The sequence below is a fragment of the Phacochoerus africanus genome, chromosome 11, assembly GCF_016906955.1.
Source record: "Phacochoerus africanus isolate WHEZ1 chromosome 11, ROS_Pafr_v1, whole genome shotgun sequence".
Taxonomy (NCBI): domain Eukaryota; kingdom Metazoa; phylum Chordata; class Mammalia; order Artiodactyla; family Suidae; genus Phacochoerus; species Phacochoerus africanus.
Window position 1 is genome coordinate 108750824 of NC_062554.1, and position 144179 is coordinate 108895002.

A 144179-nucleotide genomic window follows, 5' to 3' on the forward strand; every position below is an offset into this window, starting at 1 on the left:
ACAGTTGGACAAGGTGATTTCTGAGAACCTAGCTCTAAATTCCATTAGTCTGGATCCCATCCTTCAGAAATTGGTGAGTGTAACCAGTTTTTCTTTTGTGCCCATGGAATACAGAAGTTCAAAGGCCAGAGATCGAACCTGTGCTGTAGCAGTGACAATGGTGGATCTGTAACCTGCTAAGCCAACAGGGAACTCCTAAAGAGACTAGGTTTTTTGTTGGTTGTTTATGGCTGCACCTGTGGCATATAGAAGTTCTCAGGCCAGGAACTTGAATCTGAACCGAAGCTGCAGCAACACTGATCCTTTAACCCGTAGTGCTGGCCCAAGGAACCTGTGCCTCCATAGCTGCCAGAGCCACTGCAGCCAGATTGTTAGCTTACTGTGCCACAGCAGGAAACCCCTGGTCAAACTAGTTTTCTATCTTGAAGGAGGATTAAGAGAACCCTCAAAAGACTGAGGAAACAGTGCTACTTGGGTTGACCATATAGCCCAGGTGTCCAGGGACGGGCAGCACCCTGCCCTCAGCCTCATGGCTGCAGGGCACTGTGGTGTAACATCGTTCTGCTTGTCAAACTCTCCCAATTTTTTTTGTAATTTATTAAATTTGTCCATATTGTCTGAAACATTCAACCTCCAGCCTTCACCGTATCCAAGAGGCCTGATTTCCACCTCTGCCCATGGTGTCCACCTGCCCCCACCCTCACAAAAAGTCAGCTAACATCAATTCTTTTGGGGGGGGGTGCTTTTTAGGGCTGCACCTGAGGCATATGGAGCTTCCCAGGCTAGGGGTTGAATTAGAGCTGTAGCTGCTGGCCTACACCACAGCCACAGCAATGCCATCTGAGCCGTGTCTGCAACCTATATCACATCTCATGTCAACTCTGGATCCTTAACCCACTGACTGAGGCCAGGGATTGAACCTGCATCCTCATGGACACTAGTCAGATTTATTTCTCCTGTACCACAAAGGGAACTCCAAAAGAACGTAAGAATCTAAGTATCCTTTTGGAAGTTGTATGAACTCTGGGCTCCTCCTGGAGTAAGCATAAATACTTATTTCTCCAGCCCTTTTATAAACAACTCGAGTGAGGGGTACATCTAGTACCTGGTATTAGAAATGGTCCAATACATTAAACACAGCTTTCTGTATGTGAACCTTGCCTCCGTGAAGTGGTTTAAAAATAGTAAATAGAGGAGTTCCCATCATGGCACAGTGGTTAACGAATCCGACTAGGACCATGAGGTTGCGGGTTCGGTCCCTGGCCTCGCTCGGGTTAAGGATCCGGCGTGGCCGTGAGCTGTGGTGTAGGTTGCAGACGCAGCTCAAAGCACGCGTTGCTGTGGCTCTGGCATAGGCTGGCGGCTATGGCTCCGATTCAACCCCTAGCCTGGGAACCTCCATATGCTGCAGGAGCAGCCCAAGAAACAGCAAAAAAGACTAAATAAATGAATAAATAAATTTAAAATTTAAAAAAAATAGTAAATAGAAAAAAATATGCCATGCTTACCCGTTACGACCAAGTTGTTCTGCCACTGGAGCTGTAAAATCAAATCATTTTTGCTTCCTTAAAGTCTTCATTAGAAGGATATTCAGTTCAAACAGGACAGCATGTTTGGTTTTTCATCTGGGTGTAGTAAAATCTTTCAGAGGAAAGTTGGAGGAACCTATGGGTGGGGCATCTTAAAATGCTCAGTCAACATGTTTCAGGTTCAGGTTCTTCTGGGTCCTGAATCTACTGTTCTCCCCTTACCTGTTATGTAGGTCTGCATTTTGTGTTTCTGACTGCTGCTCTCAAAGATGCTGACCAGTGACCCGTGGCAGTTTGCTGGCTCACACTGGTGTGAGGTGTGAGCAGAGCCCAGCCCCAGGAGCCCGTGATCCTCCTGGCAGTGAGAGGTTCTGCCTTGTCTGCTCTCTGGGTGAAAAGAACCAGTTCCCTCGGGCCACAGTGGTAAGTGCCTGACGGCCAACTAACTCCATGGGGTTATTCCATCCTTCCCCCAAGGCGTGGGCTTTCCTAGGGACTGGGCGCTAGGCGCCTTTCAGACCTGAGCACTCACCTCCAAACAGCTTTGGAGATCACCATTTAAGTTACCCTGGCAAATGCAGTTAACTGGGATGCAAGGGAACTCAATTCTTGTGGCTTGTGTTTGGAGGCCTGGTTAGGCTAGGCTAAGGTTTGGTGAATAAAAGCACAAAGTTAACTTCTACTCCACACCCATGAAATAGGACATTTACCTAGTGTGAGGGGCGCAGGTCCAAGGGACCGAATCCCAGGGTGTGAGCTGATCACCCGCCTCTGGTCCACATTTGCTCCCGAATGTCCTAGATCCTACCAAGGGCACTCTTCATTCTGGAGGAATAAATAAATATCAGTTAAGTACCATTAAAAATTTCCCACTCTTGATGGCACTCAGACATGAGTTCAAGGGGCTCCATGGTGATAGTTTACAGTGCCTTTGTCCCAGAGGCGGATGAAATGTGAGGAAGAGCTGTGGTCCTAACTCCCAAACAGGCAGCTTCTGAGTTGTCTTTAGAGGCCAAGGGCACCTCAGAGTCTGGGGGGAGGGTGGATGAGGCCCTCAGGTGATGGCATTGCTTTTTGCTTCGTTCACACATTTTATAAGATTGTTTGAAAAAGAATACTAGGAAGTTTCAGCTGTGGCACAGCAGTAACTAACCTGGCTAGTATCCATGAGGACACTGGTTTGATCCCTGGCCTCGATCAGTGGGTTAAGGATCCAGCATTGCTGTGAGGAGTGGTGTAGGTCACAGAGACAGCTTGGGTCCCACGTTGCTGTGGCTGTGGTGTTGGCCCAAACCACAGCTCCAGTTAGACCCCTAGCCTGAGAACGTTCATATGCCACGAGTGAGGCCCTAAAAAGCAAAAAAACCTTTTAAAAAAAAAGTGTGGAAACGATTACATAAATGCAACCTTTTCAAAAATCAACTTAAGTGCCAGGTTGGTTCAAGAAGCTGTAAGATGTATACTTTCTCCTTGGCCTATGCCTTGCCTTGTTTTTGTGACCTCACCTCAGTGCAGGTGTGGACTGTGAGATAAGCATGGTCTTCACATCAGAGGCCACCTGCAGTTTGTGGGGCCAGCAAGGCCTCAGAGGGCCGAGCCCACCCAGGGACCAACAGTGCCCAAACAGCAAAACTCTGGGTGCTCATCCTATAGTTGTGGGCAATTCTAGCACCTTCCTCTCACATGGGGAGTTTAATCAGTAAAAGCTGTCACCTTTGCTGTCAACTGATGCTCCTTTTAACAACCGGCTGGAAGCTGCAGGAAGAAGCCTGGCCTAGAACAGGGCAGCAAAGGGTGGGGCATGGGGCCCAGAGCCACATTCGTGATGGGCGTCTCACTCTGGTCCCTGCCTGTGAGAAGCAGATGAGGGGTCAGATGGCCCTGCTCAGCCTGACAGGTGTCAAGAGAAGCCAAGACTTGCATTCAGGTCGCAGGAGAATGTTACAGTAATGAGCACAAATGCTTGAGAAACAGAAGTTACAAGGGGCTTAGAATTTTAAGAGCTTAAAATGCCAACCTCAAGGCTGCAGCCCTCTTGACCACAGGAAGACACTGGGGATGCCCGTCTGCACAATCATTATATATTTTATTTACATATAGAAATTAGTAAACTTAAAACAAAACCAAATGCGACTTGTACAGAAATCCTTTAATTTTCTTTATTTTCACACATTAAAAAATGAAACACACTATACAAATGGTTTTTCATAGCAGATTACACGCGGGGCCGTTTAGACTTGCTCTCCAAGTGCTGCCGACGTCCTGGGGTCGCCGGAGCCTGCGGCCGTGACCCCGTGGCTGATGTACTGATTTAGATGCATAGCATGCAGCCCTCAGCGCCGAAGGGCCCGTCCCCTCGGTTCTTAAATTAGGTTAAATGGCGTTGGTGTCCCTATGTACAGACTCGAAGTGGATCGATCCTGAGCAGTTCTGATGCCCCGAGCCCGCCCGTGGGCTGAGGAGGGAGGTCCGAATGCGCGGGCGGGCAGCTGGGAACGCGGCTCCATCCTTCCCTCGGAGCGATGCTGCCACGCGCAGACCCTTCTGGAAGGGTTAAGCCAGGTAACTATAGGTGTCCTTTTCACCATCAACTCGCTCCAAATATTCTTTCTCGATCAGAATGTCAATGCATTTCTGCGCGTTAGTTTTAAAAAAGGAAGAGGTGGTGAAAGGGGAAGAAAAACACATTTATTGTCAGAACTGGGACAGCCTCCCCCCCGCCCCCATGGGTTTTCCTCCCCACTGAGGGCTAGTAGGGGACAGGGCCTCTCCTGCGCGGTGTCCCCGAGCTGTCCTCTGAGGGTCACTGGCAGGACAGGCCACAGCCAGGTGGCCTGTGACTGCTTCCCTCTGGAACCAGAAGGGAAAGAGCTGTGGAGTTTGTTTAAACAACCCCCACAGGAATGAGTGAGGGTCAGCGGTCTAGGGTTAAGGCCCCGCCAGGGAAAACCAGACGGCCAGGACCTGTGTGCCTTGGGGACGGTCTCCTCTACCTGGCGCCCATTCTCAGCAGACACAGGAGAGCGGGGCTCTCCAGGTGGCTCACATAGGGCACAAGGAGGGTGAATTGCCTTATGGTGTCAGGCGTGGGACAGAGGTGACACAGGGGGCATGGCCACTGGCTGGGAGGGAGCAGGAGGCTCCAGGGCCACAGAGCAGGTCTAACTTTCCACCTGCGGCAGCCGGACGATGGTTTACTTTGAGAAGATCAGCAAGCTGAATGCTTAGGATTCTGCACTTCTCTATGTATGTTTCAATAAAAAGTTTAAGATTTCAGCCTATTTTATTTTGTAGAAACCTATTATAGTGAATAAGCCAAGTAAGTGCCTTCTTCATGAAAAAGCAATCAACCAACTTTTGGTTACCTCTTCCATCTTCTAAAATAATAAACTGAATACTTTCGTTATATAATTCCTGTACCTTAATTACTGGGACCCGAGGCTTGAATCTCGAGGACAGCTGGGTTAGGACTTCTCCGAGTAACTGCTGGTGTTTTAGAACCTTCCTCATTTTCATAATTCTCACAATAGCCGCCTATATAACCAAGTAAGGAAAAACAAATGTTTAATAAGAGTTACAAGAACACATCCGTAAACACTAAGGACAACTAGTAACAAGGCAGCCAGGATTCCATCTCTACGCACAGCCTTATGACTTCCTAATAGGTGACAATGCATCAAAGGTCAGAGGGGCAGGGCGCCAATTCCATCTACCTATGTTTCAATGCTAATACCACAGACATCAAAATGTTTGGGTCTTACAAGCAATTTAAGTGATTTAACCCAGCTAGAAAACTTTTTTTTTAAGGGCTGCACCAGTGACATATGAAAATTCCCAGGCTAGGGAGCCAATAGGAGCTGTAGCTGCTGGCCTACCCCACAACTCAAAGTAATGCTGGATCCTTAACCCAATGAGCGAGGCCAGGAATTGAACTCACGTCCTCATGGGTACTAGCTGGGTTTGTAACCCACTGAGTCACAATGGGAACTCCCTCAAAAACATTTTTTAAATGAGAGAAAACCCCGTCTTCAAAGCCACAGAAGCTCCCTAACCCCTCCCTTAAACCACTCTCCATCTCTCCCATTTGAACTCACCACATCTATTCGCTTCCATTTATTTCATCAATTATTTCATCTACTCCACTCAGAACCATCCACCATGCTGGCTACAGCTCCCAAGTAATAGTGCACAGGAAGTACCACCCAGTTGTGGGCAGCCACCTCCCTCGGGGGGACAGGCGCCCAATGTCACCTGGATCAGTAGTTTCCGATCTTCCTCAATGTTTTTGTGTGTGGTTTCTTGTTCCTGCTTCTGTTCTGTTTTCATTGGCACATTGATGTTAACCCTTAATTTCTTACTGTCAAGAAAATTGAGGAAACCAATCACTATTGTTTTAAAAGACAGGTTGCCTCCCGCCTCCCCACCGCAGTTTCCAGGTCATCTCTGTGAATCGTCCCTAGTTTGGGCAGGATGCCTGTAATCATAGGAACTTCAGTTCCTTAACCTACTTATGCAGATTTTTGTCAAGTGAAATAAAATCAAAACGCAGAGGTCCAAACTTCCTAGGCGAGCCATTTAAGGAGACTTATTTACCAACTGAAGAAAAATCCAAAAATGGAATCAGAGTCAGCTGGGAAACCAGCTTGGATGGTCAAACAGAATCGAAGGCCCATCCACCTGAGGCCTGCCGAGTGGCCATCGGGGCTGTGCTCACCCCCACCCCTCCACCCCGTGATACGCTAAGGGCACTAGGGTGTCGGGGGAGAAGTCTAAGGCCCAGCACCATCCTCTTATTAGATTGTCCTTACTTTTTATAACCAAGATATAATTTTATTAAGGTATCTGGCTTCAATTCCACCTCATCAACATTTGCATTTTCATCTTCCAAGACCTATGAGGAAACAACTGTTACTACATGATTTTAGGAAAAGGCTTTTTCTAGCGTAAACTAAAAAGTGCATCAACATACCAATAACTTTGACTTCAATAAAATCTGTAGGACTTGTGCCAAAATGTCCTGCAATTAAAAAGAGAAAACGCATTTTTCTTTGCAATTAAAAACCACAGCCCATCCCATGGTCTATTTTTCCATGGAAAAATAATAATCACCCGAGTAGAAGAATAGATCCAGAGGAAAAAGGGGGGTGGTGTCTTCGAAGTTCCCCAAAACCTACTCCTAAAAAAGTAAAATCAAGCCCTTTTTGCTCTTGATCACCCAATATTAAAACTGACAATTCTATTGTAAATATTAGAAATCATGCATAACTGATTCCTTTTATTAAATTTACAGGAAATTTACTACTGCTACTAGCTTCTCAGACGCCTGAGACACTGATCATGGCAGAAGTTATTAGCAGGGAGCTCCACCTTCTGTTCCCAAACGTGACAGGGACAGTACCAGCGACCCTGCTGCTGATTCTTCTCAGGTGAACTCTAAGCACATCGTGTAGCCTCGGCCTCTAGGCCACTTCCTTGCCCAGAGTGGCCAGCCAGTCATTTCTCTTTCTCCTTTAGCTCCATGGCTTCCTGATCCCATGAAATCAGGGGGATCAAGGGGACCTTCAGCACCAAAGTGGCTCCCAGGTCGCTCACACCCCAGCCCCTCCCACAGGGATGGACAGAGACCTGCCCTGGCCTGATGGAGCCCATCCTGGTCCAGGTGAACCAGAGAGGCCTGTGGTGTGGTAACTGCCCAGGGCCTAGGGCATGGATGCAGAGGCTGCTTATGAGCCAAATCTTATGGAGCCACGAACAGCCCTCAAGGAGGAGAGAGGAGAGGAGAGCTGCTAAGCACAGCATGGGGTGAGGAACCATTCAGCTGGGAAAAGCAGGTCCCAAGGAGCAGCTCCCTTCCACAGTGTGGGGGCAGCCTAAGCCTCTACCCAAACTTAAGTCTCCCCTTTCTGGTTAATAATGAGAAATGAGAAAAGACTCTAAGGTGCAGAGGAGCAAGTTCATTTTGTTGTTAGAACTTGAAAATGTATCTTGGACAAACTTAAAGCATGATTAAAAGACAAATTACTTTCCTAATTCACATTCTATGAGGGCAGCGTTACCCCGACACCAAAACCAGACAAAAGCATCACGGAAAAATAGCAGACCAATTCCCTAGGAATAGAGGTGCAAAAACCCTCAAGAAAATCACAGCAAACCAAACCCAACAGCATATAAAAGTATTATGTACCATCACCAAGTGGGATTTATCCCAAGAATGCAAAGGTGGGTTGACAGTAAAACAAAATTAACATATATATGCCATACTAATATACAAAAACCACACAGTTATCTGAAAAAGCAGGAAAAGCATTTAAACAAAATCTCATACTCTTTCACGACAAAAAGCACTCAAAACAATAAAACCCTAGGAAGAAAAAGGAATTTCTTCAGTCTGGTAAAGAGTACCAAAGAAAAACTCACAATGACAAACTGCAAACTTTGGCCAAGATCAGGAACAAGATAAGGATGCCCATTCTTACCACTTCTAATCAACACTGTACTGGAAATCCTATCCAGAGCAAGTAGGGGAAAACTAAATACAAGGCATCCAAATAGGAAGAGTAAGTATTAAAACTATCTGTATTTGTAGATGACATGACTGCATCTTTAAAAGGCCTTAAAGAGGAGTTCCCGTTGTGGTGCAGTGGTTAACAAATCCGACTAGGAACCATGAGGTTGCAGGTTCAATCCCTGGCCTTGCTCAGTGGGTTAAGGATCTGGCATTGCCATGAGCTGTGGCGTGGGTCACAGATGTGGCTCGGATCCTGAGTTGCTGTGGCTCTGGCAGAGGTCGGTGGCGACAGCTCCGATTCGACCCCTAGCCTGGGAACCTCCATAAGCCACGGGAGCGGCTCAAGAAAAAGGCAAAAAGACAAAAAAAAATTAAAAAAAAAAGGCTTTAAAGAATCCTCAAAAAGGTTATCAGAATAAATGAATTTAGCAAGGTTGCAGGATACAAGATTGATATGCAACTGTATTTCTATACACCAGCAGTGAATAATTCCAGTAACAATAGCATCAAGTTTAATAAATTTAACCAAAGAAGTGTAAAGGCTTCATAATTGAAAATTATGATACACAGTTAAAAGAAATTAAAGACAATTTGAATAAATGGAACGACATCCCTGTTCATGGATTGGAAAACTTAATACTGTTAGGATGGCAACAGTCCCCTCAAAGCAACCTACAGATTCAGTACAATCCCCATCACAACTCTAGCTGTTTTTTTTGTTTGTTTGTCTGTTTAGAAATGGACAAGTAATTCTGAAATTTATATGGAAATGCAAGGGACCAAGAATAACCAACACAATTGAAAAAGAACAATGTTGGACATCTCAATTTCCAAACTTACTGCAAAATAACAGTAACCAAGAGAAGTGTTATACTATGTAAACAGACATTTAGATCAATGGAAAAGAACTGAAAATCCAGACAAAAACCCATATATCTATGGCCAAGTGATTTTTTTGACAAGGTTGCCAGTACCTATCAACAGGGAAAAAATATGTATAAAATATCCACTCACTCTGTTGTATACCTGAAATATATTAATTTATACTTCAATTATGCCCAATAAAAAGTCAATCATGCTTCGATAAAAAGAAAAAACAGGGAAAGAAGAATCTTTGACCTTGGATCAGGCAAAGGTTTCTTAGATATGATACTGAAAGCACAAGCAACAGAAGAATAATAGGTGGACTTCATTAAAATTAAAATCATGTGTGTGATAAAGAAAACAAAAACATGACCCATAGGATAGGAGAAAATACTTCTAAATCATGTATCTGATAAGGGTCTATTATACAGAATGTATACCACAATTATTACAATTCAACAAAAAGACAAATAACTCAATTAAAAACAGCATAAACATCATTAGTTGTTAGGGAAATGCAAATAAACACAGGGAAACACTACTTCAAAGCCTTTAGGGTGGGCATAATAATTTCAAAAAAAAAATAACAATGACTGGCAAGGATGTGGAGAAGGTAGAACCCTCATACACTGCTGGTGAGAATAGGAACTGGTGTAGACATCATGGAATAGTTTGGCAGTTCCTTGAAAAGCTAAACATAAGTTACCATGACTTGGCAATTCCTAGGCTTATACCCAAGAGAACTAAAAATATGTTCATACAAAAACTTGCATGTATGTTCACAGCAATATCATTCATAATAACCAAAAGGTGGAAATAACCCAAATGTCCAACAACAGATGAACGGACAGGCATAATGTGGCCCATCCATATGCTGGAACACATCAGCCACAAGAGGCTAAGTGCAGATACATGCGACAACACAGACAAACCTTGAAAACGCGATGTCACGTGAAAGAGGGCAGACACAAAAGCCACATGTCGTATGACTTCATTCATGTGAAATGTGAAGAGTAGGCAAATCCCAAGAGACAGAGAGTAGACTGATGGTTGCCAGGGCTGGGGGGGAAACAGGTGAAAGGTAGCCATTGCTAATGGGTACTGGGTTTCTTTTGAGGGTGAGGGAACGGTTCTGGTGGACGGTGGTGGTGGTTCTACAACCTTGTTAAAAAAAAAACGCTGCACTATACACTTCAAAATGCTAAATTTTGTGTTAGTGAAATAGATCTCAAAAAGTGATTAATAGGAAGAAAAACATTTAAGTGAAAATTTAAACTCAGCTGGAAAGAGGGTTAAGAACAAGCTAAATGAGTGAGAAGCACGACATGTGTAGGTGTGTAGGTACATGTTACAATGAGTTTAAAAACTAAGCTTTTAAAAATCATGTGTTGAACCCTAGAATAAGAGCACATTCATATTCATAAGGTGGATAATTATTTCAAACCAAAGACCCCAAGGCCTCTCCCGACACCATCCCACAACAGAGGCGGATGGAGGAGTACCATCTTGATCTGGGTGCTGTCCGTCAGCTGCTGCACAGCGTAAGCGTCTTCTGTGTTGTACTGGAGCAGGATGGCCATCTGGAACGTAGATGCCTTCGAGGTCCCCATGTAAAGGAAAAAGGCAAAATCTAAATGCATGGAAAACTCCCACAGAGCCTAAGTCTGAAGAGCCTACTTATGAAACCAATTCTTCCAAGAGATACAAAAAATAAAAGAATTATATTTAAAAGGGATACAAAGTGTCAAAACTCCACCTTAACACATTTCTCCAAAGATGTCATTTCCCACCTTGTCAAACATTAAAGTGACTTTGAACTTTCCTCCAAGATGTTTTGTCTCTATGACCCTTGAACAACGTTGAGACTGGGGGGGGGGGTGGGTCAGGGGTGCCAACCCTCTGAGCTGTTGAACATCCAACATCTTATAGTCAGCCCTCTGTGTATGCGGTTCCTCCACGGCTGAGGCTTCATATCCCCAGGTTCACCCACCTGTGGATCCAAGCCGTGTACTATTTACTACTGAAGAAAGTCCACATGCAGGTAGACCTGTGCGTTTCAAGCTCACGTTGTTCAAGGGTCAACTGTACACCCTATGTGTACACACACTCATGTATATAGATAAACATAAATACTCATCCAGTACACAGAGTAACACTGAACGTCTATCTTTAAATTGGTTTTTGCATAAATACTAAGGAAAACTGTTTCTGGTGCATTATGGTCAGAGCAACCTGCTACATTATACCTGTTTTTTTTTTAAAAAATACACAAAGTAATGGAGTTCCCGGCGTGACTCAGTGGTTAACAAACCTGAATAGAAACCATGAGGTTGTGGGTTCGATCCCTGGCCTTGCTCAGTGGGTTAAGGATCTGGTTTTGCCATGAGCTGTAGTGTAGGTCGGATCCTGTGTTGCTGTGGCGTACGCCGGTGGCTACAGCTCCAATTAGACCTCTAGCCTGGGAACCTCCATATGCCGCAGGTGTGGCCCTAGAAAAGACAAAAAGACAAAAAAAAAAAATCCAAAGTACTTTACTATGTAAAGTTTGAAATGCTTTAAAGCAAATTATGACAGCTCTAGGTACTTTCAGCAAACCATGTGCCAGGCAACACATACTAGTTTTAATTTCTTAAGCTGTGTGGAGAACAGACACCTACTGAGGGTCCTCCTCTCCTGGGGGAGCCCCGGGCATCGTCCCACATTCCCCTGGGAAGACCCTCTCCCTTGCTCTCTCCAGCACCCTGCAGCAAAACTTTGGTCAACAAGAGGAGAAAGAAGCAGTGACCATATCGGCCTGGATCAGTGTCTCTGAGAAACTCAAAGATGCCCCCTGGAAAAATGACAGAGGTGGGGGGTGAGGTGGGGGTTCTGAGAGCTCTTTCCCGGGATGAGCAGGGGCCGCCATCTCTCTAATGGTGGTGACCAAAATGAAAGCAAATCTCATAGAAATGTCCCATAGCCTGGTGGTGGCTCTGAAGGTATATACATTTGCCATAACTCAGACTGTATACTTAGGATGGGTGACTTTCATATGTAAACTATCTCAAGAAAGTTGATATAAATATTACTTATAGGATCACAGAAAAATCACCAAAAAAGTACCCTGTTTGTTTGTACCTTAAATAAAAACATAAGGGCAGGCAAAGAGCACATTCCTGGCATATTACGCTGTGCCCACCCTTGGCTGCCTTGACAAAGCAAACACACCTCTGGCTAAGTGTCTGCCACTGATCAAAAAAAAGGGCACTGAAATCTTAGGTACTAAAGTATGAACTCATGGGTTCTTCTATGTATACCTAGGGAATGAAGAAAAAAAATTTTCAGTCATATAGTCAACGCTCAACATGGGTTTGAACTGTGCAGGTCCACTTATATGTGGATTCTTTCCAGTAGTAAATACAATGGTTCTATAGACCCGAGGCTGGTTGAATCCAAAGATGTGGAGGAACTGTGGCTAAGGGGCACTGACTATAAGTTACATGCAGATTTTCAACTGCACAGAGGGTCGGTGCCTCTAACCTCCAGGTTGCTCAAGGGTCAAGCACATAATACTCCACAGTCAAGGTGATAAAGATCACTGGACCTGACATAACAGGACATCAGACATTTAACTATTTTATAAGAACAGCATTACTGAAAGTTTAAATTAATGAGCAGCTTCGGAGTTCCCGTCGTGGCGCAGTGGTTAACGAATCCGACTAGGAACCATGAGGTTGCGGGTTCGGTCCCTGCCCTTGCTCAGCGGGTTAACGATCCGGCGTTGCCGTGAGCTGTGGTGTAGGTTGCAGACGCGGCTCAGATCCTGCGTTGCTGTGGCTCTGGTGTAGGCTGGTGGCTACAGCTCCGATTGGACCCCTAGCCTGGGAACCTCCATATGCCGTGGGAGCGGCCCAAGAAATAGCAAAAAAAAAAAAAAAATTAATGAGCAGCTTGAGCCTTCAGAACGCAGTCACGAGTTTTTTAATACTTAAAAAGCAGTAAGTGAAAGAATCCTGCATTGCTACAGCTGTGGCTCGGGTTCCATCCCTGGCCTGGGAATTTCCATATGCCACCGGTTCAAAGGATTTATAATTGTTTTTATAAGCGCACTGGAGAGCCCTTCTTCAAAATGGACTCTTGAAGGGAAAAGACCTTAATGGAAGTTTCGGCTCTGACCTCTATCAGCTAGGATCCAAGGAAATAACTTAAATGAGCTGATGCTCAGTTTCTCATCTATGAAACAGAAACCTGGGTTACAGTTATTCTTAGCTAGTACTCAGCACCGCTACAAACTCCGAGGATTGCTGTCAATGTGAAACTGCCCTGCTAAGGAAGGAAAAGAGCTATCATCTACTTAAACAATGAAACCCTGGCTTTTTAAGCTACTACCTGAACACCTAACCTGTGTCAGGCAGGAGCTGTGCCAAACACTTTTTAAAAACATAACTTCATTTAATTTTCACACCATACGCAAAGCAGAAGTACTGATACCCCCCTTTCATGGAGGAGAAAAAAGGCTAAGTGCCATCAAATACCTTGTCCCTTAGCCGCAAATAATTAGAACTTAGCTCATTATTATAGCTCACTGCATTATTTTGCCAGAATCTTAACTCTAGGTTCCAGAACCACTGGATTCTGATTTCTATAGTTTCTCTTATCTTCATTTACACTTAAAAAATAAAAACCAAAAGGAGAAGGTGATCTTACCTGCAAAGTGTATCTGTTTTTGAAGCAGTTTGTTACTAACTCTCCTTTAGACAGCTGATACAACCATGTCAATTTTCTCCCACTGTGACGGCTAGCATAAAAAGCTGTGAATCGCTGATAACTCCGTTCCAACTGGACAAAAAGGAGGGGGGGCATTATGTGGAATATGTATCTCACCATATTCGGCAGCCAACATTCCTCAATAAAAAACAGTGGGCTGCATGGAATTCCCACTGTTGCTCAGTGGGTTAAGAACCCGACTAGTATCCGTGAGGATGAGGGTATGATCCCTGGCCTCACTCAGTGGATTAAGGATCTGGCATTGCCACAAGCTGCGACGTAGGTCACAGATGCGGCTTGGATCTGACATTGCCATGGCTATGGTATAGGTCGGCAGCTGCAGCTCCAATTCAACCCCTAGCCTGGGAACTTCCCAATGCTAGGGTGTGGTCCTAAAAAGACAAGAAAAAACAAACAAAACCACTGGCCCAAGTTTATAGCTCAAAACGCTTAGGTAAAATACAAATACCAAGTCTCTACTCTCATGCAAAAAAAAAAAAAAAAAGGCATGTAAATTTAATCACTTGAGGATACCATAAAAAAAGTTTCTACTTCAAGACACATAGGTATTGTCATGATGTTCATCACAGAACTATTAGGTTCTACTTCTGAGAGTAAATAAGCATGTGAATGAACATATGTGGAGCTGAGACAAAGGTGGCCAACCCCTGACCCCTACCCAGCCCCAAGCTCATGACTGCCCGGCGCTGCCCCGTTTGAGGCCACATGGCTCGGCAGCAGGAAGGCCTTCTTAGGCACCATCTGCATTAACGCTGGAGGCTGCCCCCTTCAACTCTGCTCCACATGAAGGGAACAGAAGGTAAACCCATCCTTACCTCTGACGGCAAGGCAAACGTACAGGATTGCTGAAAGGGCCACGATCCGGAGCTGAGAACCTGAATACTGAAATCCACTGGGGCCGTGGGGAAAAATAATTAATTAGCCTTATAAACTGAAAAACGCCACCCTTTCAGATAAACATGGGTTGCTTTTTATTATCAGGAAACACATTAAATGAAAAATCCAGATTCAATATAAAACTAAGGACTGAGCACATTAAAATTAAATTGTCTTATTCAATTAAAATCAGTAAAGGAAAGAGCCAGAAATTCTCTCCTCCAGAGGGGGAGTTTTTCATTTCTCTTCTAACTCAGAATTACAACATTGTAAGCCTGCTTGGCTTCATCTGCTTTAGTTTACAGTCCACTCAAGGCACACCAGAGTTCACCAGGCCTGACTGGCATTAGAGCCCCCAACTTAAAAAGGAAAACAAAAACCCCCAAAATAAACCAACTTCATTATGTTTTCTGTAGCAGAGTACTGTGAACTGACACACAGACCTTATGTATCTTCAACAATCTATAAATTGTAACAGTAATGCAATCATCACAGATGGCTGACAAGTCCACGGTACAACTGTCAGTAACAGGTTAATAGTTCTTTCAATTTGGGAAGAGTACAATCTCCATTCTTCATTTAAAAAGATGATGTCATCATGCCCTGCCACCCTCCTCCTGCAGTAGGAGCCCACCTGGCCTCCTAGCCTGCCTGGCCAGTGGCATCAATCTGAAGCCATGAGGGCTCTTGTCTGACTGTTATCTCTATGGTCCTGTCAGTTTCTTATAATTAAAAACACTGCTATGGAGTTCCCGTCATGGCTCAGCGGAAACAAATCTGACTAGCATCCATGAGGCTGCAGGTTTGATCCCTCGCCTCGCTCAGTGGGTTAAGGATCCAGCGTTGTCGTGACCTGTGGTGTAGGTCGAAGATGCAGCTCCAATCCAGAATTTCTGTGGCTGTGGTGTAAGCCAGCAGCTACAGCTCTGATTTGACGTCTAGCCTGGGAACCTCCATATGCCACAGGTGCGGCCCTAAAAAAAGGCAAAAAAAAAAAAAATCCACAAAACACCCGCCCCCCCCCCAAAAAACACTGCTAGAATGGACTCAAACTAAGGTTAAAAACTTTTAACTGAAACTTAAAACTGCTTGGAGCTGGCAAGTGCCTGGGGTTGGGCAGCCATGTCAGCAAGTAGAAGAGGTCAGGGCTCAGCTCCTCCAACTCCCAGCTGGCCATGCTCAGCACAAGGTTCTCCAGAAAAGGCCACACATTTCTACGGCTGTCATCTCCTCTCCTATCATCACACAGGAGTCATGAGGTGGCCAGTGCATTTGGGAAGAACTTCCTGCTTGTCTGTCCTTCAATTTCTGATAAAGGACCCACCATTCATACTTAGTATTTTGTCATCTCTCTACCTTGTTCCAAAAAGCACCGGCTCCTCTAAGAATACCGCCTACAAAGGAAGCTTGTAAACACGTGGATAATACTCACAGTCCAGTGGTTCTGAATTCGTCAGGTGCTTTTTGAACTGCTCATTCAAATCTTTGCTTACACCAATATCTTGAAACATCCGCTGAAGTTTAGAGGTATACTCAAAACCACAAGCTTGCTGCAATGAACCCAGATAACGGTCTTATTAATTGCTATAGATATATCAATGTACACAAGGGAATCTGATAGAAATCACAGTACATGACAGATACTTTGTAACATTTAACTGTATTCAAGGTATACAAAATGCAGATTAAAAAATACACTATCTACAGCACAAATTGGCATAACATTGTCTTTTTCTTTTTCTTTTGTCTTTTTCGGGCCACATATGAAGGTTCCCAGGCTAGGAGTCGAATTGGAGCTGCAACTGCTGGCCTACACCAACCACAGCCACAGCAAGGCAAGATCTGAGCAATATCTGCAGTCTGCACCACAGCTCATGGCAAGGCCAGATCCTTGGCAAGGCCGGATCCTTAACGCCCTGAGCAAGTCCAGGGATTGAACCTGCGTCCTCATGAATCCTGGTTGTATTTGTTAACCACTGAGCCATGACGGGAACTCCCTAGCATAACACTGTAAATCAACTATACTTTCTTTTTCTTTTTTTTTTCAGGCTGCACCTGCAGCATATGAACGTTACCATGCTAGGGGCCCAATCGGAGCTACAGCTGCTGGCATATGCCACAGTCACAGCAACACAAGATCCGAACCATATCTGTGACCTACACCACAGCTCACAGAAACTCGGAATGCTTAACCCTCTGAGAGAGGCCAGGGACTAAGCCATGTCCTCGTGGATACTAGCCGGGCTCGTTAGCTCTGAGCCACAACAGGAACTCTGAACTATACTTAAATAAAAAATAATAAAACAAATTTTATTAATTTATTTTTTGTCTTTTGTCTTTTTAGGGTCGCACCTGCGGCATATGGAGGTTCCCAGGCTAAGCATCCAATCGGAGCTGTTGATGCCGGCCTATGCCATAGCCATAGCAACGCTAGATCCGAGCCACGTCTGTGACCGACACCACAGTTCACAGCAATGCTGGATCCTTAACCCACTGATCGAGGTCAGGGATTGAACCATCAACCTCATGGTACCTAGTCAGATTTGTTTCCACTGCGCCACGACGGGAACTCTAACTTTAATTTGTTTTAAATAAGATATAAATAAAATTAATACACTATCAAAAATTATACAGCTATAAATGGAAGAGTTAGGTCTGTATACACACAATAACTATCACTAAGGGCAAGGATTTCTGACACCTTGGAAGAATATAAAGATGACATAATTTGTCCCTCACCCACTACCACTGGTGGAGCTGTGCCCCCTGGTTCCCATGTTGAAGCCCTAACCCCAAATGTGATGGTATTTGGAGGTGGGGCCACAGGGAGACAATTAAGTTCAGAAAACGTCATGAGGCTGGGCCTCCAGGATTGGACTGGGAAGAGTGTCCTCACCAGACACTGAACTGCCTGGTACCTTGATCCTGGACTTCCCAGCAGCCTCCAGGACTCTATTCAATTCTCTTGTTAAGCCACTCAAGTCTATGGTATTTTGGTACGGCAGCCCGAGCTGGTAAAAACAACCACGTAACTATAATTTCAGGTCACCAGCTATGATTGAAAAAATAATCCGGAGTTCCCGTCATGGCGCAGTGGTTAACGAATCCGACTAGGAACCATGAGGTTGCGGGTTCGGTCCCTGCCCTTGCTCAGTGGGTTAACGATCCAGTGTTGCCGTGAGCTGTGGTGTAGGTTGCAGACGCGGCTCGGATCCCGAGTTGCTGTGGCTCTGGCGTAGGCCGGTGGCTACAGCTCCGATTCAACCCCTGGCCTGGGAACCTCCATATGCCGAGGGAGCGGCCCAAGAAATAGCAACAACAACAACAACAAAAAAAAAGACAAAAGACAAAAAAAAAAAAAGTTCTGAAAAAATAATCCAAAAAAAATTTCAGGTCAAAGTGAAATATGGTCCAAGTCACATAATAGCACCTGGCAGGCCAGGAAGCACTGACACAGATGCGGCCGAATGAAGAAATACGCAACAGCAAACTAACACTTAAAAGTGTTCTGTCCTCCCGCAGACCCACCCAAGGCCAACAAAAAGCTGAGTCTGGGCTGCACCACTTGCAGCAATTCTTGGGGAGTGGAGACAGAGCTGAGGCCACAGGTGCAGGAGCTCGGAGAAGACACTTGGATGGTGTGCCAGGCTCAGCTGGAGCAGGAGGGGATCTATGCAGCAGGGGAAGTGTTGGCAGAGCATGTGAGGCCTGACCTGGGCTTGTCACAACACTGGCGGTGGGGTCCTTGTGGTGGAGGGCGGAGTTCTCACGGCACAGAATCCATGTCATCCATTGTCTACTCTGCCCAACTGACAACCCAGAACTTTAATGACTTAAAACCGGCATTTTTCCAGAAAACATTACATTTACCTTTAACTTAGAGATCATGCTTGCTTCAGCATCATCGCTGGCGCTATTCTGATGGACAAGCCTCTTGGCCAGCATCTTTGCATAGAACTTCTGAAACACATCTTTGTCCTCTATGTACTTGAAGACCACCATCTAGAAAAGCCACACCAGAGCACACTTAACACATTTACAAACACACTGTCACCAAACCCAGGCCAGAAACAAACATGTGTGCTCCATTTTGTCTAGCCCTGTATGCCACGCTTACAATACTGCCCCATTATCTTTAAGGCAGGTATTTTCATCAATCCCTAAAATTACATTAAGTCTAGACTGAATACAAATAAGGAAAGTACAAATGCCAAAATTAAGGACTTAATATAGGGAGTAAAATCATAGATTCAAAATAAAACCAATGCTTCTACTACTTTCCATGTTCCAGATGCCTCATTTAAATAACTGAAAAGCCACTTGTCAGAGAAAAGGCTACTTGCACATTTGACGTGACCCTGGAGCTTCTTACCACTTGATTGAGTGTGTCTTCTAGCTCTGCTTCTTCTGGGTTCTTGGAACTGAAAAATTTAAAAAGGTATAGTGTTTTAAAATAAATCAGGAAACATCAAACAAGCACCACTCAACCAAACCACACTAGAGTGTGGTTCTGAACATTCAAGTGGTTAGTTCTCAGATTAGCACCGGGAAGAGGGAAGGTTTAGGCTGTCCTACACTTTATCTCTCTTTCATAATCTGTTCTTCCACAGAATAATGTAGAATATCCACAATGGATCTCAATAGACGATACTTATTAAAAGCTTCCCCAAACATTCTGAATCAAGTTTTCCTTTAAGATAATCCATTTAAACATGCCTTTTACTTTTCTAGTTGCTTTCTATATAATACGCCTTAACTTAACTTTGAAAAAATAAAAGGCCTTTTAATGGCCTAGTAATTAAAGATAAAAGAGTTTGTAAACTACCTCTAAAGTGTTGCCTTACATGTCATTACGTCCACAAAATAGATGGTTGTCCTTTTACAACTGCTTGATTCACTCTAGTCTATGAATAAATATTAACTGAAAGGTGATTGCAGGGTAAAAATTTAAAGCTTTTACTCCAAGAGACCTTTATAAACAAGACCCCTATAAAATCCATATAAAATGATCCAACCAGCAAACAAGCTCTAAAGACATGATCCTAAAGAATAGTTGGCTCAGGAATTCTGGTTGTGGTTCAATGGGTTAAGAACCAGACTAGTATCCATGAGGATTGTGGGTTTAATCCCTGGCCTTGCTCAGTGGGTTAAGGATCTGGCATTGCAGTGAACTGTGTTGCAGGTTGAAGAGGAGGCTCAGATCCCCTACTACAGCATGGGTTGTAGAAGCAGCTTGGATCCTAAGTTTCTATAGCTGTGGTATAGGCTGGCAGCCACAGCTTCAATTCAGCCCCTAGCCTAGGAACTTTCCATATGCTATGGGTACAGCCCTGAGAGGGGGGCGGGGGTGGAGAATACTTGGCTCAGGAAGCCCATTCTTCTCACTGATACGTCAGGCCTGTGTCTCTTTCCTGGAAGAGTTTAACTTAGTGTCCCTGGAGTCCAATCACTAACATACACTCATTAAAACAGCACTCAGAACTATCCACCATTCTGCCTGCTTTAGCAGCCTTAATTAAAGAATAATATACACCAGGAGACTTGATGAGGACCGTTTATGAAAAGACAAAAAGTCAAACAAACTGAAGCCCTACAAGAGTATCTACACATTAGAGTTTGGGCTTATCAGACACAACTTAGAATAGATTTACAAGGAGATCCTGCTGAATAGCATTGAGAACTTTGTCTAGATACTCATGTTGCAACAGAAGAAAGGCTGGGGGAAAAATGTAATTGTAATGTATACATGTAAGGATAACCTGACCCCCTTGCTGTACAGTGGGAAAAAAATAATAATAAATAATTAAAAAAAAAAGTATCTACACATTTAAAATATTGAAAATTTTCATTTTACTGAGCCTAAAAAATAAAAGGTCACAAGAGGCATTCCAATTTAAAGTCCATTTTCACTCCTGAAATGAATACATTAGAGAATCTGACTAGAACTGCTAAATTATACATTAGATAAGCACTGCAATAGGGAGGAAAAAAATCAAATACTCAATTTGCACCGGGTCTTGGGCAAATGGCTTTCTGACAAAGTTAAAAGAGATGGCTATTGGAGTACTCAGTGGCTCAGTGGTGAATGAACCTGACTACGACCCATGAGGATGCGGGTTTGATCCCTGGCCTCACTCAGCGGGTTAAGAGCTCATTGCCGTGAGCTGTGGTGTAGGTCACAGACTCGGCTCAGATCCCACATTGCTGTGGCTGTGGTGTAGGGCAGCAGCTGTAGCTCTGATTCGGCCCTCAGCCTGGGAACTTCCAGATGCCGTGGGTGCAGCCCTTAAAAAACAAAAAAGGAGATGGCTATTAACCTTATCAAATATTTTCCCCATGTCAATCAAGAAGACCACATTGTTGTTCATATAGCTCTGTCGTTAAAGTCAATTATATTCCATTTGCTACTACTTAGCCATCCTTGCATTCATTCCTAGAAAGCAGTCCTACATTCTGAACAATTATTCTTTGGTTCACTGATAAATTTAGTTTGCTAATATTTTACTTAAGATTCCCCACATCTCTATTTCTAAGTGAGACTTGTTTGTAGTCTTTCTCTTGGTAGTGTAGTTATTCTCAGTCTTTTTCATAATGGGATTATATGAGCCTTAGAGAGCTCCTTAAAATTTTTTAATATCAAACCCCTCTAACTGGGGGCATGGAAAACTACTGCAACATGTGTTGATGTGATATCTGGAACACTAAAATAAGCCTGGAGCATTTCTAAACTGAAAGCTAGTCCAGTGAAAGAGAAGCTGAGGCAAACCAAAACCCACACAAAAATTATTGAGAACTTCAAAAAACACAACGCAGAGAATCAGATTATGGTGCCTCTAGTGATCAATACACATACAGTGATTAGGAAAATATCAGTTGAGAAATAAGATGCTCAAAATATACAGACTATGAAAAAGCAGTACTAAATCAAAGTCATTAAAGGAAGATAAATGTTAAAAGTACACAGAATAATGAGAATACTGTAATATGGGAGAGTCTTCTGTTTTAAAAAGCAGCCAGTGGGAGCTACAAAATTTTCAACTGGAAAAAAATTAAGCAAGGCCAATAGAAAAGAACAACTAGGGAGTAAAGAGAAGTGGTGACTTTCTGTTGTAACCACCAGGACCTGCCTAGTGGAATCTATTTAGCTAAAAGGGTCATGCTCACACGGCCGACAATTACAAAGAATTTAGTAACGTAAGAAAAACATAAACTGGGCATTTAACATATATAGTCAAGTGCCTTTTAGGAAGACAAAAAAGGCGTATTTTACCTTTTTTTTTTTTTTTTGCTTTTTGGGCTGCAGCCACAGCATATGGAAATTTCCAGGCCTGGGGTCAAATTGGAGCTAGAGCTGCCAGCCTACACCACAGCCACAGCCACGTCACATCCAAGCTGTGTCTGCAACCTACACCACAGCTCACAGCAACACTGGATCCTTAATCCACTGAGCAAGGCCAAGGATCAAACCCTCATCCTCGTGGATCCTAGTCAGGTTCGTTAACCGCTGAGCCACAAAGGGAATGCTCTACCACTTCTTTACAGTACGTTTATACTGTTTTCTCAAAAGGAACAAAAATTACATTATACATAAAATGCAATATAGAGTTTAGCTCTTCAAAGAGGCTAAGATTTTAAACAGGTTTACAACAAACTGCAAAGTCACTAGTACCTCTTCTTCAACAAGGAGTCACAGTATCGAGCCAGCAACTCAGGGGATTTGCTGGAAGACTGAGCCATTTTGGTAACTGCGTTGTTGTTTATGAAGCGCCCGCAAGCCTGTGGGTCAGAGACACCGTTAGAGGACAACGTACCAGCCACCCACCCCACACGAAAGCCACGGGCCAGCACACTCACCTTGTCCAGTGCAGCCACAAAGCCAGCATCATTGTTGAACGCGGACATCACCAGGGCGTTGTACTTTTTATGAACATCCAACACTGTCTGTACATACATTTTGGGGTCCTTGGGTAGAGGGAAAAACAGACATGTTAATTGTTTATTAACATGCTACTATAAAATATTCCAAAAGGTCTGGATACTTCTTCAAGGATGTTAACCAGTAAGATCAAGGAATAGTTTTCATTCTATCATCAAAACACACAGGACATTCTGTTTATAGATATAATAAAAGAAAATATATTCTCTGCACTCAAAATTAAACACTGATTTCAAACTGTAATAAAATCAGTGATTTTTGAAATCATTTGAAAATTCAGAGAGACCCCCAAAAAAAAGCTTTCTAAGTGATAATTTGCTTTAGCCAACTTTTGTTGTTAAAAACTCAAATTCTGGGGAGTTCCTGTTGTGGCTCAGTGAGCCTGACTAGTACCCATTAGGACTCAGGTTCAAGCCCTGGCCTCACTCAGTGGATTAAGGATCCAGAATTGCCATATGCTGCAGTGTAGGTCACAGATGCAGCTTGAATCTGGTGTGGCTGTAGCGCAGGCCAGCAGCTGCAGCTCTGATTCGACCTCTAGCCTGGGAACCTCCATATGCTGCATCTGTGGCCCAAAAGACCAACGACAAAAACAAACAAAAACCCCCCACAAATTCTGGATTTTGTTTTGGCTGGGAAACCAGTCAGTCCATTATTTAGAACTTAGCTGGAGAAGCAATGCAAGAATAATGTGGGTTTTAAGTCCTAGGAAGTGTGGACATGGGCTGGGTGGGTCAGAAGTGGCAGTGAGGGTCTGACCAGTGCACCCAAGCAAATCAGAAGACCCTTGTGGACAAATAAAGAGAATGAAGGTGGGAAAAGCCAGGGTCTGGGAGAAGGGAGAGTACTGGGGGAGCAGCAGGATGGCCAACTAACTGGGTATCTCTTTCACCCAATGTAATGGAAATGAAGTCTAAAGATCAACCACAGGAGAGGTTTCCGGAGTGATGCAAAAGACAGACAGGGAAAATAAGGGCCAAAGGCGACAGTACTGGGTAATAATAAAAGCAGACCAGCTGGTGTTGAGAACCTGCCGCACGTTCAGCGGAAGTGTCACAGTCAAACTGAGAGGTCAGTGTTATTTGCATGCCCATCTTATAGATGAAGAAACTAAGTCACAGGTAAGCATCTGCCAAAGGGCCAGACCTGGACCCAGGTGACAGGTTAGGGACAGAAGCTTAGCCTGGGGTGGGTGGTGTTGATGGATGGCATGGGCAGAAGGGCACAGGGGCCACCATTTCACAGACAGGCGGCCTGGAGTGCAGGAGCTGAAACGTTCTGCCAACACATGCCAGGTTCATTATTGTTATGGACAAATATATTGTGACAGGACTATATTTCAATGACATGTAAAGTGCACTCTACCTGACAGATACTTGATTAAACATTAAAAAGGAACTTAAAATAAATGCCAAATAAAAATCACTTAAAATGTTGAAAGCCAATGCTACATATATTTAATATTTTTAAATGATCTATCCTAAAAATTAAAAACACACAGCATTTCTGTCCCATCATATAATCCTGCTTTTAGTTTCATGACCATTTTTCCAGGTTTAAAAGAATTTCTTGCAATTTGTATTAATGGTCTTAATCATAAGACTGCACCCAAAAAATTTTCTCAGTTCACACACATCTTACTCTATGTAAACTCGTTTCTTCAATAACGAAAATATTGTTTGCATTTAATTTTCACTTTCCTGTTGAAACTGATACTGCTTTTGCTAATTCATATTTTAGTTTGCTTTCTTACTTCATCTCAAGTTATTTCACCAGCTCACATTACTTTTCTCTCTGCACTTGTTCTTTTAAAGTATTTACCAAGAACTTCACCGCTAGTGAGTATCCAAACACTAAAAAATGCCAGCAAACATTACCAGGTAGTATTTGACTAAAATAACACTCAAGGTTAATAGCATTAAAGAATCCTGTATCAAAACTGCCCATTTAGAGAATTAATCTGCTTCCAAAACTTACTATTTCTTGGAACACCACTCACAGGGCAGATATAAAGTATATTATGTATCAACAACAGCTTAGTACTTATTTGCAAGATGACTCACCCTTAGCAGCAGGGAGGGCCACCCACACACACTTATACCTGGGTATCACCTACAAGGGAGACTGACCAGTTAGATGGTGCTGCTCCTCTGCCCCATCCTGCCTGCAGAGGCGACCTGCACGCTGGACGCCCCGCATCAGCACCCCTGCCCAAGCCCTGGACCATCATCAATGGATTCCTTCAAACCAGGGAAGTCTCTGTGATGACATTACGTGTGCAGGAGAAATACAATGCTTTTCTCAGTTTTTGATTTCTTGACCAACTTTTCTCAGATTCAGGATTTGGAAAAACATAAATGTCCCAGTAAGTGCCAGGAAGGAATTACAGACAGACAGACAGACAGATCTTCCCTAAGGGGACGAGAGTCTTCAGACTACAACTCCAGATTCCTCCTGCCACAGAAGACTTAGCCAGGAGCCTGGCTGCTAAGAAGTGAGTGTGGGAATGGAACCCACACTAGGAAGAGTGTGCTAAGGCACCAAGCCCTGGAAATTGCAATTTAGCATCTGAGATCCAGAGAGGGCACCTGACAAGGGCTGATGGAGACAGGAACACACAAGAATAACACTGGGGAGAGAAGGAAGAATAGTCAGCAGTGCTAAAGGGAGAAAAGACAATCAAAGGGTGAGTGATTTACCCAAACCAGAGGTAAATGATGATCTTTAGGGGGTGTTTCAGAGGGCAGCCGATAGCAGGGTTATGAAAGCCAGAGAGGAGTCCCCTCTGTGGCACAGTGAGTTAAGACCCCAACTACAGGAGTTCCCATTGAGGTGCAGAGGAAATGAATGCGACTGGAAACCATGAGGTTTTGGGTTCGATCCCTGGCTTCGCTCAGTGGGCTAAGGATCTGGCGTTGCCGTGAGCTGTGGTGTAGGTGACAGACGCTGCTCAGATCTGGCACTGCTGTGGCTCTGGCGTAGGCCAGCAGGGACAGCTATTTGAACCCTACCCTGGGAAACTCCGTATGCTGCAGATGCAGCCCTAAAAAGACAAAGAAAAAAAAAAAAAAAGAGAGAGAGAGAGAGAACCCGACTACAGCAACTCAGACCTCTGCAGGTGTGGGTTCAATCCTTGGCCTGGAATAGGATCTGGTGTTGCTGCAGCTATGGCCCAGATTCATCCCCTGGCCTGGGAACTTCCCTATGCCATGGATGTGGCCATAAAATTTTAAAAAATTAAGAAAAAAAAAAAAAGAGCAACAGAGGTAAGGACAGAAACGATCAGCTAGATGAAAACGCCTGTTTTTTCAAGAAAACGAAAACGTGAATTTTTGATGAAATCACAGGAGTTCTTTGTGTATAAGAAACACTTCTCAGGCTCCTCTCAGAGAAACTTCATCCACCACCTACGTGATCATCATTATGCCAGTGGCTGTCACACTCATCTCCAGACCAGACCAGACACTCCCACTCAGCTCAGACAACCCGCCTCGGACGCCTCACGGGTCCCCGAACTGTGTGTGTCAGAGCCGGCCTCACCTCCCCCCTGGCCCGGCTGCTCTTTTGGACCTCTCTTTCCTTTTCTTTTCTTTCAACATTTTATTGGAGAAAAAATTTCAAATATATTCAGAATGTCAAAGAACAGTAAAACCCACCCCTTGTATTCGTTATCCAGCTTCAGCAATTACCCAACCCAAATCCTGTCCACCACACAGTCTCACTACCTACTCCTGCTCTGCACCCTCGCCCCAGCACCAGCCCGTGTCATGTCCATCTGAATCAGCCCAACATACCTAGCCGGGCTACTAGCACTAACAACTCTCCTTCCTTTTCATCTGTTTCCCACATGGTGGAAATTCTGTGAAAAATAAAATGTGCCCATTTCAGGTTGATTCTAAGCCTTGTTTACCTGGCTTCCTCTTGCCCTTAGGATTAAGGTGGCATCACCAACCTGGCTTTCGAGGACCCCCCTGGTCAGGACAGCCTTTCAGGGCCACGGTCCCTCCTCCCATCATACTGACTTCTGGGTTCCTAGGACACATCTTGGTTTCGCACCTGCCTCAGGAGCTCCAATGGTCTCCAGGGTTTTCTCAGGTAGCCCTCGAACTTCCACAACAGACCCATTGTCCTTGAGACTTGTTGCTAACAGCCGTCTCTTCTCCTGGCTGTCAGCTCAAAGGAGCCTGGCAGACAGAGCAGGCCTGGCCTCTGACTGCTGCAGCTCCCAGCACCTAGGCAGGCAGGATTCACCAATTCGTTTTTTCTTAGGGCTGCATCCACGGTATGTGCAAGTTCCCAGGCCAAGGAATCAAACCTGTGCCACAGTAGTCATCTGAGCTACAGCAGTGACAATACCAGATCCTCAACTGCTAGATCACCAGGGAATTCCAACCAACTGGTTCTTAAATGGCGAAACCAGGTACGACAATGATCATATCTAAATTATTATCTTCTATCCCATAGGGTCTGCTAACAAGGAAGTTCTAAAAGCCCATCTTTCAGATGCATGTCAGACACCATCTCCCAGGATGATCCAGATCCTAAGGCAAACTGTGGTTCTGAAGAGGATGAGGGGGCCCTAGAGGCTCCAGGCTCTCCTACTTCATGCATGTGCTCTGCACTTTACTCAGAACAGCTCCAGGGGTATGGGGGCTTCACAAGAGCTCTCAGGGGATGGAGGATCAGCAGCTCAGGCCACTGGGGCCTCGCTCCATAGGCTGACGTCCTCGCCTCAGGTTTGTTTCTCTTCAAGAATGCAAGAAAAGAACTGAAGTCTCCTTAATTAACAAGAACACACCACAATTATTTGGGGCTGTGTAACTCTTCTTCTCCAGGGCATTAGCCTTTCCCCTTTGGAGTCACATCATCTCCACACAAAACCCAGAGAAGCACAATGTTCACAAAAAAAACAATCACAGGGAATACCTGCTGTGGCTCAGCAGTAATGAACCCAACTATTATCCCTGAGGATGTGAGTTCAATCCCTGGCCTCACTCAGTGGGTTAAAGATCTGGCATTGCCATGAGCTCTGGTGTAGGTTGCAGACTTGGCTCAGATCTGGCGTTGCTATGGCTGTGGTGTAGACCAGTGGCTGTAGCTCCGATTCAACTCCCAGCCTGGAAACTTTCATTTGCCAAAGGTGTCCCTGAAAGAAAAAACAAAACAAAACAACAACAATCACAAACCTCCAGTAAACTCTGACAACTACCTGTGGAAACCTTGATCCTAGGCTGGCTACCTATCACTCTGTTTCTGAGACCCCCTCCACTGCCAGTCTGTGTGCTCAGGGTATAAAAAAGTGATTTAGATTTTTATTAATGAGCAAAAGCAACAAATCAACAAAAAGCCACTCTCCCCAAGTGCGAGACAAATGGGGGTATGGGGGGTATGCTCATTTAGTATTAAAAGAGTTATACAATTTTCTCAATGGGCTTTTTCTACTGCATCATCTAAACTCTTTCTTTTGATAAGCAGGAGTCACTAGTCTTTCAGAGAATGGTTTAAAGTTTAAAATACCAAGACAAACAAACCTAGCTTTTTAGCCAGTCCGCTCCATTCTCACCATTTTAACCTCTGTCCACCTGTTGCTTTTTGCTTCAACCATTTTTTTTAATTTTTTTTTTGTCTTTTTGCTATTTCTTGGGCCGCTCCCTCGGCATATGGAGGTTCCCAGGCTAGGGGTCCAATCGGAGCTGTAGCCACCGGCCTACGCCAGAGCCACAGCAACGTGGGATCGGAGCCTCGTCTGAAACCAACACCACAGCTCACGGCAATGCCGGATCGCCAATCCACTAAGCAAGGGCAGGGACCGAACCCGCAACCTCATGGTTCCTAGTCGGATTCGTTAACCACTGTGCTACGACAGGAACTCCTGCTTCAACCATTTTTACTTATGCTATGATCATGGCTCTGACCCTCAGACTATAATTAATAAATCTGATCATGACCTTTGAACACTGATAAACTCTTACAAACTTCTGACCTGAGCTGTGTGACTGTGTGGGCTTTCATTTTTGGCCCTGGCCCCCATCACTCTCCCATCACTCCCCTGGTCCTGGCTCACACTCCTATTTCTCTGCAACCCTGGAGCCCACCTTCGCCCTCTGGTATTCACTACCCTGTTAAAGCTGAGGCTCTAAACTGACTAGATTTAGCTTCTGGGTGATCAAAGGTGAAAATATTAAATTTTGAAAGTGGAACTAAGACTTGCCAAGAAAAAGTGTCCTAAGACAAAGAATGATTTATCAGATTTTGTGTAATTACAAAACTTATCAGTTTGACTTACACTGTATAAAATTGTTTCCTTTTATCCTAAAAACAGCTTCTTGGTCCCTTCTCTTTCTCCCTTCCCATATCAACTGCACTGAATCTGGCACATTTCTTCCTTTTTCTTTCTTTCCTTTTTTTTTTGGCTGCACCCGAGGCATGTAGAAGTTCCTGGGCCAGGGATCAAACCCACGCCACAGCAGTGACAATGCCAAGTTCTCAACCTTCTAGGCTGCTGGGGAACTCCCTTTTTCATTTATCAGAAAAATCTTTTATTATGGCAAAGTTTCAACATACTCAAAATAAGAATAGTAAAACCAGCGGCCCCTAATCCATCACCCAGCTTTAAGGAATAGCCTATAGCTCTGACAGTCTAGGATCTAGGATTTTCTTATCCCACACTCTGCATAGTCTAACAGCTCATGTCATCCCCTCTGACCAAATAAACCCAGTTTCCAAATGTAAGTTTTCCTAGCTAGTTTTAGCTCTGAGAGGACAATCTTCCTCTATTATCATCCATAGAAAGGCTGGGTCAGAATTAAGTTATTTAAGCATTTTACTCCTGAAGAGAAAGAGAATCTTGGATGTCCAAACTAAACCCAAATCTGCCAGAAGCACCCAGCACTGTGTCGCTGTTTATTCTGCTGTGAGTTCACAGGCAACTGAGTACTTATGATTACATCTACCTCAAATTCTCAATCCAAACCACAGAACTTTTTTGTCATTCTGATAGTCCTAGATTCACCCCTTAGTCTTATACTTTTTAGTATTTTTAGTATTTTTTAATATGCTTGTCAGAGCTACCTGATTTTATTTCTGCCTTAAACATACTCCATTGTAAGTGCTCCCTGTTTCAACTGCCATCGCTCCCCATCCTAGAGCTGCCAGCTCTGCCAGCTCCCACCTCTGTATACAATAAACACAACTTTCTGGCTTAGTCCAGCTCCCCACTGTTGGACCAACAGCTCTGCTGGACATGGAAGGATCCACAAGCCCACTCCTGCTGGATTACATTTCAGTTTCAGTTAGACTGAGGTCATTAGATTAGGATATGGCTTCAAAGAAGACTTTGTGGTTATCTGTTGCCATTTTTGCCCTGAAGACATTATGGAAACACTCTCTAAACCTAATTTACGAAGCCCGCTCTCTAGTGAAGTATGATGGAACCCAGATGCTACGGAATCGTGTGTTTATTAAAAATTCAACGTGGAACCCACTGTACTGTCAAGCACTTATTCATTAGCAAGTACTTAAAGTCTGCATTGACTCTCTCCCTGGGTTTTATTTTAGTACTCTGCTATAAAACTTTGGTGTCAGGAGAAATTACAAAGCCATCCAGTGACCTGATTTAGAATTCACTTTGTACTCACATGGATGACTTCCTACCATTGGGAAATGTATTGTCACTTCTCAATGCCAATCAAGTCCCCTCTTTTGAGTTACAGGCTTATTTCCTGTGACCACTGCGAATCAAGGAGCTGACTGTACTCCACAGCACTGTCCTTCCCAACAAGCTCTCTGTTCTGACAAAGAAAAACTGGAGGCAAACTTGTGACCCTCCTCTAACAAGAGTACTGAACCTCACTGCAGGTTCTTTGAGCGCAATCGTACACTTAGCTTCGTTTGTTTCCAAGCTTTATTTTACTACTCTCTTATTTCCTTTATCCCACTGTCTTTTATGTACTGTGTAAGCAGTCCTGAATCCTGCTGCAAACAGTGAGGAGTATAATTAGACATAAGCACACCCTCTCTGTACAAGACTCTGTGCCGAGGGGAGGACATGAAGACGGATAAAGCCATTGCTGGGGAAGGTTTTTACCCAGACATCTAAGATACATGCAGTGAGAATGTCACGTAAATACTCCAACATGCTATTACTTCAAAGGGTGAGGTGATCGAGAAAGGCTTCGTGGAGGAAATGGCACTTGAGGGTTTTGAAAGATAAAGGTATTTAACTTATAGGGAAAAAAAAGAAACAAGGAATAAGCAGAGAGAAGAATCAGGAAGGTACAGCAAGACATGTGTTTGGAACCGAGTGTTTCAGAGCGGACGACGGCGATGATGAGAATGAAGAACGAGGAGGGTGAAACCGGAAAGGGGGTGGTGGGCAGCAGCAGGGGGCTCTCCTTCTTCACCAGGGCCCTCGTCGTTATCATCACCAACACAGACCTGAGTAAGGCGCCAGGGCTCCAACAATGGAGTATAAATCCTTACGAAGGCGTCAGCTTTACTCTCAAGGGATTTACAATCAATGAAGTGACAGGAAGCAGAGAGGTTATACACAAATATAAAATGGCAGATGGGAGATTTTTATAAATGCCACAAGGGTTCGGGATGAGGGTATAACCAGGCAGGCTGGGATAGTTAATGGAGAGATCTTTTAATAAAAGGGCCTTAAAAAAGCAGGACTAAGCAGGAAGAAACCAGGAAGGACTCATTACGGGCAGAGACGGTAGATGAGTATAAGGAAGTGTATTTGCGGGGAATGAGGATAGAGCAGTTTTACCAGAAGTTCCTAAAAATAGGGGCCAATCAGAAGAGGATTCTGATTTAATACAAAGTTAAGATTTAATATTTTAGGGAAGAGGGTGTTTTTTTTGTTTGTTTGTTTTTTTGCTTTATTTTAAACAAAGGACGAAGAATGTGGAGTAAAACTGTTAATGCATTAAGTAGTATCTTTGAGTGATAAAACTGCTATGCATGAAGAGGGGTGAACAGGAACAGCTGAGGTAAGACCACTCAGAAGTGAAGTGACAGGGCCCAGACTATAAGGGCAGCTTTAGGACTGGACACAAACTGCTTGGAGAGCCAAGGAAGGTGGCATGTCCACACCCTACTGACCCATCGGAGAGGATGTAGCTGAGAAACACACTATTGGGTGGGCAAACAGGCAGGCTGTCCAAGCCAGGTCCAGACTCACTAGGAAACGTTACCATTTTAGATCACTGATGCTGCCAGCGAAAAGGATGAGGGCCAGGTGGCACATGCCACACAGCTGCCACCATTGTGCTAAGGAACAGGGGAAGAAGGTGTGAGCTTTAAAACAGGCCTGATACATAAGTCAGTAAGGCAGGCAGATGAGCTCATGGAGAGGTGGGGTACTTCACACTGGAATTCTTAACATTAAGATTCATCGCTGGAAGGCCAGAAATGCTTGTTGAATGGATGAAAATGATTTCAATTTTATCTGGAGCACTGGTGCAGTGAGTTGTAAAAACCAGCCAGCACCATGTGGCTAGTTGCTTTGGTAGATGAAACAACTGAGAACCCAGCACAGGGTCAGCCACACCATGGGCCTCTGCTGTGGGCTACTTACACCTGAAGGTATAGACTCTGCTCTCAAGATGCTCCCCCTTAAGACCTACGTGGATGGGCCCAGCCTCCTCCTATATGAACAGGGATTCTCTTTCTACAGTCACCGTACTGCCGAGGATTGAACACACTTCAAGTGCCCTGGCCCATCTACACAAGTACACAAGATCTTTTGACTCCCAGCTGAGGTCTTTATGCAATATGCTGACTAACCCTGCCATGCTACTCTTTTCAGTCTAGAGGCCATGAATGGGGCAACTTGTATATTAAAAAATTATCTGACCCTTTGTTCAACTCTACACCAGTTTCAAAACTATGTTTATTTCGTTGTGGACAAGACTTCGGAAGTCCTACTGGTGTCCAATGCAACATGCGAATGGGTTGTGAGGCATGGTAGGCTGTGCATCCTCAGCCACAGGGTTTCTGAAGGCTGGAGAGAACTCTTCCCCACTCTGCCATCTCACACCCTGGTGGGTGGGGTGGTCCCACACTGACCTGCTTCAACCTGCAGTCCCGTGACGAGAGGAGCCCTGATGCTGAGCCACATTCCCTGGCCTGGGTGCAGGGCAGGCAGGGGAGACAGCACACATCTAAAAATAGCACAGGGGTTAAGGGTTTCAGCCATGTAACTCGAGGACTGCCAGTTCCCTCTTTGGGAAAGAGGGGGGACACATGTGAGGGGGACTCTCCCCTGGCACTGGTTACCCAGGCACAGCCATTCTCTTCAAATCTGCTCTAACTTTAAAAAAAAAGGCCTTTAGAAAATTAAGTAGATTTTGAAGTTTCTAACACAAAAATATTATTTGAATCACATTATAAAATTGCAACCTGTAATAAGTACAGCCTTGGCCAGACTAAGTAGCATTAAGACTTGTTTTCTAGCCAAATTGATGGTATAAATGGAATCATAGGAGTAAACTTTTCAGCCCTTAAAAAATCTTCTAAGCAGCATCTTCTATGGCATTTAATAGACAAATTATAAACTATTCTCACACACTACAATTCAATTAGGCAAACGTTTCAAACCTTAAAAATTGTGTTTTTACTTTTATTTTTAGCTTTTTAGGGCCGTACCTACCACACGTGGAGGTTCCCAGACTAGGGGTGGAATTGGAGCTGCAGGTGCTGGCCTACACCACAGCCACGCCAGATCCGAGGCCAGGTCTTTGACCTACACCACAGTTCATGACAACACCAGATCCTTAACCTAATGAGCAAGACCAGGGATTTAACCTGTGTCCTCATGGATACTAGCTGGGTTCATAACCTGCTGAACCACAAGGAGAACTCCAAAAAAAATTTTTTTTTAATTTTTTTGCTTTTTAGGGATGTACCTACGGCACACAGAGGTTCCCAGGCTAGGGGTCTAATTGGAGCTACAGCTTCGGGCCTATACCACAGTCACAGCAAAGCCAGATCCGAGCCACATCTGCAGCCTACATACACCACAGCTCACAGCAACGCCGGATCCTTAACCCACTGAGCAAGGCCAGGGATTGAACCCACAACCTCATGGTTCCTAGTCAGATTCTTTTGCACCATGACAGCAAATCCCCCCAAAATTTGTTTTTAAAGTAATGAAAACCCACTTAAAATAAGATATAATAATTATTATTATTTACTAATTCAAACAATCTATTTTTCCTGCCTCCTTTCCCACAGCATTTGTGGATTTTGGAACACCATCACAGTTTGGGTTACAATATATCTTTCATGTTTATTATTACACATGTGATAAAAATGAATACCTACATAAAATTATTTGTTTTAGCAGCTGAGTTTATTCTGTCTTACAATGAGCAGTTAAGCAGCTACCATGCGCCAGGTAAGACTGGCTACACATGCTCTTTCTAGAGCTTCTTCAAGCTTCCTGAGCTTTCACACCATTGGTGAGTAAAGGTAGAACGCATAGCCAGACCTGGGAAGGATGTCGACCAATCCACACTTAGTCAGACTTATATGTCAACTGAAACTTCAGTGATAAAACAACAAAATTAAAATCCAGGGAAAAACTCCCTTTGCAGAAAATAAGAAACGTATTTTCTTAAAGAAACTTTTCCTCACAAGAAAAACAGTTTAAAATACCATTTTCATGATTTCCATATAAAAACAGTTCTTGGAGTTCCCACTACGGCTCAGTGGCAAAAAAACTGACTAGTATCCTTAAGGATGTGGGTTCAATCCCTGGCCTTGCTCAGTGGGTTAAGGATCCAGCATTGCTGTGAGCTGTGGTGTAAGTTGCAAACATGGCTTGGACCCCACATTGCTATGGTGTAGGCCAGGCCGGCAGCTGCAGCTACATCCATATGCCGTAAGTGTGGCCCTAAAAAGCAAAACAACCCCCCCTCAAAACAGTTCTTGTGGAAATAATAATTAAAATCAATATGTATTTTTTAAATGTCTTGACTTTTAAAAGTTAACACAGATGCAATACAAGTTAATAAGATATATAATTATCCTTCATGGGGGAAAATCTTGTTTTAGTTTTTAAATACCTTTATCAGTGGCTCACATCTAAGTAGTAAAAATATTCTTTTAAAAGCTTAATTTCCAGTAAAATACAACTGCTGGTAAATACAGTTTATTTTTGCTAATGCTGAAAGATGAAGTTTCTAATAGAGAAATGATTTCACTTAGGAGCTGAATGTGAGCTTTGACTGTAATGAAAATGCAAATTTCAGATTCAAGACACACTGATCATGTCAATTAGGCAGCTGACTGTACCCAAAGGAAAGTGGAAAAAATGGTATTGAGATGAGAATGAGAATTGCAATATGATTATTTCCCCATTTAGGACTTTGCCTTGGTTTGGAAAAGATGGACATTAGAAGTAATAGCCTGGAGTTCCCGTCGTGGCTCAGTGGTTAAGGAATCCAACTAGGAACCATGAGGTTGCGGGTTTGATCCCTGGCCTTGCTCAGTGGGTTAAAGATCTGGCGTTGCCATGAGCTGTGGCTTGGATCCCGAGTTGCTGTGGCTGTGGCTGTGGTGTAGGCCAGCAGCTACAGCTCTGATTAGACTCCTAGCCTGGGAACCTCCATATGCTGCCAGAACGGCCCTAGAAAAGGCAAAGACATTAAAAAAAAAAAAGAAGGAGAAGTAATATCCCAACATTCCCATGAAAACAAAAAGACAAGTTATCATAATTATTTTTAATCTAACTATATTCACCTGGAACATGAGTCCCCTAAGGCTAGTCTCCTAAAATAACAGTGTACATGAAAACGCAAGACCTGCTTCATTTACCACACTCTAATCCATACCTGATGAAATAAGACTGCCAACTTAATTCATTTCAAGGAAGGTCATGTCCTTTAACTTGCCTTTGCTGCCCATATAGCTAAATTGAGTTTTTATTTAACAACTGTGAAAACACCTGACAGTATTAAAAAGCTTTTTTCATCATGTTGGCCTCTTCTGAATACGAGGTACATGCACACAATATTTAGTTTTTAGAAGAGTCATCAAGGTATAAAGATAATTTTTAAGTGAGTTTTCAAAATTAAAACAGTATACTGCATAATAAACTGCAGTCTTCACAGTTGAGTACATGTACCCTCGATTTAATAAGTTCTTTACAAGTATTATTTGTAAAACTATCATTATTCCTTTTTTTTTTTTTCCCCCCAACTGACACGGAGGGGAGAAGCAAGTTGGTAGCACGGCCATGCAGATAGTGAAGAGAGGAGCTGGGATTTGAGAGACACCATCCCTGAAGTCTCATCACCGAGATACAGTGTGTGTGTCCTGGTGCTGGGTCTTCACACTGAGGTATCCGAAGCTGATACTGGAGCTCTTTTCCACAGTACCCACTACTAAGCCTGTCCCCTTCCACCTTAGAAGTCTAAAATTAATAACCTTATAAAGATAAAGGAAGGTATTTACTTCATTCCTCTAATAACTCACAGAAGTGGCAAGGCAACAAGTGAGGTGGTAACCTCCATAATTAAAAAGTGGAAAAAGAATCTCACAAAGATAACAGGAAAATGAAGACTTACAAAAGATAGTGTTAAAGATAGTGTTGTTGAAATAATTAACACCAAACACAATAAAATCAGGGATAAGAGTGTTTCTGATTCAGAAGCAACTGTGTTCTAGCTTTTCTTCTCCTTTAGTTATCCCAGACACTAACAAAGCTCAAGTTCACCAGAGGGACACAACTGAAGACAACTTACCTGTCTCTTAGAAACATGATATTTTCTATGTAAGGTTACCACGTGAATTATACATAAACTAGCAGAGTATTCTCGTACCTCCTGGGGTCGGGGGAGGTGGGGTGCAGTAGGAATGCTACACATTTCAAGGCAAACAGCCCTGTGACTTTCAACCAAAGGGAGTACACAGACCAGAATTACTGCAAGGGGCAGCCTGCAAGGGGCAGCCAAGTTTCTAGGGGGCTTTGACCTGCTCTTTCTATGAAAGAATCTTCTCTCTTCTAGTGCAAGAAACAAAGGAGAGAAAAAAAAAAAAATCAAGAAACATCGTTAATGCCTAAAAAGTGCCAAAGAAGAGTTTACAAAGATATTTACGAATAAACAAAGATGCTTGTGAACCTTCTACTTTAAAAAGCCAAAACAGGAGTTCCTGCTTGGCGCAACAGGATTGTCCGCATCTTGGGAGTACTGGAACGCAGGTCCAAAACAAGTTTCTCTATGAAAGTCAAGTGAAAAAAATCTTACCCCTTGGATCTGTAAGTGGAGACAACACACGCCTGCCTGCAGTATAGGTGCGGGAATGGATAGGTTGAACTGACTTTCAGTTAAATGGTACTTACATTCAAAGCAGCTTCTCCACATTTTTCAATTGCTGCAAGACCCTGATTATGAATGTGTGTCTCCAGGAGTTTTTTCAATTCTCCCAGGCCATCCTGGATTCTAGATACAAGATTATACATGCGACCCAAATCTGAAAGAAGAAGGTGCCACCTTTATGCACTGACACAAACTTTGCACATCCATTCCACTAGGTATGTATTTGTAAGAGAGGAAAGATACACCGAAGTAAAACCACCATGTTTTTAGACTATAATAATTAAATGCACTTAATTATAACCAAATATTTTATATTTAGCATATGTATAGTTAGCTGAAAGTAACAATAAAGTCATGCCATTAAAAGAACATAATTTCCCCCTTACTATGAGAAACCACTAATAGAGAAAAAAGACTTATCAGGAACTACATCTGATGCTTCCTGAAATTCAACATATTTATTTATGCCTGACACATAATAGGCACTCAAATATTATTTAAGAATGAATAAATTTATAGAGTATTTACAAATATCCATCTCAACTATACAAACAAATAAATCACCAAATGGCTCCCAAATTCTTCACTTAGCATATGTACGGCACATGGTTAACTTATGAGCACCAAAGAAGAAAAATCCTGAATTCAAGCAACAGTCTCTTATTGAGCTCCTAACATATCCCAGTAAAACAAGGGAATATTTCTACAAAATAACAGCCTTCTCATCTTGAGGGATTTTCAAAAGAAAAATACTAAAACAAACAGTGGTGGCATCATTTAATGCTAAAGTGTATGGGACAGGTTATATTCGAAACCAAACTGAAAAGATGCTCTTCCCCCAAAGTCACACCCAAAACAATCTAAAGAAATCTGAAATCAACACATGACAAGGCATGCGTGCACACACGCATGCGCACACATACACCTTTTAAAAACAGACTGGTCTTGGTAATGTTAACTCTGAATTGAGAATCCACAGGTCTCTGTTCTGAATCGTAGTGGCTCACCTTCATTTTTGTCAGCATCCAGTAAATTCTGAAATTCTGTGTGGAAGATTTCCAAGTGTTTCTCAATAAGCACCTGCTCACACTTCCTTGCTAGCTCGTCCTGGGTGCTTTCATGAAGGTAGACCTGGACTCTCCGCTGTTCCTCCAGCAGACGAGCCTCTGCCTGCAAGAGTAACTGGAGTGAGTGGTTTGGGTTTGTTTTTCAAGAATTGCTACAAAAATAAAGGCAAGTTAAGAGTTCCTCGGTGGCTCAGTGGGTTAAGGATTCCACATTGTCGCTGCTGTGGTGTAGGTTTGATCCCTGGCACAGGAACTTCCACATGCTGCAGGGGCAGCCAAAACACACACACACAAAAAACACAAAATAAAACCAACAACCTCCCCCCCGCCAAAATCAAAAAACCCAACAAGTTAAATTCATAAACCTGAGAATGAAATATAATTAAGAAAAGAAGGGGAGGGGGCTCTTTAATTTTACGGTAAATGCCAACCATAATTAATCAGTCATTAATGTGACCCACTTTCTCTCTAACATATATTTCTGTTTCCAACCAAGTCCTATGTATTTATTTATTTTTGGCTGTGCCCATGGTATTTGGAAGTTCCTGGGCCAGGAATCAAACTGCGCCACAGCAGCGACCTGAGCAGCTGCAGTTACAATGCTGGATCCCTAATCTGCTGAGCTACAAGGGAATTCCCCAAGTCTTCTTTAAAAGACTTAATACCACTAACAATTCACATGTCTGTTCAATAATTTTCTTCCTTCAGGTATGTATTTCACCCTTTGGGGTGGTACCACCCCCCTAAATCAACATTCTGAGAAGCCTATGGACCTCCGGTATACACAGAGACCGTGTGAGGAAACACGTCATCTGACTGAAAGCCATGTTAAGTCAGAAATCACGTAGAGAACTCCCTGAAATGGCCACATGAAAATAATATTAGTAATCACACTTTTTTTTTCTTTTTTTTCTTTTTCTTTTTTGCTTTTTAGGGCCATGCCCACTCATATGGAGGTTCCCAGGCTAGGGGGTACAATTGGAGCTAAAGCTGCCAGCCTACACCACAGCCATAGCAATGCCAGATCTGAGCCATGTCTGCAACCTTTACCACAGCTCACAGCAACACCAGATCCTTAACCCACTGAGCGAGGCCAGGGATCAAACCTGCAACCTCATGGTTCCTAGTCGGAGTCGTTTCCACTGCACCATGATGGGAACTTCGGTAATTACACTTTTAAATTTTTAAAAATATTATGGCCTTCTCTTGCCAATAAATTGAAATGTGCATCTCTGAAATCTACTGAATTATTTAAGTATCTCAATTTCTTACATTTCCCTTCAAAGGAGAGAGAAAAACAAAGATGCAATTTAAAAGAGTAGCAAAGTGAATAAAAGTCAGTATATTTTACAGTGTATTACCAGAAATGTGTGGTGTATACTATCACCTAAGAACAACTAAATTATCAAAGCAAGAAAGAAATTTCAATGATCGCAAATTATTCAGGTAATCTAAGTAAAAAGAAAAACTCTATTTTGTACTGTAAAAATGCCAGCACTTCCCAAAATGAGTTTTATATTTGGCACAATTTTGCAGAAATCTAGAAAAATTTAAGTGGAAAAATAAACATCCAAGAGCTAAGAAAACATAAAATGCAAAAATGATCACGTGGGACTTGTGCTGTCAAGAGTTACTAATGGACCATTGCGTAAACTACAGAAATTTGAACTTTATTGCACATTCTAAATAAAGTGTGAAAAACAAAACAAACAAGGTCAATATCCTTAATATATAATAACCTCTGAAAAATCAATAGGTATACACAATTAAAAACAAGAGTAAGGAGGAATTCCCTGATGGCACAGTGGGTTAAGGGCCTGGTGTTGTCACTGCAGCAGCTTGGGTCGCTGCTTTCGTGAGAGTTCCTGGCCCCGGAACTTCATGCTACCAGTATGGCAACAATAAAACAAAACAAAACAAAACAAAACAAAAAAAACCTAAAAATGGATAAGGAAAACGCACAATTTACAAATGGAGAAATACTTTAAATTTCTGATAAGACATAATTAATTACATCATATCATTTTTGGTTAAGGGAATCCTACTATCCAGTAAATAGAAAATATATTAATGTAACAAATTAGTGGGGAAAAAAGGTAATTAAAAAAACTTTAGAATTACTATTTGTTTTTCATGTACATACTTAAGTAACACTGTCCCAAAAGTTTGCAGGTTTATGTTATTTGCATTCTCCTAAAATCTACGATTGATTTTTTTTCCTGATTACAAACTGCTTTTTAAAAAAACAATACAAGATCTTGGAGTCCTCATCATGGCTCAGTGGTTAATGAACCTGACTAGCTCCACGAGGACACGGGTTCGATCTCTGGCCTGAGTGGGTTAAGGATCGGGCCTTGCCATGAGCTGTGGTGTAGGTCAAAGATGCAGCTTAGATCCTGAGTTGCTGTGGCTCTGGTGTAGGCTGCCAGCTACAGCTCTGATTTGACCCCTAGCCTGGGAACCTCCACATGCCACTGGTGTAGCCCTAAAAAAAGACAAAAGAAAAAACAAAACAAAAAAACCAGTACAAGATCTTTATGTGTTTTAATTCAGAAGTTCTAAGCACCTGCTACTTCATGGCTAATATTTCATTAAACCTGATACCTTAAGAACTAAAGCTAATGAAATACAGGATACACAAACCAAAGAACACCACTTTTTCCGGAGATCATACCTATTTCTTGGAAGAACATAATTACCCTGGTAGCAGAAATTCATCTCTTAAAAACTTTGCTCTCTCGCACAACAAGCTTTCACCCCTTAGCAAATGAAAGGGAAAGCTTTGGTATCACTGCTGATTCATCCTCAGCGGGAACTGCCTCTCCTTCTCTTGTACCACAAAAGGCAGTACCTCAGTACCTTCTACAGACTCTTCCAGCAGGGGCTGAGGAGAAGGAGTAAACTCATACCTGAGTTTACTATTTTAATGTTAAAAAAAAAAGCATGAAAAGCCAGAGGGGCTTAGTACTTGTTTATACAGTTGTCCCCCCTTATCTTAGGGGGACCCCCAGTGGAAGCTTGAAACTGCAGAGTATTGCACCTTAGATATACTATGTTTTTTCATATATGCAAACACTTATGATAAAGTTTAATTTATCAATTAGAGTAAAAGGTTCACAACAACAATAATAAAACAGAACAATTGTAACAATAAGCTGTAATAACAGCTATGGTCTTTCAAGACACCTTACCGTACAAATTTAATGCCTTTCCATCTTAACTGAACACTTGTTATGCACTGTGGCCGTAACTTCAGTTTGAGATGCAACAGCAAAACTAGCACAAATTTTCCTTCTTCACATTTTCACAGATAGACAATTCATTGTTTTCGAGTCATTACTAAGTAAAACAAGGGCTACGTGAACATGGGCACTGTGATACCATGACAGTCCACCTCACCACTCTGATGGTATGAGAATAAGGGGGCAGATGCTGGGCAAAGCAATGGATGATCACAGTCTCAGGTGGGGCTACTCAAAACGACACACGTACCACTTAAAACTTACAAGCTGTTTATTTCTGGAACTTTCCATTTAATATTTTCAGACTTTGGTGGACTGTGGGTAACTGAAACCGTTCAAGGGGGACTGCTGTATAAAGGACTACCTCTTTTTACTGTGCTTTGCAGATAACGCTTTAAAAAACACACACAGAAGTTCCCGTCATGGCACAGCAGAAACTAATCTGACTAGGAACCATGAGGTTGCAGATTCGATCCCTGGTCTCGCTCAGTGGGTTAAGGATCTAGCATTGCCGTGAGCTGTGGTGTAGGTTGCAGACATGGCTCAGATCTGATGTTGCTGTGGCTGTGGTGTAGGCGGGCGGCTACAGCTCCAATTCAACCCCCTAGCCTAGGAATCAACATATGCCATGGGTGTGGCCCTTAAAAAAAAAAATACACACACACACACACATTGAAGTTCTGTGGTGATCGTCTGACAAGCAAGTCTATCAGCATTTGCTCACTTTGTGTCTCTGTGCCACATTTTGGTAATTCTCAAAATATTTGAAACTTTTTCAGTGCTATTGTATTTATTGCAATGATTTCTAATGAGTGATCTTTGGTGTTGCTATAGTAATCATTTGAGTCACTTAGCAATAAAGTATTTTTAATTAAGGCATGTACATTGGTTTTTTGCGACATAATGCTATTCTCCACACTTCACAGACTACTGTAGTAGTCTGAGGGAAACCAAAAATTCTGAATGACTCGCTTTAATGAAGTGGTCTGAAGCCGAGCCTTGCAGTGTCTCTGAGGTCAGCTTAAATGAGTGAAGAAAACAAGGTCCTAGACATTGTGTTACTAGGATTTAGGAAGGACATCCATTTACGTTTTATGTTGATTCCTGAAGCAAGTAAGCTCTTGATTACTTGGCAGGTAGTTACATCAAAACACCAAGATCAAATTCGAAATGACTAAATAAAACTAAGCCATTAAAGACTGTCCCTATTAATTTTACTAGAATCGGTATGCAGGAAAAACAAAATGAAAAATAAACCCCAAAGTAAGCAAATTAATAAGATATTTCATTTTTAAAGTTTTTTTTTCTTTTTATGTTATTAAAAACCTAGAGTTGCCAAACAAATGTCTTATAGCTCAGATAAGTCTCAAGCACAGGAGACAATAAGACATGCTAAAATACTCAATGTAGCTTAGGGTTGTTCACTCACTGAAGCCATCAGTAGAAGAGGAAGCCAAAGTTTCTCATATGTTTCCATTAAAACATTCCTAACACGGAAAAGGGACCATAGACCCCTAGTGAATTTGCAAATCTAGCCCAAACTGGCTGCTAAAAACAGAGTATTTCTTGGTAGTTCATGCTTTATCTCAATATTGTTCATGAGTTTTGCACTCTACTTCCTGACAAAAAGTTTTATATAAACATCATTTCTCAAGTTACTGAATAAAATGTACCACATTTTATCCTCTGGTTTTGCATTCTCAGGCACACACTGGACATTCTGTATGATGTATGGGTGTGATATGAAACACTTATATCCTGCTTGCTCTTTGCCAAGCACCAAATATTATGTAAGAATACTAAATTATTACCCTCACTTTAGAGATGAGAAAACTAAGAAACAGAAAGGCTAATAAGGTCAAGTCCCTAATAAATGGTGGAGTGGAGATTTTTAAATTAGACTCACAGCCCTAGTTTAGAAGTAAAGCTACAGGTAAAAGTAGAATTGTTCACTTGGTTAAAATAAAATTTTATGCTTAGATTCTCTATACTATGGACTTTCAGCATGTGTTGGATGTCATGTTTGGTAAGATCCAACCAGATCTGGGCCAAATCTTTAACCTTCTAGAAGAGAATCCACTCTAAAAGCTCGGATGCAGGAAGCATGCTGCCATCCTTGAAGGTAGGTTCACACTAGGTTGAAACCATCCAGGCCACTGGGTATCTTGATCCTCAAGTTGCCTTCGACTCCATGTCCCATCAAAAAGCAGATGCCCCTGCATGGGGAGTGCTTATGTGGCTCTGGCCTACAAAATGATTTCCTGGCACCAGAGCATGCCTACCTTCCTCCATGTGGCTAACAGGTAAGTCCAATTCACTAAGAAATCCATAAAATAAAAAGGCCTGAACCACTCTTGTGGATGTGTACCCTGAAAAAAGGCCCACTTGAAAAAACATACCGAGTTTGAAAAAGTCACCATATAGATAGTAGAGTTCAATAAAAGATGTGTTTATGAAAACGGCACTGCCAAAATAAGAAAAATGGAATAACAGGCAATGCTAAGATTTAAAATAGATTATGTTTCAAAAGTTCATTGGTTGGGCAGCTGTTTGAAACCGAATGAGGTGGTTAGGTTCCAGATTCACACACGAAAGCCAATTTAACCCATAAATACACAAAAAGAACTATCACTATTCCAAGTACAATACTTCTGAAGAGTTATCTTTTTGTTAGGTTTTTGAGATATGAGAAATTTCAACTTTCAGACTTATAAGCCTCACTTAACTATCTCTTCTGGCAAAATGCATTCGGAACACCAAAAAATTAAAAAATTGGGGGGGAGGACGTTCTCTACGTGATTAGAAAGGGGAGCTGCTTGCTCTTCTTGACTTACTAACTTTCGAGCTCAAGAATATGGAGAAAGTCAGAGTTCCCGTCGTAGCTCAGTGGTTAACGAATCCGACTAGGCACCATGAGGTTGCAGGTTCGATTCCTGGCCTTGCTCAGTGGGTTAAGGATCCAGCGTTGCCGTGACCTATGGTGTAGGTCGCAGATGTGTCTCGGATCCTGCCTTGCTAAGGCTCTGGAGTGGACGGGCAGCAACAGCTCCGATTCGACCCCTAGCCTGGGAACCTCCATATGCAGAGGGAGAGGGCCCCAGAAAAGGCAAAAAGACGAAAAAAAAAAAAGAATATGGAGAAGTGACTCTGTAGTCCATTTGCTTTTCACGTGAACAGAGAATAAGGGGAAAAGTAGCTACCAGATACCACTGGCCCCAACTCCATGAAAGTCTCTATGTACTCAGTCAGGGGTCAGCAAACAATAGCCTGTGGGCCAAATTCTGCCTGTAAGTTAACTTTATTGGAACACAGCCACTCTCAGGGTTTACATGTTGCCATGGCTGCTTCTGACCTACAACGGCAGAGCTGAACACTTCCAAGAGAGACCACAGGCACCATCTGGCCGTTTAGAGAAAAAGTTGCTGACTCCTACCTTAGGTCACTCCTCAGAGTGAATGTCTAGGGATACCCATATTCCCAAGAAGGAGAACACAGGGTAAGTTTCGAAGACCTTCATCACAGCATCACTACACACAGAGAAAGACAGGCTACATAGAGACTGATGTGGATCATCTCTTATCTAGGCTTTTGATTCTATTGTTTCAGAAGGACCTCTCCTCTAATACAAACTTGAAGGCTTGTGTTATAGAGGTTGTTAGGGGGAGTATTTTAGAAGCAAAAAACCCAAAAGCTTAAAGTTTACAAATAACTGTTTCTTAAAAATTTATTTTCCCATTAATATAAGATGGTGGCTCCCATTAGATATACATATATACACATTCTCAGAGAGAAAGTCCAAAACACAAGAGGCATACAGCCATTACGGTTATATTCTCCCAACAGTATGGTGAACACTGAGCCATGGTTATCAAATTAATTTACAAAAGCTCCTTAGTGAACTGGGAAAAACCATCTGCCCTGCTATAGACACTACAGGATAACAGTGCCCAAGAAATGGCTTGCTTGAAAGTTGCATAGCCTAAAAAGAGTAATTCATTTGAGTAGCGATGACTTTTAACTTAAGTACTATGTTTAAGCTCACCTTTTTCATATATTCAGTAACTGGGTTCTGCTGCAAGAATTCGGTACTCTCTCTGGTATAAAATCTCTCTGTGTCAGCCAAAAACTGAGATTCAAAGGATTCCTTGTACACTGTTAGCGTAGGGCCCTTCGCAAATGCATCATCTTCATTCAGCCCCAGTTCCACTAGAAGTAAATAGCAACTATATTTCAATTGCCTTGTTTTTGCTTATGTTTTAAGGAATATACTTAGGGGTAGCATTCAGTTTTAGTTATGCTTAAAAGGTAAGAGTGAAATAGCAGGGCACAGAGGAAACCTGTTGTCCACTGGTTTTAAAAGTACACTTTCAATAAAAGGAAAAAAAAAAATTCAGGACCAATTAAAGCAAGCAATTCCGACTAGTGGTCAGGCACGCTTCGAAGTTAAGAATCTCATTAAGAGAACACCTATATTTCTAAAAGCTTAAAAACAATAAAAATGGAGTTCCTGCTGTGGCACAACAGGAACAGCAGCTTCTATACAGGGCCAAGATGCTGGTTCGATTCCTGGCCTGGCAAAGTGGGTTAAAGGATCTGGCACTGCCACAGCTATGGCATAGGTCGTAAGTGCAGCTTGGATCCGGTTCCTGGAGCAGGAACTCCATATGCCATGAGGTGGCTACAAAAAGAAAAGAATATCTGATTTTAAATTTTCAAAGGAATATGATGCTACTAAAGCTTTTTGTTGGCGGGGGGGGGGGGGGGGGCACACCCCCAGTATGTGGAAATTCCTAGGCCAGGGACTGAACCTGTACCAAGGCAATGACAACACCAGATCCTTAACTGCCAGGTCACCAAGCAACTCCAACCTAAGTTTGTTTTTTCAGTTTTAGCCACCCCACAGCATATAGTGTTCCTGGGCCAACTTCGACCTGCAATGCAGCTGTAGCAATGCCAGATATTTAACCCACTGTACTGGCTGGGGATTGAACCTGCGTCCCGGTGCTCCAGAGACACTGCTAATCCCATTGTGCCACAGTGGGAACTCCCAACTTAAGCTTTTAAAACACTGTATCACTTTATTGGTTTCCCAATTTCAATTTTTCAAGCTGATATACATTTCTGGTTATCTATCATTAAGCTCCATTAATGACACTCTATCATATATATCCAGTAATTCTGTATAAGATCAGAAAAGAAAACTATTCAAATGTGAAATGTCTAGTCCCATCAAAATTTCCTTAAGGAGTTCCTCTGTGGCTCAGCAGATTAAAGATCTGGCATTGTCACTGCTGTGGCTCATGTCACTGCCGTGGTGTGGGTTTGATCCCTGGCCTGGGAACTTCCACATGCCAAGGGTACAGCCAAAAAGAAAAAAAAAAATTTCCTCAAGGCACAAAGATCTATTTTTGTAATGAGTAAAATCATATAGAATCACAATGACATAAGGAGAATTTTGAGTACCTTTGTAAATGTTAACAACACTCTCTTGATAACATTCATTTGAAAATGAATCTATTGGAGCCTTGTTATAATTGCCATTTGACATAAAAACTTTGAACAAATAAAAGGGAAATTATTTACCATAAGACTGTACAACTCCACTTATCAGTCTTGTATTGATGGTTTCACCATTTCTTTCCTTTTCGATTAGTTTTAAAACAGCATTTGTTACCTTTAGAAAGGACAAAGGAAAAAGACAAGTAGATTACAGACTACAGTATATATTACTACATTAATACATCATGTATTATATTACTCTTAAATACTTAAATCCATTAAACGCAAGATGAGAGATACTCTTAGGACATTCCAAAGGAGTGATAAGGGCTAAGAAATGAGAGCTGAGAGAGGTTTTAAAGGAAAACATGCACAGACTCACACAAGCAGGTACCTGTTTATTCAGTGGCCTGAAAAGACAATCTCTCCAAGTCACCAATGCAAGCTGGATGAAAAGAAAAGGAAACAGTATTAAATATCTATACTTTCATTATGTTTTTTCAAAGCTGAATTCATAGGAAATAGTCTAAAATCCAGATTATATGTATCAATTATCTCTAGATTGTAAACTTGGTTAGAAAAAATAATCATGATGAAATCAGAGCCAATCTCTTGAGCTAACAACTTCAAGAGGTATCAAAGTACAGATGAAAAAAAGCTCACTTAGTTCCCGTCGTGGCTCAGTGGTTAACGAATCCGACAAGGAACCATGAGGTTGCAGGTACGATCCCTGGCCTTGCTCAGTGGGTTAAGGATCCGGCATTGCCGTGAGCTGTGGTGTAGGTTGCAGATGCGGCTCGGATCCCGCGTTGCTGTGGCTCTGGTGTAGGCTGGTGGCTACAGCTCCGATTTGACTCCTAGCCTGGGAACCTCCATATGCCGTAGGAGTGGCCCTAGAAAAAGGCAAAAAGAAAAAAATTCACTTAAAAATTTTTTTATTTTTTTGGCTGGCCATGGCATATGGAGTTCCCTGGCCATGGATCAGATCCGAGCTGCAGTTGCAGCTCCCCACAGCTGCAGCAACGCTGGACTGAGACTGAACCTGTGTCCTGGTGCTGAAGAGACACTGATCTCATTGCACCACTGTGGGAATACCTCAGCACACATTTTAATTGTTAATAATAAAAAGAAAATTTGGATTTCAGGAGAACATACACTTAACTTGGCAACTGTAGAATCAATCTATAAAACAGTTCCCTGACTCAACCTTATTTTTTTCACCAAATAAACTGAATAAAGATAATCCCATTTATCACTCTTTCCTAATATTCAGTAAAATAATAACAGATCACCACGTTCTGTATCTTGATTATGGTGTTTTATGTTTCAAGGATTCCTACAACTGTAAATGATTCAAACTGTACATTTTATTTGTCTTTTGGGGGCTGCACTGGCAGCATATAGAGGTTCCAAGGCCAGGGGATCAAAATGAAGCTGTAGCTGCTGGTCTACAGCAACAGTAATGCCAGGTCTGAGCCACATCTGCAACCTACATCACAGCTCACAGCAATGCCAGATCCTTAACCCACTGAGCGAGGCCAGGGATAGAACCCGCATACTCATGGATCCTAATCGGGTTTATTGACTGCTGAGCCACAATGGGAACTCCAAACTGTACATTTTAAATGCAGTTTATTATGAATTATTCATATTTCCCATTTTACTCATAATAGTGATTTTTAAAATTAAAGTATATTAAAGTTGTGACACAACAATTAAAGTTGTGTCAATTTCTGCTGTGTAGCTGTATATGTGTATATGACGTACTTTTTAAAGTTTTTAAAACTTCAATAGAGATTATGTCAGAAAATTACTATAAAATGTCCCCCCAAAGAAATATTATAATTCATATACGGCTTTTAAATTGTTGAGAGGTATTACTCAGGTAAAGTACAATTCTAATTTATAACAATTTAACACTCAAATACAAACTGCTGAAAACTAATTTAAATGTAAATGCTCTTAGTCTTATTTCACCCAAATTTAGCTATGGATAGTACTAGGTTTATGTAAAATCCATAGTTCTGAAAAGATTATATGTAAATTTAATTTACGAAATGAAAAATTTCCACCAAAAAAGGGGTAGTATGAAAGCAATGTTCAATAGAAAAATATTTTTAATAAAGCATGAACAATATTAAAATAAAAAGAGGACTTCAGAATTAGAAACTATGTTATCCATAAAAAAGATGCTAGGGGAGTTCCCTGGTTGTTCAACAGGTTAAGGATCCAGTGTTGTCACTGCTGTGTTACAGGTTGTTGCTGTGGAGTGGGTTCCATCCCCAACCCAGGAACTTCTACATGCCACGGGCCTGAACGAAACAAAAAGATGTTGGGAAGGAGAGTCTTATTTTTCAGGAGAAATGCATCCTGGAGGGGCGAGAGGGGGTGGGACAGGTTTGACAATAATCTCTCCCTGTGAGAATTCTCTATTGTTCCTCTGTTCCAACTCCTCAGACCTCGGCGCAGGAGGGAGGGAGGGAAGGAAAACACAAAGTGTGGCATGAACTTTTAGTAAAGATACTATATTTTTCTGTCTTTTTAGGGCCGCACTGTGGCACATGGAGGTTTCCCAGGCTAGGGGTCTAATCAGAGCTACAGCTGCCGGCCCATGGCAGAGCTGCAGCCACACCAGATCTGAGCCACTTCTGTGACCGACACCACAGCTCACGGCAAGGCCGGATCCTTAACCCACTGATCGAGGCCAGGGATTGAACCTTCGTCCTCATGAATACTAGTCAGACTCGTTTTCCCTGAGCCACAACGGGAACACCAAGACACTATACTTTAAAAATAACTTTTACCAAACATTCTAAGTTAAGACAGCATTAGACAGACCTAATTTGACTTTGGATAATTTCTCACTTGGAAAAATGAAAGTTAGACGAACCACACAAAAGAGTAAAGCAGGATCAAAGATAAATCAGAGAACAGAGGAACAGACTTCGGGAAAGAATCTTCCTGATTCACTTTAATATATTAATAATAAAATTAGTACATGTCCTGGTTCACCTGAAAGGAAACCAACAACTTTCTATTACTGAAGAGAAAGGAAAAACTTAATAGGAAAAAAAGTAAAAGTTTTAATTTCATGATAAAGCATCTGCATCTTCTGGAGATTCTGGAAAATGCATTAAGAGATTATTGCACAGGAACTGTTCACTCTGTCCACTGGTATCTGAACTTTAAATGAATTCAACACGCTCACTGGAAGACTATGAAGGGGAAATGTTTCTAACAGGGTATTAATTGGCCTTTGCGAAGTTATGGCAGCATGTTATATTTTCAAATTACTTACAGCATTTAAGGATGTAGAAACTATGAATTTTGGGAGTTCCCGTCGTGGCGCAGTGGTTAACGAATCCGACTAGGAACCATGAGGTTGCGGGTTCGGTCCCTGCCCTTGCTCAGTGGGTTAAGGATCCGGCATTGCCGTGAGCTGTGGTGTAGGTTGCAGAAGCGACTCGGATCCCGCGTTGCTGTGGCTCTGGTGTAGGCCGGTGGCTACAGCTCCGATTGGACCCCTAGCCTGGGAACCTCCATATGCCGCGGGAGCGGCCCAAGAAATAGCAAAAAGACAAAAAAAAAAAAAAAACTGTGTAACAAAGTACCACTATAAAGCAGTAACAGTTTGGTATTAAAATGAGCTATACAAATGATAAAAAATTATCACGCAGTTCTCTTGTGGTGCAGCAGGTTGAGAATCTAGCATTGCCAATATTTCTTGTTTTTTTAGGGCCACACTCAAGGCATATGGAGGGTCCCAGGCTAGGGATGGAATCGGAACTGTAGCTGCTGGCCTACACTACAGCCACAGTAACCCAGGATCCAAGCCACGTCTGTAGCCTATACCACAGCTCGCAGCAACTCTGGATCCCCAATCTGCTGAGCAAGGCCAGGGATATCAAACCTGTGTCCTCAAGGATACCAGTTGGATTCATTATCACTGAGCCATGATGGGACCTCCCGGTGTTGTCATTATTAACTGCACGGTTTGATCCCTGGCCTAGGAACTTCCACATGCCATGAGTGCAGCCAAAAAAAAAAAAAAAAAAATCATGCATCTAAGGTACATTATACTTTCAATTAAATTTGCCAAAATAAAGCATAAAACACTGCTATTACAGCAACATTCTTCAATATGGAGATAATCTTCTTACGCAGAATTTGACATTTTAACAGCATGCATTCCAAAAGAGTACTGCCTGTGTATCTGGTAGCCTGTCTGAGTCCTCCCTTAATTTGTTCTCAAACTTCATAGTGCATCAGAGTCACCTGGAGCACTTGCTAAAAACACACTGCTGAGCCCCATCCCCAGAATTTCTAATTAAAAAAGTCTAGGCTGGGGCCCAATCATTTGAATTTCTAACAAATTCCCAGGTAACAACTGAGCTGCAAGTTTGGGGACCATACTTTGAAAACCAACGGGACTAGCAAAATCCTCCTTGACTCAGACACCTATTAAAGAAGGCAATTTAACAATTCAAGTTTTGCCTTTCCAAAATCCATTTCTGTGCAGTCTTTGAATTCTCTAAGTACCATTACTTACATTACTTTGTAAAGTGAATGGGTAGAATCGAATTTCACATCCCAGCGTCCTCCCTGGAGCAGTTTCCCAGACTCCTGAAGACTCTGGAAGGCTGATCACCGAGGCCTGAGCCCCAAGTGAGGGTTCTAATTTGCCTCTGCTGCTGGGATGCAGGACTGGCCCTGCTCAAGGGACAGTTCCAGGCTCAGCCTGATGGTTGGTCAAATAACAGAAGGAGAATTTTTTTTTTTAAGGTAAATGCAGGGAGTTCCCATTGTGGCTCAGTGGTAATGAACCTGACTAGTATCCATGGCCTCCTTCAGAGGGTTAAGAATCCGACATTGCCGTGAGCTCTGGTGTAAGTTGAAGACATGGCTTGGATCCCACACTGCTGTGGCTGTGGCGTAGGCCGGCAGTTGCAGCTCCAATTCGACCCCTAGCCAGAGAACTTCTACATGCTCAGGTGCAGCCCTAAGAGGGAAAAAGAAAAAAAGGTAAATGTAGAAGCATGCAGGCTATATTCAGAACTCCAATGTACTGTCCTTCTCCTTTCTTGCCACAAAATATCTGTGGGTTATTCATGATAAATTAAAAAAAACGGCAATTCGCTTACTGAAAATTGCTTAACATTTGCCTAGATCCCCTCTGGGAAGGCTGATGAATCACTAAGAAAACACATTTGAAAGTTGTATAGAGGCGTTCCTGCTGTGGCACAGTGGAAATGAACCTGACTAGCATCCATGAGGATGCAGGTTCGATCCCTGGCCTCACTCAGTGGGTTAAGGACCCAGCATTGCTGTGAGCTGTGGTGTAGGTCGCAGATGTGGCTTGGATCTGGCATTGCTGTGGTGTAGGCCGGCAGCTGTAGCTCCAATTCAAGCCCTAGCCTGGGAACCTCCGTATGCTACAGGTGCGGCCCTCAAAAGACAAAGACAAAAAATAAAGAAAGGTGTGTGAAAAAATCTTACAGAATAGATTTCATAGATTCCTTTCCGTCCTTCGTCGCATTCGCGTCGAACCCAATGTCTATTGAGGTAGGCACAAATCCCATTCAGCACTTTGCTTGAAAATCGGTAATCTTCCCACTGCTGAGTGTAGAACTTCAGTACACTCTCATCCATCAGATCTTCTCCGTCCTAAAAGCAAGTGAACTACAGCTTTAAGATGAAGAGCTTGTCATGTGATAAATTAAAGCTAAACATTAAATGAAACTAATCCACTGCAGTAACATACACTGATGGGTATGGTTTTAGATGACTTCTTTAAATGATTCTGTACGGGCTCATTTCTATAAATTCTCCAAAGAATGTAGTTCATGAGAATTAGACTAAAGAGAAGTTTAACAAAAATTCTTTTATCTCAAACTGGAATTTTTCATGGTATTAAATATATAGATTTAAAAAAAAAAAAAAAAAAGACTGACCCTTTAGAAGGTGAGGGTAATTCCTTTATATTAACAAGGAAATTACCTCAACCACCCTGATTTTTATTTTTTCTATTAAAAAATTAAAATCTCCAATAAACAATTGAGATCTTAGGGCCAAAACTATTCAATCTTTCAATGCATTTCTGCCTTCATTAAATTTACTTAAAAATTCTAAAAATCTAGAGCTTTTCATTGTAATCTGTTGCATTTTTGTAAAAATAACAATATACAGTATAATGGTACAAATGTTTCTCCTTTAACAAGTCCTCACAAGAAAAACATTCATTTACCAAAATTATTTTCACTGAATTTCTACAACCTAAACAGCAATTTTTTACTTGAAGAAAATGAACCTGAAGCTTCTTCTCAGGAATTAATGACATCTACAAAGTGAAGCCTTACCGTTCAAAAAGGGAGCATTAAATTGCACTGTCAGTAAAATGTGCTGGAGCAGAAGAACACTCCAGGGGAACCTGGGAGGGAGAAGCTCCCTCCAGTGAACTAAGGGCCTGGGGCAGCCCCCAACTTCCCTCAGCCTCAGGGCCTTCAACTAGCAGAACAAAAAGCTCCACAGAACCGAAGGTCCATAAACACACAGTGCACAAGCGATCCAGTGAGCTCCATGAAAACCTGACCATAACTTGATACAACCAAATTTTCGTTCATTCAAATTTAAATAAGAAATGAACCCCCACATGTAAAGCTAAGCTCTTCTGGATTATAGTATATGATCTTTTTAAATACAAAAATAGTATCACTGATGCATGGCTATCAGTACACAACATGGTATATCCCTCATTTCCTCCTGTCTAATACTAAAGATAACTGGAGTTCCTGCCGTGGCTCAGCAGAAACAAATCTGACTAATATCCATGAGGAAACAGGTTCAATCCCTGGCCTCGCTCAGTGGATTAAGGATCTGGCTTTGCTGTGGCTGTGGGGTAGGCTGGCAGCTGTAGCTCCAATTTAACCCCTAGCCTGGGAACTTCCATATGCTGCGGGTGTGGCCCTAAAAAACGACCAAAAAACAAAAAACCCTAGAGATAATTGATTCCAGTGTTCACTTAACAAAGTGCTGTGAATCAAAGCAAGAAGGACACAGTGGCCTCAGCATGGAATTACAAGCACACTGTTTAGAGAACATGAAAATACTCTTGTTCCTAATTTGTAGTCAGTCAACTATTGCCTGTCAGGATGATGTTAGGTTTCTAGGTACCTTGCAAATATTAAGAAAAACAATTTTGGAGCATGCTGAAGCTGCCTGTTATCTATATAAATCAACAATCTTTAAAATATATACACAGAGAGTGCAGACTTCCCAGGGCAGAGTGCACAGATGTCTTCACACGCTCCACAGTGTGTATAGCACCAGGAAGAGCCACCTGCCCCTCCTGTGTTTAGATGGAAGGTACCACATTGCCTTTGCTACAGAGGATGGAGTCTGAGGAAGAAAAAGGCGGAAGATAAAGGGGAAGAACTCTATCACTGCCCAAGCAAAAGGAAGGAGTGGTGGCAGTGGCCCATCCTAGCCAAAGGCACAATCACACTGCAGTTCTGACCATACCACATGACCATGTGTAAAGGCAAAACCACACCAGAAATGTGATTACCCAAATCTGAGTATCTTTGCAGTCATTTACATGTCTTGATGCAGAATAGCACGCTGGCTTCAAATTACAACATAGGTAATTTGAATTCATAATTACATGCTTTAAAAGGTTCACCAATATCTAACAGCCAAATACCAAGTGGTTAGTAATTTAAGGACAATACTATATGGCATAGGGCCATCAAAAACTTCCAATTTAACAAATTAAAGAACAGAATATGACTTATGAAGATTTCATCTTCATAATAAGTAATTGACTAAGCAACAGCAAAGATCTTCAGGCACTTGTCAATGCCAAAATGCCAATGACAGTCAATGCCAAATGACAGTGAAAGACTATATTTAACTTAGAATCACTATTTCATTTTTTAAAAACATTCTATCATAAATGCTCAGTATATATGCAAAACTTCTTACCTTAAGAAGATTTGTCAAGTAATTCTTCAAAAATTCTTTAAGTCGTTTGTATAATTCCAAGCCAACAAACTGAGCTCCTCCAGGCGTCTGTCCTTTTTTTGATTTAGAAGGAGGGACACCAGCACCTCGTGCTTGGTTTGACTGGTGAACACTTGTGCAGTAGTTATAAACGTGACTTGGAGAAAAGTCAAGGACATCAATATGTATCATCAATGTCCAACAGTGACTACTAATGTGACCCTAATTTTACAAGACATTTTAGTATCAATGTTTCCCATGTATCAGCATAAACCTGTTACGCTAGAGTGGAAAAAAGATCCCATTCACACCCCAATAAAGCTAAAACTCAGCCGGCTGAGGAGGAAGACAGAATGTTCTGGAAGAAGACTGCCAAGAAAACTCTGGATCTCTAGCTTACCTAATGCCATTACTTGTGGGAAACTGTCTCGGTAGAGAAGGTAAGAAAAGAACTGGCAAATGGTACAAAGTAAAGTTTGCAAATGAAAAGAAAAAAGCAATTATCTACTTCAGGAAAAACAAAAAGTTATAACCACAGTCTATTATAATGCTTAGCTATATGACTATTTCTAGAATCAAACATGACAAAAATAAACAAAACATGATTTTAAATCATTTGCAAATGAATTTTTTAAAAGTTACACTGAAAATGAAACATGAAAAGCGAGGACATGTCAGGGCAAGAGATCAAATCCTAGACTAGGGCAGAGAAGTCACAGAGGCCCGAAGCTGATGAATCACAAAAGCACACTGGCCACACACTATGGAGAGCAACAGAAATGTGTGTTCTATTTTGTTATAAACTTTAATACTATTTCAGTTTATCTGCATGTACTTTACTTAGACAAAAGTAACAGAAACACCAATACTGAATCAGAAAGAAAAATCATGACAAAGAATATTCTGGTATATTTAAGAACTTCCTATATAAAGACTATTTCAACTCGATAGATTACTGAATAAATGGTATTAGGGCAGGAGGTGATTTCAAAAAAATTCCATATTCCAAAATATTATAAATGGATTAAAAATTAAAATATACAAACTGAAACCATAAAGCAAGGGAAATACACATGAACACACTTTATCTGAGGTCTGGAGAAGGCCTTTCTAAGCAATAAACACTTCATCTGACATTTTGCAAGTATTTCAGTAAGAAGTACCTTAAACAAAAAAAAAAAAAAAAAAAAAAAAAAAAGAAGAGGGGAAAAAAAAAGGAGGAGTTCCCGTCGTGGCGCAGTGGTTAACGAATCCGACTAGGAACCATGAGGTTGCGGGTTCGATCCCTGCCCTTGCTCAGTGGGTCAAGGTTCCGGCGTTGCCATGAGCTGTGGTGTGGGTTGCAGACGCGGCTCGGATCCTGCATTGCTGTGGCTCTGGCGTAGGCTGGCAGCTACAGCTCCGATTAGACCCCTAGCCCGGGAACCTCCATATGCCGCAGGAGCGGCCCAAGAAATGGCAAAAAGACAAAAAGACAAAACAAAACAAAAAAAAGAAATATCTTAAAGTTACTATCATTACTAAATTAAGGTAATTTAAAACAAAGTGCAAAAAAATAATCTCTAAAGAAACATAAGCATTCCAACAGAAAATCCAAATGCTAGAAGTATTAGAAGCCGAAAACCTTTAAAAAAAAAAAAATCCCTTAAGCTCATTGGTAATCAAAGAACTATGCTATAAAATGTTTTATTAAGCATTTCCAATGTAGAGAGAATCATGGATTACAATGTACACAAACTCTCAAACTCATGACCCAGTTTGAACGAATTTTACTGTATTTTCACACTTGTCTCATTCCATCCAGATCCCCCCTCTAGGAAATGAAACGGTACCGAGTATAACACACAGGACACACTCCTCCTTTCCCCTGGGGCAGTGTCCCTGTGTTTGGGGTACAGCATTCCCTGAGTGCTTCATATTTTACTGTGGAACTACATATGAAATCATCCTGCATGTTCTTAAACTTTAGATTACACAAATGGTAACATGCACGTTTGGTTCTGCCACTTGTCTCATTTCACATCTGAGACAGCTGCAGCCATGTGTAATGTACACATGCTACCATATAATGTTGTAACTGTTTACCCTCGTACTTGTTGATAGATCCTGAGGATGATCTTTTGGCAAGTCTCAATTTTTGGCATGATTTTATAAGTATTTTCTTTTCAACCTGATTTTCATATTGACACATCTAATCCATTTCAAGTAAAACTCTATGTAATGAGGAAGAAAAGTAATTTCACATTTCTCGGCCTAGACCACCAACGGTTCACACACCACATATTAAACGGTTGATCTTCACTTCTCCAAAGAGATACCAATGGCCAACAGGCACAAGGAAAGATGTCTAACACTGCTTCTTACTGGAGAAATGCAATCAAAACTACAATGAGGTATCAACTCCCCAACAGTCAGAATGGCCATCATTAATACGTCTACATATAACAAATGCTGGAAAGAATGTGGAGAAAAGGAAACCCTCCTGCAATGCTGCTGGAGTATAGCTTGATGTAGCCACCGTGGAAAACAGTATGGAGGCTCCACAGTAAGCTAAAGAGAGCTGCCATATGATCCAGGAATCCCACTCTTGGGCATATACCTGAAGAAAACTCTAATTTGAAAAGATGCATACACCCACCACGTTCATAGCAACACTATTCACAATAGCCAAGACATGGAAACAACCAAAGTGTCCAATGACAGATGAATGGATAAGGAGGATGTGGTAAATATAAGCAAAGGAGTATTACTCAACTATAAAAAAAATGGAAATAATGCCATTTGCAGCAATATGGATGGACCTAGGGGTTATCATACGAGAACAGTCAGTCAGGAGTTCCCATTGTGGTGCAGCAGAAACAAACCCGACTAAGCACCATGAGGTTGCACGTTCGATCCCTGGCCTCACTCAGTGGGTTAACAATCTGGCATTGCCGTGAGCTGTGGTGTAGGTCACAGACGCAGCTCAGATTTGGCGTTGCTGTGGCTGTGGTGTACGCTCGTGGCTACAGCTGTGATTTGATCCCTACACTGGGAACCTCCATATGCCTCGAGTGCAGCCTTAAAAAGACAAAAAGACAAAAAAAAAAAAAAAGTCAGTCAGAAAGATAAAGACAAATACCATACAGTATCACTTATGTACAGAATCTAAGATGATACATATGGGATTTGTCATTGCCATGAGCTGTGGTGTAGGTTGCAGACGTGGCTCGGATCCTGCGTTGCTGTGGCATAAGCCAGCTGCTGCAGCTCCTATTCAACCCCTAGCCTGAGAACCTCTGTATGCCACAAGTGTGGCCCTAAAAAAAAAAAAAAAAAAAGTACATATGAACTTATTTACAAAAGAGACTCAAAAACAAAACAAATTTATGAATACCAAAGAGGAAAGGGGTTAGCAGAGGTATAAATTAGGAGTTTGGGATAAGCAGATACAAATTACTATATACAAAACAGTAAACACACACACACATATAAACTGAATCACTTTGCTATACACCAGAAAGTAACACAACACTGCAAATCAACTATATTTCAATTGAGGGGAAAAAAAAAAGGATGAACAACAAGGTCCTACTCTACAGCACAGGGAACTATATCCAACATTCTGTAACCAACAATAATGGAAAAGAATATGGAAAAAGTATATATATATATATAAACAATATATATATTGTTTATAGCTCAAAGAGCAAAGCTACATTCCATTGGGAAGTTGATCTCTGCTTTTGGGTGTTTTGTACCACCCGAAAAAAAATATATATATTTACACAACAGTACAAACGAACGATATAATTAAAATAAGTCTATCTTTTCCCCACTATGTATTGCTGCTTCTAGAAAACTGTCCATTTCACTAAATTGTTGAAGTATACTGCCCAGTTATTCAGTCTTCTCTTTAAAAATGCCTGCTTTAAGAGTTCCCGTTGTGGTGTAGCGGTTAACAAACCTCACTAGTATCCATGAGGACACTGGTTTGATCCCTTGCCTTGCTCAGTGGGTTAAGGATCCGGCTTTGCTGTGAGCTGTGGTGTAAGTCAAAGACATGGCTTGGATCTGGTGTTGCTGTTGCTGTGGCTGCAGTATAGGCCGGCAGCTATAGCTCTGATTCGACTCCTAGCCTGGGAACTAATAATGCTGTGGGTGTGGTGTGGCCCTAAAAAGACAAAAGACAAAAAAAGACAAAAAAAAACCTACTATATATGATCCAACAATCCTATTCCTAACCATGCATTCAGACAAAACTTTCATTCGAAAAGATAGATGCACCCCTATGTCCACAGCAGCACTATTCACAATAACCAAGAATCCTCAACAGATGACTGGATTAAGAAGATGTGTATAGGAATTCCTGTTGTGGCGCAGTGGTTAACAAATCCTACCAGTTACTGAGGGAGGCTTGGATCCGGAGTTGCTGTGGCTATGGCAAAGGCCGGCAGCTGCAGCTCTGATTCCCTAGCCTGGGAACTTCCATATGCCCCAGGTGCTACCCTAAAAAGCAATTAAAATAAAAAAAGAGAGAGAGAAGTGTTGTGTGCACGAGTGCACCCACACATAGGAAAACTATTCAGCCATAAAAAAGAACAAAGCCAACTATAGATTTGTCAACTTGTCCTATAATTCCCTAAAACATCTATCATATTTTGAGGCCCTGTTAACTGTGTACAAATTTGGAATTATATTCCTGGTGACTTGTTATTTTATTATTAGGAAGAAATCATGCTTATTCCTAACAGGGCCTTAGAAATCTATTTTATCTGATGTTAATACGGTTTTTCCTATATTTTGATTGGAATTTACCTCAAATACCTATATTCCACCTCTTCACTTTCAATGCTTACATCCCTATGTTTTGGTTTGTCCTACTGCAATCACAATAAAATTCACTTTTGAAAAAGAAATCAAGTCTGACAGTCTCTGATGAGTAGGTTTTGTATAAGGTTATAGTTTTATACTGCTATCTGGATTAATTTCAACCATCTTATTTTGCATTTTCTATTTTAATTATTTTTCTCTATGACTCTTGTTTTCTCCCTTTTCCCCTTATATTAGATTGATAGGTTTCCTTATTCCACTGCAATTCTTTTATTATGTTGGAGTTATAAATTTTATTTTATTCTTATAATGATTATTTTAAAATCTGACATTCACACTTTGCTTTCACCAATTCTGGGAAATTCTTGGGTTAGTCCCTCTTCAAACATTTCTGTTGCCCTTTCCATTTTCTCCTATCTTTTCTACTACATGTATGTTGGCCATTTTCGTGTCACTTTCCACATCTCAATTTCTACCTTTAGTTATTTCTACTACTTTAATCTTTGCTCAAACTTTCCAATTTTTTTTAATCTACCTACTACATCTGTCTGCTGTGTCAAATGTGCTATTTTTAATAGTTTTATTTTACTTTTGTATAATTTCTGTATTTCTTTGAAAAAGTCTTATTTTCCATAGTATTTTGTTTCTTTACATTCTAGACTCTTTCCTATCACTAATTGTTTTTAATATACTTAGAAGTGCTCTTTAAAGATTCTTTTTTTTTTTTTTGTCTTTTTGTTGTTGTTGCTATTTCTTGGGCCGCTCCTGCGGCATGTGGAGGTTCCCAGGCTAGGGGTCAAATCGGAGCTGGAGCCACCGGCCTACGCCAGAGCCACAGCAACACGGGATCCGAGCCGCTTCTGCAACCTACACCACAGCTCACGGCAACGCCGGATCGTTAACCCACTGAGCAAGGGCAGGGACCGAACCCGCAACCTCATGGTTCCTAGTCGGATTCGTTAACCACTGCGCCACGACGGGAACTCCTAAAGATCCTTTTCTATTTGAACTTCTCAAGGCTCTAATTCTGCTATTTGTTCTATATGCTGACTTGTTCACAAGGACTCTCTCCTACACTTTTTTTTTTTTTAACCTCATTTTCAGTGGGGCTTTCACATTAATTTCCCAGCCTGGGGAAACTCCCCAATAAGCTGGCAATACCAACTCAAATCCCCAAAGACACCACAGCTGACAAAATCTCCAGACAGCGACCCGCCGCCAAGTCCAGAACTCAAAACTACTTTCCTGGTTGCCTCCCCAGGAAGGTGGGTTGATTTGTTTTCCACTTCACCTTTTCAATGAAGAGCTCCATGGAAACACCAGTTTCTTGCCCAGGCTCAGTCTCCTGTACTGTGCGACCAAGGCTTCTAGGCCACTCACCTCTCACCCCAAGTTTTAGGTGGCACAGAGTCAATTCTTACCTGGCCCCCAGTTCTAGGTGTTTGGTACTTGGGAGTATTTTAGGTAACCTAGTTCAGCCTGATCTATGTTTCCTGGAAAATATTAATCTCTAGCTGTTAAATTAACAAAGGTCTTAAGAAGACAGTAAAACTTAGTAATAGCCAAAATGGAGCAGAACTGGAGCAGTCATCCACTGGGAGTCAAAGCATACACTATTTTATTTTTTTCTGGAATAAAATTTGGAAATATTCAAAAGCCTTTGAGTCCACTCTTTTTTGATAGAGCAACTATGCTCATAAGCGTTTATCACAGAGATATTATCATGGAAGTACATAAATACTTAAACTCTCACAACATTGCTAAAATGGCCAAAAACCCTTAACCTATTTGTCAAACACAGAGAATTACTTATATACACTGTTGGATCATCTGACTAGAGTGGTTCTAAAGACTGCAATGTATTTATCAAATTTCATCTTGATATTAAAAAGTCCTTCCTTCCTTCCTGCCTCCCTCCCTCCCTCTTTAGGGCCATACCTGTGGCATATGGAAGTTCCTGAGACAGGGGTCGAATCGGACCTGAAGCTTCAGGTCTATACCACAGCCACAGCAATGCCAGATCTGAGCTGCACCAGCTACCTACACCACAGCTGTGGTAAGAGATCCTTAACCCACTGAGTGAGGCCAGAGAGATGGAATTAGCCAGGTTTTTTTTCTTTGTCTTTTGAGGGTTCCACCCACGGTATATGGAGGTTCCCAGGCTAGGGGTCTAATCAGAGCTGTAGCTGCTGGCCTACGCAACTCTGGATCCTTAACCCACTGAGTGAGGCCAGTGATCGAATCCGCAACCTCATGGTTCCTAGTCAGATTCATTTCTGCTGCGCCATGATGGGAACTCCTACTCAGGTGTTTTTTTTTAACTTCCTAAAAAGTTCTTTCTCTCAGGACAGATTCTTTAAATGGCCCTTAATGGTTTGCTAACAGAAAGAACAAGGGGACACTTACGTCTGTGCAGGATCAGGTAATGAGGGACACCTGACCAGCCACTGTCTGTGACACACATTCAGTCCTGGAATCTTAGTATATAAGACCAATGAAATGTACATTTTAAATGCAAGAGTTGTATGGTGTGTGAATTATATCTGAACAAAACTGCTATCAAGGAAAAGGCAACACAAACCCAATTATAATCTAGCAGTTTTTAGGGTAGAAATTGGTAAGCTGACAGTAAAATTTACATGGTATAATCAAAAAAGTCTTGAAGTGGGAGAATCAAGTTGAAATTCTTATACCTGAGTTTTCAAAATGCTACAAAAATTAAGAACTTAAAAAAATGAAAACACCAGACAATAATCCTACATGAAATAGATGCAAAAATACTTCACAAATAGAAACAAATCAAATTAGTAATTTATCATTGCTTTAGGATGAATATATACCAATGAAACAGAACTTAAGAAATAGAAACAAGAGGGGTTCCTGTCGTGGCTCAGTGGTTAACAGATCCGACTAGGAACCTTGAGGTTGCGGGTTCGACCCCTGGCCTTGCTCAGTGGGTTAAGGATCTGGCGTTGCCGTGAGCTGTGGTGTATATCACAGATGCAGCTTGGATCCCACGTTGCTGTGGCTCTGGTGTAGGCCAGCAGCTATAGCTCCTATTAGACCCCTAGCCTGGGAACCTCCATATGCCGGGGGAGCGGCCCTAGAAAAGGCATAAAGACAAAAAAAAAAAAAAAAAAAGAAAAAGGAAAAAAAAAGAAAAAAAGAAATAGAACCAAGAGTTCATGTAAACCAACTATAATGGGGAAAAAAATCATTAAAAAAAAAAAAAAAAGAGAGAGAACCAAGAATTCCAGCTGTGGTTCAGCAAGTTAAGAAGTAACTTAAGCTAGTATCCAGAAGGATTTGGGTTCAAGGATTAAAGATAGGTTAAAGGATCTGGTGTTGCTGTGGCGTAGTTCCCTGGCCTGAGAACTTCCATATGCCACAGGCATGGCCCTAAAAAGGAAAAAAAGAAAGAAATAGAACCATACCTATATTTTGTGCTTAAGTCTTCTCAACAAATAATGCCCAATCACCAGGTAGCCACTCAAGGAAAAATTAACCTCAAGTCTTACCTCAGACCATACACAAAAGTTAACTCGAGATGGCTCAAAGACCTAAATCTAAAAGGCCAAGTCATAAAGCTTCAAGGGGAAAACACAGTATCTTTGTGAAGATTTCTTATAGGTCACAGAAGATAACTGGAAAAGAAAATAAAACAATTAGGTTTCCTCAAGATAAAGATTGTCTGCTCAACCAAAGACACCATTAAAAAGGAAGAGGGAGTTCCCGTCATGGCTCAGTGGTTAACAAACCTGACTAGGATCCCTGAAGTTGCGGGTTTGATCCTTGGCCTCACTCAGTGGGTTAAGGATCTGGTGTTGCTGTGGTTGTGGCATAGGCCAGCAGCTATAGCTCCAATTCAACCCTTAGCCTGGGAACTTCCATAAGAAAAGTAAGCCTCTCAGACTGGGAGAAAACACTGGCATCTTTCTAAATAAAGAAATCCTATAACTCAATAAGAGGTATTTTAATCCAAGAGTGTTAAAGAAAAAGCAAAATACAAAAGACAACATACAAATGGTCAACTAGCATTTGAAAAGCACTCAACATTAATCATCAGGGGAATGCAAATTAAAATGAGACATCAAGGACACACCCACAAGAACGGCAAAAATTCCAAGTGTTGGCAAAATTGTGGAACCGCTAGAACTCACAAGTGTTGCTTACATGAACTCAAAATGACACAGCCACTTTACAAAAAGTCTGCCAAACATACTATTACCATGCAATCCAGTAATTCCATTGCTATGAACTTACCATGAAAACATTATGCTCATAAAAAGATTTGCACCTAGATGGTCACAGTTTTATTCGATACAACCTAAAAGTGGAATCGGCCCAGGTATCTACTGTTAGAAGAATGAATTAAGAAACTGTGGTATTCACATGGACTTGGAGAAGACACTTGTGGTTGCCAAGGCGGAGGGGAAAGGAGTGGGGTGGATGGGGAGCTTGGGGTTAATAGATGCAAACTATTACCTCTGGAATGGATTAGCAATGAGATCCTGCTGTGTAGCACTGGGAATTATGTCTAGTTACTTATGATGGAGCATGATAATGTGAGAAAATAGAATGTGTACATGTACGCGTAACCGGGTCACCATGCTGTACAGCAGAAAAAAAAATTGTATTGGGGAAATAACAAAAAAAAAAAACCCTGTGGTATTCATACAATGGATTAACACTTAGCAATAAAAAGGAAAACACTACACTACTCCTACTTATGAAAACATGGATAAATCTCAAAAACATCCTAAATTAAAGCAGCCTTACATGAAGGGTGTACATACTTTCCTTTAGATGAAGCTCTAGGACAGGCCAAACTTATCTATGGCATTTGCCTTGGGGAAGGCCAAGATTAACTGGGAAGCGTAAAGGAACTTTCTGGGGGGATGTTCTGGATCTTGGCAGGGCTCTGGGCTGCCTAGCAAAGCTTACTAACTGGAAACTATAAACAAACAATCACTCTAATGTACGTGCCTAAGCATTTAGGGGAAAAGTGTACTGATGTCTACAACTTACACTAACGTGTACGAAATAAAATGGATGGATGGGGGATGCGGGACAGACAAGTACAATGAAATGGGTCTTCACTATAAAGTTCTTTTTGAATTCTTCGTATGTTTGAAATTTTTTATAATAAAAGGTTGAGAACTCCAAGACAGAGAACAACATAACAATGTTCAAAACAAAATATAAAAAAACCACTTGAACCTCTAACATCATTAGCCAAAGACAATTATAAAATGCTTTATTATCAAAACCAGTTATTTATGAAATGAATGCCTATATATGACTTTGGTCTTTTTCTTAAGACTTCCTGTAATGGTTCTCTGTGCTAACTACACTGTGATAGGCTAACTGCACGAGCTATTTCAATATTTGAGACTGCTAAATTACGTTCACCTTCCCGAACTGTGCATCTTCATGAGGACATGCTTAGGGCTTCAGATGAGCCCTAATTGCTGCTCTTGGTAACTGAAGGCTGGGCTTCATCAACACTCTTACGGTCTTCATTTTGGCAAAAATTTTAGTAGCTCCCTGGGCTTCTTCTAGGTCCAATTTACACTGCTCCCTAGACCAACTGGCAACACTAATCCAGGAACTTTATCCTACTCTCAAATTCAATCCATAGATTTTTAAAATAAGTTTTAATCCACAAAATGAGTAGTGTGTCCAACGGTGAAATACTTCAGTCCAAAGCCTGACAAGTCCTCATATAAGATAAGATGCTGGCCTGGGAAACCTAACTTTGCTCTTTTCCGGAGAAGGAAACAGACACAATGTTTATAGGGAAGATACCACAGAAGTAAACTTCTGAGGGAGCAGTGAATCATCTTTCACAAAAGAATGGCACCAATTGTGCTCAGAATCCAGGCGGAGTCAGCAGAGAGGCAGGAACCACAGCCTCTCACCTGGGACAGATGGATGTAGCTTTGACTACACAAGAACTTTTTTTTCTTTTTTTTTTTTTTTAAATCTTAGCTTTAATCAACTTACTATGTGTGGAAATGTTATCAGAAAAGGAAAAAGTAGATTCTAAATGTGCATCAGAAGCTGCTCAAGAGAAGGTTATCTATGTAGGGAACCCAGCCCCTCCTCAGCTCCTTGGCACAGGGGTGGGGGTGAAGGTGGAGGGGTATGATCCCGGTTGCAGGAGGCTCTGGAAGGTGCAGTCCTGAGTTTCTGGGAGTGACCCTTTCACCGGGGGAACTACAGGCCCCAGGCTTCCTGCCTGCTAAAGCAGGGCTCCACTGGTGGCCCTCTCCCCTCCTGGAGCTCACTTTCCACCTGCCATTCCAACACATGTGGTAACCGTGTTAACAAATCATTTGCTCTAGAGGAGCAAAAACTTGATTATGACTAATGTTTAAAAGAAGTATGGCCATGTCTAAAACTGTTCAAGAAAACTCAAAACAGAATATGAAGAAAAGTTAAATACAGGATTACAAGGAACTAAGAAAAAAATACCATCAAGAGGGAAAGGTAAACCAAAAACCTAAAGGGCAATTAAACAGAAACTTCCTTCAGTAGTCAAAGGGTCGAGTGTTTTATATTAAGGTGAGAGTCTGACAAACCCTTGTACTTGACTTTGAACACCTTGAGGTTATTTTTTCTTTCTTTCTTTTTTCTTTTAAGAGCTGCACCCACTGCACATGGAAATTCCTGCCTAGGGGTCCAATCGGAGCTGCAGCTGCCGGTCTATGCCACAGCAACACCAGACCCGAACCAAATCTGTAACCTACACCACAGCTCATGCCAACGCCAGATCCTTAACCAACTGAGCGAGGCCAGGGATGGAACCTGCAACCTCAACTATGGCTGTGGTGTAGGCAGCTGCAGTTCAGATTCCACCCCTAGCCCGAGAACCCTCCATATGCCACAGGAACAGCCCTTAAAGGAACAACTTCCTATTTTCACATGTCAACAAATGTGACACTTGCACACACTGGTAGGAGTACCAGGCCCACCTCCCATCATGCACTATCATCTGAAAAGTTATACACGAATGGACTTCTCTCCAGGCTGTGGTAGGCACAGCTCTGAAAGGGAATATCCCAGACAAAGCAAGTAAAGTCACATCTATTTCAAAAGCAAAGACTGCATGTAATTGACTGTGATTAACTATTAAATTTGTCTTAACAATGCTCAAAACACTCTAAGTATATACACCATGAATCCAGTTTAGAAGAAAAAAGTTGAACAAACCATAGTTATATTAACAAAAACCCAAAAACTTGCTTCTAGGGACAGCTATCTCTCTGGAAGATAGATACAAATTCTCAAACCCCAAAACATGTAGTAGTACCATGGTAGTAATGAAAAGTAGAGAGAATTTTGCAAGTGAGTATAATAAACACGGTCTATTTGTGTGAGGAAAACCAGCCGAAACTAAAACTGTATTTTATTTTATTCTATTTTGCTTTTTAGGGCCGAACCTGTGCCATATGGAAGTTCCCAGGCTAGGGGTTGAATCGTAGCCACAGCTGCTGGCCTACCACACACACAGCCACAGCAACACAGGATCCAAGCTACATCCACACAGCTCAACAGCAATGCCAGATCCTTAACCCACCAAAGAAGGCCAGGGATTGAATCTGCATCCGTATGGATCCTAGTTGGATTTGTTAACCACTGAGCCACAAAAGGAACTTCCTAAAACTGTATTTTAAAATACAGGTTCTCTACTGAAAGTCTAGAAAGCACACAAGAACATTTTTTAAAAAGTCATCTTTAAGTCCAATACCTAAGGATACATCCCACTTTCAATAACATGTAAAGCTTTTCAAAAGAGAGAGCATGCCTGGAAGTTCACTGTACACAAACCACTTAGTATGCTGCTTCTCATTACATGCCAGTGAGTATTCTTCAATGAATTTTTAATAGCTGCTTATGGCCATTTTATACCAAATCCTTAATGCTGAAGACTGAGGTGGTTTTCCATTGTTTCCTATTATTAAAATATTCTGAATAACCTTGCACATATAATTTGAACGTAACTATTTCCTTAGGACAAAGTTAAAAAAAAAAAAATCCCTGGGTCAAAGTACATTTTTCAGTCTTTGTATTTCTTACTCTCTCCAGAAGATCACAGCAAACACCCCACCTGAGTGTAAGGGCTCCATCTCCTTGACTCTGGCCAAGGCCACCATCATTTCTCTAAAACTATTTTAGATCTGATAAGTTTAAATTTTTAAATACTCTTCAGTTCTTTAATAATTAAGATTGATTGTTGATAATTTCCTCTATGCTTACTGCATTTGCATTTCTTCTGTGAACCAGTTATATCCTTCAGAGCCTTATTTTAAAAATATGGACAAATATACATATGAGAATAGTAAAGTACATTTGGAAAAAAATATAAAATACTTTTATACATTCAGGTTTGTCTGATATAAGCCATGCTCACCAGGTGAGCAAAATCAGCTTAATGTAAGACTTCTGGATAAAAAGCCCAAAATGAAAAATGTCCAAATACCTTCACTGGCTACTTGCTTATTTCAAAATGGACATGGATCATCATTATCTACTGTGAAAATGATTTGTTACTCTTTGTTTGATCTGCTTTTCTAAGAGACTGAGTTTCTATAAAGGAAAGTGAGTTCTGCAGCAGGTAGGCTGAGAAAAGGCTGCAACCTGGAATCCGCCCTTGCAGCCACAGCTCCTGTGGAAGAGCGGGCGACCCAAGAGTGGGGCAGTGGTGACAATGACTGCACCACTGGCAGGTGCCAAGCAGCAGCAGGACTGGCATGTCCTGGTGTGCCATTAGTGTAGGCTGCAGATCCTCAATGGATGAAAAGTTGCCCCCGTCCCAGTGACCTGTGTGGCAGAATCTCTGGACAGATTAAATATGAATTCTGAACAGGGTATAATTTACTGAGAGATGAGCAGCCAGAGCAAGAAAATAAGAATATAATCCTTAGTGTACTCATTGGGGAAAAAGAATTCAAAAAAACAGGTCAAGAAAACAGAACTAATTTCACTCCCAGTACTACAGGGAGAAAAACACTTTTAGGTTTAAAACAAATGGAAGCAGAGAGAGAGAAAAAAAAAAGACATCAACATGGAAGTTTAAATGGACTCTAACGGAAGCCAAAATTATGATCTGAGTGAATCATAACTTCAGAATAAAATGATTCTGATGTGGAAATGAGAAGCAGATAGACCTGGGGCCTTGGGAAAACAGAAGACTCAACCAGACAGCCTGATGTCTACCTAGACTAGATCAGACTGGTCGCTGTTAGTTATGCCCCAGATCCTCACATTACATGCTCCCTTCACCAGTGTCTGCTCCACGAGTTCTGAGCTGTGCATGGCACTGGAAACATAATGATGTCAATAAACTGAATAAATAAGAAATCTCATCACTTATTTCAAGTTCAAAAGAAAATCTACTATTATTTACCCACCTACATGGAACATACTCCTATATTCTTCTGTGAACAAAAAAAGTTGCGGAGTTCCTGTCGTGGCTCAGTGGTTAGCAAATCCAACTAGGAACCAAGAGGTTGTGGGTTCGATCCCTGGCCTTGCTCAGTGGGTTAAGGATCCGGCTTTGCCGTGAGCTGTGTAGGTCACAGACGCGGCTCGGATCCCGCGCTGCTGTGGCTCTGGTGTAGGCCCGCAGCTACAGCTCTGATTTGAACCATAGACTGGGAACCTCCAGATGCCGAAGGTGTGGCCCTAAAAAGATAAAAGAACCTGTTGCACTGTAGCTATAGATATCTAAGACATTGTAGAAAATCAGAACTGAACAGAAGTACTGAACAGACATACAGTGGGGAGTAAGGGCTTCAGGCTAAACGTAAGAAGAAAAATGAAGCCTTTGTGAAACGGCTTCACTGAAGTTCACTGAATTAGACCTTTCTGACTGTAGAGGCTCTGGGACTTTTCTTCCTTTCCCAAGTTCCCTTCTCTTTCCTTTGCCATTTTGAGTTGAAAAATCAAAAAACATCTGCCATTTAACAAGCCACCTTCTTGTTATAGCACAAATACATGTCAGAGGTTCCTAAACGCTCTAAGAATATTTGTTTCACATTCAGAAGTAGATTACTCTTCTCTAGAGAACACACCCCATGTTTCCCCAGGATAAACAAGGGTAAAAATCTAGCTGCTGGCTGCTAGCTACAGTTATGGAAAAGGATCCCTCCAGGTTCTCTCAGCCAGCTTCCCTCTCCTGCCTCCCTTTCTCACCCACTCTCCTTCACAGCTGCTGACGACGCCGAACACTGAAGCCTGACAGGACAGCAGTGAGAAGCAGCCTGCTCGCTCTTCCCAGGAGGGAAAGTACCTCCTAACCTAAATCACAACCTCACAATCCAAGTGTTAGATAATCTGTCACTGGAAACCGCCTGTGGGAGATTATTTTAAAGGGCGATGCAGTTAAGTGGTTATATGGGAGACTGAACAGACACTGGAAAGAAAACTTCTCTCAAAATACTTATGCAAACTGAGGCTGGGATAAAACTGTGCGATGGCAACATACTGTTTCCAAAAGTACTGTATCTTAAATGACTTGAAGTGAAGACGTGCCCTAGAAAAATGTCAGATGACTCAAGTTCTTCTACTTAGGAAAATAACACAGATGTTAAAAATGCAGGGGAGGAGGAGTAAAACTGTATGATTTGCAATAATTAATAAATACGAGTAGATAGTCTGTTTTATCTGTACACCCAAAATTAATATATTGAGTTGATCAAACAAAAGAACTTAGAAAACAGAAACAGATTCAAAGATTTTGAAACCAAACTGATGGTTACCAAAGGGGCACCGTGGAGGAGGAGGGATAAATTAGGAGCTGGACTGATATACACACACTATCATATAAAAAATAGATAACAAGGACCTACCGTATAGCACAGGGAAAGATACTCAATACTGTGTAATAACCTATGAGGGAAAACAATCTGAAAAGGAATGGATATATGTATAACTGATTTACTTTGCCGTACACCTGAAACTTACCTAAGTCAACTATACTCCAATAAAATTTCAAAAAAAAAATAGCATCCATGAAGACGCAGGCTAGATCCCTGGCCTTGCTCATTGGGTTAAGGATCCAGCGTTGCCGTGAGCTGTGGTATGGTTCGCAGATGTGGCTCCGATCTGGTGTTGCTGTGGCTCTGGCGTAGGCCGGCAGCTACAGCTCTGATTAGACCCCTAGCCTGGGAACCTCCATATGCCTCAGATGTGGCCCTAAAAACCAAAAAACAAATAAATAAACAATGATTTTGAAAAGAGTTGATCAAAATCCTCTTTTATGGTACTTCATATAGGAAATACTTTGAGAGCTGTGGTCCATTAAATTCAAAATCTGAAGGCCATATAGTGGATGACAGAGGTTGTTTCTAGATTCAGACTACTAAGAATTGAAGACAGGCATCATTTCCCAGTGGTTGTTCTAATAGGCAAGTTGCTGGAGCTTTTGGAGACCAGGTTCTCAACTCAGCAGAGGAGGACATTTGGTTACTATATCACCAACCCCTGAGTGTGATATGAGCCTTAAGTAAGACGTAGATGGCTCTGAGCACAATGTCTGACACACAGAATTCAAACGGTGGCTACGATTTCATAAGTAATATCTAAAGAATTAAAGTCAAATATTTTAGACAGTTCAGATTCTACACTCCTAATAAATATATGAAGCTGTTTTCTTCTCAGACAAATCTGAAAGAACTGTACTCAATTTAATAGTAGCATTGGAGTTTCTGTCGTGGCTCATTGGTTAATGAATCTGACTAGGAACCATGAGGCTGCAGGTTCGATCCCTGGCCTCACTCAGTGGGTTAAGGATCTGGCATTGCTGTGGCTCTGGCATAGGCCAGCGGCTACAGCTCCAATTGGACCCCTAGCCTGGGAACCTCCATATGCCTTGGGTGCGGCCCTAGAAAAGGCAAAAAGACAAAACAAAAAAAGTAGCATTACTATGATTTCCCTGGTGGCCTAGTGGTTAAGGTTAAGGATCTGGCATTGTCATTGCAGGAGCTCAGGCCACTGCTGTGGCATGGGTTCAATGCCTGGCCCAGGAACTTTCCCATGACACAGGCACAGCAAAACAAAACAAAAAACAAAAAACCTGCTGAGCCACAACTGAGCCTGTTATGGCTCAGAAGGTTAAGAACCCAACTAGTATCCATGAGGATGCGAGTACAATCCCTGAACTCACTCAGTAGGTTAAGGATCTGGCATTACTGTGAGCTGTGGTGTAGGTCACAGACATAGCTTGGATCTGGCATTGCAGTGGGGCTGTGGTGTTGGCTGGCAGCTGCAGCTCCAAATGGACCCCTAGCCCGGGAACTTTCATATGTTACAGGTGCGGCCCCCCAAAAAAACAAACAAACAAAAAACAACCAAGTAGCATTCTTGAAGATTTTTTAAATTGAAGGTATCAGAACTACAAATTATAATAATTTTTAGAATAAAAGAATTCAGCAACTGCAACAAGCAAAGTCTCTTTTTTCTCAGAGTTCTAAAAGCAAAACATCTATAGGGCAAAAAAACAGTTATGATTTGTTCAGAAATTACAATTAATAAATTGCCCAGAGACAAACCAGCAACTTAATTTCCACGGTCTCTATACAAGTGCTCCCCATTTTCTGCACACCAGAAATCCAACCAAGTGCCATTTCACCATTGGAATTACCATCTCTAGCTCTAGCACAAACTTACAGGAATTAAAAAACATAACAAAAACAACCAAACCGCAAGCCACATACCTAGCAAGCCACATCCCTCTAGTGGATTAATACCCTCTTCATCTGCAAAGATTATACCTCCTACAAAGTGTTCTATATATCATATGACCTAGGAGGATTAAAAATACGTCCTCACAAGAACTCATATACAGGGAGTTCCCGTCGTGGCGCGGCGGAAACAGATCCGACTAGGAACCATGAGGTTGAGGGTTAAATCCCTGGCCTTGCTCAGTGGGTTAAGGATCCGGCGTTGCCGTGAGCAGTGGTATAGGTTGCAGACGCGGCTTGGATCCCGTGTTGCTGTGGCCCTGGCATAGGCTGACGGCTACAACTCCAATTGGACCCCTAGCCTGGGAACCTCCATATGGCACGGGAGTGGCCCTATAAAGACAAAAAAAAAGAACTCAGAACTCATACACAATATTCCTAACAGCACTGTACATAATAGCCAAAAAGAGAAACTCAGATATCTATCGATGATGGATGGCTAAACAAAATATAGTTGCACAACTTGTGAGTATACTGAAAAAAAAAAAATGCTTTGTACACTTTACAAAAGGCAAATTTGGAGTTCCCATTGTGGCACAGAAGAAAGTATGTTCTAGCATCAGTAAAAGTGAGGAGGGAGTTCTCGTCGTGGCTCATTGGCTCAGTGGTTAACAAACCCAACTAGGATTCATGAGGATACAGGTTCAATCCCCGACCTCATTCAATGGGTTGGGGATCCAGCATTGTCCTGAGCTGTGGTGTAGGTCACAGACATGGCTCAGATCCGGCACTATTGTGGCTGTGGTATAGGCTGCCAGCTGTAGCTCTGATCCAACACCTAGCCTGGGAACCTCCCTATGCCTCAGCTGTGGCCCTAAAAAGCAAAAAGTAAAAAATAAAAAGGGGGGATGAATTTTATGGTATGTGAATTATATTTCAAAAAGCCATTTAAAAAAAAAAAAAGGATTCTGCAGTGTAAGTATATAAGCATTTATGAACATCTGCACATACCTACAATAAGTCATAAATTAATTTATACAGTTTCATATCTATTTAAATTAATACTATTTTTTAAGATTGATAAAAAAGGAATTCCTGTCGTGGCTCAGTGATTAACATGGCTCAGTGGTTAATGAACCTACGCAGCTCGGATCCTAGATCCTGCAATGCTGTCGCTGTGGTCTAGGCCGGCAGCTACAGCTTCAATTTGACCCCTAGCCTGGGAATATCCATATGCCACGGGGCTGCCCTAAATAGAAAAAGACCCCAAGAAAAAGATTGTTAAAACATATTAGCATAGTTGAGGGCATACCAGAACATCACATAACTAAGTTTGACAAACCCTCATACATACTAAAGATTTAAACTTAAATCGCCATTGAACTAGCACTTCCAACTCCTAGAACCAGCAAATCAGTAGCAATCTGCCCTGTAGTGAGTTAGCTTAAACTGCAATTCCTTTTTTTTTTTAATTGCAATTTCTTATATTAGAATGGAATTAAGAAGCTTTACAAGTTAAATAGTATGTCTTGGAGTATAGTCACCCTTGCTATCTGTCAGAGGATATGTCTGTCCAGGATGTTCCAATGCCAAAATCCATGGTCCCTCAAGTCTCTTACATAAAATGGCCAGTACAGTCGAGGCCCCGTATCCTGGGTCGGGAAAGCCAACGGTATACAACAGACAACAGGAGCCACATCTCTTATATAACCTCTGGAGCATACAGCAGTCCTTTGCACTCATCGCGGACCACAAATGAGTGAGTGAAATACTTTAACACCATATTTGTAAAACAAGGCCATAACAGTGTAACTTTTGCTCTATATGGTGACCCTGTACGTGGGAGTCAGCAAACTTTTCCCATAAAGGAACAGAGAATAAATATTTTTGTCTTTGTGGTCTAGACCACTTCTGATGCAAGCTAGTCTACTCTGAAGGCAGCCCCAGAAGATACAGAAGCGAATGTTCCCCTGCTTCATTCAACAGAATGACCTGTTACCTACTGAGCCGTTAAAATATGGCTACTACAGCTTGACTCATTTTTTAACTTAATTTTAATGATTTTAAATGTAAATAACCACCTGCCTTTAGAGGTACTGCACTGAACAGCACTGCTTCAGACAGCCAAGTAGCCAACTCCACCCCTGTTCAAAACACAGAAGAGTAGAGGAGTTAACCTCTTTTTTTTTTTTGTCTTTTGTCTTTTTAGGGCCACACCCACACAGCATAAGGAGGTTCCCAGGCTAGGGGTCTAATTAGAGCAAGGCAACGCTGGATCCTTAACCCACTGAGCAAGGCCAGGGATTGAACCTGAAACCTCATGGTTCCCACTCGGACCTTTTCTGGTGGGCCACAACGGGAACTCCAAGATGAATTAACTTTTAACGCCAACAATGAACTTTATGATTGTATTACAGGATGAACTGCAAAGAGAAAACATAATGCAAAAGTTCTAATAACTCACAGATCAGACCAGTAAATAATCAAAATCCTAAGCAAATAAATGGCAGCTCAAGAAGGAGGATACGTGTAGAGTTCCATGTATCTGGACTTCGCCATACTCTGTCTGGTATACACTTGCTGGATTCCAGCTCTGAGGTCGTCCCAGATCTGGTCAAGGCCAATCTGCTTCAGTCCATGGGGATTCTGACTCCTGTTGGATGACATTGTGACTAATATTCTCAAGTCGTCCAGTGCAGCAATCCTTATTCAAAGTACAGCTAATTCTCCATTAGATGAAAATATACAGTATCATTCCAAATGTATTCACAGCAGCTCAGAAAGGATGTCCTTTAAATGTAGAGAATGAAATTTCATTGCAGGCAAACCTGAAAAATAAATAAAGGGAATTAATTAATCTTTTCTCAACATCCTGCTGGGGGCTGGGGGTAGGGGGGAGTAACAGGATATTTGCCACAGAGACAGAAATAGTCTGCAGGTCTTAGCAGGTGCCACTCTAATTCAGAGATTATTTCTCTTCTATGCAGAAACACTCATATGGTCTGTGTGATATGCTTTCTTAGTAACTGAGCTCACAGAAACTGAGCTCAAACTCATTATGCCTATTAGTGCTCAGGAGAAAAGCTGGGTAAAACTTGCACAGGCACAGCCAACACGTTGCTTTGCAGGTATCAAAACTTAAACTCTATGACTTGACCTACCTAACAAAGACAAACTCAAAGGAAAAAAGGCAAAGGGAATTCCAAGAAAAAGAAATACAAATAGCTAAAGAAAAAAACCAAACACTCAATCTCACTAGTTATCTATGAATTCTAATAATTTTTCACTTAGCATCTGACGAAATGCAAATACTGGTGAGGGGAAATGATCACTCCTTTCTTAGAAGGAAATTGGCCAAGAGTTAGCAAAGCTTAAAAGGTACCCTGAATTTAGAGAAACCTGGGTTTGAAGCTCGGCCCCACACCTACAAATGTGTATGTGGTCCTGGGCAAGTTACTCAACTTCTCACTGCTCTAAGCCTCAATTTTCCAGCCTGCAAAATGGGGAAAATCTACTTAACACACAGTCAATGCCTAACTAAATGGTAATGGCTATTATTTCTAAGTGTATGAAGTTATTGAAAAATACAATGTATAATGCTTCAGGATCATGCATCTACAGATATATAGACTTGAGCTATTCAATATTATACTAAGTCAGTACTTTCCAACATACATTAGAGATACTTTAAGGATCATCAACTTACATCACGTCCAAACATGGAGGTTTTTAAACAAGTATTTCTGGTACAAAACTAAGAAACACTGAATTATATTAAGAGCTCCATAAAATAAATGCTGGGAGGTAAATGGAACAATAAGAATGGAGTTCAATACTGACTCACAGACTTTGAAAAACTTATGATTTCCAAAGGAGACAGGTTGGGGGATGGGGATAGGCTGGGGGTTTGGGCTGCAAATGCTGTAAAATTGGGTTGTGATGATCGTTGCACAATTATAAATGTAAAATTATTCATTCAGTTAAAAAAAAAAAAAAAAGAGTTCAAGTTTGAGAAACCCCAGCAAGCGATTTAGGGCAGCCTGTATCTTTGAAGGCATCAGCATCACAGGGCTCCAGGGCACGAAGGCACTTTTAAGGACAATATAGGTCATGGCTGTGGCTTAAGTCTCAACTTCTGAAGCCTAAATCATCTTGAATACTGACAACCTAAGCTATAGGACTTAGTATTTTATGAAACCACACCACCATTCCTGATCCTGAAAGTATTTTGTTGTATGTCAAATAGGTATATCCAAATGTGAAACATAAAAATGTCTAGGACAAGAAAGAATCCCAAGTTTTAGGGAGCTAGAAACTCAGCAAGGACTTTGCCAATGTTTCCTAACAGAATTTCAATCTGCCTTTCCTCACTACATTTGGTAGGAAGCACAGTTGTGGACTGGTAGCATCACCCGAGAGCATCATTATTTAAACCCACACTCCTCTCCCTGCAACTTATTTAATTTTTCCCTAAAGGGAAAAGATCACTAAATCCCCCCAGACTCACAATTCAGTTATCTCAAAGACAGTAGCTTTCTCATACCCATCTAGATGCTCTATTTACTCCTTTTTCTTCTCTCTTAATTTCTACCAGCAAGGGAGAAAATGTTCCACTTTTCCCATTTTTATCTTTACCTCACTTTATCAATTCAACTGGGTACCATAAAAGTTCAATTAAGACAGAAAAGCATAGGATGGGACCTATCAAAACTTCTCTTTAAACCTCCATAAGCCAGTGACTCACATTTATCTCTAACTCATGTTTCTTCTCTGAGCTCCATCCAGGCCTGTCTCTGTATAGAGGTTCCTAATTCACATCTTCTCCTCTGTCTTAAATCCAACAGATCCACAACTGGACTCAGATCTTCCTCCAAACCCCATTTTCCACCAGTGCTGCCGATTTTAGTAAGTGGCAACTCCACATACCCACAAAGCAGGAAACTGGGAATAATTCTAATGCCTCACCGCTCATCTTTCTCGTTCAAATGCTAATGATTTTAATTTTCACAGTCATTTCAAATGTACCCACTCATCTATATTTCTTCTCCCAATAATCATCCTCATCCTTTCCTAGCTGGACCACTATTTCAGTCTCACCTGGACTCCCCTACCTCCTAATATTTAACATCCCTGCCAGTCTATTCTCCACACAGCAATTGAGACATACACTGTCAACCTGACTAGGTTCTCATTCTGAGAGCAGCAGGAGCCCAGGCAGCTCAAAGCTGAGACAACCTTCCTTGGGGGCAATCACCTCTCCCCACTGGCCTCTTATAGAACCCCACCTCTCCGCTTGGAGACAGCCACACTGACTTTGTCCTCCCTCAGACTTGCCAGACTCCCTTCTGTGCATTTCCTGCTGCTTTCTCCTGGAAAACTCCTCTTGGTCACGTTCTCCTCCAGCCACATAAGCTGTACTAGGGAACTCCCAGCGACGTTCAAGTTCGCCCATTTCAACTCTTCCCTGGGGTAGAAACTCTGTGTCTTCACCAGGGCTCTCACCCTGCATGGATGAGAAGGATCCTCAGGCACAGTGACCATGTCTTCACTCACCACAACAACCTGAGAACCCCGTTCAGTGCTGGCACAGGGCTCAATCAATGTTTTGCATAAATAAACAAAATAATAAATGAAGGAACTGATGAGTTATGTTTTTAAAGGATTTAGAAAGAAGGAAACACCAGTATTATTATTAGTTTTTATTTTTAAGGCCACACTCACAGCATATGGAGGTTCCCAGGCTAGGGGTGGAATTGGAGCTACAGCAGCTGGGCTACACCACAGTCAGAGCAACGCCAGATCCGAGCTGCATCTGCGACCTACACCACAGCTCACGCACGGCAATGCCGGGTCCTTAGCCCACTGAGTGAGGCCAGTGATCGAACCTGCATCCTCAAGGGTGCTAGTCAGCTTCGTTTCCATTGAGCCATGACAGGAACTCTGGAAATAGCAGTATTATTGAACATCTAAACTCTTGAATCTCCCTTTAGAATCTCCACAAATTCTACCTTGTTTCTCTTAAATTTTTTCCTTCATACACTATTTCTTGCTGTTTCATTTAGTAAAGTTTTATATTATCCTGGTCATTGCAAATGTATACATATTTTAACGTAGTGTTTAAGCAGACTTAACGGAACTTGTAGAAACTGAATGACCACTAGTATTTACCTAACAAATATTTAGTAGAAAACTGCCATGTGCCAGGGACCACCCTCTACCCTGGTTATGCACTGCTAATAGTAGATCAAAGCAGACACAGTCCATGTCCATAACACCGCTGTCATGAAGTAAAGCATCTAGGAGCCTAACACATACATGTCTGGCATACAGCCTACTTGGAAAGTGTAAATTTTAGGTACCATGCATTTGTGTGCCCAAAGTATTTATTCAGAAGAGCCAATTATAGTCACACCAGATGAGAGGATAACTTTACAAGACAGTTCTGGCCCTTCCTTTTAATAGATGAAGAAACAGACTCAAAGAAGCAATCAAACCTGATCAAGGTCATGCCAGACAGTGGCAGGACCACAGGCCAGAGCACTGGATTCTCAAACCAGTACCTGTCCCCACCCCCACTCCCCCACCCCCGCCACACACACTCTAGTCTGGACTTCAGGTTCTTCCACTTTTAAGGTGTCAGTAAAGAGGGAAACCACTAAAAGAGCCATAAGGAAAAAACAGGTTACCAATTACCTATTAATCTTACAAACCTAAACAGCTCCAATTAAAAGAGCTCACAGTTTGAAAGAAGAGAGTCCTAATTATATCAATATTAAATCTAGTCTAATGTTTTGAAATTAAAGAGTTTTTTTTTAATTTCTTAAGCCTCACTGTGGGAGGGATAATACTATACACACACACATGATATTACATATACGTACAATAGATAAGCAACAGGGATCTACTTTATAGCACAGGGAACTCCACTCAATATTCCTGGATTTTTTTTTGCTTCTTAGGGCCGTACCCATGGCCTATGGAGATTTCCAGCTAGAGGTCCAATCACAGCTACAGCTGCTGGCCTATGCCACAGCAATGCAGGACCTGAGCCATGTCTACTACCTACACCACAGCTCACGGCAACGCCTTATCCTTAACCCACCAAGCGAGGTTTGATCCCTGCAACCTCACGGTTCCTCATTGGATTCGTTTTCGCTGTGCCACGATGGGAACTCCTCCACTCAATATTCTTTATTAACTTATATGAGAAAGGAATCTAAAAAAGAATGGATATGTGTATAACTGAATCACTATGCTGTGCCCCTGAAACTAACACAACATTGTAAATCAATTAAACTCCAATGCAAAATAATTTTTTTAAAGCCTGACTTTTTTTTAAAACTAAGAACACTGTAAATATCAGAGCAGAATCAAGCTGAGGTACCACTTACCATGCCCACTCCTACCCCCAGACAAGGTTAAGATATACCAAGTAAAACAGTCGGTGATTTTTCTCTACGACACCTCACTGTCCTCGTTCAACATCAGCACCCAAATATGTTTACATGTTCTTTCCTCCTCAAACTGTACATCCTGTTTCCAGTTATGAGTCTTATTCTACCAAAGTTCACTGATATGCCAAGATCAAATACAAACAACCCTTTCACGTTAAAATGTCAAATCTACTTTATTACACACATTTTGTGTCTAGTTCTGGTGCCACAGCACATCACAGCTCATGTGGAGACTGCCCAAAAAATCAGCCAAGTACTCTACTGCTGCTTTAGGCAGGAGTTTTCTCTTTCAAACTACCCATTTCCTTTTCTAGTTGTCTCCACTGAGTGTCCAAAATTCATAAAGAGTTGATCTGAGGTCCACAAATGCTCACGTGTCCTTATTGACTTAAGTTTAAATAGGATTAATTTTTTTTTAATGAAAAAACAAACAAACAAACAACTTATTTAGGGCCGCACCTACGGGACACAGAACTTCCTGAGCCGGGGCTCGAATCCAAACCATAGCAATGAGGGATCCCAGCCACATCCGAAAACCTAGGTTGCAGCTTGCGGCAACAACGGATCCTTAACTCACTGAGAGAGGCCAAGGATTGAACCTGCATCTTCACGGATACTAGTTGGGTTCTTGGCCCACTGAGCCAAATCGGAACTCCTAAAGAGGATAATCTTATAAAATAGCCCCGGAGAGCCTCACATTTATATACCTAACATTTAATCACTTATACTACAACAAAGAAATCTAAAGCTAAATCCAAAAGTAAACGTCAGAAGCAAGCATATCAGGAACATGTCTTAAAGGTCAGGTCACATGCTGACAGCAGCTGACCTGCAGGTCAGGGGAGGGAGCAGCAGTGGGCAGAGAAGGGGGTGAACTGTGAGGTGGCTCCCATCCGGCAGGCAGCTATGCATCAGGCACTGCCTGGATATCTTGACATCACATCCAGGGCTGCAGAGCCAGCCTTTCTGCTCCTGCTGGCTCACCCCCTAAAAAGGGGTCGGGCGGGGAGGCTCTGCACTGGGGATCCTGGAGGAGCTTACCCTAGGGGCCAACTGCTGACCATATGCTGGGAGTCAAGTCCTTCCCTGAAGGGGCATCTGGGTGGGGGCCAAATGGATCCAGGATGCTCTGGTAATGGAGTTATCCACCTTGGGGTGTATGAAGGTTTGTTTCTATTTCATCTGCTTATGCATCACAGTGTTTGATTGTAAAATTGTTCCAAGTAATAAAATACAATATAGGTGCCCATTAAAAGACTGGCTTATTTGCCAATGTTGAATTTTTAGGAATAAACCACTTTACAAACCACATACCCTCTATCTCATAACTAGGCCATCAAAAACTATCAATAATCAAGCACACTTCATGAAAAGTGAGAGGCTTAGATGGTTTTTAGGTAAGGAGTAAAAGTATTTTCCCAATAAACGACATCACAGGGCCAAAAAACCTATGATGTCCAGGAAGTTGAGAGATATTAAAAACAAAAAAACGGGAGTTCCCGTCGTGGCGCAGTGGTTAACGAATCCAACTAGGAACCATTAGGTTGTGGGTTCGATCCCTGCCCTTGCTCAGCGGGTTAACGATCCGGCGTTGCCGTGAGCTGTGGTGTAGGTTGCAGACGCAGCTCGGATCCCGAGTTGCTGAGGCTGTGGCGTAGGCCGGCAGCTACAGCTCTGATTTGACCCCTAGCCTGGGAACCTCCATATGCCGCAGGAGCGGCCCGAGAAATGGCAGAAAGACAAAAAAAAAAAAAAAACCTAACCAAATACATACTTAAGAAATCGGGTGGTTTTCAAAAGTACTCTGGCACAGGAGTTCCCTGGCACCACAGGTTTACCAAGCATAGTCAGGAATATCTAGGAGTTACACTCAAGTTTTCTGACACATAAACAGCAGGTTTGCTCACCACTTGGAAGCACAAGAAACCAAGGCACAAAATGCAAACCAACCAAGACAGGAACCAACGACAAAGCTGGTGTGATCTTTTCAAGGCAGCCACTGGCTCAGAAGCCTGGACCAGTTAACAACACATGCTCACTCGCCTGACTGCACCTTCATCTCTCCCAGGAAAATAAGACAGTGGAGCTAACATAGGAGTCAAGATAAACAAAGATGACTATCAGAAGTGAGGTTGTCTATTCAAGGACTCTCTGCCTCATGGAAAAGACTTGTTCCAAGGGGATACATGAAAGCCAATAGAATTAAACAAGTTTTCTAACTGGGAACTAATCAAACAGCATTTTTCTCAAGATTAATGGTGCATGAGATTCCTTCATTGACTACAAGTGTGAACTAACCAAATGATCTCCAAGAGTTCTGAAAAATATATCCTCTTTGATATTAGTAATTTGGAGTTTCATCAGTAATAAAAGGGCTTTTTTAAAAGAGCACTTACAGGAATTCCTGTTGTGGTGCAAAGGGATCGGTGGTGTCTTGGAAGCACGGGTTAGATCCCTGACCCAGCTGAATGGGTTAAGGATCCAGTGCTGCCGCAGCTGCAGCTTAGGTCACAATTGCGGTTCAGATCTGATCCCTTGCCCAGGAACGCCATAGGACTCGGGGTGGCCAAAAAAGGAAAAAATAAATAAAGATCACCAAGAAAGTCTGGGGAAATGCTAGCTTTAGTGAAGCTAAATATTCTGTTTGCTACCAGATTTCATAGGCCTTAATAAATGAACATGTCTTATGAATTTCGGTCAGAAAACCAGTAAAAAGCAGTTGATGCTAGAACTTGGCCAGAGACTACTTTTTCTGAAACATTATCTCAGGACTGGATTTTCAAGAAAACACTAATGATTCAAGGAACAACATAACTTGGGAAAAAAGTTGGGGGGACCTCTGCTGACCCCTACATATTCCTAACTCTTAGGATCAACCACACACTGTTCTGCCACTATTTCACTTAATGGGATAAACCTCACTTAATGAGCTACGTCTCACTGCATTTGTAAGTGCATCACATTCTACTGTTCATCACACTAGCGCCATGCTAAGGAGCTTCTAAGTGGTGTTCACTTTTTAACAGCTGTAAGTAATTCTGCAATAGGCAGTCTTCCATGGATTTCTCTTCTGTTGACTTGAGTGTGTAGGATAAATGCCAACCATGTATCTACATGACAGATGGACTATGGGACAAGAACACAGTAGAGTGGAAGACTGAAGGTGGGTTACTTTCAGACTCCATGAATCTGAGGTGCTTGGGACTCATCCAGGAAGCTGAATTGTGGAGAGCTTATCTCTAATGAGCACTACTCGAGTCTGGGAACCAGAGTTAGAGAAGTTACAGAAAGAGATGGGCCCAAACTGAGTTCTAAGGAACATGTCTTTTGGCTGTGCCTACAGCATATGTAAGTTCTCCAGCCGGTGCCACTGCAGTGATCTGAGCCACAGTAATGACAATTGCTGGGTCCTTAACCACTGGGCCACCAGGGAACTCCATTTCCCCCCTCTCTGAGAAGTACTTAGAAACTCAATAGATGATGGGAGAACCACAGTCTGTACCCCACAAAGTTACAGCCAAACACAAAACCTATCCTGGAGACCAAGGGAGGAAGAGGCCAAGGTTGCCTGGGCCTAATATAGTCGCTGCCATGGATTTCTTGTACGATCTTCAGTAAATCATTTATTATCTTCCAGGGGGATCAGGACTGAATGTGGCAATGTAGTGTCTGGTAAATGCTAGCTATCACTTTCATCATTGTGACAGTATTTGAATATAGCTTCTGACCTTAGTTCTATGTAAGTAGCAGGTGACCTCGGCAGGCAGCTTTCACTGTGGTTTTAAGAGTAGGAATTGAACTGAGATGGGTTTGAAATGCAGACTATCCTTAAGAATTCTGGTCAAGAAGCAGTAAAGAAAACTGAAAGGGGAGGTGACGGCCAGCAAAGGCCTGAACCTCATTCTCTCTCCAGAGGAGGCTGTGGCTGGAAGAGGAGAATTTGGGTCGGAGAGGATGTAAATGCAGCTCTGGGGGGTTGAGTGCAAAGATGAAAGACGACCACGGGGAGGCTCAGGGGGACTGAAGTCTCCGGTTTCAGGGAGGAGGGTGGCTTCCAACTCATAGGACAGACCTTGGCCCTCCAACTGGACTACAGGGCCAGGCATTTCCTCAGTCTCCTCACTGATGCCCTGTGTATCCTTCCAGTGCACCATTCAGGCCTGTCCTGTATTTAAGACAGAATATACATTATACGTATATATGTATATATACACACACACACATTATAGATTAAAACTTTAATGAACATAACCACATTTCTATGCTAGGAGAGGAACCCACAAATTTTAAAGTAATAAATTGTGTCCCCTCCTCAGTTTCACCTCAAATACTCAAAAACCCCAGGTACCACTTCTATTAATGTAGTCCTGATACTTGCCTCTGTTCCTATAAACTACAACCACCAAACACATTTAACAGATGCCCTTGCACAAGCCAGTGTGGAAAAGTGCCAAATAAGCAAAGCAAAAAAACTGTTTTAATAGGAATACAAGAAATAAGGTTTTCCAAAAAAAAAAGACCATAGGTATTTCAGTGAGATGACTGCTTTTGAAAAATGTAAAAAGAAAGTTCCCATCGTGGCTCAGCAGAAATGAATCTGACTAGCACCCATGAGTACAAAGGTTCAATCCCTGGCCTTGCTCAGTTGGTTAAGGATCCAGTGTTGGCTGTGGCTGCAGTGTAGGGTGCAGCTGCAGCTGATTCAACCCCTGGCCCGGGAAGTTCCAGCTGTTAAAAAAAAAGGAGAAAAGGAGTTCCCGTCATAGTACAGTGGAAACGAATCCGACTAGGAACCATGAGGTTGCGGGTCCCATTCCTGGCCTCACTCAGTGAGTTAAGGATGTGGCGTTGCTGCGAGCTGTGGTCTAAGTGGCAGGTGCAGCTCGGATCTGCTGTTGCTGCAGCAGATGTAGCTCTGACTGGACCCCTAGCCTGGGAACCCTTAAAACAAAAAAAACAAAACAAACAAACAAACAAAAAAAAAAAAACAAAAAAACACAAGCATCAGAATCCCTCACCTTCCTTGTCGGATAGATACATCTCTTGTGGGTGCAATGATATGATCTTACGATGACTAGGATTTACTTTAAAATACTGCAGGAAAAGAAAAGTTGAAGGACTGGTACACAGTAGTTTCTCTTTTCCATAATTAAAAGCTCTGCAAACTTACACAACATATGAGGTAAAAATGTTAAAAGCAAGAGGTGGAGGCAGGGATGGGGGTCCTGAGGCCAGAGGTGGCTGGGCTCCCCAGAAATTTGTTTTTATTATGATCTAGTTGATATAAAGGAAATCTCAGTCCCATTTAGAACTGAGACTGGAAAGCCACCAACCTGAGAAATTCTTAAATTCTGTGGGAAATTCTTAAACTTCATAACTTTTTTTATTTTTATTGCTTTTTTAGGGCCGCATCTGCAGCAAATGGAGCTTCCCAGGCTAGGAGTTGAATCAGAGGTGCAGCTGCTAGCCTACACCACATCCACAGCAATGTGGGATCCAAGTTGCATCTGCGACCTACACCACAGCTCACTGTGCTGGATCCCCAAACCACTGCGTGAGGTCGGGGTTCGAACCCACATCCTCACGGATGCTAGTCGGATTCATTTCCACTGAGCCACGACGGGAACTCTTCCATTAATGCTGTAAATGAACGCAGCAACTGGAAGAAGTAGATCCAGCCAAGACCCCTGTGCACCTGCCTTCAAGCAGCTCCTGAATCCAGCTCTCCCTCCTTTCCTCTCCCAGACCTTCTAGAGGCCACAAGCTCATGTGAACAAAATGGAATGCCCCCCCCACACCCTCGTCTTTCTTTCACCTTAGTTAACAGAAGCCTCCACTGCCCAGTTCACAATCCAAGAGGTGAGGAAAGCACCACCTCCTAACTGCAGACACAGCTCCACCTCATATACAACCCCTCCCTCCCCAGCCCCTCCACCGACACTCTAAGCTAAGGGTCATGCTGAGCTTCTTGACTGGCCCACCTTCAAACTAACCCTCCTCCTGTATCTGCCAGCTGGGTAAGAGGTCAGCTGTTATTCCTCCATTCTGACCCAAGAGGTAGAGTCAGTTCCCTCAAGTCTCCCTCCTCATCTCGATGCCCACACACCTCCTGGAGTCTGGGCACTGTTGTCATCCCTCACCAGGGTCACAGGCCTCCTCCGCTCCAATCCATCCTCCACAGTGGTGCCCGGGTTAATTTCTAAACACTGGCAGCCTTTCATTCTGTTAAATGAACGAACTCCACAACCACCTTCTCCACTCTGCCACATCCATGACCACTCCACTGTCCTTCAAGTGGGACTGCTTGCTCCATGTCAGTTTTATTCACTGTGTAAAGAACGAACCCAAAATTTTCTGCACGCCTTGGTGCTCGAGTCGATGCCAACAGGGGTTTTAATATTTTCTCTCACCAACTCCTTACAATAACCATATTCTCTGCATGGTACTTTACTATATACATATTTCTTACAAATGAGGACACTCTCAGACTTGGAGAAGTTCAATAATTTACACAAAACCACTCTGCACATCACCAGAAGGGCACTTACTCCCTTAGATAAGTCCACCTGACCTCATTACTGCAACTTTTACACTTACTTATAAAATTTAAATATATTACTCCATTTCGACGTAGGACTAAGGGCAAAATTACAATTAGGTTCAAACAATTACAGTTGACAAGAAACATAAAAAAATTTCAACTAATATTCTAATGGATGGCGTTCTTGAGACAGTAGCCGAGTTTTGGTCTCCACTTAGTCATTCAAAACCAGATGGGAAACAGGTTCTGCTGTTTCTCAAACAACCAAGTCAGAGCCAAGTTGCCAAGACCTGAATGTTTCATAAGTACTCAAATTGCCTTGTTTATGTCTTTACTTTAAACACTTGGGCCATTTTAAAAACCAGGTTCAGTTTACATAAATTTACTACTTTTTTTCTTTCTTTTTTTTTTTTTTTGGTCTTTTTAGGGCCTCACCTGCAGCATTATGGAGGTTCCCAGGCTAGGGGTCTAATCAGAGCTGTTGCTGCCAGCCTACAACATAGCCATGGCCACGCCAGATCCGAGACATGTCTGTGACCTACACAACAGTTCATGGCAATGCCGGATCCTTAACCCACTGAGCGAGGCCAGGTATGGAACCTCTAACCTCATTGTTTCTGCTGCGACACAATGGGAACTCCGTACATAAATTTACTACATTGGAGTTCCCGTCGTGGCTCAGGGGTTAACGAATCCAACTAGGAACCATGAAGTTGCACGTTCGATCCCTGCCCTTGCTCAGTGGGTTAAGGATCCGGTGTTGCTGTAAGCTGTGGTGTAGGTTGCAGACGCGGCTCGGATCCAGTGTTGCTGTGGCTCTGGCGTAGGCCGGTGGCTGCAGTTCTGTTCAACCCCTAGCCTGGGAATCTCCATATGCCGTGGGTGCAGCCCTAGAAAAGACAAAAAATAAATAAAATAAATAAATTTACTACATGACCCATCTATTTTGCTACTAGGTATCTGCCCCCTAAAATACAAAGATGTGTGTCTACCCGAAGACCCATAAACCAATGTTCACAGCATCTTACTACTAAAAGCCAGAAAGTGGAACAACCCAAATGTCCACCAACAGGTGAACGGATAAGCAAAACATCCTACAGTCATATAAAAGAATACTCCTGGCCAATAAAAAAATGAAGCACTTGACACATACCACAGCATGGACCAACCTCAAACACATTATGCTAGTCAAAGTCAGAAGAAAAAGATCACATGATTCTATTTATTACATGAAATGTACAGAACAAGCAAATCTAGAGACAGAAAGCCGACTGGAGCTCACCTGGGGGGAGTGGAGGGAGATGGAGAGTGACAGTGAAGAGGCAGGAGGAAGCTTCTGGGTGATAGAAATGCTCCAAACTGGCTTGTAGTGATGATGGCTGCAAAACTCTAAACTTTACTAAAAATCATGAAATTATGCACTTAAAACAAATGAATTTTATGGTATGTGAATTATACCTCAATAAAACTGTTAAGGGGAAAAAAAGACGGCTTTAAAGAATGCTATAGCTATAAATTGTTAGGGGTCAAATTGAGGTCACTTGCAGAAAGGAATATATCTTCACAAAATGACCAGGGTTCTGCATATGCTGGAACCTTAGCAAGAAAAGCAGTATTACTGGGTGATCTACTGGCAAGAAAGTTTTAAGAATTGCTATTTAATATGTTACCAATAGAGGGGCTCCTTCTCCTGCTACATAAACAAAATGTAATTTTTTTTTTTTTGGTCTTTTTTCTAGGCCCGCTCCCATGGCCTGTGGAGGTTCCCAGGCTAGGGGTCTAACCAGAGCTGTAGCCGCCAGCCTACGCCAGAGCCACAGCAATGCAGGATCCAAGCCGCGTCTGCAACCTACACCACATCTCACGGCAACGCCAGATCCTCAACCCACTGAGCAAGGCCAGGAATCAAAGCAGAAACCTCAAGGTTCCTAGTCGGATTCATGAACTACTGCACCACAACGGGAACTCCAACAAAGTATAATTTAAAAGACACCTGGGAGGGGAACTCCCATCCTGGCACGGCAGAAACGAATCCGACTAGGAACCATGAGGTTGTGGTTCCATCTCTGGCCTCACTCAGTGGGTTAAGGATCTGGTGTTGCCGTGAGCTGTGGTATAGGTCACAGACAAGGCTTGGATCCCAAGTTGCTGTGGCTGTGGCCGGCAGCTGTAGCTCCAATTAGACTCCTAGCCTGGGAATCTCCATATATGGCAGATTTGGCCCTAAAAAGCAAAAAAAACCAAAAAAACAAAACTCATGCTTCTAACAGGGGTCCCCCTAACGATCTCATCAAGATGACTCCCAACTCAGATTACTCCCCTCTCAGGACTCAGAAAACGCTACACTGATCACTACAGAAGAGAGACAAATACAGAGAGTCCAAAGCCAGGGAGCACTGGTCAAATTCACTCAGAAGGCGACACGTGGCTACTCCAAGGCCAGTTCTAAATCTGCTAACCCATTTTAAATTGAGGATCCAAACACCTACTTCTCAGAGTTGTTGTAGAGACTTAAATGAGACCTCAGATGTTAAAAGGCCTAGTTCTAGGGCTGTTACCTAGTAGGAAGTCCCCCTAAGGCAGCTCGATCTCTTCCTTCCCTCTAAAAAAAAAAATACCATAGTAGACTTGAGTCTTAAAAATCCAACTCCCTTGATTTTAGTCAGAAAGCGATGAAGGAGTTCCGCTGTGGTGCAGTGGTTCACGAATCTGACAAGGAACCATGAGGTTGCTGGTTTGATCCCTGGCCTCACTCAGTGGGTTATGGATCCAGCATTGCCATGAGCTGTGGTGTAGGTTGCAGACGCAGCTCGGATTCCGAGTTGCTGTGGCTGTGGTATGGGCCAGCGGCTACAGCTCCGATTGGACCCCTAGCCTAGGAACCTCCATATGCCTCAGGTGCGGCCCTAGGAAAGACAAAAAAAGAAAAAGAAAATGATTGAAACCCATTATATGCAGGACTCTTTTAGTATACTGAAGATTATTCATGTAATATTTACAAAATCTTCCTTAAAATAAAAGTATAGCAAATCTATAAAGCCACTAGAAGATAACACAGGCAAAAAACTAGACCTTGGGTAAGGTGATTTTTTAGATACAACACCAAAAGCAGGAATCAAGAAAGAAATCATTGATAAGCTGGATTTCATGAAAACTAAAAATTTCTGCTTTGGGAGGAGTTCCATTGTGGCTCAGTGGTAACAAACCTGGCTAGTATCCATGAGGATGTGGGTTCTATCCCTGGCCTCCCTCAGTGGGTTAAGGATCTGCTGTTGCTATGGCTGTGATGTAGGCCAGCAGCGGCAGCTCTGATTCAATCCCTAGCCTGGAGACTTCCATATGCTGCATGTGCAGCCCTAAAAAAAGACCAAAAAAAAAAAAAAAAAAAAACCTCCTTCTGCTTTACTGTCAAGAGAATGAGAAGACAAGCCACAGACTCAGAGAAAATATCTACAAAAGATACATCTGATAAATAACTATTAACCAAGAAATACCAAAAAGTCTTAGAACTCAATAAGAAAACCAACTGATTAAAAAATGAGCCAAAAGCTTCACCAAAAAAGATATACAAATGGCAGATATACATATGAAAAGATATGCCACATCACATCATCATCAGAAAAATACAAATTAAAATAAGAAGACAACACTACACACCTACTATAATGGCCAAAATCCGGAACACTGACACCAAATGCAGTTAAGAAGGGGGAGCAACAGGAACTCTCATTCACGGTTGGTGGGAAAGCAACACTGGAAGACTGTTTGGTGGTTTCCTACAAAACTATACACACTCTTACCATACAATTCGGCAACTAATTGTGTTGCTTGGTATTTACCTAAAGGAGTTGAAAACTTATGTCTACATAAAAACCCACACAGACGTTTATAGCACCTTTTTTCATAATTGTCAAAACTTGGAAGAAACCAAGATGTCCCTCAGTGGGTGAGTGGATAAATAAACTGCTCCATACAGGCCTTGGAATAATTACTTAGCACTAAAAAGAAATGATCCATTAAGTCATGAATCATAAATGCATATTACTAAGTGAAAGCAGCCATTCTAAAAAAAAATAGAGAGAGAGGCAGCTGGGATCCAGATCCCAAGTTGCTGTGCTTGGTGTAGGCCGGCAGCTGTAGCCCCAATTCGACCCATAGCCTGGGAACCTCCATATGCCGTGGGAGTGGCCCTAAAAATACAAAAAAAAAAAAAAAGTGAACCCTCAGAGTTCCAGTTTTGGCTCACCCATAATGAACCTGACTAGCATCCATGGACTCCGGTTTCGTCCCTAGCCTCACTCGGTGGGTTAAAGAGCCGGAATTGCTGTGGCATAGGTCTGCAGTTAGAACTCAGATTCCACTCCTAGCCTGGGAACTTCCATATTCCGTGGGAGCAGCCCCAAAAAGACAAAAAGATTGGACCCTAATGTAAATTATGCACTCTGGGTCAGTGTAGGTTTGGTTGTGACAAATGAACCACTCTGGTTGATAATGGGGGTGTCTGTGTATATATATATAGGGCCTACAGGTATACAGGAAATCTCTGTACTTAATTTTGCTGTGAACCTACAACTGCTTAAAAAGTCTTAAACAAAAAAAAGTATAGGAGTTCCCGTTGTGGCGCAGTGGTTAACAAATCCAACTAGGAACCATGAGGTTGCGGGTTCGGTCCCTGCCCTTGCTCAGTGGGTTAAGGATCTGGCGTTGCCGTGAGCTGTGGTGTAGGCTGCAGACGCGGCTCGGATCCCACGTTGCTGTGGCTCTGGCGTAGGCCGGCGGCTACAGCTCCGATTCAACCCCTAGCCTGGGAACCTCCACATGCCGCGGGAGCGGCCCAAGAAATAGCAACAATAACAACAACAACAACAACAACAAAAAAGTATAGGTTCAATTTTATATTCTGCTCATGAAATAACTTGCATTTTATAATCTAGAAAATATGAGTAACAAAAGGCTAGTATTGAATACTAAATACTCTATTTGCTTTTAATTGAAAATTAGGCTACTTTGCTAATTATTACTGTTTGAATAATGGATTTTTTTATAAGTGGATTTTACATTCATACCTGTTACTATAAAAATGCAAAGTACAGAGTTCCTGTTGTGGCTCAGCAATAACAGGCCTGACCAGTATCCATGAGGATGCAGGTTCTATCCTTGGCCTCACTCAGTGCGTTAAGGATCCAATGTAGCCTTGAGCTGTGGTATAGGTCAAAGATATGACTCTGACCTGGCATTGCTGTGGTTGTTGTGTAGGCTGGCAGCTGAAGCTCCAACTGAACCCTAGCCCAGGAACTTCCTTCCATATGCCTCAGGTGCAGCCCTAAAAAGAAAGAAAGGAAGAAAAAAAAAAAAGGAGTTCCTTTTGTGGCTCAGCGGAAATGAATCTGACCAGCATCCATGAGGACCCAGGTTCGATCCCTGGCCTTGTTCAGTGGGTTAAGGATCTGGTGTTGCTTTCAGCTGTGGTGTAGGTCATAGACTTGGCCCGGATCCCCCACTGCTATGGCTGTAGCATAGGCTACAGCTAGAGCTCAGATTCAATCCCTAGCCTGGGAACTTCCATATGCCGTGGGTGCAGCCTTAAAAAGACGAAAGAAAGAAAGAAAGGATACCAATAACTGAGGTTCTTTGTCAGTTTGGCCCCAGTATCTGGCCCCAGGACCTTCAGTTTTGATAGAAGTAACATTTTTGATTTGTAAGCTCTGCTCTGTGGCTACAAGGCAGGGGCCTAATTCAAAGCTGAATCCTCAACACCAAATACAGCGAGTACCTTGACACCCTGCAGGTGCTCCAGACAGGCTGATGAAATTACCACTCCAAATATTCGGGGGACATATCTGAATCACTGCTGATACTTAAAAACCAGCAGAGCTTTGAAATGAGTAGGCCCTATTAAATGAATGATCTCAAGAAGGCAGCTATATTCAATCTTTGTCCTTCTAACTATAAAATAAAGGTGCTAATTCATCTCTCCTGAACACATACATTTTTACAATTGTGAGAAACTTCAGATGTCATTAAGTACTGAATTATCTCCTATGAACATCTTAGGAATTAGGAAACGATTTTTATTCTTGGTACTTAACAGTCAATAACGAGGGTTTTTTAAACCTTAAAAATCCACACACAAATATTCAAAGCCTTAAACATTTTTCAATTCATAACTGAATCTTAAATCAATTAGTATACAAATTCCTCAGATGGAAATGCTATAAAATTTGGTTGTGATGATTGTTGTACATCTATAAATGTAATAAAATTCATTAATAAAAAAAGATAAAAAAAGAAAAAAAAGTATACAGATTCTTCCTCCTTTCCAGTACTAAGCCACAAATAAGTAGTAAGACTCAAGCATCACTGGTACAAATTGCTTTAGAAAACTTAAAGATGACCACAACCACTTAACATTTAACAAGTGCTATACAGAGTGACCAGCTCATCCACATCAACTAGTTTTTGACTCACAACCAAATTTCAGCTCTCAGTTTCAGCACAATGCTTTCATAGGCACGTTTTGTCAAAGACTGAGCTTGGTGCTTGCATGTACTTCATTTTCAAGCATTTTCATTCACTTTAAAACAAGGAAAAACAGTAGTATTGCATTTGATCATGATTATCTACACCATGAATGTTTTTCAAATTGAGGACTGCAATTCACATGAGGGCCATGAAATCAACTTAGTAAACAGTAACTGGACCTTTTCAAAAAAAGGGAAAAAAAGCTCGCAGAACACAAGTAGATTCCATACTTCTTTTACTTCAGTTACGTCTGCGTATACATCGTTAACCTACAAAATGCATTTTGTACTGTAGAAACACACAGTGACATCACACAGTGACAGGACTGTTTCAAATAGTTAATGTATAAATGTGTGTGGATGTTCAAGGGGACTTCAAAGTTCCGGCTCCACAACTCACGCGCAGATTCCTTAACTTCCGTGCTTGTAATTACCTATAGCTATAATACAGATTTACATATATATATATATATATATAAATGGGGGTAATAACAGTTCCTATCTTATAAGGTTGATGTGAGGCACAGATGAGTGATGTAAATAAAACGTTTGGGAAGGTACTTGAGACATCACGGTAAGCATTTCCTACCATTCACAGTAACACTTCAACAAAGGTTGTATCAGAGGTCCTTGAAATTCCTAACAAGGTTCTTATATAAAGCAACATAAAACTTCTTAGCGGGGAAATGTCAAATGTCATGCTTATTTTTTAGTTCACGATGAAGCAAAGTTGCCTGAAAATTTCAAAATACCCTTGGATAACTGACTACCCCAGGGGTACTTCCCCAAATTCCTACCAAAGTGTACCCATCATCAGAAGGCGGGGAGGTTGTACTCTGAGGGACCTGGGGATCCAGCTAGAGGCAGGTGGTAGAGATTCAGATTCTTTGATATCTCCTTCGTTCTTAAAATTCATCTGAATCTTTCATCCCACCACCAAATACATTTAACAGAGTGCTTTAAAATGCCAGCTTGGAAACTGTTTCTCACCTATCTCCTAGTCAAGGGTGAGCTGCCACTGGTTGTACAGAATCCACTGAGTCTGGAAACCAGCTACTGCACACCCTTTCCCTGCACACCAGCATCCAAGCAAGTAGTCCCTCTTTCTCGGTGTCACAGCCTTTCAGGACCAGGCTAACTGACAGGATGTTTTCACTCCTGGGTGCTTGGGTAAAGGAGACGCCTTCGGGCCACCAAGGGTGGAAATCTAGATGCAGATGGAAATCTGGGAGGCAGAAGAATGTGTCACAGGCAGGTGACAAGAATCTCCCTTTCCTGGTGAGGATGCTGCTTCAGCAAAGGGTGCACTCTTCTACCATATACGCTGTCAACTTTCACATCAAAGAAATATTCCAACTCACAGTTCCCACAATTCTGTTCAACTGACTTCCCTCCTGTGGGATGAGAGGTTTGCCCTGTAGCTAATGAGCGCTCAGACTTGAAACAATACCTGCTAAATCAGCAGATTTTGAAATCTATCACATCGCCAAGTGAGTAAGAGGTCATTCATCTAATCTGAGTTTTCAAGCTTGTTTAATTACTTTTTTTTCCACTAATACAAATAAAATTAATCTTAGGTTCAAAGTTCTGATCAGCAGCTCCCTCTGGCTAAGAGGCTTTCCACCACTTCACTACAAATTGGTTCAAAAAGGATCAACAGTCCTACCACTATGCTCTGATTTGTGAGCCTTCAACTGTTTTGATTTGTTTTGAAAACAACCTACTAATTTACTCCCCTTATTGAAGGTTTATTGAGAGAAATCAGGCGGTGCCCTGGAGGGTGCTCCTGACCCCACAGGGTCACAAACTGTCAGAAGTGCCGTCCACTGCTCCTGGGGGTCCACCCTCAGATCTGCACCCTGCCCACCCTCTGAACACACATGATAAACAGCACCTTAATAACAGACTTGATAAACAGCATCCTGTTGAAAACATCCTTGCCAGCTATGACAAAATCAAGTAGGCAGAGATTAATAAATATTGGGGAAAGGGTATGAGGAGATATCTAACACAAAAAATTGTGTGTTTAAACCTGAGCTTTGGACTTCCCTGGTGGGTTAAGGACCTGGCTTTGTCACTGCAGCAACTTGGGTCCCTGCTGTGGCATAAATTCAATCCCTGGCCCAGGAACTTGCACATGCCAAGAGTGCAGCGCCCCCCCCCCCCAAAAAAAAGGAGTTCCCATCGTGGTGCAGTGGAAACAGATCTGACTGGCATCCATGAGGATGTGGGTTCGATCCCTGGCCTCGCTCAGTGGGCTGGGGATCCGGCATTGCCGTGAGCTGTGGTGTAGATCACAGACACAGCTCAGATCCCACGTTGCTATGACTGTGGCATAGGCTGGTGGCTATAGCTCCGATTCAACCCCTAACCTGGGAACTTCCATATGCCATGGGTGCAGACCTATAATGACAAAAAAATAATAATAATAATAACATTAACTATATTTTCAACTGGGAACATGATTTGATGGTTTTCAGAATAAACTTGAAGCATAAACCTGAGAACCTTGCTTAATGAAGCAAGTTATGCGTAATCAGGAATTCTGACAGACATTTCTCTGTGGCTTCTTACAGTGAACTGCTCAAACCCAGAGTTGGGTTCTTAACCCAATGAGCCACAAAAGAATTCCAAAAGTTAATTTTTTTTTTTTTTTTTGGTCTTTTTAGGACTGCACCCATGGCATATGGAGGTTCCCAGGCTAGGGGTCCAATCGGAGCTGTAGTTGCCAGCCTATGCCACAGCAACGTGGGATCCAAGCTGCATCAGTGACCTAAGCCACAGCTCAAAGCAATGCCAGATCCTTAACCCACTGAGCGAGGCCAGGGATTGAACCATAACCCCATGGTTCCTAGTCGGATTTGTTAACCACTGAGCCATGATGGGAACTCTCCAACATTATTTTTTGAAAGAGTATCAAAAATCACAAAATTCAGACTTCCCCCCAGTTTTGTTTTAAATTAAGAATTCACATATAAAAAATGGGCACTTTAGAGGACTTGAGCTTCCCAAACACAATTCAATTTTAAAAATAGCTCTTTCAGGAGTTCCCATCGTGGCGCAGTAGTTAACGAATCCGACTAGGAACCATGAGGTTGCGGGTTCGGTCCCTGCCCTTGCTCAGTGGGTTGACGATCTGGCGTTGCCATGAGCTGTGGTGTAGGTCGCAGACGAGGCTCGGATCCCGCGTTGCTGTGGCTCTGGCGTAGGCTGGTGGCTGCAGCTCCAATTCGACCCCTAGGCTGGGAACCTCCATATGCCACGGAAGCGGTCCAAGAAATAGCAAAAAGACACACACACACACAAAAAAAATAGCTCTTTCAGCCATCTTGGAGCCTGCTGAGGCCTGCTGGGAAGAGGACTTCTAAAACAACAGATATGCTGGGAAGTTTATGGTCCAAGACCATTTTTGCTGGTTATAAGCGGGCCTCCGGAACCAGAGGGAGCACACAGCTCTTCTTAAAATTGAAGGTGTTTATGCCCGAGATGAAATTGAATTTTATCTAAGCAAAAGATGTGCTTACGTGTACAACACAAAGAATAACACAGTGACACCTGGCGGAAAACCTAACACAACCAGAGTAACCTGGGGAAAGGTAACTCGTGCTCATGTCAACAGCGGCATGGTTCGTGCTAAATTCCAAAACAACCTTCCTGCTAAGGCCACTGGATACAGAATCTGTGTGATGCTGTACCCTCCAAGGATTTGAACTTACTGAAAAGTAAATAAATAAAAATGGATTTGTTTTAAAGAAATTTTTAAATAAAACTTAGACATTAAAATGTTGCAAATAAACCAACTTTTGCCAAGTATAAATGCAAAGAACTATGGAAAGAAGCACATTTTAGGGCTGATTTTTTTCTGATCACACACACTGAGTATGCACTTATATTCAGCCTATACTCGACTGTCAATAAAGCACAAATCCTCCTCTGCACTTTGGCGGTGGTTGGGGGGGGACGCTTTATTTAATGTGAAACTGCAGTTAGATTCACTGCTGCCAAGGGAGTCATCTGAATGTGTTTTTAAAACACTTTTTACAACTACTAAGGAGTCCACTGTCCTAGTTAAGACACACTCACTCACCTATACACCTACCATAAAAAGCAACGTGGATGTTCATCTTACACCACATCCATACTTTCAGGATGAAACTTGAGTGTGACATATGGTTTGTTGATTATAACCTGTGAATTCTTTAATCATCAACAATTTCCAGAAATCAGTCCATCAAAATAAAACTCCTACATTCATCATTTACTATTGGTTAAATCTCAAAATTACCACAACTTCCCCAAACTGGTTTGCTTTACTGAAATTTTACTAAGTTTTACTGGTAGAAAGCACACTCCCAGTTTGAAGAACCAGGATGAGACAAAGAGCCAGCACCCACACCCAGCCGCATCTAAGCAGCAGCATCTCAGCACTGGGCACCTGGCCAGACTCTCCGTATTCTTGAGCTTAAGGGGATGGGCTGGGAATGTGCAGTGGAGGACTGGCCAGGATAGGATGGAGAGCAGGGCCCCTCCAGCCAGTCATGGTGACTCCAACACCCCGGGGACAGACTCTGTAGTCGAGGGAACTATGACAAATCCTAAACCCAGGCAACATGATCTGGTGACAAACCAAACAAAGTAGGGGTGAATACAGGGCATTTTGAAGAACCAGGAAGACTTGGTAGCTCACTAAACATGGAGGGGAAATTAGTCTCAGAGAAAATGCTAGAAATAGAGAATTTGGATACGGCTTAGGGAGCAATGAGCTCAGTTTGGGGCAGGTGGTGATGAAGGAAGGGCAGGCGGGCTGCATGGAGAAGCCCTGAGGGTGGTTAGGAAAATTGCTGGAGCTCAGCTGGAAGGCAACCAGCTACGGCAATGATGGTCAAACAAAACCGAAAAACCCAACAGCAAAACGAACCAGTACAAGTCAGAGAGGTAGCCCCTGAATGTCCACTGAGAGAAGACAGAACCAGAAGAGCAGAGCATCCTCTACAGACGCCAATGCCAAGAGATCATTCAGGAAAACAGGATGCCAACCTGGTCCAGAATTCTGAAAAACACTGCATGCTACACCCCCTTCTTCAAGAGGCCAAAACACTCTAAAAAACAAACCTGGAGTTCCCACCATGGCACAGCGGAAACAAATCCAACTAGCAACCATGAGGTTGCGGATTCGATTCCTGCCCTCCCTCGGTGGGTTAAGGGTCTGGCGTTGCCATGAGCTGTGCTGTAGGCCGGCAGCAACAGCTCTGATTAGACCCCTAGCCTGGGAACCTCCATATGCCAAGGGGTGTGGCCCTAAAAAGACGAAATAAAAAAATAAAAAACAAACCTGGTTACACTTCCCTAACCTAACCAGGTGAATGAACAGTGTTCACATTCTGGAAAACACTAAGCCAGAAATTCAGGAGAACTAATCTAAAATATCAGCAAAGACTCTAAGAGAACCTGAAAGGAGAAGCAAAGTCTGAGTTTCAATGGACTGAAACATTTAACTCTGGCAGTTTAGAATTAAAAATTTTTGAAACATCTTAGGAGGTAATGTTACAAACTGGTAGGTACTAGCGTTTCCCAGGTTTAAAAAGTACTTTCAACATAGGACACCTCCAAGAAAATGTGAATGATGCATGCTTTAATCTTGTTTCTCAGGAGTGAGCACAGATTAGTGCTGATCCACGTGCTTAAAAAAATTTTTTTAAGATACTTCCTGTAATAGCAATTAAGATTTATATTTAGACAAGGAATGAAGTGAAGCAGAAACTATTTCCAGACAACCACACGTCTAACTCTATACTCATCAGGATCCCAACCTCTGGGGCACTTCCTGCACTGCTCCCAGGAACACTCTGAATTTCAAGATGCTCCTCAAAGTTCCACCAGAAAGAGAAGAAACGAGCACAGCTGCTAAGCTCACTCAGGTCACGCATCTACTGCAAGACATCACTTTTCACAACTGTCATTCTCACAATTCTGTATGTGCTCTACAAAATACATTCTTTAATATGGTAAGAGGTTTCTTCCCTCAGAGGCTATTGTTAAACAAAGGGTATACCTTATTCATTCTCACACACACACACTCTTTAAGATACACATCCCCTATAAAACAGGGATCTCCCTGTAAGATCCTCAACATATATTAACATATTAAAAGCCCTTGGAGGAGTGCCCACTGTGGTCCCACAGGATCAGCAGCAGTCTTGGGAGCACTGGGACACAAGTTCTATCTCCCACCTAACACAGTGGGTCAGTGGTTTAAGGATCCAGAGTTCCCGCAACTGCTGTGTAGGGCTCAACAGCAGCTTAGATCTGATCCCTGGCACGGGATCTCCATATGCTCTGGGACTGCGAAAGAAGAAAAAAGACCCTCAATATGCAACCTAGCATTTCCTAACTTTATTTTCCAAGATCGCCCCTCCCACTCCAATATCTTACATGTCACAGAACACAGACAGGCAAATACCACTCTGAACAAGTTTTTAAAATTACTGAAAACCAGGGAGTAGTAAAGCTGAGCTCTTTTACTTTGCAAGTATTAGTGACTAAACAAAGCTTCATAATGTCAAGTGATTACACGTGTGGTATGGTATGCTTTACCATAAATGCCCCAGCTAAACTACAGACATGCAAAAACAAAACAGAACACCCTGCTCAGGACCAAGGCACCTCCACACAGAACAGCAAAGGTGCCACTTGAGGAATAACTCTGGGCAAAAGAGTTACTAAGCCTTCCCAACTGTGTTGTGGGTGCCCTGTCCGCAGACATCCACACATATCAGACAGAAGACCTTTTGATTCCGGGAATCTGTCTCCATGACTAACTAAGAAACCATTCCTGCACTGAGTGTCCAAGGCTACCTTCAACCAGGGATGTGGAGGAAGTAGAAGACTGAGGGCGAGCAGCTTCGAAGTGGGTCCAGACCAGTCTCTAGCACATTCCAAGTGTGTGTGTGGGGGAACAGTGGCATTTATTGCCATCTGAAATATGATCCTCTAAGGCTGGAGAAGTCAAAAGAAATCACTCTGGACTCCTCTCTTCTACGTCTTTCTCTAAACCAGTCTCCTAGTTCCCAAAACAGGCCTGGGGCTGGGGGAGGGGACAGAGCTTCCAGCTTTTATGCCTGGGACTCCACTTAGGACCAAAGTCTGCAGTCCACGGTTTCTCAGCATCATTCAGGACTGCAAAGCCTTGCTTCCAGTCTGACCAGAACAGGCTTCCTTCCCTCCTGCAAGAGCAGGTGGGGGGGCCTGAGCTCTCCGGCCTTTCTTCTGTGTCCTGACCTTCAGATACCCCCCAGGCACACTCAACTGTTTTTTTGTTTGTTTTTGTCTTTTTGCCTTTTCTAGGGCTGCTCCCGCCCATATGGAGGTTCCCAGGCTAGGGGTCTAATAGGAGCTATAGCCGCCACCTAGCCAGAGCCACAGCAATGGGGGATCTGAGCTGTGTCTGCAACCTACACCACAGCTCACAGCAACACCGGATCCTTAACCCACTGAGCAAGGCCAGGGATCGAACCTGCAACCTCATGGTTCCTAGTTGGATTTGTTAACCACGGAGCCACAACAGAAACTCCACACTCAACTATTTTAGTTAACAGGTGACACGTTTCTGTGCACCTGTGTTCTCAGCTGTCAAACACTATTCCTAATTTGTGTCATTTAGAATACATTTCTTAAATTGAAAGTTTCAATTTTTCAAGCTATAACACAAAGTGTCAAGAGAATTTTTCTAATTTTTTAAGCAAATTTATATTCTTAAGCATAATAACAAGTTTAAGCATCCAGCTACTATCAGCAGGAGTTGTGAAATTGGCAAAAGAGAACAGGAAGTTCATGGTATGACTAAGAAAAGAAAACTACACTGAAGACAATTTCAGTACATAATCCAGTGTTTTAATTCAACAAAATACCAAAACAAGAATGAGTTTCATGAGATTAAGACAGTTTCACCATGGGACCTGAAGCAGCTGAAGGATTAAGATGGGGGGGATGGGAAGATGAGTGCTGTTAAGAAGCTCCAGGGTTTAAAGTCAGACATTTAACCCTCAGATGTCAACACATCTGAGCAGGGACCTACAAGTAAAGCAAATAGCAAGGATTCCAGGACTGAACTAAGCACAAGTAAGCTCACTGCTTCCACTGTCTTTTGTCTTCATAAACTCATCCACTGCATTATAAATACATGCGCACTATAGAAAATTTAAGAAAAAAACAAAAACAAAATAAACTAAAAATAACCCCATATTTCACTCTTCAAAGATAACCACTATACACATTTTGGTTTACCATTTTAAAAATATGTACATACACATCAAAATAAAATTTTAGACATTATAGCATGTTTCTGTCTCACCAATTACAGAAATGCAAACACTTATCTAAAAAAGCTGGGAAGTTCCCACTGTAGCACAGTGGGTTAAGAATTGACTGCAGCAGCTCTGGTCACTGTGGAGGTGCAAGATCAATCCCTGGCCAGTGCAGTGGGTTAAAGTATCTCAGCAGTGGCTCAGATTCGATATCTGGTCTGGGAAATTCTGTATGCTGTAGGTGCGGCCATTATTTAAAAAAAAAAAAAAAAAAAAAAAAGCTGGGATCATACTTTAATAGCAAAAAAACTGAAAACAATTGCTCATTAAGAAGGCATTAAGGAGTTCTCACTGTGGCTCAGCAGAAAAAAACCTGACTTGAATCCATGAGGATGGGGGTTTGATCCCTGGCCTTGCTCAGGAGGTTAAGGATCTGGCATTGCTGTGAGCTGTGGTGTAGGTTGGCAGGCAGCTGCAGCTGATTCGACCTCTTGCCTGGGAACTTCCATGTGCCTAGGGTGTGTCTCTATAAAGAAAATAAAAGTTGGGGGAAAAAAGGCATTAATAGTGTACCCATAAGAGAATATTAATCAAATGTTTTAGAATATTTTCCTTGACTAAATCCTTAGAAGTAAAAATTAAGTATTTCAAAGTGCATACATATTGTGTAAGTTTGATTTCTTTTACATAATTCTCTCAGAAAAACTATTCTTTCTCAGGCAATGAATGACTGGACTTATTTCTCCATACGCTCATAGTTTTCAATCTATTCCAGAATTCTTAAAAACAGGAGTTCTCTTGTGGTGCAGCAGATTAAGGATCTGATGTTGACACCGCTGTGGTGCAGGTTTGATACCTGGCCCAGGAACTCCCATATGCCCAGGTACAGCCAAAAAAAAACCCCCCAAAACAAAACAAAATGTATACCACAACACCTAGGATATACGCACTCAATAAACAGCATTATTAGTATCATTAAAAAAAATTCATAATCAGTGTCTCACGGATTTGCATTTCCTTTTTTTTTTTTTGGTCTTTGTTTTTTTAGGGCCACATCAGCAACATATGGAGGTTCCCAGGCTAGGGGTCAACCACAGCTATAGCTGCCAGCCTACGCCAAAGCCACAGCAATGCCAGATCCAAACCGTGTCTGTGACCTACACCATAGCTCACGGCAATGCCAGATCCTCCTTAACCCACTGATCGAGGGCAGGGATAGAACCTAAAACCTCGTGGTTCCTAGTCAGATTAGGTTTCTGCTGCACCACCACTGGCTCCCTGGGATTTGCATTTCTAAGAGAGCTGCTTAGTAAAGCTGAATATTTTCTCAAGTTTCTTGATCCTTTCTTTTATAAGTAACCAGTTTGTTCATTTTATTTTCCATGGGGGAAGGGAAGGCATCATCTTTAACTATTTTAGAAGCCCTCTTTTTATAGGAAAGAAAGCAAATTTGCTTGTGAGTTACAATATTTCTTTCAGTTTGTCATTTGCTTTTTAATTCTGCTCATGGCATTTTAACATACAGAACTTTGATTATTCTAAGATTATCAAAAGAACCTTTTCTGTACAGTCCCTACTTCTGGTGATAAGCTGAGAGGCTTTCTCTTATCCTGAAATCATGTTTATTACCTTTTGGTTTTTAAAAAACTTGAGTGGGGGATATTTATTTTTACATTTTTAAATTTTTTGGCCATGCCCACAGCATGTGGAAATTCCCAGGCCACGGATCGAACCCGCACCACAGCAGTGACAACTCTGGATTCCTTAACCTGCTAGGCCGCCAGGGAACTTCTGGGGTAGGGATATTTTAAAAAGACCCAAGTTCACCATGCTAAAAGAACAACCATTTTCACTACTTTATTGTCACCAGTACATACACATTCTAAGCACACGTTTCATACAATCTGTTTTCCAAAGTATTTTCTGACCAGCTTTAAAAAAACAAAAGAACAAAACCGAAGGTTGTTAGATAATGAACAATCTTAATCGGTTTTGTAAGTTTTTCTAAGGCCAGGGAATCATATCACATCCAACTTAATGGCGGTCCCAAAGTTCCAGAGCTGTTCATTTCCATTATCACAGTGCCCAATTACTCTCCTCCAGTGTTGCCCAGTTACTAAGAAACTGAGAACAAGCTCATTCTTGGTAGTCAACCAAGTTCTGCATAATGAATTCTGTCCTAATTATCAACAATCAGATATCAATCCTGAAAGCATTTCAATTTCGCTCTTTTCTCTTCTCCCACCTTCACATAAAACAGACACTTAGGGAGCACCTGGCTAAAAGCCGGAGCCCGGGGGTTCCTGTCTCATTTTAACTCAGGCCTTGCCACCTACCAGGTCTGACCTTCCCCGTTCCAAGCCTCAGATTCTTCCCCTGGACACTGTAAGGGGCACTAAACAACTGTACCTACACTCCAGGGGTCCATGGTAAAGATTCAGAGGGCGAGAATGTTCATGAAGAGAGTTTGAGCAAATGAGTGGCAGGGTGTGGGCTGGCATGGGGGACACATGCCCATCACAAGGTCCCCACCCTACAGGAGCTGACTCAAGGGAGCAACCCCAAGTCCATTCAAAGGTTAAGTGCTAGGACACTGACCCAGGCAGGACTTCAGGGGATGCTTCTACTCCAGATAGAGAATCAGGACCTGAGCCCAGCCTTCCCAAAGAGTCTTTCAGGTGACAGCAAGGGAACATGGCACTTTAGGCAGGACAGCAAGGGGAAGGGCGACATGGCAAATCTGGGAAGCCGCACTGCAAGGATGTGGAAGCTGCCAGAAAACTCTGCTTCCTTGAGCCAAGATTCCCAAGAGAAAAAAGGTACATGACTACCAGACCTGGGCTTCAACTCTGCTTCTCAAACGCAAATAAAATGATGCTCTAAGGATGGTTCCTCAAATGCCCTTAATGTTAAAAGATATGGCATTCCCAGGGGATCCACACACTTGAAGGGTCTGAAGAGTCAGTTAGAAAGCATTTCACTTTATAAGTGAGGAAATAGGGGCTTGGCAACATGGAAGTTCAAACTAGATCCCATGTCTTCTCTCCCAAGCAACATGTTATCTAAGCAAAAATAAATGAATATATCATACACACATTTTTAGAAGCTAGATAATATCCTTGTGAAAAAAATTAAAAGCCATTAAATGTCATAATAGTTCTGCTTACAGTAAGCATTAATTTTTTTTGTCCTTAGTCTGCAGTGACTTAATGTGGGACCTCAGTTTCCTGACCAGGGATCCAACCTGGGCTGCAGCAGTGACAATACCAAATCCTAACCACTATACCACCAGGAAACTCCCTATAGTGTGCATTATTAAATGCACATACTACAAACAAAGAGTTTAAAATCTTCATAAGAGAATAAACCTAAGGTTTTATCTAAATTTAACTTAAATTTGACTTATTCTTCATTTAATTATGTTCATTTCTCAGTTTTGGAAGGCAAATAAAAGATGCTACTTTACTGAGAAACTACAAGATACTAAAAAAAAAAAAGAAAAGCAAAGTAAGGTCTGGTACACTCTTTTCTCCAGACACATCTAAAAGACAAGCTGAACAGTTCCCATCGTGGCTCAGCGGTAATGAAACCAACTAGTACCCATGAGGATGTGGGTTTGATCCCTGGCCTCGCTCAGTGAGTTAAGGATCTGGCGTTACCATGAGCCATGGTGTAGGTGCAGCTCAGATCTGGCATTGCTGTGGCTGTGGTGTAGGCTGGCACTGCAGCTCCAATTCCACCCCTAGCCCAGGAACATCCATATGCCACGGGTGTGGCCCTAAAAAGCAAAAAGACTAGCTGGATATTCTTTAGTGCCCCAAAGACATTTTACACCAGACTGATTCAACTGCTGAGGGTAGAAAGCCTTGGAACCCATGGAGGGCTGAAACACCAGAGCATAAAACACACATTCCTATGTTTTTTGGGCCCTAATTCTGGATCTGAAGAAAGGCAAGTTAATTACTTCTCAATTTAAAGCACATGTATTTGAATTTTCCTTGCTGAAAGACAGCACACAATGCCTGCTGGGTACAGGTGGCATAAACTTGCGATAAAAGGCCCTCAAGGACCCAAGGAAGGTAAGGTCACTCAGGTTCCAACAGTGCGCCCAGCTCATCTCTCCAACAGGGAAAAAGCCTTAACAAATCAAAGGATTTCACTTCAAAGGTATGGCTGCAAGATTTAATCTGACCACAATCTTGTTTTTTAAAAAAACACACAAATTTTTTTTTTTTTAAATCTGTACCTTAAAATTAGTTTTAAAAGGGGGGGAAAAAAAGCTAATTAAAGTTTCACAACTTGTTTTCTTGGTAGTTTCCTGGATTGCTATAGATGAAGAAGACCTGAGTTTTTTTCTGCCAAAGCAGTGTATTAATGCCTGGGGTGCTGCAGGAACAATTACAATAAAGTGTTCATTCTCACCCAGTTTAAGTGCAGTGACTGTTTCTGTAGCCAAATCCCAAGTGGTCAAACACTGGGAATAAGGTGGAATTATTCCAGATTTAGTCATTCAAAAAAAACTAAGGTACCCAGGGTGAAGTTCTATGATACTTTGGGGATGCAAAAATAAATAAGCAGTATCTCTTTTCAAGAAATTCAGTCAGAGGGCGTTCCTGTTGTGGTGCAGTGGAAACGAATCCAACTAGTGTCCATAAGGATGCGGGTTCAATCCCTGCCCTTGCTCAGTGGGTTAAGGGATCCATCCAACATTGCGATGAGCTTTGGTGTAGGTTGCAGATGCGGATCAGATCCCACGTTGCTGTGGCTGTGGTGTAGGCTGGTAGCTGCAGCTCTGATTCAATCTCTAGCCTGGGAACTTCCATATGCCTCTCATGAGGCCCTAAAAAGGAAAAGAGAAAAATAAGAAAAAAGAAAAAGAAATTCAGTCTAAGAAGAATGAGAAATAAGGTTGTATTGACAACCAGACTAATTATCTCTAGAAGGTAATATTCAGTGAGAGGCAAAGGCACAGAAGGTGCTGTAATACCTAAAGAAACTGCAGAATCAGCTGGGGCATTCATTGACTGGTAGTTCTCCTCTGTGATGGGCGACCTTAGGAAAGGGAGATGGACATACCTCCAAGGACCTGAGCCTGTGGCTCTGAGAGATTACAAACTGGTCAAATATCCTAGTAGTCCATCTAAAAGTTTTTTTCTTCCTTCTTTTTGGTAAAATAAGTTTTTTAAAAGATTGATCCCAATGACCAAAAAAAAAAAAGAAAAACCAAAACACACACAAAAAAGCGGTAATATTTTTAGACAGTACTTCAGCCACCCCTCTCTAGCTTAATGAGCACTCTCCAAAAACCTCCAAAAATGGGCATAATAGAGTTAAAGTGAGCCAGTCTTGTGTTTGCATGCTTCGGAATTTGAAATACAACTATTACAACTTATCATGGAAAGCAACAAATAGAACTTTCAAGTAAAATGTTTCCTAACATCCAAGAACCCTTTTAGATCAAAAAAGTGTCTTGAATAATTTGAAAAATGTGAAAAGCGACTGATTTTGCTTTTTAAACAACATTCCCTGTTTTGCTACACAATCCACAAACGCTCCAGGATATCAGAATATCAGGTAGACAGGGCGACCACAAAAATGAGGTGTTAAACTTACAAGTGCACACGTTCTGGGGAATGTCAAGATGTTTTAGGTCTTAGCAGCTGGGAGCTTAAAAGTAAAAGCAAATTGAGTTCCCTTCTGTCACTCAAAAGTTCATTTCAAAACTGCGTGACCCCTGACTCCATTCCTAACTCTGTTTTAATGTCACCACAATTACACAGAGCAAATACTTGAGTATAAGTTAACTGCAATTCCCCATTTGCACCCTCACCACTAACCCCAACTACCAATTAAAAGCAACAAGGATCCACTCGGAAAAGAGGATCCAATTTGGGGCAGAGCTCGCTGAAGGTAGAAAACCCTGAACTTTGCGGATTAGTCTCCAGGAATGTTCACAAAGCGTTTCTCCTGAAACCAGCACTTGGCCCGCTGCAGGCCACCTCCTGCGAGGGGCAGGGGGAGCAATCGGGGCGCACAGGGCCACCCTCCGCAAGGGTTACCTGCGGGGTCAGCGCGCGCTCCCGCCGGGCGCAGGGCCGGGGGCGCGCCGACGCGGCGGCGCAGGCCCGGCCCCACTCGCGGGCGCTTGGCTGGCGCCGGGGGGCTCCGTCCCGTTCGGCCGCTGCACTCGCATCCCTGCCACCTTCCTGACCCGCTCCCCCAAGAGAACGGGGCAAAAGGGCGACTGTTACCCAATAATAGCGCCCTGCACAGTCGCAACAATGCGGGCGGGGAACCCAAGAGCCGCGGGCAGGGAACCGGAAAGCAGAGAGCCCGGCAACGCCGCCGCTCCTGCGCGCGAGCCCAGTACTTACTTGAGAGCACGCGCTGGGGGGGAAGCGACGCTCGGGAGAGAAGTGATCCCGAGGGGCGAGGAAGAGAAGGCACGGGTCCCCGGTGCCCCGCGGGGGTCGCCGCCCGAGGAGAGCCGAGACGCGCGCGCCCGACCGCCCGGGGCCGCTCGCCGCCGGGCTCCGCACCCCGAGCCCAATAGCGATGGGAAAGGGTCGGGCGCCACCAGGCCGCCGCCTCGGGCGCGATGAATCGGGCTTTTTTCCCAGTGCGTAGTCCGGGCCTGGTCGCCCTGAGCCCACGTCCGGTGCCGCGGCCCGGCCAGGCCCGAGCCGACCCGGGTGACTCAGGGCCGGGCCGCGCTCGCTCACCTCCCGCCCCCGGCGCCCTCTGCCCACGAGTCCCCCGGCTCCGCCGCCATACCTCTCGGCCGCGGCTCGGCCTCTCAGGCCTCGCCCGCCTCCTGCGCTCGGCTGCCGCGGCCCCAGTCACTGCGACACCGCGGCTCGGGGCCCGGCCTGCGCCCGCAGCCGCCACCTCCCCCTTCGGCGCCGGCACCCCCGACACTCACCCGTATTTCCCGGGTGCCTAAGTGGCTCCGGCTACGTTTCCACCTGGTCGCTGGGCCGGGCCCCGGTTAAATCCCCGTCCCGCCAAGGTCTGGCCGCGTCCCTCAGCCGCCGGGGCTGCCCCGCCTGGAGCTGCGTGCGACACGGCTCCCGCCTCCTCCTCCTCCTCCCCTGCCCGCCCGCCGGCCCTCCTCCTCCTCCTCCCGCCGCCGCCGCCGCCGCCGCCTGCACCACGCAACCTCCGCCCTCTCGCCTTTCCTCCGCCGCTCCCCACCCTCCCGGCCTCACCGGCTCCGGCTCCCGCGGGCGTGAAGCTGGTGGGGGAGGGCCGGAACGCACCGCCATCGCGTCCGGGGCGGGGGAGCCGGGAAACCGTCGCCGCCATCTCCCCACCAGCCCGCGGCACGGGAGGGGCCCGGAAACCTCCCGCCCGCCGCGGCCCTGGCCCCAGGGCCCCCGACGCCGCTGAGGCCCCGCTCGCCTGGCTGGTCCCTACCTGAAGCCCGCGGTCCTTGGCTCTGAAACCCCACGCCATCCCCGGCCGAGCGCACCGGATCCGCCTCCAGGTTTTACAGCCTCCCTCGCCTTCGGGCTGCCTCTAAGGACCCGGCTTCCCGCCACTTCGGGCCGAACGAGGAGGGGTCACCTTCTGAGGTTGGGGGCGTCAGCCTAGGAAGAAGCCGCCCCAAAGCTCCCTGGAGGAGAGGGTCTCACACACCCCCTCCTGCGCGCACAATCACCCTGAACCCTGAACCAACACGGAACACAACGACACCCGGTGGATCTGCCTCCCCAGCCGGGGGAATAACCAAAAGCCAGATCCCGACCGGCTGATGAAGTCGAGGATGGGCGAGGGGCCCTTGAAAAGAGAAACGTGCGGTCCATTCTCAGCCCCAAGACACCTGCGGGCCTCGGCACCAGAGCCCCGGCTCCCCGGCGCCTCTCTAAAACAGTTTCTGAAATCAAACCAATCCAGCTTTCCTCCACAAACTCTTTAACCAACTCCTTTTTAGGCAAAGGGCTGATAAAGATTCGCTTTACCATTAATCTCTGTAAAGACAAATCAAGGATGGAATTTAAGCTTTTCCATATATGTGGATGCGATGAGGCGTGACTGCAGAATAACATTGTTTTCACGTGAGTCCTGGAGTAGTTCACCGCAGTCAAGTGAAATTAACTCACAATTGGGTCCTTGAACTGCACATTTTTGCAGCACAAATAGCCACCTGGCTTCCTATGATGACCTAGGTGACAAAAGGCGGGCTTGGAGGGGCTTCTGCTGGAATGATGTGGTTTACATACCAGAGGGCCCACGACTTCCATGAACAAGCAAGGAAGAATTTCAAATTACCTGGGCAAAAAACTTGATGAACATAACTTCCTGTTTTGCTCCAAATGAAAACAGGAGAAGATTTTAGTATCACCATGGGGTGGAAATCCTAGGCCCAGAGTAGAGGGCTGCCCCCATAATCTATGCTGTCTCCTGAGGAATACAGGTTTCTCTTAGAAGAATATCCCATAGTATTTGTTTCTTTCTATTGAAATGTGGTCACTTGTCAACATTTGTTAAGTACCTTTAGAAGTAAGACATTGGTCTGTACTTGTCACCAAAGGATATGATCTCAATCTATGCAATGATTTTTAAATTGTTGATTTATATCCTACACTTCTAGATATTTAAAAGAAACAGGTGTAGGAGGAGTTCCCAATTTAGTGCAGTGATTAATGAATCCGACTAGGAACCATGAGGTTGCGGGTTTGACCCCTGGCCTTGCTCAGTGGGTTAAGGATCTGGCGTTGCCATGAGCTGTGGTGTAGGTCACAAATGTGGCTCAGATCCTGCATTGCTGTGGCTCTGGCGTAGGCCGGTGTCTACAGCTCAGATTAGACCCCTAGGCTGGGAACCTCAATATGCCGTGGGAAGTGGCCCTGGAAAAGACCAAAAAAGAAGAAGAAACAGGTGTATTTTGCAATTTTTTTGTGGGCACATGGTAAAATTGAAGGTAGAAATGGAAGGCTTGTCCCTGTGGACAGTGCTTTCCACTGTATATATATGGCTTCTCTTACTTGTTCCCCATAATGGAACCTGTATTTTCCTGAAACAACAAGGTATCTCATCTCCATCTTCCCTAAACTGTCCTCTCCCTTGTCACCATTCAACATGGTCTTCTTGTCTGTGCCTTCCCATAGCTAATACAAGAACTGAGTGGGTCAGCTTTCCCTTTACTGTTTGTTTCTTTCAACCTCTCTTTCCCCCCTCCCCCTTTTTTTTTTCCAGCCGCACCCATGGCATATAGAAGTTCCTGGGCCAGGGATAGAACTAGAGCCACAGTAGTGACCACACCAGATCCTTAACCTGCTGTGCCACAAGAGAACCCTACTGAATTACTATCTCACTTTTCCCTGAATGGAAGGATTTAGTCCACCTATAACCATCCTCTCCAATTCTCACTGCCTTAATTCCTGCTTCTTCCTTCTAGCTTTTACTCTCCACTATCTGCACTGTTATTGACAGCTCTTAGACTATGTCATTCATTGACTTTTATGTCCACCTCACAACCAGGTAGCATCTATACCACTTCTCAGACATATCAGGCAATTTGCTCCAAATCATTAAGCTTGACGAGGGGCGTAACCTAAGCCGGTAACTCCCAAGTATGTGCAGATCCACTCCTTTATTATGTTTCCCACACCTGTATTGTTTTTACCTTTATTTTTTTTAATTTTTAAATTTTTGTCTTTTTTGTCTTTTCTAGGGCCACACCTGCGGCATATGGAGATTCCAATCGGAGCTGTTGCTACTGGCCTATACCAGAGCCACAGCAACTCGGGATCGGAGCCCAATCTGTGATCTACACCACAGCTTACGTCAACACCAGATCCTTAACCCATTAAGCAAGGCCAGGGATCGAACCCACAACCTCATGGTTCCTAGTCAGACTCGTTAACCACTGCGCCACAACGGGAACTCCTGTTTTTACCTTTAAATAGTTTGCCTGGTTCTGATCTCTGCTCTATCCTTCCAGCCTGCACAGTGACTAACCACTGATGATTCTTTCCAAATGATGCTATCCTTTCAAACTTTTCAGTGGCTCCCCACTGTTTACTTATTTACTTATTTATTTTTGTCTTTTTTATAACTGTACCCGCGGCATATGGAAGTTCCTAGGCTAGAGGTCGAATTAGAGTTACAACTGCTGGCCTATGCCACAGCCACAGCAACGCAGGATCCGAGCCACATGTGCAACCTATACCACAGCTCATGGCAACACTGGATCCTTAACCCAATGATCGAGGCCAGGGATCAAACCTGTATCCTCATGGATACTAGTTGGATTACACACTGCTGAGCCACAATGGGAGAGAACTCTGGCTCCCCGCTGTTTAGAGGGTTCAGTCCAAACTCTGACCTGGCACTTAAGGCATATAATCCTGTCCTAGCTTTTCCAATGTGTTTCCAGCCAGTTGGCAAAAGGAACTCTCAACTTCATTCCATCCTGTTGATTCTACTGTTGGTCCACAAATACCAGCCTTGAATCACCATTTATGAATGCTTGCTTCCATTTTTTCCTTCAACAAATAGAAAGTCTCTCCCCTTTTCCTACATCTGCAAATCATCCTCCTTTTTCATATCCAGCTCACATCCACTTCCAGGAAAGCCTCCTTTGCACCTTCTACGCAGGCTTTCATGATCTCTGATTGCTAACTTCTTACAAGTGCCTTTAAGCTAAGTGGTCTGTGCCTTGGTCAGACACTACTTCCTGATGTTCCCCAGGCCCCTCCAGTATTGTGCCTGAAGGACACTGCAGAGGATTCAAAAATAATTGTTTATTAATCAGATTTGAAAGGGTCATGTGTCACTTCATGAGCCATATGTGTATTGCTTCTAAGACATGAGGAAGACTAGCCATCCACTGCAAAGTAAATTCATTTAATAGGATAGTTCCCAAAACTGTCTTTGCTTCAGAATCACCTGGGGATTTGAATACTGATTCCAGACCTACTGAGTCAAAATTGAGTGGGAAGGGGAAGGGAGGAAATTTGAAACTGCCAGAGTTTCTATCCTGGCTTTACTACTTATTATCTGAATAACTTTGTTTTATTACTTTATTTATTATTTATTTGCTTTTTAGGGCCGCACCTGCAGCATATGGAGATTCCCAGGATAGGGGTCTAATTGGAGCTACAGCTGCCGGCCTATACCACAACCACAGAAACTCCAGATCCAAGCCACATCTGCGACCTACACCACAGCTCATGGCAATGCCAGATCCTTTACCCACTGAGCAAGGCCAGGGATCAAACCTGCAACTTCATGGTTCCTAGTCGGATTCTTTTCTACTGCACCACAACAGAAACCCATATCTGAATAACTTTGAACAAGTTATTAATTTCTCTGTGCTCAACATTTTTTTTTTTTTAAACAGCCACACCTGGGGCCTATGGAAGTTCCTGGGCTAGGAATGGAATCAGAGCTGCAGCCGAGGCCTACACCACAGCCAGGACAACACCAGATGTGCCCAGTTCTTCAGCTGTGAAAGGGGGATGATAATAGTGTCTCATAGGAGTTTGTTATAAACACTTAACAAACATTACCTAAAATAGAAAATCAACAAGAACCTACTATATATAGCACAGGGAACTCTACTCAATATTCTGTAATAACCTACATGGGAAAAGAATCTGAAAAAGAATGTATATATGTATATGTATAACTGCATCACTTTGCTGTACACCTGAAACTAACCAACATTGTAAATCAACTATACTCCAGTATAAAATAAAAATTAAGTTAAAAAACAAACAAAAAACCCCCAAATATTCCCAAGATGATGATGGCAGTGATAGCGATGACATAACTGGCCAGGGCCAGTCTGGAAACCCGAGTTTAGGAACCACTGATTTAATGAACTATGCCTTCCTATGTTAAAGTTTCAAGTGTTATGATCTTAAAATTTCTTTCTTTTTTTGCTTTTTAGGGCCACATCTAATGCATATGGAGGCTCCCAGGCTAGGAATCAAATCAGAGCTACAGCTGTTGGCCTTGCCACAGCCACGTCTGCAACCTACACCATAGCTCATGGCAACGCTGGATCCTTAACCCACTGAGCGAGGCCAGGCATTGAACCCTCAACTTCATGGTTCCTAGTCGTATTCATTTCTGCTGCCCCATGATGGGAACTCCATGGTCTTAAAATTTCTGGTATTAGCATTATGACATCTTACATAAATCTTATTTGTTTTAAAATAGTGTATTTTAAGGAAGAGGAGCTAAGTAAACAGATTTTTCTTCATAAATCTGTTTAATTCGAATCATGAAATATTCTTTATGTCTGACTTTTAAAAAAAACTAGTTTCGCTTAGGAAAATAGTGATACATGAATTCAAATTAAATACAATAATCCAACCAGCTTAATATTCAAAGGAAGTAAGCAGGAAAGAGATGAAATAACACATGATTTCTTCCACGTAGGGCAATGAGTCATAAGTTTTTTTTGAAGAAGCATGTTTTTAATCTTCTACTTTAATTCATTAGGAAAAAATTCATAGCTCAGGTTAGTCCATCAAATGCCATACAAACAATATTTTAATGATATTAAATGTAACTAGCCATAAAAATAGGAAGCAGAAATTTACTTAACTAAAGTCATAAAGTAAATAAGTCTGAAAGAGGAACACGGAATGGGTAGCCTAACCTTCTCAACCCTTGACTTATAAATGGCCCATACAAACAAATACACAGAGGCCTTATTTCTATTGCCTGGAATTGCACCAAAGATTCCTAGTATCCCCTTTTTTTTTTTTTGCTTTTTAGGGCCACACTCTTGGCATATGGAGGTTCCCAGGCTAGGGGTCAAATTGGAGCTGTAGCAGCTGGCCTATGCCACAGCCACAGCAATGAAGGATCCAAGCCGCATCTAAGACCTACACCACAGCTCACAGCAAGCCCGGATCCTTAACCCACTAAGCAAGGCCAGGGATTGAACCTCCATTCTCATGGATGCTAGTCAGAATCATTAACTGCTGAGCCACGACTGAAACTCCCCTAGTATCCTCTCTTAAGGACTCAAATAGCTTGGGGAAAGTAACAAAACTTGAGGGTCATTCACACATCAGCATTAACTGGTTTTATCAGGTTGCCTCCTTTCTAACCCTAAAGAAAGGAAAGTTTGGGGCAAATCAAGTTGAGGAAAAACACTGAGTGCTTCATCCCAGGCTGAAGCCTTGGGGGTCTGAGGTTCTGGTGAGAAGAGCCATAAGCAAAAGAAGGAAATGAAGAAAGGAAATGGAAGTACCTTTAAAAATCTAAGTTGTCCAGGAGTTCCCATAGTGGCTTAGCGGGTTAAGGACCTAACATTGTGTCTGCGAGGATGCAGGTTCCGATCCCTGGCCTGGCTCAGTGGGTTTAGGATCCAGCCTTGCCACAAGCTGCAGTGTAGTTTGCAAAAATGGCTCCAATCCAATGTTGCTGTGGCTGTGGTGTAGGCCATAGCTGCAGCTCCGATTTGACTCTTGGCCCTGGAACTTCCATTTGCCACAGGCACAGCCATAAAAAAATATATATATATATATATGTATAAAACCTGTCCAGTTCCAAATTTTGCATGTTAAGAGTCCTAGGCCTCTTTTTCTGGGGACCCATAAGACAAAAAACATTGTTGTAAGGTAGTCATGAGTTAAATAAGCTTTTGAGGTCTGACCTGGGGAACTGAACCCCATCATAACATACTATTTGGTTGGACCATGTGAAATTGCAACTCATTTTCAAATGATTCAAACTTGCCTGCGTGAGGAAATTACTGAGTTTCAGAAAACTGTCCTAAAATCTCTTTCTCCAGGCAGTTTTCTTTCTTTCTTTTTTTTTTTTTTTTGTCTTTTTGCTATTTCTTGGGCCGCTCCCGTGGCATATGGACATTCCCAGGCTAGGGGTCAAATCGGAGCTGTAGCCACCGGCCTACACCAGAGCCACAGCAACGCGGGATCCGAGCCTCGTCTGCAACCTACACCACAGCTCACGGCAACGCCAGATCGTTAACCCACTGAGCAAGGGCAGGGATCGAACCTGCAACCTCATGGTTCCTAGTCGGATTCGTTAACCACTGCGCCACGACGGGAACTCCCCAGGCAGTTTTCTAATGACCTTCCACACCTCGACTCAGCCCCACACCCACATGTGGATTAGGTGTCTTCTTTTGTGATTATTTTATACTTACTCTTACTAAAGGGTTTATCAATATCATGTTATAATTTTCCCTTCTCTATATCCCACTATCTCACAGCTTCTTGAATTCAAAGACTATCTTTTATTACTGTATCTACAATATTTATCACAGTGCTTGGCACATAATATACTGAAAGAATGCTTAGAACCCAACTCACAGATTAGTTGGGATTGTTTATAATATGAAACTCAGTGATGCCATCTTCCTGCTCATAGACTTTTAAAATGCCCTGTTACCTACCAAAAGAATGGCAGACATCTCATTCCTAATATGAATACACCCTCTGCATCTTGGCTTCAACTGATCTACTCATACTTGTCTCCCTTGCTTCCTTATACATACAAAGCTGGATCCAAACTGGACACCTGTGAGTGCCTGAACAGGCTCTGTGTACTTCCTCATTTAACTACATCTTCTGTATCAATTTTCTTCCCTAATCATTGCCCACCCAAATACCATCCATCCCTCTGGGCCTGCCCTCAACAAAATCTCTTGAGTGAAACCTTTCTTGCTTCTCTGCCTGATGTGAATCACACCCCTCCCCCACCCTGGGTAAGTTTCTCGAGGACTTTTTTTTTTTTTTTTTTTTTTTTTTAGGGCTGTACCCTCGGCACATGGAGGTTCCCAGGCTAGGGGTCCAGTTGGAGCTACAGCTGCCAGCCTACACCACAGCCACAGCAACGCCAGATCCGAGCCACATCTGTGACCTACACCACAGCTGACGGCAATGCCAGATCTTTAACCCACTGAGCGAGGCCAGGGATTGAACCCGAATCCGCATGGTTCCTAGTCAGGTTCGTTAACTGTTAACCACTGAGCCACAAAGGGAACTCCCTGAAGGTGCTGTTCTTATTGATCTTTTCTTGCTACATCCTCTTTTAGTGTAATCTTGTCATTTCCATGGCTTCAGTGGCTTGCTGTATTAAATTATCACCTCCAACTCAATCCAGGGATATCTCTAGGTTTCATGGCATCTGATATTTATAGGATATGGGGGGAGAATGTCTAAGAAAGTTCTACACTGAATGGCTAGCAGTAACAACTATACATGGAAACCACACAAGTGTATCCCATTAGTCCATGCTGTATTGTATTCCTAACTCAGCTCCCTCTTAACCAGGTTCCCCCAAATGTCTGGAGCACTCCAGTGCCACTGGCTCTTAGGGAAAAGTGAGCAAGAGAAAGTGGGGATGAAAAGAAGGAAAAGTTATACTTAAGCCATTGCAACTACAAGAAGCCACTTTTGAAATCTGCACAAATTCAAAATTTGAAGCTGTGACTACACGAACGTATAGCTGCCCCCTCCTCCCCAGAGGCTTGTAAGGGCTCATGCATGGCAGGAGCCCTGGAACTAAAGTCTCATGACCTTCAAAAGTGTCCCCTCCACCTCTGAGATCAGCCTCTACCTCTCCCACACTCCAGGTCTGATTTCCTGCTGCTCCAAGTCCCTTCTCCTTCCATGTACCCCATAATTCAAATCATTCCACCTGAAACAAAGCCACCTCTTCTTTCCCCCCCCACCCATTTTATATCTTATCTTCTGTCTCTGGTACTGACAACACCATCCACCCATTCATTCAAGTTAGACGCCTCAGGTATTTTTTTATTCTGCCCTTTTTCTCACATCCATGTCCATTGACTCATGAAATCCTATCCAATTTAGACCTCTATTGGCTTAAAATAATTTTATTGAAGTATGGTTGATTTACAATGTTATGCTAATTTCTGCTATACAGCAAAGTGACTCAGCCACTTTTAAAAATATTATTTTCCATTATTATCCCAGGAGAATGGATATAGTTCCCTGTGCTATACTGTAGGATGTTGTTTATCTGTTCTAAGTGTAATAGTTTGCATCTACTACTGCTAAACTTCCAGTCCCTCCCACTCCCTCTCCCCCCTGGACAACAAGTGTGTCCTCCATGTCTGTGAGTCTGTTTCTATTCCGTAAATAGGTCCATTTGTGCCATATTTTAGATTCCACATATTAATGACATCATATGGTATTTGTTTGTCTTTCTCTGTCTGACTTACCTCACTTAGTATGAGAATCTCTAGGTCCGTGGACCTGCGTTAGCTTTCATTTAGACTGCTGCAGAGGCCTCTTAGCTGGCCTCTCTACCTCTTGTCTCTCTTCTAATTCACCTTCTGCACAGTCATGGAGGGTTTTTTTTCTAAAATATGGTAGTGGCTTTCTCAAGGAGCAGGAGAGGAGTTCCCGTTGTGGCGCAGTGGAAATGAATCCGACTAGGAACCATGAGGTTTCAGGTGCAATCCCTGGCCTCCTCGCTCAGTGGGTTAAAGATCTGGCGTTGCTGTGAGCTGAGGTGTAGATCGAAGTCTCGGCTCGGATCCCGAGTTGCTATGGCTGTGGCATAGGCTGGCAGCTGTAGCTCCAGTTGGACCCCTAGCCTGGGAATTTATGCTGAAGATGCAGCCCTAAAAGGCAAAAAAAAAAAAACCAAAAACCAGCAGGAAAGCCTGGGCTCTGGAGCTACATGACTTGGGTTTAAATCCTGGCTCCACCACATACTAGGTGTTTGACCTTGAAAAAGTTATTCCATCAGTCTTTGCCTCAATTTTTTTTACCACTAAAATCAGAAATAGTACAAAGGAGTTCCCATCGTGGTGCAGTGGTTAACGAATCCGACTAGGAACCATGAGGTTGCGGGTTCGGTCCCTGCCCTTGCTCAGTGGGTTAACGATCCAGCGTTGCTGTGAGCTGTGGTGTAGGTTGCAGACGTGGCTCGGATCCCGAGTTGCTGTGGCTCTGGCGTGGGCCGGTGGCTACAGCTCCGATTCGACCCCTGGCCTGGGAACCTCCATATGCTGCAGGAGCGGCCCAAAGAAATAGCAAAAAAGACAAAAAAAAAAAAAAAAGAAAGAAAGAAAAAAGAAATAGTACAAATTGTATAGGATGATTTTAAGAAAGAAGTTCTAGCATTTCATGGTTTTGGACGTCCGACACATAGTAGGCATTTGGCACATTGCTGTTGTTGACATAGAGCTCTCCTACAAAAGACTTTCAGTGGTTTTACGTTTGTTAAGAAGACATTCAACAATCATCTTCACAGTGTGACCTCTGTCTCCCTTCCCAGTTCCCATCCCAGCCATGTCTCCTCCTGGACCTTGTGTTTGCAGCCACACTTGCAAACCAGGGGGATCTCCCAGAATCACAGGGACTCCTGGTGGAGACCTTTCTCGAGAATGCTCTCCTTCCTTTTTCTTTCCCTGAATCATCCTCCAGGTCCCTAATCCCATGTCATCTTCTCTATGATGTTTCCTCAGCCTCTTCTGACCCTTCCTGTGTCCTGAAATTTTTGCATAAACATTGGCTAAAAGTCCTCTGAGAAATTCCCTCTCACCCTGAACTTTCTTTTTCGATTGACAAAAACGGGGTTTATGTGTTTGCGCCACTATTCTTGTATGTCATGTAACACATATAAAGTATATCTTGGATTATTTCAGGTTTTTATTGGCATCAATTGGAAAGAACAGTCTAGTTATGAATGATGAAGTGTGTTTTCCAGGTCATACCACATCTGTGCCAGGAAAAACTTTATAGTCCATCAACACCATTTGTTTATGATATATTAAAGAATAGCTATAGTATTTGAAGACTGTGTATGGAGGAATTTAAGAAATCCCAATGACCTTAAGGCTTGATTTTCGTGGTTTGAAAGGTCAGTTGTTTTCTGACTTAATATTCACTTTGGGGATTAAAAAAAACAAAAGAATGCTGAAGGATACTGCAGGCTGGAGTTCTTAATGAATAGATAATAACTGAACAAGATATTATGCTACCATTTTGGGGGAGAAATCACTTTACTTTCCCCTCCATTAATTTTTTTTTTTCCCTGGGGGATGGCAAGTGATGGAGAATTTCTCTGACCATTTTTTAAGAACGTGCTTAAGTTTAATTCAGACTTGGAATCTGGATAAGGAGTTCCTGGCTAGTTCTGCTGGCGGGGAAAGTTCAGACACAAAACTCTCTGTACAGTGAGAGTTAACATTTTATTTTTGCAGATACTGTCTCTGAAACTTAGGTCAATGTCATCAGCCACTGTTCCATTTGAGCAGTGACAAGGCCATTGGCATGTGTTTGGCTTTTCTATGGACACCATCCGCATTTGAGGCTGCTTCCGTGCGCTTAAGGAATTAATCAAGAGGGAAATACCATATAAAGAATAAGAATTACACTCCCCACCCAAATAACTTGATAAAGGAGAAAGAGATACAAGATGGGTGAGAAATCAGCAACTAATTGTTTAAAATAAACAGTCAAACTTTCCTCCCATGTAGGAAGCCAGTCCATTTTCCCATTCTTTTGTCAATGATATTTTATTTCTCCCTGCTGGACATCTTGTGTGATGGCCCCTGGCCAAATAATCCCATTCTCACGGAAGTCCAGAGTCCTCACCTACCAGCATCCTCTGTACCTCTTCCCTGAATTAGCATTTTCTAGCTATTGGCTCTTTGGGAGGAGGGCTATTTCCCCAGGACACTTGTCCACAAGCCACCTTTCTAGGCTCACTTCTCCTTGCTTCCAAAACTCTAACTTTTTACCAAAAGATTAGAACTAGGCAAACACCCAGCAATCTGGGTCCCTAGGTGTTGCAAGATTGCTGATTTACTTGCCTTTAAATGAGAAAACACTACTTGGGCGGTGCAAAAGGATTTATATTCTGAACATACCAGCAAGACCACCTGGGAGAAATGGGCGAGGGAATAAAATTTCCTGTGAACCACAGACACTTAAGTTTTCCTGCTGGAATTAGGTGAGTGGATGTAAAGAGTAGGTGTAAAACTCTAATGGTCAAAAGAAAGTGATTTTTTAAATCCCAGGAAATCTACAGTTTTGCTGTGTTCCTTGAATAAGCACTTCATAAACCATTTGCTAGCTGACCTACTTTCTCCCCCCTGCTGCTAAAATGCTCACTGAAACTTAGCCATGGGAAGAGAGTGGCTCTCACCTTGCACAGAGCGGGATCAAGCTCGCTGGAGCTGCTACAGGGGAGTATTTCCAGAAGCAAGGAAGAGACTCCTATGAGAAGAAGATAGACTCAGGTATCCCAGCCTGGGCTGAAGACAAGCAGATGGAAGAGGGAACATGCACAGGAGGGGGCTCGCTGCAACTCCTGTCAGCTCCCCTGGGGCAAGGCTGCCTGGAGGAGCTGTTCATTTTGCCTGATGGCCCCTGGCCAAATAATCCCATTCTTGTGGAAGTCCAGAGTTCACACCTACCAGCATCCTCTGTACTCTTACCTGAATTAGCATTTTCTAGCTGTTGGCTAGTTGGGAGGAGGGCTATTTCCCCGGGACACTTGTCCGCAGTCCACCTTTCCAGGCTCACTTCCCACTCTGCTCCTCCCCTGCACCGTAACCTGCCCTGGGCTTCTTGTGATATAAGCATCCTTGTATTTTACTTCCTTCCAGCTCTTGCTAATTCTGCCTCGGATGCTCTTCTCATTCTTGGGTCCATCTGCTGCAATCTTACTTGTCTGACTCCTAGTTTGGTTCTCACTTCGTCAGACTTCCCAGATTTCCTTGGCCGGAATCAATCTCATTCTCCTTTGTACTGTCATAGTAATTTGTTTGGACCTCTATCATAGACACAAATTCTTTTCTCTCTCTTTCTCTCTCTCTCTCTCTTTTTTTTTTCTGCTCTTTTCTAGGGCTGCTCCCCTGGCACATGGAGGTTCCCAGGCTGGGGGTCTAATCAGAGCTGTAGCCACCAGCCTACACCAGAGCCACAGCAATGCGGGATCCGAGCCGCGTCTGCAACCTACAGCACAGCTCATGGCAACGCCGGATCCTTAACCCACTAAGCAAGGCCAGGGATCCGACCTGCAGCCTCATGGTTCCTAGTCAGATTCGTTAACCACTGCGCCATGAAGGGAACTCCTTTTTTTTTTTTTTTTTTTTGCCATTTTTGAGGCTGAACCCACGCCATATGGAAGTTCCCAGGGATCGAATTAGATCTATAGCCGCTGGCCTATGTCACAGCCACAGCAACTCGGGATCCAAGCCATGTCTGCAACCTACACCACAGCTCATGGCAATGCTGGATCCCCAACCCACTGAGTGAGGCTAAGGATTGAACCCGAATTTTCATGGATACTAGTTGGATTCATTTCTGCTACGCCACAATGGGAACTTCCTAGACACAGGTATTGTTGTTTGTATTTCTTCTGCACTAGATTCTAGGCTTCTTGTCTTTTCATCTTCTTATTCTGGTCTTTCACAAAGCAAAAAGTTTTCATTTTGATGATGTCCAATTTATTAGATTTCCTCTTATGCGTTGTGTTTTTGGTGTGAAGTCTAAGAACTCTTCACCTATACCCAGATCTGAAGATTTTCTCCTGTGGTAAAATAAAGACATTTTATGATTATTTTCAAAAATTTTGGTATATCCTTGGCATGTGGAAGTTCCCTGGCCAGGGACTGAACCCCCACCACAGCAGCGACCTGAGCTGCTACAGTGACAATGCTGGGTCCTTAACCCACTGTGCCACAAGGGAACTCGATTTTACTTTAAAGACAGGGAAAATGAAGTTAAATATACTGAAGATATTGAAGAAGAAAAATTGTTATGTTCACATTATTTAGTTAGTTGCTGTTTAAAAAGATGAAATAATTAAGGATACATGCATGTGAAGGAACAGGGACAAATTGCGTTTTTTAGCTAAATCATTTGAGTATGGAATAGTTACTGTAAGAAAAGCATTAGGTCAAATCAGATCTCAACAAGTAATTTTTAGAAATTGGTGACTGAAATAGATGTCAAAAAAGAATGCTCAACCATAACCAATCCGACTAATATCCATGAGGACGTGGGTTTGATCCCTGGTCTTATTCAGTGGGTTAAGGATCTGGCATTACTACAGCTGTGGCGTAGGTCACAGCCATGGCTTGAATTTGAACCCTAGCCCGGGAACTTCCATATGCTGTAGGTGTGGCCAAAAAGAAAAAAGGAAAAAAAATTGTTACAGAAAGGATTTGTCAAGAATTTTTCTTTTGGAGTTCCCGTTGTGGTGCAGCAGAAACAAATTCTACTAGGAACCATGAGGTTGTGGGTTCGATCCTTGGCCTCGCTCAGTGGGTTAAGGATCTGGCATTGCTGTGAGCTGTGGCATAGGTCACAGACACTGCTCAGATCTGATGTTGCTTTGGCTGTGGCGTAGGCCAGCAGTTGTAGCTCCAACTGGACCCCTAGCCTGGGACTTTCCATATGCTGTGGGTGTAGCCCTGAAAAGCAAAAAATAAATAAGTAAAAAAAAAAGAAAGTTTTTTTTTTTTTTTTTTTGCTTTTTAGCGCTGCACCCACAGCATATGGAAGGTCCCAGGCTAGGGGTTGAACTGGAGCTGCAGCTGCCGGCCTACGCCACAGCCATAGCAGTGCAGGATCTGAGCTGAGTCTGCAACCTCCGAGCTGAGTCTGCAACCTACACCACAGTTCACAGCAATGTTGGATCCTAACCCACTGAGAGAGGCCAGGGATCAAGCCTGCATCTTCATGGATCCTAGTTGGGTTTGTTACTGCTTAGCCACAATGAGAACACCTTCAAGAATTTCTTTAGCCTGGGTTTTAAATTCTCAAAACATATTTCACCTATATACTTAATAGGGAGTTTAAAATGCTAATGAAAAATGTAATAAGAAAACTCTGGGGAGTTCCGTTTTGGCTCAGTGGGTTATGAACCTGACTAGTATACATGAGGATGTGGGTTTGATACCTGACCTCGCTCAGTGGTTTTAGGATCCAGTGTTGCTGTAAGCTGTGGTAAAGTTTTCAGATTCAGCTGGGATCTGGTGTTGCTGTGGCTGTGGCATAGGCAGGCAGCTGAAGCTCAGATTTGACCCCTAGCCCGGGAACTTCTACATGCTACAGGAGCGGCCAGAAAGAAAAAAATAAATAAAATAAATAAATTAAAAAAACAATAAAACAAACAACAAAATTGTACAGGAGTTCGCGTTGTGGCTCAGCAGCAATGAACCTGACTAGTATCCATGAGGACTCCGACTCAATGCTTGGCCTCTCTCAGTGGGTTAAGGATCCCATGTTGCTGTGCCTGTAGTGTAGGCTGGCAGCTGCAGTTGTGAATTGACCCTTAGCCTTGGAACTTCCATATGCCATGGGTACGGTCCTAAAAAGACAAAAGAAAAAAAAAACAAAAACAAAAAACAAAACCCCAAACTGTCTAAATATTGCCAAGCAATACTGGACAGGTACAGACCATGAGAACAAATGCCGGCACCTGGGAGCAGCATTTTAAAAAATCTGCCCTCCCTACCCCAGTCTGCCCCTTTTGGTTCATGAGGAAGTCCAGGGGAGGGGCTGGGCAGCTGGACTCGGGGGTGGGGGGACTAGGGTAGTAGCTCCCAGCATGAGCTATTTTTTATCATCTGGTACAGAAGTGCATTACTGCCTTAATGACAAAGCAGCCACATTGGAGCAGACTGGGCAACCATCGGGCCTGCTTCCAAGGCCTTCTGTGGTCTGGCATCCATCCACTTTTCTGGCTTTATCTCCTGCCCTCTCTGCTCCAGCCACACTGCTCTTCTCTGAGTTCTTGAAATTGCCATACCCCCACTCCAGACCCCCTGGACATTCTGTGTCCTCTGAATATCCTTCTTTCCTCCTTCACCTAGCGAACTCCTACTCATCCTGTCCTTCTCTACCCTAACACGGGTTTTTCAGGAAGATGCTCTGACCTCCCAGGTCAGACTCCCAGGAATCATCCCTCCTAGCACCATGTCCTTCTCCTTCCTTGCATTCCTCACACTTGAAGTTATAAATACCTTTACATGATTACTCAGTTAATCTTCTCCTGTAAGCTTCAAGGGGGCAGAGGTTACGTCTTCCTCTGCTTACCATCTGTCCACAGTGCCAACCCAGTGACTGACACATACTGGGTGGCAGAGAAATATTTGTCAAATAAATGAATGAAAAACCAAATTCAGAGAAAGGCAAAAGTCATATGATGTCATTTATATGTGGAACCTAAAAAAAAGGGATCCCAATGAACTTATTTACAAAATAGAAATAGACTCACAGACATAGAAAACAAACTGAAGTTATCAAAGAGGAAAGGGGAGGAGAGATAAACTGAGAATTTGGGATTAATGGATATACACTTACCATATATAAAATAGACAAACAACAGGGACCTACTGTATAGCACAGGGAATTAAATTCAGTATCTTGTAATAACCTATAATGGAAAAGGATATTAAAAAGAATATTCTTATGTATATACACATATATAACTGAATCACTTTGCTGTATATCTGAATTGTGTAAATGAACTATACTTTAATAATAATAATAATAATGAAGAAAAACTGGGAGTTCCTGCTGTGGCTCAGTGGTTAACGAACCTGACTAGCATCCATGAGGATACCAGTTTGATCCCTGGCCTCGTGCAGTGGGTTAAGGATCTGGTGTTGCTGTGAGCTGTGGTGCAGGTCGCAGACGGGGCTCGGATCCTGAGTTGCTGTGGCTCTGGCGTAGGCTGTCGGCTACAGCTCTGATTGGTCCCCTAGCCTGGGAACCTCCATATACCATGGGCGCGGCCCTAAAAAAGACAAAAAGACAAAACAAACAAACAAACAAACAATCAAAAACACCTTAAAAAAAAAAAAAGAAAAACTGAACTCAGTTCCTTTCCTCTCAAACCCCTGCTTTCTGAATTTCCCATTGTGGCTAATGGCACAGCTACCCAGTTGCCATAGCAAGAGAGAGAAATCATCCTAGAGTCCTTCTTTATAGCGCCATGAGGACAGACACCAGATCCTACTGGTTCTACCTTCTGAACCTATTATTCCCTTAATGCATTTCTTGTCTGAACTACAGCGAACTTCTCGTCATGTGTCTCATCTCTAGTTTTGAATTTACTTTTCCATTCTTCGAGTTGCCCTTAGGGTGCTCCTTTGAATCTGACCCAGTTAGTCCCCTGTGTAAAATACTTCAGGGTCAAGTTCAAATTCCTTTCTGATCTGGTTCCTGTTCACTCCCAAGACCAGTTGTCTGTAACCATTCATTGTACGTCTTCAGTGCTCTTTTGTTCCTTTAGGGAGCATGAGCAACCCTGCGCACAGGACCCGGGTTTCACCTGCCTCCGTTTTTAGAACTCAGCATCATGTCTGGCTTGCAAAGGGAAATACACAAATGTTTGTGGTATTGCATGGAAATGAACAAGACTTATTTTTGTCCTGGTGTGCTATCTGTCACAGAAGCACAATCCAGTGAAGAATGTTTATAAGGATGATGGTAAGTCATTAAGAAATGGACTAAATTATATTTATAAACTTAACATACTACATCTTGCAAAGCAATCAAATGAGAATGATTATGATTTTAAAGTTTTGGTTTAAAGGCATCACTGTTCTGGAGTTCCCATCGTGGCTCAGTGGTTAACGAATCTGACTAGGAACCATGAGGTTGCAGGTTCGATCTCTGGCCTTGCTCAGTGGGTTAAGGATCCTGAGTTGCCATGAGCTATGGTGTAGGTTACAGACACAGCTCAGATCCCGCGTTGCTGTGGCTCTGGAGTAGGGCGGCAGCTGCAGCTCTGATTGGACCCCTAGCCTGGGAACCTCCACATGCTGAGGGAGCGGCTCAAGAAATGGCAAAAAGACAAAAATAAAAATAAAATAAAGGCATCACTGTTCAACAGCTTTGGAGTGTCAGCTCTGCAAAATCACATTCTGTTAGTCCTTAGGATGTAGGGGGAATTTGACTATGATTTAATAATTTTGTGTTTCCGGGGGGGGGACATTTAGTAACATTTGTGAATTTGACCTACAGTTTCTTTTTCTTTCTTTTTTTTTTTTTTTTTTTTTTTTAGGGCCACACCTGTGGCATATGGAAGTTCCCAGGATAGGGGTCTAATCGGAGCTACAGCTGCCAGTCTACACCACAGGCACAGCAACACCGGATCCTTAACCCACTGAGTGAGGCTGTGAATCAAACCCACATCCTCATGAATACTAGTTGGGTTCATAACCTGCTGGGCCACAACAGGAACTCCAACATACACTTTCGTAAACACTATATTTACACCATTTTTCCCTGTTCCTCTAAATTACTGTCATATCAGACACTTGCAAACTTCTAATTATTTGTTCTTATTTGCTGCTCTGAGAGACTGGAATTATAATTAAATTATAGGAGTTTCCATCATGGCTCAGTGGAAACGAATCTGACTAGTATCCTTGATGATGTAAGTTCAATCCCTGGCCTTGCTCAGTGAGTTAAGGATCTGTCATTGCTGTGTAGGTTGCAGACGGGGCTCGGATCCCATGTTGCTGTGGCTGTGGTGTAGGCCAGCAGCTACAACTCTAATTGGACCCCTAGCCTGGGAACCTCCATATTGCCATGGGTTCAGCCCTAAAAAGACCAAAAAAAAAAAAAAATTAAATTAGGTACAAAGTGTGGGTTGAACAGTCCATAGGCAAGATGTATGTAATTGAACCTGCTATGGGAAGAAATGATGCCAGCAGGTACATAACAGATGCAGCCTTTTTAAGGGACCAAATTTCCATCTGTTGAAGGCAGCTGGCCCAACAAGACTGAGAAATAAAAATCAAAAGGAGAGGACTTCGGGTATATGGTATCAATCTAATTTAAACTAGGAAACTCCAACCAGGAGCTGAGCAGCATAATGTTAAGAAGCAATTTTAGCGAAGGGATGGGGGGAAGTGTCTGGGGAACAGCTGTAGTCCAAAGGCTGAATAAGACACTATAATTATAGCATCTGAGACTCTACGCTTTTTCTAATATATAGTATGAAAAATGACTTTGCCTCTAAAAGTATGTAAAATGGTGTGTTTTCAGGGCTGATGCCCACATTCAATTTGGAAATTCCATTTGGAATTAATGTCCCACCTTAAGCTCTGCCCTAAAAAATTGGTGATCTCTATTCCAGCAACCAACATAAGACTTAGGCTCATTGATGCCATCTCATTTGAAGGGACCTTTGTGTAATTCTGTGAGTTTATTAAGTTGGGTAGGCTTTCACACTGGGGAAAAAGCCTAAGAGCCTGGCTAAGAGAGAATTGTTACTATGAATTCTTATCTACAGTGTCACCTTGTATTTTGGACTTAATCAGCTCCAATACAAAATTGGAGCTAATTGGACAGGGCCTAATTTGTATTTAACCATTACACCATCTTTGTAAAAAAAGCATTTGAAAACCATGTTAGGGGAGTTCCCACTATGGCAAAGTGTGTTAAGAATCAGACTGCAGTGGCTCTAGTCTCTGCAGAAGTGTGGGGTTTGATCCCTGGCTCAGTGCATTGGGTTGCAGGATCCAGTATTGCCATAGCTGTGGCTTGCATTCCATCCCTGGCCCGGGAACCTCCATATGCCTTGGGTGTGGCCATTAAAAAAAAAGGAAAAGAAAAGAAAAGAAACCAAGTTAACTTTTTCTTTTCTTTTTTCTTTTTAGGGCTGCACCTATGGCTTGTGGAAGTTCCTGGGCCAGGGGTCAAAATGGAGTTGCAGCTGCCAGCCTATGGCACAGCTAAAGCAACACTGGATCCTCAATCCACTTAGTGAAGCCAGGGACTGAACCCAAATCCTCATGGATACTAACTAGTCAGGTTCTTAACCCACTGAGCCACAGCAGGAACGCCTTCCATTTTTAATTAATTACTTAATTTTTATTTTGTGGCTCCACCTAAGGCATATGGAAGTTTCAGGGCCAGAGACTGAATCCGAGCCACAGATGCGACCTCCTTTGGAGCTGCAGTGATGCTGGATCCTTTAACCCACTGTGTTGGGCCGGGGATTGAACCTGCACATCCATAGTGACCGGAATCACTGCAGTCGGATTCATAACCCACCTCGCCACAGTGGAATGCCACCAAGTTACCCTTTTTGATAAAATTTCAAAGTGAACCACTTGTCAGGCACCCTCAAGGCTTTAGAAGCACCATTTACACATAACTTACTATTCTGGTTACCAAAATCACCATTGCCTTTTCATAAAACAAGTTCTTTTAGTAGATAGTAATTTGTTACTTTACGTCCCGTTTTCACATCCATATATTTTATTAAACATATTCTCTGTGTTTAATACCATGCTTAGCATTGTTGGTGATAAAAGTAAATATTAAGGAGGCAATAATATGCTTGGCAAGATAAATATTTCTCCCACAAATATTTTTAAAACAAAACAAGAGAAGATATAATCACAGTGTAAACTGTGTCACAGTTAAGTATTACAGAAGTTCAGAGAGGTAGAGATCAATGCATTCTGGGTGAGTGAGGACAGGCTTTATAGAGGATGTTTGTCATATGGATAGAAATGTAACTTCAGTTCTTTCCAAAAAATTACAACCCAGACTCTCATCAATTTACAAAGAACTGGAGTTCCTATTGTGGCTCAGAGGATTAAGAACCTGACACTGTGTCTGTAAAAATGTGGGTTTGATCCCTGGCCTCATTTAGTAGGTCAAGGATCTGGCCTTGTTGCACGCTGGTGTAGGTCGCAGACTCGGCTCAGATCTAGCGTTGCCATGGCTGTAGTGCAGGCCTTCAACTCTGATTCCACCCCTAGTCTGGGAACTTCCATATGCTGCAAGTATGGCCCTAAAAATAATAATAATTTTAAAATGGCCATAATAATAATAATAAAACATTTACAAAGAAATTTCTTGCACTTAATCTCAGTTATTAAATCAGCTTTACAGAGAATATGGTGGAAGAATGATACTGAGAAACTTTTTTTCCAGCTGCCCCCCAACCCCATGTCTGTAACTCTTCAGGGTCGTAGGTACGGCTCCTGGTGCTGTCCTGTTCCAAACCACCAACACTTAGGTTTATTCTCTTGCCTAGCACAATGAGTTAAGGATCTGGTATTGCGGCAGATGTGGCATAGGTCACAAGAGCAGCTTGGATATGATCCCTGGCCTGGGAACTCCATGTGCCAAGGAATGTCCAAAAAGATAAAAAATAAAATAAAAAAAAATTTTTTTAAAGATGGAGGCAAATGAGACCCAGAGGAACATTTATCATAGGGGAGGGGTGGCTCTGTAGGGTTCATGCTTCAGCTTCTAGCTCTTGCATCACCAGCATGTGGTCATAGGTGCTAATTAAATTAATAAAAAAGCATTCTGTAAAACATGTGCCGCACACCTGCTGTATCGCCAGGCACAGGTTTCTAGCCTGTTGTGATGGAACACTTTTACCACTTAACAATGAAGATGCAAAGGAAAAGACAGCAACAGGGAAAAGTTGAATTGGAGCCAATCTGTCCCTGATTTCCCCCCACAAATGCTTATTTATTCACAGTGACACATTAGAAAAGCACATATTTTGAATTTGACATTCTCAATTACTTAGGGCGTGACAACTTTGTTTAATAGTTACTATAATTACAAGAAATAACCTTCTGTTCTCACCCAATTAAAGATAAGGATGATAAACTGAGAAATTATAAAAATAAAATTTCAGATGCCAACAATGGGTACCTCCATCCCTCTGTAATGACCCTCTTACTGAATGGCCTGGAGGTCACGTAGTTGGAATGATTTGAAGAAGCTCTAGTATCATCTCTCTGGACTTGAATGCGGATCCACGTGTTTTTGTTTGAGGAAGATCAATTTTCAAAATCTTCTTTGGCCACACCTGTGGCATGTGGAAGTTTCCAGACCAGTGACTGAACCCACTGCCACAGCAGTGCCAGTGCTGCTGAGTGCCAATGCCAAATCCTTAACATGCTGTGCCACAAGGGAACTCCTAAAAAAATCTTTTTAAGATGAAAAAGAGGGAATTCCTGTTGTGGCTCAGCAGTTATGAAACTGACTAGGATCCATCTGATCCCTGGCCTTGCTCAGTGTGTTAAGGATCTGGTGTTGCTGTAAGCTGTGGCGTATGTCACAGACGCAGCTCAGATCTGGCCTTGTTGTAGCTGTGGTGTAGGCTGGCAGTTGCAGCTCTAGTTTGACCCCATTGCCTGGGAACTTCCACATGCTGCAAGTGCAGCCATAAAGAGCAAAAAAAAAAAAAAAAAAAAAAAGGAAAAGAATATACATATATGAACCACTTTGCTATATACCAGAAACTAACATGATACTGTAAACCAACTATATGTCAATTAAAAATTAAATTAAAAAAAACAGACTCACATAGAAAACAAACCTATGGTTACCAAGGGGGAAATGGGGAAGGAGGGATAAATTAGGAGTTTGAGATTAGCAGACACAAACTAATTAGATACACAAACTATTTAGATATAAAATAGATAAACAACAAAGTCCTACTGTATAGCACAGGGAACTGATTACATATCCTGTAACAAACTGTAATGGAAAAGAATATGAAAAAGAAAATGTAGAGTTCCCATCGTGGCACAGCGGAAACGAATTTGACTAGGAACCGTAAGGTTTCGGGTTCGATCCCTGGCCTCGCTCAGTGGGTTAAGGATCCGGGGTTGCCCTGAGCTGTGGTGTAGGTCACAGATGGGGCTCAGATCTGGCATTGCTGTGGCTGAGGTGTAGGCCAGCAGCTGTAGCTCTGATTGGATCCCTAATCTGGGAACCTCCATGTGCTGCTGGTGCAGCCCTAAAAAGCAAAAAAAAAAAAAAAAAGCAAAAAAAAAGAAAGAAAAAAAAAAGGAAAATGTATGTATCTGTATAACTGAATCAGTTTGCTTTACATCAGAAACTAACACAACATTGTAAATCAACTATACTTCAGTTGGGAGTTCCCATCATGGCTCAGGGGTTAACGAACCCGACTAGTATCTATGAGGATGCAGATTCCATCCCTAGCCTCACTCAGTAGGTTAAGGATCCAGCATTGCTGTGAGCTATGGTGTAGGTCGCAGACCCAGCTTGGATCCCACATTGATGTGGCTTTGGCTAGGCCAGCAGCTACAGCTCCAATTCGATCCCTAGCCTGGGAACTTCCACATGCTGTGGTTGAGGCCCTAAAAAGACACACACACATACAACTCTACTTCAGTTGAAAAAATAAAAAAAAAGAAAAAAGAAATGTAAATATATAAATACAGAATTGAGTCTTCCCTAATCCACCCCACCCCCCACTATCTCTCCTGGACATTTTTATATGCCTGTCCCAACAATCAGACAAGGTACCAGAAATGTCATGTTATCGTCATTTCTGTTGCTTCCAGAACTCCTAAAGTGAGGAAAACTGTTCTACAAACCATCCTCCTAGTTCCTTTTCCCCACTTAGGATCTCATTAACAGAGGGATGTTAAGCTTTAAGATTTTCCCTTTTTGTAGCACTGACTACTGTTGAATCTACTTCTAAGCATCTCCCCAACCCCGAATTTTGTATTCAGTACAAAAGATACTTAACTTTAATCAAACTCATCAAATATTTTTACTACATGGATTAGAATCCAGGACAGGAGCCTTATTTTGCCACGTTTATGAATGGCAATGTAGAATAGAATGAAAGAGTTAAAAAGAACCTCAGGGATAATTTAGTCCAAACTCTTTAGTTGTTGACTGAGGAGAACTGAAGCCCGGAGAAAGAAAGTGACGTGCCCTGGACTGCACGGCTAACTAATAATAAAATTCAGTAGAAACTCAGATATTCTGGTTTTCAGAAACACCCTACCTGCTGGGGGCTGACCTTTCAGTGGGAGCGTGGCCCTTCCAGCAGGTGGGAGCAGAGGGGCGATGCTTCCCCATCGGTCAGGCGGTCAGGCCAGAGGGAGGAGATGTCTGGCTGCTGTACATCTTGCAATAGTGGTGAATAAGGAGGGCCTTAGCTTCTCCTGGAACCTTTGTCTGTTCCCTAAGACAAGGACACAGAGTAGTGGCTACATGGAGCTCAGTCTGGGACAAGGGGAAAGTAACAAGGGAGAGGGATCTCACGGTCTCTCCCTAGGGTATCTGCCTGTCTTTGTAACACTCATAGGTGCCTCTAGGTTTTCCAGGTGGTTGTAAAGAATTGGCCTAAAATCTAGAGTGAATTTAACTTACTTTGGCTTAAAATGACAGTTTTTGGAAGAAAGTAAATATGTCACATTTAGATGAGATAAAAAAGGTTAGCAATATTTCCCAAAAGGTTAGAGATTACTGAGCATTAAAAATTAAAAATAATATCACCACACAACCATGGGAGGAAAAATTATGTATACATGTATGTATAACTTGGTCCCCACGCTGTACAGTGGAAAAAAAAATTCAAAATAATATTTATAGTGGTGTAGTTTTGTAAGGGACATAAATACTTAGTGTTTCTAACAATGTTCATTGATTTTCAGGGTCCTCTTCATAAATGGGCAACATCTTCATAATTCATATGAACATATGGATTTACATTCATATTATGTATACATAATATACATACGTAGTGTGTCAGGATAGGCCAGTGGTCTAAGGCACCAGACTCAAGCTTCTGCTTCCCACATAATATACACATACAGTATGTATTTACACACAATATACATATATTTATATATGTGTGTATATATATATATGCATTCATGCACAATAATATATGTGTATATAATGCATTTATACATACATTTTTATGTGCATGTATTCATACATATATATGCATCATATGCACTAATATGTATATATTATGTATCTATGCCTGTATTGTATTATATACTATGTAATACATATAACATGCATACGTGTATCTACACATATATCTATATATTCATATTCATCCATGGAAATTTTACCCATTTTATGAAGATGACCTTGGAATTAATTAATGAACATATTGGGACACATTAAGTATTTATGTATATACATACACGCATACATGTATACATAAAATCACACAAATACACACACATAGAGTAATAGATTTCATATGTATATACACAATCCCTTGTTTCTTCATCTATGAATATATTATAAGATCTTTCTCCCTCAACATCTGTATGTATGTATATATCACACACTTTTTCTTATTCTTCCATTTTCTTTTCTTTCTTTCTTTTTTTTTTTAATCTTTTTGCCTTTTCTAGGGCCACTCCTGCGGCATGTGGAGGTTCGAAGGCTAGGGGTCTAATCTGAGCTGTAGACGCCGGCCTACGCCAGAGCCACAGCAACTGAGGATCCGAGCCCCGTCTGCGACCTATACCACAGCTCACAGCAATGATGGATCCTTAACCCACTGAGTGAGGCCAGGGATCGAACCTGCAACCTCATGGTTCCTAGTCGGATTCGTTAACCACTGAGCTGCGAAGCGAACTCCTTTTCCATTTTATTTTCCCTCAAGAAGAGGGAGGGAAGTGAAAAGGGGGGGGGGGAGAATAAAAGAGAACAGAATTGGAGTTCCCATTGTGGCATAGCAGAAATGAATCCAACTAGCATTCATGAGGATGCAGGTTCAATCCCTGGCCTCACTCAGTGGGTCAGGCACCCAGCTTTAAGCATGAGCTGTGGTGTAGGCCGCAGATTTGGCCTGGATCCCAAGTTGCTGTGGTTGTGGCACAGGCTGTGGCTACAGCTTCGATTAGAGCCCTAGCCTGGGAACCTCCATGTGCTGAGGGAGCGGCCCTATAGAAAAGGCAAAAAGACAAAAAAAAAAGAGAGCGAGAGAATAAATGCTTAATCATAATAATTAGTGACACATGCCCTTTTTGACTCTCATCCATTCTGCCTAAGGAGAGAAATTTTAAAAGTACATTTGAAAATGGAAGAAATTCTCTTTTTCTACTTTCTAAAACCAACAAATGCTATGTTGTGTTGCAAGCCATTACAGCAAAAGCATTAGGAAGGAAGTACCATTCACTTAAAGTTAAATGTGTCACTGAGGCGTTTCCCATCATGGCTTAGCAGAAACAAATCTGACAAGTATCCATAAGGATGCAGGTTCTACCTCTGGCTTTGTTCAGTGGGATAAGGATTCTGCATTGCCATGAGCTGTGGTGTAGGCTGCAGACATGGCTTGGATCTGGCATTGCTGTGGCTGTGGTATAGGCTGGTGGCTACAGTTCGGATTCAACCCTAGCCTGGGAACCTCTATATGCCACAGGTGTGGCCCTAAAAAGACAAACAAAACCAAACAAACAAAAAACAAATGAAGTTAAATCTGTCATTAATTTACTAACTATTCACTTGAATCTCACAAGTATTTTAAGTAGAAAGGGTTGTCAAAAGTGATTAAAGTCATTATTGGAGTTCCCGTCGTGGCGCAGTGGTTAATGAATCCAACTAGGAACCATGAGGTTGTGGGTTTGATCCCTGGCCTTGCTTGGTGGGTTAAGGATCCGGCGCTGTCGTGAGCTGTGGTGTAGGTCAAAGACGTGGCTCGGATCTCGTGTTGCTGTGGCTCTGGCGTAGGCCGGCGTCTACAGCTCCGATTAGACCCCTAGCCTGGGAATCTCCATATGCCACGAGTATTGGCCCAGAAAAGACAAGAAGACAAAAAAATAAATAAATAAATAAGAGCCATGAGGAAATGTCAGTTTAGGTCTTTGGCCCATGTTTTGTTTGTGTTGTTTGTTTGCTTCTGTTGAGTTGTATGAGTTACAGATGGCCAACAGGCATATGAAAAAAATGATCAACATCACGAATTATTAGGGAAATGCAAATCAAAACTATCATGAGGTACCACCTCACACCCAGTCAGAATGGCTAAAATTATTAAGTCTACAAAAACAAATGCTAGAGAGGGTATGGAGAAAAGGGAACCCTCCTACACTATTGGTGGAATGTAAATTGATACAACCACTATGGAAAACAGCATGGAGGTTCCTCAGAAAACTAAATATAGAACTACCATGTAATCCAGCAATCCTACTCCAGGGCATATATCTGGACGAAACTCTCATTCAAAGTTGCAGCGCAGTGGTTAACGAATCCAACTAGGAACCATGAGGTTGCGGGTTCGATCCCTGGCCTTGCCGGTGGGTTAAGGATCCGGCATTGCCGTGAGCTGTGGTGTAGGTTGCAGACGCGGCTCGGATCCCGAGTTGCTGTGGCTCTGGTATAGGCTGGCAGCTACAGCTCTGATTTGACCCCGAGCCTGGGAACCTCCATATGCTGCGGGATCGGCCCAAGAAATGGCAAAAAGACAAAAAAAAAAAAAAAGATACATGCAGTCCTGTGTTCACTGCAGCACTATTTACAATAGCCAAGACATGGAAACAACCTAAATGTCCGTCAACAGATTCATGGATTCCAAAAAAAAAAGAACTCTTTGGAGTTCCCATCGTGGCTCAGTGGTTATCAAATCTGACTAGGAAGCATGAGGTTGTGGGTTTGATCCCTGGCCTTGTTGCTGTGACCTGTGGTATAAATCAAAGACGTTGCTGTGGCTCTGGCATAGGCCGGCAGCTACAACCCTGATTTGACCCCTAGCCTGGGAACCTCCACATGGCCACAGGTGTGCCCTAGAAAAGACCAAAAAAAAAAAAAAACAGATTCATGGATTAAGATGTGGTACATATACATAATGGAATACTAGCCAGTCATAAAAAGAACAAAATAATGCCATTTGCAGCAACGTGGATGGAACTAGAGACTCATATAAGTGAAGTAAATCAGAAAGAGAAAGACAAATACCATATGATACCACTTATATGTGGAATCTAAAAATGGCAGAGATGAACCTATCTACAGAACAGAAACAGATTCACAGACATGGAGAACAGACTTAGGGTTGCCAAGAAGAGGAGGGGAGGAGTGGTATGGTCTGGGAGTTTACAGTCAGTAGATGCAAGCTGAAGTTCCCATCGTGGCTCAGTGGTTAACAAATCCGACTAGGAACCAGTAGATGCAACCTATTACATTTAGAATGGATAAGCAATGAGGCCCTGCTGTATATAGCACAGGGAACTATATCTGATCTTCTGGAACAGAACATGATAGAAGATAATATGAGAAAAAAGAACGTATGTATATGTATCACTGGGTCACTTTGCTGTACAGCAGAAATTGACAGAACATTGTAAATCAACTATAAAAAAAAACCCAAAAAACAAAAATGCCATGAGAAGCCACCATAAAGTTGTTTGTAGGAAAATGACCAGATCAAATTTAGTATCGTAAGATCCTTTTGTAACAGGGGGAGAGGAGGTAACATCCTAGACAAGAAGAGCATGGGGTAAGCCAGGGAAGAGACCACGGGGGCATAGCCAGCTCCAGAGAGAGCTATGATGTGGGCCAGTGCAACCCTCACAGCATCCCCGGAGGAAGGTCTAGCAATACCCACATTTTATAAACGAAACTACAGGGAGGCTAAATTACTTGCATAGCCAGGTGGTAGATCTGGGTTTGCACCTGCTTCATCTGGCTGCCAGTTTAACCACTTCCTTACAGTTTTCTCGCAAGAAGTAGGCGGATTTGAGGTCTATGGAGAGCATGAACTTGAGAGCACCCAGTGATTGAACTGGAGAGTCTGCGGGAGTAGGAGGAGTTCCGGGTGATGTCTGGGTGGATGGTATTGCCTTTCACTGGGGGAGAAGGGGGCTGGGGTTGAGGAGCGAGAGGAGAATGAAGATGAGGTAACTCATTTCATTTTATTTTTATTTATTTATTTTTCTTTTTGCCTTTTCTAGGGCTGCTCCCGTGGCATGTGGAGGTTCCCAGGCTAGAGGTTGAATCAGAGCTGTAGCCGCCGGCCTATGCCAGAGCCACAGCAACAGGGGATCTGAGCTGCATCTGCAACCTACACCACTGCTCATGGCAACGCCAGATCCTTAACCCACTGAGCAAGGCCAGGGATCGAACCTGCAACCTCATGGTTCCTAGTCAGATTCGTTAACCACCGCGCCATGGCAGGAACTTCAAGGTGTCTAGTTTTAAACACTGACTTGGAGATATCCTGTAGGGGAAATCACGGGTCTGGTGCTTGGAAGCAAGGTCTGGTCTGACAAACACAGATTTGGGAGTTCTCAACCTAGATAAAAATCGGAGTCAAGGAGGTTGATAAAACTGCCTAGGTACAATATTCAGGGTGCCTGGAGAAGATAGCTTAGCACCCCAAAGGGAATCCAACATTTAAGGGACAGACACAGAAAACATAACTTGAAAAAGAAACTGGAGTTCCTCCTGTGTTGCAAAGAGATCAGGTATCTCTGCAGCATCAGGACACAGGTTCAATCCCAGGCCTGGCACAGTGGGTTAAAGGATATGGTGTTGCTACAGCTGAAATGAAGGTCTACAGTGTGGCTCAGATCTGATCTGTGGTCTGGGAACTCCACTGGCTGCAGGGCGGCAAAAAAAAAAAAAAAAAAAAAAAAGTAAAAGAAAAAGAGACTAACAGGATGTGGCTGGAGAAGTGTGAAAAGAGCAGCAGAAAGGGCTGTTTCAGGAATCAAGAGCATCTTCCAGAAGAGGGGGATGGCTGAGCAGTATCACCCTCCCTGGGCGGGGTAGGACTGGGGTGCTCCTTGGGACTTGATAGTGATGAGTCCTGGTGAGAACGGTTGTAGTTGGTGAGAGTGGCAGCCAGACAATGCTGGAAAACGAGAGGACGAGTGAGGCTAACTCAAGAAGGAGAAGTGACGCAGTTGTGGGGAAAAAACACAGGGGCAGGGGCTGTGAAAGTTTGATATATACATATTTTTTGTTTTAGGGCTGCACCTGTGGCGTATGGAAGTTTAGCAACAGAGGGCCCAGTGAGTCTGGCTTGATCCAAGCTGAGGTGTTTCCAGGTGGCTGGGGAGGGTGAACTAGGGAGACATGGGTGCAAGAGAGTTGAGGGTCTGAGAGAGACTGGGTGAAGGGGCAGGTGGTGGAATCTCAGCTGGATGGGGAAATACGGAGTAGGGGCAGACTCCTGCTCAGGCTGTCACATTGACTCTGTTACTTTGGGTCAACTGGCACATATCTCTGGGCTTCAGTTTTTTCCCACTTATAAGAGAGGGTGTTGGCTCACTGGGTGAACATTCCTTCCAGTTCTAAAATTTGTGGTTCAATTGTGCAAAAATGCAAGTACTCTTTGACTATGACTGAGAGACCCTGCCAACTCCTTCTAGTCACTGGGGTCAAACAACCTTCTTTAGGTCAGAGAAGCAAATTCCACCGATGTTTTCAGACCATTGATGCAACTCTTTCATTATCTCATGAAAATATAGGGCCCTTCCCATAAATCAAGAATAATTGTCTCCTTGCCATTGGTAATCCAACCCTGCTGTACACGTCTGAATCTCCACTTGATTCAGTTTAATTCAGCTTTAAAACACATTTATTGAGCATCTACTTTGGGTAAATTACTGAGACAGTGGTTGCAGAGGACACAAAAGTAAGAGAGCTCTGGTCCTTGTTCTGTTATAGTCCAGCGGAAGGATGAGACTAGTACAGAAATAAGTGTGTTGGAGGTAGAAAGCTTCATATTCAACTCAGAAAAGAAGGACAATTTATTTCTATATTCCTCCTTAACTTAATTTCTGTTTTGAGCCTACTTTGTAACAAGTTGGAATAAACTCACTAGGGGGTCCACCATTTTGGGGGTCACGACTAATTCTCAGGGCTTACATAATCCTAAGGCACCAGGAGGGGGTGCCTTTATGGTCATCAATGTCACTATCTGCTGAGACAGCCATTGGCTCATGGTTCTGCATTATCAGTTCATGCAGGCAGCCACAGGGACATACTCATTTGCTCTGCATGGTCCCTTTAGGACTTCTTGATTCTCGCTGCTACTTCCAGGCCTTTCTGGGTTGCATGGTCATCAGTGTGCCTCTTCCCAGATGCTTAAACACAAGACAATGGCTTATTTATGTCCCCACCCCCAATTCCTAAATTGAAATCCTAACCCCTAAGGCGATGGTATTAGGAAGCAGGCCTTTGGGAGGTGATTGGTTCGTGAGGGAAAAGCCCTCAAGAATGAGATCAGTGCCCTTACAAAAGAGATCCCTGGAGTTCCCTGGTGGTTTAGTAGTTAGGACTTGGCACATCATATGGCATATGGAAGTTCCCAGGCAAGGGGTCGAATCGGAGCTGCAGCAGGGTAGGTTCTCAGCAGATACTAAATCTAGCACTGCTTGAAACTTGGACATCCCAGCTTCCAAAACTGTGAGCAATACAAATCTGTTGTTTGTAAGCCACCCAGTCTATGGCCTTTTGTTATAGCCTCCTGAACAAAGACACACAGCATCCATTCAATTTCTTTAAGGGGTCTTACTATGTAGGACACAAGTTAAATGCCCCTTCTTTCTAGAACCAGTTGACATTTTGGATCTCCTCATTTGCCTCCTCATATCTCTTTTTCACTTCTAGCCCTGGGACTCCTCTGACCTGGGAAGATCGGGCAGATGAGGTAGGGACTCCTACTATTACAAATAATGCTTGCTTCTGAATCTTTTGTCTTTGCTGTGAGCCATTTCTGTTACACTAGCAAACTTCTTTTCTGGTCCATCACAGACCTTCAAGGCAGGGAACACAGAATGGATTATCCACTTGAATGTGGAGAAGAGAAAAGGGGAAAAAAAGATATGTGGGGAAGGGAGCTCCCATTGTGATGCAGTGGAAACGAATCCAACTAGTATCCATGAGGTTGTGGGTTTGATCCCCGGCCTCACTCAGTGGGTTAAGGATCTGGCATTGCTGTGGGCTGTGGTGTAGACCAGCAGTTGTGGCTCCAATTCGACCCCTAGCCTGGGGACCTCCATATGCCATGATTATGGCCCTAAAAAACAAAAAACAACAACAACAACAAAAAAGAAAGCAAAAAAAAAAGAAAAAGAAATGTGGGGGAAAACGTGGCAGTTATTTCATACAAGGTAGAAATGGGGTGTGTTAGGAGGTGCATGAGATTTGTGCTCCGAGGAGTCGAAGTATATCAATAGGGATATATTTGGTTGCACATGAAAGAAATGAACCCTGGCTAACTTAAGAAGAAGGATAATGGGTTTACTAGAAGGATTCTGGGTTCTTTGGTCAATAGAAAAAAAGAGCTTAACCTATGCTTTGAGAATGATAGAAACTGGAGCAGCAGTGGTAGATGCGACAGGAGGACCTCAAGAACCATCAAGCAGGAGTTCCCGTCGTGGCGCAGTGGTTAACGAATCCGACTAGGAACCATGAGGTTGCGGGTTCGGTCCCTGCCCTTGCTCAGTGGGTTAACGATCGGCGTTGCCGTGAGCTGTGGTGTAGGTTGCAGACGCGGCTCGGATCCCGTTGCTGTGGCTCTGGTGTAGGCCAGTGGCTGCAGCTCCAATTCAACCCCTAGCCTGGGAACCTCCATATGCCGTGGGATCGGCCCAAGAAATAGCAAAAAGACAAAAAAAAAAAGAAAGAAAGAACCATCAAGCAAGTGATGATCAATGGATTCAGCTCCAACCACCTTCTATCAGTGTGTTTGCACTGGGGAGAAAATCCTACAGGTAATGGAATCTGATTGGTTGAGCTTGGGTCCCATGACTATACCTGTGGCCAGGCATTCTCTACTTAGAAACTCCATCAAACCAAATGGATGTGGAGTTTCCATGGGGCTCAGCGGAAACAAATCCAACTAGCATGTGTGAGGACACAGGTTCGATCCCTGGCCTCGATCAGTGGGTTAAGGATCTGGCATTGCCATGAGCTGTGGCGTAGGCTGCAGATACTGCTTGGATTTGGCGTTGCTATGGCTCTGGCGTAGGCCGGTGGCTACAGTTCCAATTAGACCCCTAGCCTGGGAATCTCCATATACCGTTTGTGTGGCCCTAAAAAGACAAAAACAAACAAACAAACCAAAAAAAAAACAAACCATTTGGATGTGAAAGAAGGTGTGCTCCTCAGACAAGGCAGTGTGCGTGTGTGTGTGTGTGTCCGTGTGTGTGGAGGGTGGTAAAGAATGTAGGGATGCAGACAAAACAACTGGTGCTTGCTCAAGAGGAGGGAGAGCCCATTTACCTGTGAGAAAACAGGAAAGCTAGAGAGATGGCATTTGTGCAGGACTTGGGAGGCTCTGAAGGGCTCTGATGGAAAGAGATAAGGGGTGGGGTAGGAATGAGCAATGGTCCAGAGGCAGGACTCTTTCAGGGACTCTCTGAGAATAGTTTTGCAGAGCTCACTACAGGAATAGGGGTGGGAAACAAGGCTGATGATGTTGAAAATATTGATTTGGGGGAGTTCCCGTTGTGGCGCAGTGGTTAACGAATCCGACTAGGAACCATGAGGTTGCGGGTTCGGTCCCTGCCCTTGCTCAGTGGGTTAACGATCCGGCGTTGCCGTGGGCTGCGGTGTAGGTTGCAGATGCGGCTTGGATCCCGCGTTGCTATGGCTCTGGCGTAGGCCAGCAGCTACAGCTCCGATTAGACCCCTAGCCTGGGAACCTCCATATTGCCACGGAAGCAGCCCAAAGAAATAGCAAAAAGACAAAAAGACAAAAAAGAAAAAAGAAAAGAAAATATTGATTTGGAGCCACATAAAGAAATTTGACGAGTTCCCGTGGTGCAGCAGAAACGAATCTGACCAGGAACCATGAGGTTGCGGGTTCAATCCCTGGTCTCACTCAGTGGGTTAAGGATTAGGCGTTGCCATGAGCTGTGGTGTAGGTTGCAGGAGTGGCTCGGATCCTGCGTTGCTGTGGCTCTGGTGTAGGCCTGCAGCTACAATTCTGATTCTACCCGTAGCCTGGGGATTTCCATGTGCTGCAAATGTGGCCCTAAAAAGACAAAAAAAAAGAAAAAGAAAAAAAGAAATTTGAATGTAGATTATGGGCTGATTTGTGTCTCCCCCAAAATCCATATATTGACAACATAATTCCTAATAGCTCAGAATGTGATTGTGTTTGGGGATAGGTTTTTTTTGTTTGTTTTTATTTTGGTTTTTTGGTTTTTTTTCTAGGCTGTGCATGGCATGTAGAAGTTCTTAGGCCATGGATTGAACCCAAGCCACATCAGTGACAACACCAGATCCTTAACCTACTTCACCACAACGGAACTCTGGGGGATAGGGTTTTTAAAGAGGTAATTAAGCTAAAATGAGGTCATTACGGTAGGCCCTAACACACTATGACTGGTGTCCCTGTAAGACATTAGGACACAGGCATGCACAGAGGGAGGAGCACATGAAGATACAGGGAAGAGATGGCCATTTATAAGCCAAGAAAAGAGGCTGCCGAAGAAATCAACCTTGGCTGCACTCTGACCTTGTATTTCCAGGCTCTAGAAATGTGAGCAAATAAATTGTTGTTTTTTAAGCCGTTTAGTCTGTAGTACTTTGTTGCAGCAGCTCTACCAAAACTAACATAGGACTTTTGTTTCTTATTTTGGAAGCAATAGGTACCCATGGAAACTTTGTAAAGAAGGAAATTACCTAATGAAACTTATTCTTTAGGAAAGTAGATCTAAGAGTGGTATATAAATGAGGGGGTGGCTAGAGTCTGGAGGCTGGGAGACAGAAAGCTATTGCAATAGCCGAAAGGTAGATGAGGATATTAGCTTGTCTAGCAGCAGTGAGAGTGAAGAAGGCATCAGGGATATGGTGACTATCATGAAAAAGGGAGTCACAAGGTTTGGTCACAAAATGAATGTTGGAGAGGAAAAGAGAGAGTTAAAGATATCTCAGATTTTTCTAACCCATCCACTGGAGGAATGGTGTAATAAAAGAGGATGCCTGATACATACTTTTTAAAAAAAGGATGTATGTATATGTATGACTGAGTCACTTTGCTGTACAGCAGAAATTGGCACAGCATTGTAAATCAACTATACTTTAATTTAAAAAAGACTTGAGGAGTTCCTGTCATGACGCAGTAGAAACGAATCCAACTAGGAACCATGAGGTTGTGGGTTTGATCCCTGGCCTTGCTCCGTGGGTTAAGGATCCGGCATTGCCATGAGCTGTGGTGTAGGTCACAGAGGTGTCTTGGATCTGGCATTGCTGTGACTGTGGTGTAGGCAGGCAGCAACAGCTCCAATTAGACCTCTTGCCTGGGAACCTCTATATGCCGTGGGTGTGGCCCTAAAAAACCAAATAATAATAATAGTAAGCTTAAGTAAAAATAGAATTTAGCAGCTGGTATAACTGGTGTAACAGTTAGGGTTCAGCTGGTTTCAAGTGCTCAGATGCTGTTATCAGCACCCTCCTCTCTCTTATCTTGGCTTCCCTTCCCTTCCTGTGTCTTGCCTTCCCTCTGCATTTTTCATGTGGCTGGGGAAGATGGTCCTGCATCCACAATCCAAGAAGAGAGACTGTGCGGATCCCTCCCCATATCCACATGCCCAATCCTCCTTCGGTCAGGGGCTTCCTCCTTGGCCCCATTACTGTGGACAGAAAGGTGGGACAGCAATAATTTGTGAAGATTTGGTCTTATTTCTCGGTAGGAAACTTTGATTGATTAAATGTTTTCTCCAGTAAAAACAGATGCAGGCACAGTAGAAGCAGTTGATAACCTCTGAAATAGCCAATGTGTTTGCATTTGGGTATTTCATCTTTGGATGTTGAGTCGTGCAGGTGGTAGTGTGCAGGGAAAGCATGGTGAGAGCTCATCAGCATGATGCTCAGGAGAGAGGAGTTGCCCACATGGAGGCTGTGGTGAAAGCCACAGTGGTGGAGTGGCATATGTATGGCCATTTTCTTTCTTCCTCGCTTCCTCTCTCTCCCTTTCTTTCTTTGCCACACATGAAGCATACGGAAGTTCCTGGATGAGAGATTGAGTCCAGGCTGTGGCTGTGACCTATGCTGCAGCTGCAGCAATGCCAGATCCTTTAGCCCTCTGAGCCAGGCCAGGGATTGAACCCGAACCTCTGCAGCAACCTGAGCTGCTGCAGCCAGGTTCTTAACCCACTGCACCACAGTGGGAACTCCTGGATACATTTTTCTTAAAGAGAGTAGCTACAGGAAAAGAGGCCTGAGGGAATGTTTACAACACTAGGGAATGTCTACATTTGGTAACTGAAAAAGGAAGAAAATATAGCAGTTGGAGAGACAAATTGTGCAGAGCACAGACATTTATGGCAGCCAGTGAAGAGCGTGCTTCAAGAAGGAGGGAGTGTTCCAAAGAGGACATCCAGATGGCTATCAGGCACATGAAAAGATGCTCAGTCGCTAATTATTAGAGAAATGCAAATCAAAACTACAATCATGTATCACCTCATAAAATTGAGCAGGACACTATGGGGCTCCTGGGCACAAAACCTTTGTGTCCCCCATTTCGGGTTTGTAGGAAATAGGCCTCATTCAGCCTTCATGATCTTCCCTAAGTTCCAAAGGGC

At 42.8% G+C, this 144179-nt stretch overlaps 1 protein-coding gene and 1 pseudogene across 6 annotated transcripts; one reads left to right on the top strand and one right to left on the bottom strand.

Annotated features, from left to right (window-relative positions):
* Positions 1 to 3674: 3674 nt before the first annotated feature.
* Positions 3675 to 108621, bottom strand: CUL1 (cullin 1). Of its 6 annotated transcripts, XM_047753948.1 has the most exons (23): positions 107859 to 108017; positions 83644 to 83736; positions 74645 to 74945; positions 54599 to 54773; positions 52115 to 52282; positions 47013 to 47063; positions 46703 to 46793; positions 45162 to 45325; positions 37818 to 37980; positions 36834 to 36964; positions 22399 to 22506; positions 22214 to 22320; positions 18917 to 18965; positions 18415 to 18546; positions 15977 to 16094; positions 14484 to 14560; positions 13588 to 13719; positions 10404 to 10496; positions 6499 to 6546; positions 6338 to 6420; positions 5781 to 5886; positions 4950 to 5063; positions 3675 to 4163 (listed from the first exon to the last, which is right to left on the bottom strand). In XM_047753948.1, exons 3-23 carry the CDS (start codon positions 74782 to 74784, stop codon positions 4083 to 4085), a joined length of 2331 nt encoding a protein of 776 aa, XP_047609904.1. In that variant the 5' UTR covers positions 74785 to 74945; positions 83644 to 83736; positions 107859 to 108017; the 3' UTR covers positions 3675 to 4082. The 6 variants fall into 6 exon arrangements, with proteins under 6 accessions (XP_047609904.1, XP_047609903.1, XP_047609902.1 ...); XM_047753947.1 differs by lacking the exons at positions 83644 to 83736; positions 107859 to 108017 and adding an exon at positions 108353 to 108621; XM_047753946.1 differs by lacking the exons at positions 83644 to 83736; positions 107859 to 108017 and adding an exon at positions 108145 to 108261.
* On the top strand, positions 96012 to 96343 carry LOC125111831 (60S ribosomal protein L35a-like; annotated as a pseudogene).
* Positions 108622 to 144179: the final 35558 nt, after the last annotated feature.

Bases quoted from the DNA above. Each gene is read 5' to 3' on its own strand.
- CUL1 (XM_047753947.1), bottom strand. From the start codon at position 74,784: ATGTCATCCAACAGGAGTCAGAATCCCCATGGACTGAAGCAGATTGGC. The intron at 54,774-74,644 runs GTATCCTCCTTC...CTTTTCTCCAAG, and splicing joins AGATACATGGAACTCTACAC to TCACGTTTATAACTACTGCA. The intron at 18,547-18,916 runs GTAAGAAGCTCC...TGGCTTTTCTAG, and splicing joins AAGACACACTCAATCAAGTG to ATGGTGGTCTTCAAGTACAT.